Source organism: Rattus rattus, chromosome X, assembly GCF_011064425.1.
Source record: "Rattus rattus isolate New Zealand chromosome X, Rrattus_CSIRO_v1, whole genome shotgun sequence".
NCBI lineage: Eukaryota > Metazoa > Chordata > Mammalia > Rodentia > Muridae > Rattus > Rattus rattus.
The window spans coordinates 65,565,286-65,706,576 of record NC_046172.1 but is presented as its reverse complement, the minus strand read 5'-3'; the positions used below and the strand labels follow the sequence as shown (position 1 = coordinate 65,706,576).

General features: G+C 40.4%; 3 protein-coding genes and 1 pseudogene across 3 annotated transcripts; 2 read left to right on the top strand and 2 right to left on the bottom strand.

Moving 5' to 3' along the window:
• Positions 1–24,802: 24,802 nt before the first annotated feature.
• Positions 24,803–127,337, bottom strand: Atp7a (ATPase copper transporting alpha). The gene is given in 24 exon segments (XM_032889595.1): positions 24,803–28,450; positions 29,381–29,483; positions 30,819–30,936; positions 31,482–31,604; positions 31,607–31,687; positions 33,334–33,476; positions 36,413–36,559; positions 42,131–42,347; positions 44,338–44,514; positions 46,576–46,776; positions 50,642–50,776; positions 50,986–51,140; positions 51,441–51,568; positions 52,841–52,932; positions 54,188–54,421; positions 55,443–55,668; positions 56,641–56,717; positions 58,019–58,180; positions 60,533–60,696; positions 64,287–64,469; positions 65,586–66,311; positions 66,810–67,299; positions 83,130–83,267; positions 127,191–127,337. Coding segments are annotated over 23 exon segments (4,479 nt in total). The 5' UTR covers positions 83,250–83,267; positions 127,191–127,337; the 3' UTR covers positions 24,803–28,173.
• Positions 47,974–48,429, top strand: LOC116888924 (annotated as a pseudogene).
• LOC116888320 (trafficking protein particle complex subunit 4-like) lies at positions 108,976–109,739 on the top strand. Its single transcript, XM_032889593.1, has 2 exons — positions 108,976–109,178; positions 109,282–109,739. The coding sequence occupies exons 1-2, from the start codon at positions 109,043–109,045 to the stop codon at positions 109,485–109,487; spliced, it is 342 nt and encodes a 113-aa protein (XP_032745484.1). The 5' UTR covers positions 108,976–109,042; the 3' UTR covers positions 109,488–109,739.
• A 4,464-nt stretch (positions 127,338–131,801) lies between the features above and the next one.
• Positions 131,802–137,774, bottom strand: LOC116888321 (cytochrome c oxidase subunit 7B, mitochondrial). Its single transcript, XM_032889594.1, has 3 exons — positions 137,627–137,774; positions 134,110–134,234; positions 131,802–132,020 (listed from the first exon to the last, which is right to left on the bottom strand). Exons 1-3 carry the CDS (start codon positions 137,664–137,666, stop codon positions 131,943–131,945), a joined length of 243 nt encoding a protein of 80 aa, XP_032745485.1. The 5' UTR covers positions 137,667–137,774; the 3' UTR covers positions 131,802–131,942.
• Positions 137,775–141,291: the final 3,517 nt, after the last annotated feature.

The window sequence follows — 141,291 nt, the reverse complement described above, 5'->3', positions numbered from 1 at the left end:
TCAGAGAGCTGTTGCACTGAAGATTGCTGGAGAAGGCTATGTCTCAAAGAGCTGTGACACTAAGATCTGCAGAGAAGACTCTCCTCACACCCCTTCACACTGACTTCCAGCTGAGCTGGGATCCTGTAGAGCCCACCTTTTGTGGACTCTGCTCCATCCTTCCAGCCCAGTGTGCAGCAGTGTCTGGGCACCCTGAGAAGGAGGAGGCAGACAACAAGGAATCATAGCTGGACCCCAAGACACATACCACAGGTATCTTGCTATAGAAAAGTTCTGGAAGGGTTGGGGATTTAGCTCAGTGGTGGAGCGCTTGCCCAGCAAGCACAAGGCCCTGGGTTCGGTCCCCAGCTCCGAAAAAAAAAAAAAAGAAAGAAAAGTTCTAGAAAGGAAGACATTTAGAGTGACTATTATGTCCAAATTTATGCCAATAGCAGAGTCATTCCATTTAATAATTTTCTCCCTTGGCTCTCAACATAGACTGCTTTGTGATAAGCTGCTCTTCACATACAGATAATATTTATTACTGTTCCTGTATTGTGCACAAGTGTCTGTCATGCAAGACCTCAATAGTTATCTGACCCAGGGATGCAAGTGTCAGATAACTATAACCCTTCTAGACAAAGAATCTGATTCTTGCCAGAGCCTTGCCAGTATCTCCCTGAGTACTGCAGTTTGCCAGCCCTACTTTGTGGTGACCATGTGTGACAGGAAAACAGTGATAAAAATGCAGACATGGGGGGATGGAGAGACGGCTCAACGGTCAAGAGCACTGGCTACTCTTGCAGAGGACCTGGGTTTGTTCCCAGCATGCACATGGCAGCTCAAAACCATCTAACTTTAATTCCAAGGAATCCAATGCCCTTTTCTGACCTCCATAGGCATCAGATATGCAGGTGATACCCAGACATTCATGTAGGAAAAACACTTATACACATAAAATCAAACAAACCTAAAAAATTTTAGTGCAGATATTTTGGAAGAAATGTAACAGGATTTGGTGGAGTATGCTAGCCAGGCATTTGTGAAATACCAAAAGCACAGGGTACAGCAGCCCATGTAAAACATCTAGGAATAAGTCAAACCCCACCTGGCATTGCATCCTGCAACGGACTGAGTCATTTTGTCACATGGAACCAAAGACTTCATCTATGTGGGTCATATATATGGCCATGATTCTATTCAAGTCAGAGTAAAAGCATGAGCATCCCATGATCCATCTTAAAGACAAAGGCTGCAGTCTAGATTTGAAATACCAGAGTCTGCTGATGTTGTTAGCCTTGCTAAAAGAACACTTTCATGGTGTTTGGTACTAGGAAGTCTCTGCTCTGGTTAGTTGTGGTTATGGAATTGTTAATAAATCAATTTTCCATTTATATTTTGTTTATTTTTATTTGTTTTTCATTTTTTGTTTCTTGAGACAGGGTCATATGTAGCCTCAAACTCACTTTGCAGCCCAGACCACTTTAAACACCTGATCCTTCTGCCCACCCAGCACCTCCCAAGTGCTAGGATTGCAGGCATATGCCATAAAGTCTGGCTTTGTGTTTGTGTTCTATCCCATTCCTCCATGCCCTCTGGCTTTTTCTTCTCATCCATTCTTTCAAAGAACAAACCTTGGGCCAATGGGATTGCTCAGTGAGTAAAGACATTGGGTGACAAGCCTGAGAAATGTGATTCCTGAATCATATGGTGGAAAGTGAGACCTGACTCCTGCAAGATGTACTCTGACTTTTATGCACGCACTGTGGCATGCACATGTCCACGCACTTATGCACACTTACACGTGGTGCACACACACACACACACACACACATACACACACACACAAATTGAAAAGATAATCTATTGGCGATGAGGATGTGGCAAGAATACAGGCTAAGTATGCTGGCACATGCCTTTAACCTCAGAGCCCCAGAGATAGAGGAAAGTGCATCTCTAGGAGACAAAGGTGAGATTGACAGAGTGAGTTCCAGGCCATCCAGGGCTAAATAAGATCGTGTCTCATAAGAAGGAGAGGGCACTGCAGAGGAGGGAGAGGAAAAGAAGGAGAGGAAGAGGATTGCCGAGTGTTTAATTGTGGTGCTGAATTCCCCAATAGGCATAGTAGGTACTAAGTTTTTGGCATATAGTATTTCTAGAGTTCCATAAATGTAATAAATGTATTTTATTTCCTGTTTGTGTGTGTGTGTGTGTGTGTGTGTGTGTGTCTGTGTGTCTGTGTGTCTGTGTGTGGTGCCCGCAGAGACCAGAGAGGGCACTGGATCCCTGGAACTGGAGTTACATGCAATTGTGTGCACCCATTGTGGGTACTGGGAAATGAACCGAAGTCCTATGAAAGAGCAACCAGTGTTCTTAACCACGGAGCCATCTCTCAAGCCCATGATTTACTTTTTAAAGTAAGGGAAAAATGACACTCCAGTGGAAGGAAATGTTTTAACGGTGAATGCTAAGATAATTGCATATTAGCAATGCCTAGTTTCCAGTAAGGAAGGCTCTGGGGCTATAGTTACTATGTCCTCTAGCTGCTGTTAATTTTGTTGTTGTTTTGACACAGGATCTCTCTATATAACCCTTGAAGCTCTGGAACTCACTATCTAGGCAAGGCTGGTCTTGAACTCACAGAAATCCCCCTGCCTCTCTCCCAAATAGTGGGATTAAAGGTCGTGGCACCACATCCACCAAACATCCACTGTTTCTATAGAGCTTTTTTTCCACATCTTTGTCCAAGATGGAAGGAGAAACTGCTCCATTATTTGCTTTACAGGTTCATGATTTTTTTAATGTTATATATTCATTGTACATGGCACTGGGTTTCATGCAGAAGGACATTTTCATGCAGTAAAGTACTTTGAACATATTCACACCAATCCCTTCCAGCATCTGTTTTCTCACCCCTTCTATTGGTACCCCACTTCTGCTAGGCAGTTTTACTTCTCTTTTCATTTTTAGATACATACACGATGGTATCTAACTCTATAAAATCTAGAGCTCACGAATGAGGAAAAGTATAGTATTTTCTTTCTTAGTCCAACTGACATAATTCACTTAATATAATCATCTCCAGTTATATCCTTTTCCCTGCAAGCAGTGTTCGTGTATTTTCTATAGCTGAATAAAATTCTTAAACCATAACATATACACATAATGGGATTTGATCTAGCTAACTGCTGTTTCTAACCTTTAAGGGAGAAGAAAAAAAGGACATCCAGACACCCCTGAGCTTCTCCGTTAAGCACAGGTGTCACCCTACATAGGCTTTGATCCAGCCCAGAGGCAGGTCCTGAGCTAGGAAACCATCTAATCCTACAACAGCAACCTATAATCCTAAAGGGATAAAGAGTCCATGACAGAAGGCAGCAAGACCCAAGTAAACTTGCTGTATTGGTTGGGGGAAGGCAGGGGAGACTCAATTAAGAAAACTCCCCCATCAGATTTGCCTGCAAGTTTCTAGGGCATTTTCTTGACTAATGATTGATTCGGGAGGGGCCAGACGACTGTAAGTGCTGTCTCCCCTGGTCCGGGGTCCTGGCTAGCCTGGTCTACAGAGCTAGTTCCTGAATAACCAGAGCTACACAAACAAACTCTGCCTCAGACAAAAGAAAAGAAGGCATAGAAAAACAAGAAAGAAAGAAAGAAAGAAAGAAAAAAGAAAGAAAGAAAAAAAGAAAGAAAGAAAGAAAGAAAGAAAGAAAGAAAGAAAGAAAGAAAGAGGCAAACTGAGCCAACCATGAGGCACAAGCCAAGAAACAGTTCCTCCGTGACCTCTACTTTAGTTCCTGTCTCCAGGTTTTTACCTTGAGTTCCTGCCCGGACTTCCCTCAGTGATGGATTATTAACTCTGAACTGAAATAAACCATTTTCACCCTAAGTTGCTTTTGGTCCCGGTGTCTTATCACAGCAGTAAAAAGCAAAACTGTGCCCTCAAGAACAGACTACTTTTGTGCTTCTCAATTCTGCCCGGGAAGCAGAATCCCCACTGCAGCATCTGGATTTAAAACAAATGCCTAAATATACGCAGACAAGACTGAAACTAGGCTCAGAGGAAGGGACTCTCAAACATTAGTGTGACTCTGGCTCACCTGGGAGGTTTGCTAAATCACGGGGGGTTGGGCTCTATCCCTGGACTTTTACTGTCACTCATTCTGGAGAGGGCCCCAGATGCATTGTATCCTGTTTCCTGGTCACATTGATGCCTCTGCGGGGAAACGGGCACATTCTCAACATCTGTCAGTACATATGTAAGTCTGGCCTTGATTCCTACCAATCCCCATAGTCTTCTCAGTTTGCCCCTGCACCAAAAGGAAACAGGAGTGGTGCCCATGGAAAGTTACCACACCATTCTCTGTCCTGTACTCACCACAGACAAAAATATGCTCACAAACCTTTCCAATACCACAAACCTTCCAACAGTGTCTCTCTGCGGCTGTTTCTCTCTGTCCCCCTGTCTCTCTGTCTCTGTCTCTGTATCTCTCTTTCTTACACACACACACCCCTCAGGCCACAGGCTTGGAAATAACAGTTTTTCCCTCAAGACTGGACCTTTCATAACACTGGGTCTGAAGGGCAGCACTGGTCCACCAAGGAACAACAGCTTTTGACCGGTGGCTTTCATTGAGGCTTATCTAATACAAACTTCACAGACCCTTCAGCAACCACATCGAAACAGGCAAGAGATATGCTGAAATCAAGAGAAGCCTGCTGGTGTTCCATTTACAAAGGTTATCATGCCTCGGGGACATCCCTGAGCTGTTTTTTGGAGTAGATCCATGACCCCATTGATTTTCCAGCATCCATCACAAGCATTTCTGAAATGGGCAGGGGCTAAGGGACTGTGTGAAGCTAAAGCTGTCAGAAGGAGTCGTACGGAATTGTGTTTAAGTGGCAGAGCTTCTTGACTCTTTTCCGAACTTCCAACTCACACTCACAGTGTTACATGCCTTGAAGTTATGCCCCACCGCAACTGTCTGTGAAGTGCTCTGTGAGTCCCCAGTGAAAGCTTTCTATGCCTTTGAAAGTACAAATACCTTACTACTTTTATAATACTTCTAACCTTTCTCTGTGGAGTTAAGAGGATGCTTCTATTGCTGCCCTTGGAGTCCTCTGTCTCTCTCTCTCTCCATCTCCCTCTCCTTCCCTCTCTCTCCCTCTCTTTCTCTCTCTCCTCCTTTCTTTCTGTGAGGTCCAGGATGAGAGCAAACTCTTGGATTCAAGGCTCCTCTTGCCTCAAATCCCAAGGCTGGGATCTCAGGGTACACCACCCTACCTGCCTGGAAGTGGCTGGGCAGTGCTATTACCTGACCATCAGTATGAGGACAGAGGAGAGCCCCCACTTTTACAGGAGGTGAACCAGAGTCCATGCCCTGTGGAACTTGCTCTCCAGGGGGGAAAGGCCTCATAATTGCTTGGATTTTCACAGCCTACAGTCCTACCACATAATTCTCCATCAGGGTTTTATAGAAAAGGGAAGCCCATAGACATAGCATGACTTGGCAGTCAGCTATAAGCACTATGCAAAGATGGCCATTCAAATTCGGGCCTCCTGAACACTTACACTTCAGCAGAGAAGGAGAAAACATAGATACGCATGTACATGCTCTCCAAAGGCCACTTCTGCCTGAAATTCTGCCCCATTCACGTAACTGCTTGGGCTGGGAACCTCTGAAGTGTAGGAAAATCCTGTCAACGAGCACTAGAAAAACAGTGGCTGTACCTCAGTTGGTAGAGTGCTTGCTTGTCTAGCATGTGTGAAATCCTGGGTTCCATTCTCAGAACCAAATAAACCAGGCTTGGTGTCTCACACTTTTATTACCAGAACCTAGGAGGGAGAGGCGGGAGCATCAGAAGTTGAAGGTCACCCTGGACTGCACATTGAGTTTGAGCATCCTGTGAGGGGTGGGTGAGCAGGAGAGAGAGAGAGAGAGAGAGAGAGAGAGAGAGAGAGAGAGAGAGAGAGAGAGAGAGAGAGAGAGAGAGAGAACAAATCTGTAACTCTAGCACCCTGGAAGCTAAGGCAGGAAGCAAATTCTTGACCAATTTGGCCCATGCCTTTAATCTCAGCACTTTAAGGCACCAAAGGGAGAGGCAGGTGTATTTCAATGATTTAAGGCTGCTCTGGTTTACATAGTCGCTTCCACACCAGCCAGGGCTATAGTGAGACTCTGTCTTTAACAAATGAACAATAATAACCAAAAAAAGGCGAGGGAAAATTTATAATTCTAAAAAAGCTTATTAAAATAAATTTGCATATGTTACATTGGAAAGCTTATTATAAAAAACATGGGAGTATATTTTAAAGCACAGTAGTTCAAAGTGATCTTCAAAATCAAGCTGGTATGAGGCCCACCTGGACTACATAAGACCCTGTCTTAATAATAATAATAATAATAATAATAATAATAATAACAACAACAACAACAACAACAACTTCAAAAAGTGTAAGCACAAGGGAACAGGGACTTTGCAGTAATGAGAAAATAAATGTCACTTCCCTTCGGTGCATACTACTGTCTATGGCAAGAGTCATGAAGTGAGTTACATTGAATTAAAAAAAATTCTTGAGCAGAAGATGTTTGCTTGTAATTCCATTACCCTTGAGGCCGAAGGTCAGTGGTTCATGATCATCCTTGCCTTATAGAGAGCTGCAGGCAAGTTTAGGTTACATGAGACCTGTCTCAAACAAAAATTAAACATATTTCCATTGTTTGCTGTATACTGCTGAAATGGAATCAAGTCAAGAAAGCTTAACTTACCTCTCAGAAGCTCCTGGCACATGGCATAGTTGTTCGTCTTCACTAAAAAATGACATTCTATTTAAGGACTCTTAAAAACCCCGTGATGATTGTTCTAAACTCTTAGGACATGACACGTTTCCTTCCTCTTCAAACCTTTTTTTTTTTCCAGGCGTGGTGAAGGAGGCGGGCAAGGAGGTGTACATCAGATGTACCAAAGTCTTATGTGATGTGAATTGTAAAAACAGTCTTGAAGGAACAGCTCACTTTCTGCCTACCATACATTCTTCCAAGTTTCTTGCTGTGTGGACTCATTTGGGGCTACACAGCCAGACCATGTCTTGGTGTTGCAAACCATCCTGCCCCATACCTGGACCCATACCTCAAGGTCCCAATTGTGGTTAAACTGTGGGATCAGATGCCCAATTCTGCCACCTGACCTTTGACTCTTCAACCAACACACATTTTGTTGCCTAATTGATGGGGTTCCTCAGGTAATTCTATATTTACTGAATTTGGGGGAACACAATTTGATTATTTGTCTAAAATGGTAGCCAAAAGAAGCCTATTTGCTTTCTGTTGCTGTGATAAAACACTCACCAGAAGGGACTAGGGGTGAGGCATGAGGTAGGAATATTCATTTTACAGGTTATAGTCGGTCATCAAGTTCCATCAAGGCAAGAAACTCAAAGGGAACCTGGAGGCAGAACCTGAAGTAGAGACTATGAAAGAACACTGTTTGCAGGGCTGCTCAGCCAGCTTTCTTATATAGCCCAGGCCCGCTTGCCCAGATATGCCAACTCACAGAGGGCTTCAACAGTTAGCAATCAAGAAACTGTCGATAGATATGCCAATCTAATGGAAATAAATTCCTCAATTGGGATTTCCCTTTCCTAGGTATTTCTGGGTTTGTGTCGTGTTGACAAAAACCAACCAGTACAAAGACCAAATCCTCCAGTAACCACTCCATCAGGATCTGACTGGAGAGAGGGAGAATCAGTCTTCTCTAGGGATGAGCACCCTGAGAAGTTGTCTAATCCCAAGTGGTCAACCCTAAGCACATTTACAAACAAGCAACACTAAGAAGACTTAAGCAGGTGCTATATGTGTGGTGCTTTGAATAAAAATGACCCTCTAAGGTTCATATATTTGAAAGCTTATTCACCAGGGAGTGGCAATACTTGAGGATTAGGTGTGACCTTATGTCACTGGGGGGTGGGCTTTGAAGTTTCAGAAGCTCAAGCCAGGCCCCGTGTCTCTCTCCCTGCTGCCTACAGATCCAGACACAGAACTCCCATCTCCTTCTCCTGCATCATGTTTCCTGGCATGCTGAAACTCTAAGTAATTCAAATAAAATGCTTTCCTTTATTAATGTTGCTGTGGTCATGGTGTCTCTTAATAGCAATAGAATATTGATTAAGATGATGTGTATATGTTTAAAAAATTGAAGTCATTTAAGACTTGTCATGATGGCACACAACACTTAAGAAGTAGAGACCTGGAGGACTAAAACTTGAAAGTCTTCCTTGGCAACATAAACAGTTTGAGAACAACCTAAGGTAGAAGGCTGATGAGATGGCTCAGCAGGTAAAAAGGCACTTGCTACTTCAATTCCTGGTGAAAAGAGAAAACTGACTCCTGCAAGGTCCCCCATCTCACACACAAATAAATAAATGTAATCGTTTTTAATTTGGAAAAAAAACACACTACTGACTTTAAAATGCTCTGTCCTCCTGTCACATTACATCTACCTTTGAACTATATTAAGAAGCTTCCAACTTGCTACTCTCACTGGTTCACTAAGGTCTAATTAATCTAGCATCATTGTTGTCCATCCATATGCACAATCCAAGATGCACTGTGTACTGTGTACATCTAGTGTGGTAGTTTGAATGAGAATGGCCTCACATAGGTGCATGTGTTTGAATTCGTAGTGCTCAGTTAGTGGAACTGTTTGGGAAGGATTTGGAGGTGTGGCCTTCTTGAAGGAGCTGTGTCACTGGAAGGGGGCTTTGAGGTTCCAAAAGACTGGAGTCCTTTTCAGTGTTTCAACGTCTATTTCATGGCAATGTTGCAAGATATGAGAACTACAACTCCAGCACCATTCTTTCCTGCCTCCTATCATGTTCCCTATCACAACAGTTATGTATTTTAACCCTCTGAAACAGTTAGTCACAAAAACCCTTTCTTCTATAAGTTACCTTGGTCATGATGTCTTATCACAGTAATAGAAAAGTAACTACTCTCAGCCCAACAACCAGAGTGCATGTATATACGGATGCTCTAGAACGACAGAATAGAGCATTAAATTCCCTGGAGTTACAGGGAATTCTAAGTGATATGGCTGTGGTTCTTGGAGAACAGGAAGTGTTTTTAATCACTAAACCATCAGTTTATCACCTCTTATCTTGGTTTTACTGAGATCTACAACATTTAATTAATAATGCTTGCATGAGCATAGTTAGGCAGTTATCTACTTGAGCAAGGGCAACTTACCAGTACCTACACCACTGAGGAATGTGACCCCCTTCCCCACCAACTATTCATTACTTATAACTCCTCAAGGACAGGCAGGTCCTTATGAGTCATAGCATTGTTTTTTTTTGTTTGTTTGTTTGTTTTTTTTTTCCCCCGGAGCTGGGGACCGAACCCAGGGCCTTGTGCTTGCTAGGCAAGTGCTCTACCACTGAGCTAAATCCCCAACCCCATAGCATTGTTTTAATTTGTATTTTTGATTACTAATCGTGCTAGTTTGTTTTCTGTTGTAGTAATAAACACCACAACTAAAAGCAACTTGGGGAGGAAAGGGTTTAATTAATTCTATACTTCCATATCACAACTTGTCATTGAGAGAAGTCAAGTGTTGGCATATCTGTGGAGCATTACTTTGATTGCTAATTGATATGGCAGGATCCAGTCCACTGTAGGTGGTACCATCCCTAGGTCCTGGGCTGCACATAGCTAAGCATGAGCCTATGAATAAGCCAGCAAATAGCATTAAGCCATGGTTTCTATCTTTAAATTCTTCCCTTGAGTTCCAGCCCTGACTGCCTTGACTTCAGCACAACACACACACACACACACTAAAAATAAAAATAGAGTTGGTGTGGTGGTATTTTTTTTTTTTTTTTGGTTCTTTTTTTCAGAGCTGGGGACCGAACCCAGGGCCTTGTGCTTCCTAGGCAAGCGCTCTACCACTGAGCTAAACCCCCAGCCCCAAGTGGTATATACTTTTAATGCCTGTATTTGAGAGGCAGGGGAAATCAGATCTCTGAGTTTGAAACCAGCCTGACTCACAGAGCTACTTCCAGGATAGTCAGAGTTACACAGAGAAATTCTGTCCCCACCCAAAAACATGATGATGATGATGATGATGATGATGATGATGATGATGATGATAAAAGTTCAAAAAATTAGGGAAAAAACTAAACACAGTACTATCTCCTAATCTGGGTGTGTAAAAAGAAATACAATCCCCAAAGAATGTGATGATTGAAAAAGAATATTTATTTACAAAAAAGAAAAGGAAGATTTAAGAACCTAAATTCGAACACAGAAGATAAAATAAAAAATGATCCTGACGATAAGCTGATAAATCTGCTTTCCCATGTGATTTTGTCAATCGAGGGGGGGATCTGAGAACAGAAAGTAGAGAGAGGCAATGTAGCCTGTGGGGAAGAGAATGACTCAGAGCACTTGCTTATAACAGAAATCAAGACAAAATACAAGGTGCTTTCCTCTGGAATGCGAGCTACCAAGAAAAGGAGCTATATAGAGAGAGAGATCGTACACTGCTTTCCATGACAGAACAAAGGATGTGCCTCATTCCTACTCTGCTTCTGCTTTTTCTGTCGACACGAATGGGTTTCTCAAGGAAATGGAGAAGTGAGGCTATAGACATTTACAATGAAGACAGGCAATGCCCTGGCAATCAAAAGAGCAAAGTGAAAAATGTTCTTTTGAAGCAGTTTTTGGCAAAATTTAGATAGATTATTTCAAAGAAGACTTGAGGGGAACAGGTCAGCTAACAAGGAAAGCCTGTGTTAGATCTTCCCTCTCAGCTCTTCCCGAAGAGCTTCTGGCAGGGCTGCAGAGGCAGCCCAGAGACTGGCCCTTTCTAAACAAGCTGGTGCTCTCTCACCTCTGAGCTACATGCTCAGCCTCTAAATTAACATTACTGTGAGTGTGAAGACTCTAAACACTTTGCTTATATAACTCAAGAAAATGTGGTAAATACATTGCACAAGTTAATCAGGGTAAATCTAAACATGTGAATTTTCTCATTCCACGGACTTTTTTTTTTATTGTGAGAACATCCCTTCTTTTTATTCATATGTTGAGATAAATGACAGAGACTGAAAGACAAAAATTTGTAAATCATTCATTAGACCATTCATTAAAAACCAAAACCTGCTTAAGAGTTCTCACATGAAACCTTATATAAGTCTGCTATAACATTACAATTTTACAAATCAGACCTTCCATTTTTAAACCTAATTATGTGGTCTTGAAAGCACTAGGGAAATCTCCTTTACCAATAGCACTTCATCTCACGTATACAACGCTTCCATTAAGATCTCACCAGACCTTGAAAACCCATATCGCACCTTGGAAATTACATGCAGCTTAAAAAACAAACAAACAAACAAACAAACAAACACCCTAAAACTTTAAATAAAAAGTCTCACATAGCACTCTAAAGACTAGAAGTCAAGCAAAAATGCAGCACTTTTAAAGACAAAGAAACTACAGATACCAATTGCTTTTGTCTTCCTGTAGTCACCCGAGTCAAAAATAACTCACTTGGAAGGCACTGGTGAAGGTGCTACAGTGTCATGCAAAAGTGCCTTCCTATGTTACAGTATGAAAGGCTAAGCATGACCTTACAGAGAAACCAGCAAGACTTGCCAGCACTTGCGTCAGGTGCCTGTTGCCTCTATGCCGTTACTAGACAGTTCAGTAACCAGTCACTCCAAGTTTTAATAAATTATTAAACCAGAACATTTCAAGAACCACTTCTGGATTACCAGACTCAGAAAGATACAATTTTACATGATACATGGGCCTTGTGATAGAAACGTGCATTAAAAACATGGAGATCAACTGAAAATTTTTCACACCGATGAAATTCTACTGACTAGTGGTCAATGTTAAAAATAAGAACCCACCAGCTCTGTGTAAATAGTATGGTACTTATTAAACAATCACACATCTGAGGTATTAGCTGGAAATATATATTTATACATGGTCACAGCCACAGAATATTCACTAATCTATTGGCCTCTACATCAGCACATCAAATGAATGGAAAAAGAACCACGTAATAGGAAAAAGTTACACAAACGGCATTTACAAAACTGTGGTTACATAATCCGTAATATAAGGAGTATGTTTTGAACAACTGCTTTGAGGAAAATAATGCTTCCATTTATAGGAAAGTGTCTGTCTTAACAAGATGAAACCGAAAGGGGAACCTGGGTTCAGGACTGTGATGCCTACACGTTTGCAAAAATCGCTTGAATAACCTGGTTTTACCTACTTTTGTTTTTATTTTTTATTGTATTTGGGACAGGGTCTTACGAGGCACCCAGGCTAGCCTCAAATCATGTCTCTACCTCGCTTGCTCTCCCAGGTGTGGGTACTACAAGTACGAGCTACCTTGCCTGATGTCCATTTGCAATGGAAAAACTGGATTGTATCGGGGGACAATGTGGAAGCTATTGTTGGGCTATTCTTTTCTTTTCAATGGTTTACAGAGAATTTTAAGGATTTTAACTACTCTGATATGGCTACTAGACAGGGGTTTTTAACTATTCCATGATTAAAGTTCAGGCTGTTCATTTTCATACATTTTTCTACACAAATAATAAAAAGTGACCTGGGTTTCCTCTTAGTTTCCCTCACTCAGTAAAAAGATGGATAGCAAAACATCCAGAACTAAGATCAAACTTGGTGTGGAGAAGCTAAATAAAGACATTCATTCCTCTTTTAACCATGTGGTCCTTTGTTATAATACTTGGCTAATTGAAATGATTACTTATTTGGCTCTCTGTCCACCATGAAACATTTCACTGCTAGCAGAAAACCACCAAACAGAACAGGACCCCCTTGGGGGGAATTAGAGGAAGGATTGAAAGAGTTGAAGGAGCTTGCAACCCCATAAGAACAACAATGCCAACCAACCAGAGCTTCCAGGGACTAAACCACTACTGAAAGACTATACATGAACTGACCCCTGGGCTCCAACTGCATAGGTAGCAATGAATAGCCTAGTAAGAGCACCAGTGGAAGGGGGAAGCCCTGGGTCCTGCTAAGACTGAGCCCCAGTGCAGGGGAATATGGGGGGCAGTAAGGGGGATGTATGGGGAATACCCATATGGGGGAGGGAGGAGGGGATGAGGGCTTATGGACAGGAAACCAGGAAGGGGAATAGCATTTGAAATGTAAGTAAAGAAATATATCTAATAAAAAAATTTTTAAAAAGTGGGTGTTTGTCTGTTTGTTTTTTAATGAAATAGCTGAGAACACAGTAACAACCATATCATGTTTTAAGTAGTCATATTTCAAATATTATTGAAAAAGATTTCCTTTTTATTTTACATATCAGTGTAAAAGGTTTAACAACAAAAAAATTAAACATAAAGGTGCGTTTGAAGTGAAGGGCTGCACTCCACATTCCTGCTTTTGGGAAGACCTGAACTGACACAAAACAGTACTGTCGTGCGCTGGTGTACACACACACACACACACACACACACACACACACACACACACACACACATACACACACACCCCTACACCTACACACACACACACACACACACACACACACCCACATACACATACACACACATACACACACCTTAAGAACCTTCATTTTTCTGACCAATTATTTGAAAATCACAAATAAACATGTAGTGATTATAAAATGAAAGCAGGTCTTAAATGTTATTTTCATTTGTTAGATGAGAAACCTGAGATTTCTCAGCATTCAATTAGCCTATCTGGTTAAAAAAATGACTTAGAAATGACTCACTAATACCAGTGCATTCAGGAAGAAGGAAATTGAAAGGAGAAAATGTACTGTTTTCATTCCTCGTGTGTGTGTGTGTGTGTGTGTGTGTGTGTGTGTGTGTGTGTGTGCATGAGTGTGTGTTTCTCTATGTATAAACAGATAAAATGTCAATTACTAGTCAGTATAACTACTGTTTCCAAACTTACAAAAGAAAAAACATTTAGAACCCTAATTAATATGCAAAGATAAAGAGCTACTGGGTAAAGAGAAAAGTGATCAAATGAAATAAAGAAACTCCATGTACCTAAAAATAAGACAGGAAGATATTGGGATTTTTATTATAAGAATAATCAGAAAGCACAAAAAAACTTTCAGCTCAAGCCATCCAAACACACATAAAGTTAAATTCAGATAGCAACTGGTCCTTTCCACAAGACAGGAAGCATTGAGGACTCAGTGTTTCCTGGCGTGCTTTCACATAGTTTAAGATACTGCACTCAGCCAACATCTCCCACAGATCCTCCCGAGCTTTGTTTACTCTAACCCATAAGTGCTATAAATGTGATGGCAGCAACGAACCTCACATCTAATACTGTACAGTGCATGTAGGACCGCATGCTGTGTTAGCTTCTCTAATCTGATAACCTGACCTATCCTCTCTACCTCACTAAAACTGGAAAAATACAGCAAACGTCTCTACAAATTTCCTGACAGCCATGAGCCTTCAAATTAGAATGCTACATTTCTAAGTGACTTATTCTACAGGCTAAAGAAAATATGTAAGATTCTATTGACACATGCTCACTTTTGCAACGTGTACTGACAGAACAACACAGAGATTAGCATGCCCCTACCCAAGGATGACACCAAAAATTCAATTAGCTATATATTTTTTAATTCAACGAATGAAAGGTAAATAGAAATTAAAAATAAACCCAGTGAACTACTTGAAGAAAAAGAGGAAGAGTGGGAAATGAGACCAGCATACACCAACACTATCAAACGAAAAACCACGTGGACCACAGGCCACACTGAAGTCAAGACAGAACTTTGCAGTTTCAGATTTCCATTAAAATAAAAGACAATGAACTGCTTATTATGTTTTGGGCCAATAGGTGAATGCTACAGCCAGTTTTTGCCACAGAACATTCAGTTTTTTTAAAAACTGGGCAGAAGTAACTGCGGAGCTCATAATGGCCATAGTAATGAGATGTGACCATTGAGTGCTTAGCCTAAGCGGGACATCTAACATTACGTACGTCAAGGAGCAAAGAACATTATGGAACGAGGGGAGGGACCAACAAGAAGGGGTGGATGTGCCAGATCAACAGAAATCAGCCTCCGTCTCCCAAAGGAAGTAGACCATGAATACTCATAAATACTTGCTGAATGCTTTTACGAAAGTATGTGTGTACTCAAGAAGTTATTCCCGAAGTGTAGTGGGAAGCCTGTTCACAGTAACCAAGTTTAGCTGATCAGAAAAGCAACACTGACAACACTTCCCTCACAACTGAATCTCACTGGGATCACTGGATTCAGCATTGGCAAGCATGCAAGCGTTTTAAGGGCCTCTTTCTTGGTTTTCTGAGATGGGGGGAGGGTCTCCCTCTCTCTGTACACTAGGCTGGCTTAGAACTAACTCACTCTTGTTTTTTTTAATACTGGAGATTGTACTCAGGTTCTCATGCATATGCATGTTAGATAAATATTCTGTCACTGAGCTACATATACATACATACATACATACATACATACATACATACATACATACACACACATCCATCCTTCCAGCAAGATATATCCCCACTGAGGACCACAACTTTAGTAATTTATTTTATTTTTAATTTCCTTATACTTTTAACTTGCATGTTGCATATGCACACATTTGTGCAGGTGTGCCAGGAGAGGATGCTTGGGGTCCTGCTCTATCACTGTCTTCTCTTGAGAGAGAATCTCTCACTAAGCTTCAGCAATCCTCCTGTCTCTGCCCTCCCCTCCCCCTAGCACTAGGATTATAGACATACATGGCCGCATCCAGTTTTATTTGTAGACGCTGGGGATTTGAACTCAGGCTCTCAGGACTGTGCAGCAGGCACTCTTACCCACTGTGATATTTGCCCAGATGCAGGACCACAGTCTAAAATGAACTTTCCCAAAGTTGGTTTTACAGAAAGTCAGGATGTGAAAAGGATTTGTTGGTCACATTACCTGAAGAGGGATGGTTCAGGGAAGTGGGGCAGACACAAAAAGGAATTTCAAATGGGTTGCTACGTGAGAGAACGTAGTCTCTGGCCAGAGGTTAGACTACTTAACCAGGTCAGAGATAGAGGAAAGAGGTGGGGGAAGATGAAAGGAGCGTTAATCTTATCTTTAGCTAGGACAGCCATGGGAACAAAAGCAAGCTCCACTAGTATTTTCCATTACCTCAGCCTTGTGAGCAAAAATGTCAATCAAGTCATGTATTATGAGCCCAGAAGACTTTAGGTCGCTGCCATTTCCAGTACATTTCAGTCATTCATATATATATATATATATATATATATATATAAAAAAATTTTATATATATACGCACACACATATATAAATTTTTTTATTTTTTTCTCTTGTACAGTACATCCAGACCACCATTTTCTCTTCCTCCCAGTCCCTTCCCGATTCCCTTTCCCTCAGATCCACTCCTCCTCCATTTCCTTTCAGGAAAGAGCAGGCCTCCCAGGGATACTAACCAAAACCAGCATAACAAGATGCAATAAAACCTGGCATGTACCCTTCTATCAAGGCTGGACAAGGCAACCCAGTAAAAGGGTCCATAAAGCAGGCAAAAGTCAGCCCCTGCTCCCACTGATAGGAGTCCCACAAGAACACCAGCTAACAACCATAACACATATGCAGACGGCCTACGTGAGGCCCCGGCATGCTCTCTGGTTGTTGGTTCAGTCTCTGTGAGCCCTTATGAGCACAGGTTAGTTAATTTTGTAGGTTTCTTTGTGGTGTCCCTGGATCCCTATGGCTTCTGCAATTCTTCCTCCCCCTCTTCCATGGGGTTTCCTGAGCTCTGCCTGATGCGTAGCTGTGGGTTTCTGCATCTGCTCCCATCAGCTGCCAGACGGAGTCTCTCTGATGATATTCCCCTACTACATATTTTATTATTCTGCTGTGTCGACGAATAAGTTGAGCTGCGAGTTCCTCATTTGCTCAGCTCACTTCCCAGTTCTCTAGCTCTTCTCAGTTAAAGGTCCATATCTAATGGTGAGAAGTTGACCCCAGTGTGCAGGCACACAGGTCTTAGACCTCTTAAGGTCACTTTCACACAGCTCCTGCCGTAATTAAAGGCTGGTGAGCATGAAGCAACAATCAGGGAGGGGCAACACGCTGAAGAGCAGCTGCTGCAAAACCATCCATCTGCAATGGTAAGTGCCATGGTATTGTGGAGATGACAGTTTTATGCCTCTAGCTGGAGCAAACAGGAGTTCCTTCCCACGAGGCATCTGACGGGAAGTTCTCTGATTCATGTTATACTCATCACCACCGCCATGTACTCCTGCATATTCCCAAAGCCATAAAGAAACGATATCGATTCTGAGTCTGCACGTATACCTGCTTGCTGGCTGCCTCATTTATTTCTTTTGGAAGAATTTCTGGCTTGTATCTAAAAGCATAGTTCCTTTAAAAAGTAGTGTGGGGTTTGGGGATTTAGCTCATGGTAGAGCGCTTGCCTAGGAAGCGCAAGGCCCTGGGTTCGGTCCCCAGCTCCGAAAAAAAAGAAAGAAAAAAACCAAACAAAAGTAGTGTGTGTGTGTGTGTGTGTGTGTGTGTGTGTGTGTGTGTGTGTGTGTGTGTGTGTAGTTGCTCTCTTTTATGCTGTTGGAGATCAAAGTCTATCCCCTATCATGTTATGTGTGTGCTCTACCTTAGCCTCATTCCCCATCCTGCCCACATTACTTTATTTTTAAAGATTTATTTATTTATTTATTTATTTATTTATTTATTTATTTTATATATGCGAATACACTGTAGCTGTCTTCAGACACACCAGAATAGGGCATCAGATTCCTTTACAGATGGTTGTGAGCCACGATGTGGTTGCTGGGATTTAAACTCAGGTCCTCTGGAAGGGCAGTCAGTGCTCTTAACCGCTGAACCATTTCTCCAGCCCCCACATTTGTTGTCTAATGCAAAGGCTGCAGCCAACCCAATGGCTTTCAGAGTGAGGATCTGTGAGTGGGGACAGTCTCTAGAGAGAAAAACTAGTGACTGCTAGATTTCACTACTCCAGTTGCTCAGCCACAGGGGAAAACCACTTTTGTTGAGCTTTGATTGTGCAAAGGGCACTAACCACATCACCACCAGTTGTCTCTAGATGCAGAATTACTGGAGACATCCTTTAGGAAAAGAAAAACAACCAAAAGCACTACTTATTTAAATGTCACATTGAAATGTGAAAATCTTCCGATGGAAGCATTTCTCTCTTCCATTTTGCCCCTCTTGACATTTACTTTCTTCCTTGCACAGAATCCTGAGTACTCAGCTGCTCTGAGGCCAGCCAGGGTGCTGTGAATGGCTGAGAGGGAAGAGAAGGTGCTACCGTCACAAACTGCACTTGCACCTGGTCTGGCTTTGACACCAGCTGTTAGAGGGGCTCTAGTGGTGGCTAATGAACTCTGGACCCAGGTGCCACCTACACTAAGGTGAGCCAGGGGTCAGCGACAGTCTGTGCAACCCACCTTTGTGCTCCAGGCAAGTCACAGGCTTTCCCGGAATAAATAGGTAAATCACTGTGGAGATGTTGCTTCACTTCTGCTTTTCAAAGCTCTTGCAAAATGAGTTATGTGGCTAACACTGACATACAAAGGAACACAGTTTTACGAACTGTTTACCAGAGCTGTGCAAAAAGTCATCACAATTACGAGCTGAGAAACTTGGTTTCCTTCAGCTATGAAGACCCCAGCAACTGAAGCAGGAGGATCTCAAGTTTAGGTGAACCTCACAGCAAAAATGAAGGGTTCAGGATGTAGCTCTGTGACAGGGTGCTATCCTCGAATACTCAAGGCCCTGGATGCCATCTTCCGCACCACAAAGGAAAAAACATTGAGATATGCAAAATGAATCACATCCGTTTAAGTTGGCACTTTTTAAAAATATTTTTAAAATGTGTATGGGTGTTCTGTCTGTATGCTGTCTGTATATCATGCACATGCCTGGTCTTCTGAAAGAGTAGCTCGTCCTCTTAATTGCTGAGTCAGCTCTCCGACCCCACCCAAATGTATTTTTGGAATACCCACTGTTATGCTTTGAATGAGAAATGTCCCCCAAAGGCTCACATACTGATTTTATATCTCTCGCGATTAGAATTTTGTATATCCAGCTACTTATTTGGTATCTCCTCTGGGACACCAAAAGTGAACATTTCACTTTTCTTTCTTTTCTGCCCCCAAACTCGAACCATTCCACCCGCAGTCTTCCCCGTTTTAGTAAATGATAGCCTCAACCTTGTTTGTTGAGACAATGTCGTACTATATTACTCAGGCTGGTGTTGAACTTCCCAGGTCAAGCAACTACTTCTACCTCAACTTCTGGAGTAGCTAAGCCTATAGGTGTGCCCCACCACACCCAATTAACCATAGCCTTTTCTTTTGGAGACAGTGTCTTTCTATGTAGCCCTGGCTATCTTAGAACTCACTATGTAGACCAGGCTGGCCTTGAACACACAAAGATCACCCTGCCTCTGCCTCTGAGTGCTAGAATTAAAGGCATGTGCCACCATTCCTGGCCACAGCCTACTTAATACATGTGTTCATGCATGTACGAATGCAAGCACACAGGCACACAAGAAAACAAAACACGGAGCTGTCCTTGACTCTTCTCTCTCATTTTATAATGAAATCAGGGGCCAGGAACCTCCTGCCTTGTTGCCAGCCTGGTTTGAGCCATGTCCCCATTATTATTCCTGTAGCTCCTCAATAGGGCTGACAGATAAAGTAACAAGGCATCCAGCTCTATTTGAATTTCTGATAAACAGCAGCCATCTTTTAAATATGTGTCCTATATAGTATCATCCTCTTCTAATGGTCCTCTCTTATGTCTCTTCATGGCAAACTCTCCTGACTCCAAGATTTTTCTCTAATCCTAGATTTTCAGTAGGTATGTCTCCGAAGACCTTAAATAGCAACTCCTCTTCAGTACTCCGTGTGCCCTTCTCTATTCATTTTTCCATTGGTGATTGCTATAGTTTGGATTTAAAGTGTTCTCCAAGGCAGAGAGCTTCTTGCCTAAGCACTACCCAGCTGGAAAAAGAGCAGCTGGGGGCTTACAAAGACCACCATAATAACCAGAACTGCCAGCTCTTCCCTGATTGGTGGGAGGTAGTAAGATAATCAAGTAATCAGAACACCCTGCTGGCAGAGGGAACTCCTCATTCCTGCCTCAGCCTCCAAGACTCCAGGTTTCAGATTCAGATAAGAATTCTGAGGTAGAATCCAGGCCCAGATGTGGCGGGCACCTGCCACTTCAGAGATCAGCTGCTGCAGAAGTTTGCCAGGGCTGCAGACTTGCCCTGCAAAGGATTGACATCTGAGTGTCTTCCAGGAGTTTGAGGTGCAACCTTTCTCTGATCTTTATCAGCTCTCAGCCAGCATCCTGTGTGACTGAGTTCAAATTTGCATCATTTAATCCCCACGTGACAATCGGGGTTGTTTTTATCCATTTCACGATAATATGAAATCCCCATTTTATTCTGGGTGGTCCATCACTCCACCTTGAGGAGGGTGAAAGAGCCCAGTTGGACATAAAAAGATGGCTGACCAAAAGGGTCATATCTTTTTCTGTCTCCTCCCTACAGAAGATAAATAGATCCTCTCTACATAGTTTATCACACTGACAGAGAATGAATGCAAATTAGTATCATCCATCATGCTATTTGTTTATCTTGTGTCTTACCGCACCAGAATCGAAGATCCTCAGGGCAATGCTTAAGTTTTTGTTTTGAATGTTTTATGCTCTGTGTATCGTCGATGTTTAGATTAGCACCTCATATATGATGACATTCAATATTTATTGAAAGAATGAAAGAATAAAGAAAGAACCTTCATTTTAACAGAAATATCTGGGCAAATTTTAACTGTAAATTCTACCCAGAGCTTATAGGAGAGAGGGAGAAAGACAGATAACTACTACTGAAGGTGGGTCCTTGACAGTTTTATGGGTATTTCCAACACATCCCAAGGCACAGTGAAAGTAAGTATTGTAAGGTACTAACTGCTTTTTGTGTTGTTTTCTTTGGAGAAAGGAAGAGAATCTTAAGGATCTTAGGATAGTCTGTCCCTCTTCTTCAAGTACTAGGCAGTGATTGGCCTGTCTTCCTTCTTTCCTTCCTCCCTTCCTGTATTTTCTCTGTGTGACAGTGATATGGCCCCCAGCAAAATTTGCACTCCAGACTGCCCTTGAACTTCTGGTTCCCCGTTTCAACCTCCTGAGTGCTAGGATTACATCGAATAGGTTTATATAAATCATCTGGGACTCTGTCAACACACACGATCTTGTTCAGTCAGTCTAGGGTGGGGTTTGGGAACTTGAATTTCTCACAAGCTCCCAGGGGATGCTAACACTGGTAAGTCTGGGTCCACTCTGGGAGTAGCAAGAATTAAAAGGTTTATTTTAGACTAATTATTAGTATGTCTGTGTGGGTTTTCTTTGTGTGTGTGTGTGTGTGTGTGTGTGTGTGTGTGTGTGTGTGTGTGTCTTCAAGATACATACCACAGCACCACATGGAGGTTAGGAGACAAATAGTGGATTCAGTTCTCCCCTTCCCCTGTATGTGGGTTCCAAGGACCAAAACTCAGGTCATGAGGCTTATGTGGCAAGTGCCTTTACCCAAGTAAGCTATCTGACAGGCCTAGGAGCAGGAGCCAAAATGTGACGGGTTGTTGTTAGATCACACATCTCAGCTGCCTTTACTTCTCCCTGTAGTCAGGCCATGGAAATTTCTCCAGTGTGTTGACAATTAGGAGTTCTGTGACTCCTAAGTTCTCAGAGAATTGTCTTCTCAGTTACAGGATGAGGACTCGATGGCCTTCCCTATTGCTCAGACCCAAGACAGCCTTGAGGTGTAACTTGACTTTAGCACTGACTTCTTGACTTCTAGCATGAAGTCAAGGTCATGCAGGATGGAACCGAACTGACTCCCACTCTGAAAATTTATATGAGTAAGCAACTCCCCCTTTGCTCTTTGGAATCAGAAGTGCTTTCTCTCTTCAAGAACCCATCACACTGTCCATGATAATGATGTTATAACTATACTTTTAAGATTCTGGGAACTGAAGGATCAATCTCCTTCCCTTCTGGATGCCATCATGGTTGCCTGGGCCGGGGTGCTCTCTTTAATAAGGTATTCTTTCTATGAACCCATACTCTTTCTCTTATCATAGTGGTTCAACTTACCAAGGAACAAACACATCTATTTTAAACAGAAGCAGTTAGTTTTTATTAAGCCTATTTGAAGGAACCTCTTGCCCAAGAGTTATGTTAAATATACAAATGTACTCCACTACGGTTCAATGAGGCAGTGTTATTTTAGTGGAACTGGCACATATATGAAGAGCAAAAGTAATGGAGAAAAAAGGAAGGCTAACACTGTTAAATTTAAGCATCCAAAGGGTATGACTGCTCTTGGTAAGGAGATTGGTATAAATCACACTATAGTAAGGTTTCTTAAAGGCAAGAGGAAAAGCTCTCTGTGACGTATATAATTAACAACTTAAATAACTCCATACCAAAAAAGGATCTATACATCTAAGTGGTATGACCAGTTTCTCTCTCCTTATGCTCAGGCCAAGGAAGTAACAGCAGTAAACACTGTGCTTTTGCAATACTCCTCCCAGTGACTCTCTTGGAGAAGTCCACACCCACACCCAAGGGTGTGTCTTACTTTCTTCTGGAGGGCCTCTTTCTTGTAACTCTCATGCTTAAAATATATTTTAAATTATCTTTAATAAATCCTAACTCTGCCTCATAAAAAAGGAATATCACTTCCATTCTTGGAAAGCCTCGAAATTCCACTACGTCGGTGTAGTCAGTATTATTCTCATTTTGCACTTGAGGAAATTTTCAGGCCAAATCAAGGACTTGACTATGGATACCATGATTGGCCCTCAAGATGTCCTAATTTCCAGAAGCTTTGGTGTGAAAGGGATTTTGTAGCGATGATTAAGTTGAAGATCTGGACCTGAGGAAATCATCATGGACGATGTTAGTAGACCCAATGTAATCTTGCAAGTCACTGTAAGAGGAGCGATTGCATTAGAGGTAATAATATAAAGTATGACAGGAGACTAGAAAATGGAGCAATACCTTGAAGAAGCCATGGGCTAAAAAACACAGACAGCTTTCGGGAACCCCAAACCCTCAAGGCACTGAAGTGCATCTGAAGGAAGCACAACTTTACTAACACTAGTTTTACTCCTGCTGTCCTTTTTGGACTCCAGATCTCCTGGAATGTAAGGTAACAAGTTCCTAATGAACACAGTAGCCCAAGCTGGTGTAGAACTCAGCACGTACCTCCAGCTACTCAAACAGTCCTCCTGCCTCTGCCTCCTGACTGCTCCGATAACAGGTGGGAGCTGCCACGCCCAGCTAGATCATTGGGCGTATGAGGCCCCAAATGGTTTCTACCGTTACTTCAGTAGTCATTTGGATGTTCGAGAATGCTTTCCAAATAAATTGCAAATACCTCTGTCAAGCTCTAAAAGGCTTTGTTCTTTAGAATACACTGTTAACCTTAGCTTTTCTGTTATACTTTGTGACTGTATATGACAATGAAGAAATTAGGAGTTCTGATTGGGTGAGAACAGCACTTCAGTTTACAGATCAGCCTTGGACACAGAGGGTGCTGACCATTAAAACTGACACCACTTGAGGGTAATAGGTACAGAATGCCAAGAGCTGCTCAAGTCCATTTCAACCTTTTCCATCAGTTGAGACTACTGCTGCTGTCACCTCGCTCGTTCACCTTGCCAAGAGCCTTCCCTTTCAGGCGGGCACGGTAACACATCACATGCCTTAAATCCAGTAGAGGTAGGAGGATCTCTGTGACTTCGAGGACAACCATGGCCTATATGGCGAGTTCTAGAACAGCTGCGGTAACAAAACAGAGAGGGCTGTCTCAAAAAGGGGATGAGGGGACTTGCGGTTTGTAACTTCCTTCCAATTCATGAGCCATGTCCACAAATTGAAAGATAAAACCACACGGCAAGGCTGGCAAGTCCTACTCAAAGCAGACAACTCCATTTCTCAGGATCTACCCTCACTCCAAGGACCCCTGGCGTCTTAACCCAGCCTTCCCAGGACAAAAGCTCCTTCACTTTGGTAAATACGGAAGGGTTTGAAACCTTATCGGCTGCACTGTTGCTCATTGCGCAGTCTCCTTTACAGGCAGAAAGGGAAGAGGAATGGGAACACAAGAGCGCAATCCCGAGACACCCATCCTGTGCCTAGCTTTCCTTTTCTAACAGAATCATCCCCTATATTCGCTATGGAAGGTAGAAACTAGCTCTCACAATTGAGTTTTTTTTTTTTAATCTTTTCAGTTTAATGGTGTGCTGGGTATGTGAACACATGTTAGGTAGGTTGACCATGGTCTTCCTCCAAGTATGGCAGCTGGAGTTACTCAAAAGAGCCCTGAGATCCAGCAGTCATTCCTAGAAGGAATAAGGAGGTTCTCTGCCTCACGGTGGATTTCCCTCCATGGGCCCCACACCTCCCTCCCCAGCCATACAGGTTTCTGGCCAGACGGACATGTGTCAGGGAGGTGACAAAACAGCTGTGGTTCGAGACTTTCACTAATTAAGCTGCTTTGGGGGGGGGGGGTCACTTACGCTCCTGTCAGCAAGTCCAATAAATTCACCGGCTCAGCAAGCTGGCCTTGGGTGGACTCCCTCCGTCTGTTTGTTGTTAGTGCTCTATCTGCGGTGAGCAGTCATTTACTCACATTTCCCCAGGAAAAGTTCAGGCAGTGAATGGGATCTTCACAGTGCCTAGGGCTCCCACAAATCAAGCAAAGCTCATGTAGGGTGGATACTATATCAAGAATTTATTAGACACTACAAAGGAGAAGAGGCCATACACATTCCTTTGTCTCTTGTTCTAAGTGACAGCACCAGGGCAGTGGGATCGGAAAGACAACAGACTTTTGTCCCCTACCTGAATGTGTGCTGCTGCCTCTGGTCCTGGTACAGCATGGATTAACAGCTGAAACGGCCAAACAACCCCAAATAACACAACGAGGGTAGAGGGGGCTGGACGACTTAACACAGCAACACTTGACAACATTTTTTTAAAACAACACTATAATTATAAAGTTGAAGGCACATCTTCGGCAGAAATATCAATTACATGCGCATGAGGGAAAAATAAACTAAACTACAGTAACGAAATATTGCACAAAGTTGCCCGCTCCTGTTTTGGATTCTAACCAAAGTTTTACAATACATTTCTTTAAAAACACAAGGTTGAGACACCTGGTTATGGCTACAAAAGTTAATTATTAACATCATTAAAGAAGCTAATATGATTGAGGAATAAGAATTTTAGGATTTGTGTTCTATCTAGTTACTCACACCAGACTAAAGGACGTAAGAAAGTTAGTGTCAAAGTTGGTAAAGATTTGGCATGAATCTGTATGTTTATATTTGGTACAGAAATAGGTCTTTTTAATACAGAAAACAAAATAACTCAAAGAAGTGATTATCAGGAATGTCTATATGAAAAAAAGAAGAAGAAGGAGGAGGAGGAGGAGGAGGAGGAAGAGGAGGAGAATTATTATTATTAACCAGATGCCTCATACAAAGAAAATAACAAAGTAGAATAAAATAAATATTATGAAAAATAATTTTAAAACAGAAACTACACATAATGGAAAAATCCTCTACTATATCTTTTTGATTTTAAGCTGTGTACAGAAAAGATATGCACACTCACATTTTTGGAAACATCTTATCTATAGTGCTATTTCAATCATTCTCTATATCTAGCTGAATGAAGACATTTTTAAAAAAATTAAAGCATAATATAAAATTATTTGTTCATAAGGCATCAAATTTAACATACTAAAATGTTGATACTAAAGTAGGAAAAGCAACATTTCTACTTCACACCTAATAACTATACTTTTAAAACTACAAGAGTAAATATTTGAGTTGTATTTTAATCTTTAAATTCAAAAGGCATCTTTGGATATTTAAGTTCAAAGGTGGCCCCTAGCCAAATCTGTATTAGCACTGGACAACAAAGTGTCCATGGTGCTTCTGACAGGGACAATGGTTGCTGAGTAAGTAAGGAAGTAACAAAGAAGGTATAAAGAACCTCAAAGCAGATGTATGTTCTTTCTCCCTGTCTGCCTCTCTCCGCCTGTCTCTCTGTGTATGTACATCTACACATACACACATGCACGCACAAAACCTGTTCTGAGCAGTGGCTCATTACCTAAACTCGTGGCCACCTGAAAGCATGTGCTTGATCCCCTCTCTAAATGACCCTCCTCTCCTAGGAATACAGCTGCTCTCAAACAGGTTCTCGTCTGGCAGTGAGACCTGAAATACTATTCTCACTGTCCTCTAACGTGACGTGGGGGCTAGAGGACGACTCAACAACACATGCGTAACCAAAGGAGAAACTGGCTGAGGACTGGGGCACTTGTATTCTCAATCTGGATCCAGAACAAGAAAAAACTATTCTACATCTCCAGTTTAGCTCTTTCTTCTAGAAGTCAATGAGCTTTACTATGATGATCTGCTAGAATTAAGAAACAAATATCCAAACTCAAACTCTTAAGACAACATAGGTACTGGTTTAAAATACAGTTTAAGCATATAAACTTAATCATACTTCATTAAAACAGGTTTGCCTTTCTAGATTAATAGCACCTTCATCAAAAGTTTTACCTCTCTAAGACAGCTAAGATAGAAGTTAGGTCTTTCCCAAGTCTGGAAAGACCAAAGTGAAGAATGTAAACGTTTTTGGGTGTTGGGTGTGAAAGGAAGAGGAGAGAAAGGGGGTGGAGTGGACAAAACCCATTCTCCATTTCACTTTACACTCCAGTAATACAAAAATTATTTTTATATTCAATATTGACTTGAAAAGGAGAAGTGAACATTTTCAGAGCACAAATTATATGTTAAGCATTGTGCTAGTAGCTTGAAGTATGGGATGAAAATGAAAGATTAGGAGTTTATAAGCACAAATATTTTGAATGAAAGAACAACATATTTGTTTACAAGATATCATAAACCAGGGATATTCTGATTTCTCTATAACAGTTTGGTGTGTATCTCGATAAAAGCAGCTCTGTGTGATAAGAATATTTTAAATTCATTTTGATAAGTTATCTAAAACATAAGAGGTAACTAAAATTTTATTAAATTACAATATACCAGCCAAGTGATTTTATCCCAAAAGATGAATTTAATGAGTCCAAGTACTTTTCTATGGCCTACATATGTTAATATATTAGTGTTACTCTTTGAAGAATTTTTCAGTGAAAGAGGTTCAAATGTTAAGTTTCTAGACTGGGACTGATAGACAGACTCCATCCACTATGAACAAAGCTGAACTCAACAAGAAGGAACTGAAAGCCAGCACAGGGCTAGGGAAACTGAACAAAGACTCGGAGATTTCTGCCAACAGTGAACAGAACTCACAATGTGATTAGAAAAGTAAGATTTCAGAAGAGCTGTCAGTTACAAAAACGCTTTAAGACAGGGTCTTAGTGTATATAGTCAAGGCTGGCTTTGAACTTGTAATCCTTTGGCCTCATTTCAAGTGACTGTTGTCAGTTACTTTTAATCAAAGAAAAACCACATAAACTTGGCTCACTTGAAAGAAGATGTCAAAAGCTGTCCTGTAGGTGATTGGAAACTGAAGGTCAAGGACACAGAATTATGAGGTGAAAGCAAGCCTATAATAAATAAGGCACATCTATTTTAGGACAGTCGCAACTGTTTTCCCTCTAAACTAGGTGCTAGGTACAGTGCTTTCAAAGCCATTGCTCCCAAGTGGGGCAAGGATACAGGCTCAAGGATACCCTCAAGGTCATGCTCTCAAATCTTCACATTTTTAATTGTCCTGTCTTTGGGCACTTTTTTTTTGGTCAAATAAAAATGAGTTGCCCTATTAGCAAAAGTTAGCAACTTCTAACTATAGAGCTGGTTCTAACTCGCTGCTCTACCGTCTGTATCCCTAATCAAACAAAACTGCTGGGAATTTGTTTTACATAATGCCAGGTTCAGAGCTCCTGCCCTGAGAAAGGTATTTTTGCCATTAACAATTACAACTCAGAATCCTGCACATAAGAGCATGAGATTGACGTACAATCCTTCTACATCAATGTAAGTGCTGTGTCAGTGCACATGAACTTTGACTAGCAGCATCCCCGAAGGCCTGTTACAGTGTGGTGTCGTCATCTTCCCGGAAGTCTCCCACCAGAAGTGAGTGCTTATCAGGCTCACTAGTGACGACGCTGTTGAGGGAGCGTTTGTCAGACAGCAGTGAATTTATGGAGGCTCTGCTGTAATTGACAATCCGGTCCAGTAAACCCAGTCTCGGAGAATTTCTGGAGGTATCATCTATTCCAACGTGCACGCTGATTTCTGAAGGACTCCTCTGTCCTGTGTGGCTCCGGGGACGCAACTCATAATTGTCATATGTTGGCTTCCTGTAACTGGATGGACATTTAAAGCAATCAAATGTTAGCTACATGCTTGTTGTGTCTACAAACAAAAGGAGATTTGCCCAGTATGAAATGTGAAAAAGTGGCTACTGCTAAGAAACTTGCTTAGAACGAACTTCATGCTGTCACCCAATCCGAAGTCCTGTTTCTCAAAGCTAATATACGACACTGAGCTCTACTCTGGGTTTATGCCTGCAATGCATACACAACACAAAAATAACGACGACTTAGCTTTTTCTTTTTGCTTTGACACGGTATCTTTACTATGTAGCGTAGGCTACAATATCTGATTCTCTCACCCCTTCCTCTGAGTGCTGGGATTACAAGTGGGTACTGCCACACATAGCTTGCTAATATTTATTAGATACTACCCTGTAAGTCTTTTTTTCTTTCTCTTTTTTTAAAATTCATTTTTATTTTCAATTTATTTTACAACCCAAATGCTGCCTCCTTCCTGGGCCCCCTTCCCAGGGTTCCTCCCCGACACTCCCCCACCCCCAGTTGTTTGGGAGTCTGGGAAGCCGGCTCAGTGGATCAAGTGCTTGCTATAGAAGACTGAGGGCCTGAGTTAGGATCCCTAGCACCCATGTAAAAGCTGAGTATGCTGACTGGCATCTGTGATCTCACTGCTAAGGAGGTGAAGCAGGAGTCTAGAGGCTCATTTCCAGTTGAACTGAACTGGTGAACCCCAGATTCAGTCAGAGACTCTCACTCAAAATATAATGTAAAGAAAAATAGAAGACACTCGATGTAGACCTCTGACCTCTACGTACATGTATATACACGTGCATACCTACATGTACACAGGTGCATGTCAGACACACATACACATCTTGCCTTACCCCAACAACACAAGAATCAAACCTCCTAAAAAGAACCCTTGCTATTAGTCTATGAAATAGCAAGTGTCAGCATACTCACAGCTTGAGGAAAAGGGAAGAAAGTACCACAGAGACAGATGAAGCGGCCATGGCTGCAGATCCCATCCAGGGTTGTAAAACCAAGCCGATGGGCAGAAAAACTCCTGGAAACAAGTTTGGAATAGAGTAAGACAGTACTAAATGAATTATCAACACACATTTCTAACACGTGCACAATTTATTTTGTCACGTCTTCAGCGTTTTATCCTCTTGTTTGTGGAGATTTATGTTGCTGTCAATTTTTCCTTAGAATATACTTGTGCCTATTCCCTGTACTCATTTTTAAGAGTTTCCCTAGGGTGCGTGCTGGGGGAGACACTGCTGTGTAGCTGGGTATTCTTCACTTCTCTAGTGTGCCGGGATTCCGGACCAGCTAGTTGGCTGTCCTTCCTTCAGCCTCCCAGCCCAGCGTAGGTGCGGATGCAGCTGCCCTGCACTGGGAAGGCCATGTTCTACCAAATCACACACACTTGCTTGTTCTTTTCTTCCTTTTCTCTGCTTGCTTGTTTCCTTCCTTCCTTTCTGTTTCTGAGGCAAGGTTTCACTTATGGAGCCCTATCTGGATTTTCCTATTTTTCTTACACTAATCAGCACTTAGATGATCAAAAAAAAAAAGTCTTTTGCTCCATGATTTAATCTAACTGGACATTGCTTCATCAGCATTTATGTGCCCAAGGGCTAAATATCTCTGCAGTTAGTTTACATTTTGAGGCAGAGAGAAGGAGAAGGTGAGAACTACTTCTCTCCTCACTGTCTCCTCGTCTATCAGTTCTCAGAGTGTTCTCTCTTGTCATTATTAATGTAGGAAGTCAGAGACGATTATTACACAAGACTGTTAGCGTTTACTGTTCCTATTCCTACAGTCACTCTGTTACTTGATCTCCTAGTGTAAAAGAACACCTGCTGACCACAAGAGAACCTTACAGGAAAAGCAGGAAAGTCAGAACTATGGGAAAAGAGCAAACGGATGCAGGGGCAAAACGACCAGAAGGAAACTTAAAATGGTAACAGTGGTTGTATTTAAGTAGCAAAGTTATGTGTAAATTTCTTTCATGCAGTAAAAATAAGTGTGTAAGTCAATAAATTATATACATCTATCTTATTTTTAAAAAGATTTATTTTTAATTTTAATTATGTGTGTGTATACCTGTGTGTCGGCACAGATTTTCTGTACCATTTTTTCAACATTTGCTTAGGTGTGAAAATTTTCAAATTATAACATTAGAGGGAAATTTTTTTAAAGTATTAAGATGTTTATAAATTTTTAGGTTATAATAAACTTCGTTGAACATTACTGCTTTTAACAGTGCCACTCACCACACTAGCAGAATAAATGGAAAAACTAAGGTCAGAACAAAAATTAGTAAGTATATTCTTTCAATGTCATAGGTGTCTAATGACTTTAACCACAAAAATAAAAACTGTTAACTCTCGCATACCAGCAGCGATGGGAATTCCAATCAGATTATATATCAGAGCAAAGACAAAATTGATTCGAATCCTCTTGACTGTTTTCCTTGACAAGTCAATACTTGCCACAACATCCAGAAGGTCATTCTGAGGAGAGATCAGTGATATTAGTGACATACCAATTCACCAGGACCGTCTCTACATGTCACTGTATAACAGGAGTATGTATGCTGTGGGACACACTGGGAATTAAGCACAGATTTCAGATACTGCTAAGCCTTAAGTCAAGGTTGGAAAACTTTTTTTTTAGATTTCTTTGAGGGTTCTAAAAACATTTTCATGGTTGTGTGCTAGTTTAATGACTGAATATTTAAATAATGTCAGTGACTATTGTTGCAAGTAATTATATTATTGTTAAATCTTATTTTTCACATCAGAAGCTTGTGATTCTCGTTTGTATTGCTGGCCTGAGAAAGTCAGTCAGTAGTAAGACTCTCTCCACCTGTCTACTCCACACTCTGTGTTTTCATGGCTAGGAGCATGGCCTTGAGGCAGGATCACTACAGTTTGTTTACAGTACGGTCACTAACCACGTCAGGCAATCTGCCATTCCTCACGCCTCAGACCACAGGACCTACTTAGTGTATAGTAGTGCACGCTAACTCACGCACCACTGGAGCTCCAGGACTTACCCTTATCAAAACCACATCAGCTGCTTCAATGGCTACATCTGTGCCTGTGCCGATGGCAATTCCGACGTTTGCCATTGCCAGAGCTGGAGAGTCATTGATTCCATCTCCTACCATTGCTACGCTGCTTTTCCTCCCTCCTGAAGCTGCTTCACCTTAGCAACTTTGTGGGAAGGCAGAACTTCAGCAAACACCTTAGTGATGCCGACCTGTGTGAAAGAAAGCAGCTCACGTCATTTCAGGAAGTGATATTAAGCACTGCGAATAATGCTGAGCTCAGAATAATGAGCCGTCATTTTGAACCAGCCAAATATTTGCATTTTAAAAGACTGAAAACAATCCAGTGATAATGAAGAGAAATAAGCATTCCTCTTTTTATTTTTAAAAATTATTTATTTTTATTTTGTGTGCATGGGAGTTTTGCCTGCATGTATGTCTGTGTGAGGCTGCAGGATCCCCTGGAGTTGGAATTACAGAGAGCTGGAATTTGCCACGTAGGTGCTGGGAATTGCACAGGTCCTCCTAAAGGGGCACCAGTGCTTTTAACTGGTGAGCCATCTCTTCAGCCCTGACATTCTTCTTTTCAAAAAGACGTATTCATTTTTATCTTATGTTTTGCCTGTGTATATGTGCTAACACTGTACATGTGTCTCGCACTCACAGAGACCAAAAGTGGGTGCTGGATGCCCTATCACTGGAATTAAAGATGGTTATGAGCTACTGTGTGTGTGCTGAGAATCAAACTTGGGTCCTCTGCAAGAGTAGCTAGTACTCTTAATGGCAGAGTCATCTCTCCAGCTGTGATCAGTCTTCTGCACTGCTTGTATGTACGGAATGACACTGTCTTCAGGCAGACAGCATTGGTCAAAGTGTGCACATCATCTGCTCTGGAAAAGGATAGACTCCTTTGTGTCCTAATATGTCAGGGACATTTTTACTGCCGTTTTAAAAATGAAAAATCCAAAACCACCTAAATGTCCACCACTAGGGGAATGGTAACATAAATTATCATCCTTCTATACTACAGAATTCCATGCAATAGTCTAGAAGGAATGAAATAATTTTATATGTTAAGATCTCATGAACATTGAACACACACACACACACACACACACACACACACACACACACACACACACACACACACCCTACTAGATAAACTGTAGAATGATCCAATTAGTGCTGGAATAGCAGAACTCCATGCTTCTATACAGGCATATACAAAAAAAGCAATGCAGGAGAACTTGACAGGAAATGTGGAAAATGTTACCAAATCTTTACAACTTTCTTTATGTAAGAATTTACATAAGAATGGGCTCATATAGTCCTTCTTAATTTACTAGAAAGGGGCCATCAAGATGGCTCAGAGGGTAAAGGTATTTATTTACCATCAAGCCTGATGACCGAGTTCAGTCCCTAGAATCCACACAGTAAAAAAAAAAGAGAGAGAGAGAGAACCCAACTCCCACAAGTTTGTCCTCTGATCTACACACACTGTGTGTCACATGCATGTACACAATGCACCCTAAATGCATACCTAATAGGAGAAAACGCTTTCCGAGTTTTTTGTAATTGAAAAATGATGGAGGTTAAACAAATGTAGGCTTAAAAAAAGGTATGTCGGGTTGGGGATTTAGCTCAGTGGTAGAGCGCTTGCCTAGCATGTGCAAGGCCCTGAGTTCGGTCCCCAGCTCCGAGAAAAAGAAAAAAAAAAAAGAAAAAAAAGGTATGTCAATAATGAAGACAGTAAGTAATATGACATCCTTAGCACTTAAATGGAAGAAAAAATTATATATTTAGAATCAGATGTTAGCACATGTTCATATCTCAATAACTAAGTAAACCAGTTAGTTACCTGAGAAGCAATAGACCGAGCTGTTTTACTGTTGTCTCCAGTCATCAGAACTACTTCCAAACCCATAGATTTCAGAATGTGCACAGCCAGCTCTGCCTCGGGTTTCACAGTATCAGCAATAGCGATCAAGCCACACAGTTCATCTAATACAGGAAGAGCAGAAAAACAGTTGGAATACGGTGAATGAAGAATAACAGAATAAATAATAGAATAACATTTCAGAAAGAAATTAATTTTGCTAAACTGTTCAGAGTTGGTTTAACTCAAACATCCTGATCTCATATAAACTTTATATTACATGTTCTGTGATAAGCTTTCATGTTTGGCTGTGAAATATTCATAAAGGAGATATATTAAATGAAAATGGAAAGATGTCATTGAACATTAAAAACCACCCACTCTTAGGTATTAAAACACATTTAGCTAATTTAAAAGCAAACAGCATGAAAAACAATAGGTAAACAGGATAAAACTGATATTTTATATTAGGGGGAAACTGCATGAGGACTCAAATTCAAATTCTGAAACCTTAATACTGTCTTAATACTGTGGTGTCAAGACAAGAGGAGCACTGGGGTTTGCTTGCTGTCAGTCTAGTTCCAGGTTCACTGAGAGACCCTGCCTTAAGGGGATAAGGTAACAAGTGACAAGGCAAGGCATTAGGGTGCTTCCCTGACAATCTGAGTTGGATCTTCAAGATCCATATGTTGAAAGGATTCTTACTAGTTGCCCTTTGATCTCCACCTATACACCTTAGAACATATATGCTCTGATATATATACAGGTAGACAGATGCATACATACACACGATATACACAGCAAAGTACAAGTAAAAAGAGAATAAATTTCCAACAACATGGGAATAATTATACTGCATGAAGAATAAAATAATATTCTAGAATTATGTGAGTGTAGCCTTATATGTGAAGTGCATGTCCAGAATATATCATCCTGTGTTTTGTCTCCAGAACTGCAGAAATAAATATATAATACAATTATATAACAATGAAATTATTTCATCAAGTAAAATAAACCACAATACAATAGTATGTGTATAAGAAATCTTGGTTGTTTTTGTGTGGGGAACTACAGTTTGAACTCAGGACCTTGCTTTTTTCCTCTTTATTTTGCTCCCTGCTCTAGATATGAAACCGGTGACCTCAAGCATGCTAGGCAAGTACTCTACTGCTGAGCTACATCTGCAACAGGATTTTTAAAGGTTTTTTTGTTGAGATTTAATTTGAATGTCTATGTTGGTGTCTAGTCTGTATGTAAGTATGCATACAGACACCAGAAGTGGGGGGACATATCCTCTGGAGTTAGGATTACAGGCAGCTCTGAACCAACCAACATGGGTCCTCAGAATCAAACTCTGATCCTCTTCAAGAACAGCAAGTACTCTTAATCACTAAACCATCTTTTCAGCATACCACCGCCAAATAAGATTTTAAATTTTTATTCAGGCTGGAGAAATGGCTCAGAGGTTAAGAGCACTGGCTGCTCTTCCAGAGGTCCTGAGTTCAATTCTCAGCAACCACATGGTGGCTCACAACCATCTGTAATAGGATCTGATGTTCTCTTCTGGTGTGTCTGAAGACAACTACAGTGTACTCATACATAAGATAAGAAAATTTTATTCAACCTTCTTGACATTGATTTTACATATAAAATGTACATATTAGAAGTGGTACAAGGCTGGAGACATAGTTCAGTTGGTAGAGTGATTGCTTTGCATGTACAAGGTCATAGAGTCAAACTCTAGTACCATATAAACTAGGTGTGCTGGTACACAACTACAATCCCAGCACGTGAAAGGTAGAGAGAGGAGGATCTGAAGTTCAAGGGCTTTCTTTGCTACATATCAAGTTTGAGCCATCTTGGGATACATGGGACTTCATCTTAAAAAACAAAAGAGACTGGGGAGAAGATGCAGAGGTAAAATGCTTGTCACAGACGCATGAGACCAGAGTTTGGATCTGTAGAAGCCAGGTAAAAAGCTGGGTAAGTCTGCCTGTCTGCCTGTAATGTCAGAGGCAGAGGTAAGGATTGACGGGAACAAGCTGGCTGGCTTGACTAGGGAAAAGAGAGTCCAAATTCAGCAAAAGACCTTGCCTTGATACATAAGGCTGAGAGCTATCAAGGAAGACATCCTACACATGCATGCCCATGTTAGCACACCTAAACGTATGCAGATACACCACATATACACAAATGCAAGAAAATAAAAGTAGCAATATTATAAATACATAAAGGGTATATATAAATATACCAACAAATCAGTAATAGAATACATAAAATTAAAACTTGGGCTATATTAGAATGGGGAGATTATTAATGCTATTTTACTGTTATTGTTTAACTGCTGCCACTAAATCTTATTTAAATCTACGATTAACTTTCAGGCAAGGGAAGAAAAGAGCAAAAGAAAAATGCAAGAAAACATTTTTTTTGAGACATAGTCTCAATACGTAGCTTTGGCTGTCCTGAAACTTGCTATGTAGACCAGGCTTACCTTAAACTAACAGAACTCTCCTAACTCTGCTTCCCAAGTGCTGAGATAAAAAGATGTGCATCATTATGTCAGGCTGCAAGGTACATTTTTAAAGGTTCCACACCCTGATGTAGTGCTGGGAATTAAACTTAGGGTCCAACCTGAGGTTGTTTTGCCTTTTTTTCTGATTTAGTGTTTTGCATTTGTTTTGTCTTTTTTAGACAGATTCTCATGTAGCAGAGGTTAGCTTTGAACTCACTACAAAGCCTAGCCTTCAACTACTGATCATCCTGCTTCCACCTCCTAAATTTGAGAATTACAGGCATGCACCACTGTGCCTGGCTGACTTGGATTTTGAATAAGTCTTCCTCTGTAGCCCTTAAAGTCATGATCTTTCTATCTCAAGCTCCCATATGTATGTGTCACAACAGCTGTAAGAAAACCCTTAATTACTAACCATCATAGTCTGTACTACTTTAACTTCGAATTCAAGCCTCTTTGAAATAAACCTTATAGATTAAGGCTCATAGATACATAAAACAATGACTGAGATCACAATTGCGTCAGTGTATTTCACAGAAACTTTACCATCGATTGTCACCAACACAGCAGTCCGGCCTCTTCTTTCATGTTCAATCATAGACTCGTCCACATCATTACTTATGACAAGACCATTTCTAATCATCCATTCCCGGTTACCAATGAGGACTTTGTACTGCTGAGTATTAACAGCATCTAGAAGTACAGAAATATCATTCAATAAGCTTTATTTAATCTTTTTTTTTTTTTTTTGGTTCTTTTTTTTTTCGAGCTGGGGACCGAACCCAGGCCTTGCGCTTCCTAGGCAAGTGCTGTACCACTGAGCTAAATCCCCAACCCCTTATTTAATCTTTAAATCCATCTCATGAGGCAAGTTCTTCCTGCCTAACTTTGCAGTCACAGTACACTTTTGGTAGGATATAACCTGTAACAACCATTTTCAAGTTTTCCAGGAATATATTCTACTCTTCCATACCTCTGAGCTCATGTTGCTATGGAAACTCAAGTGTCCTTAACCTTTCTCTACAAATAGCAAACTCCACCACACTGTTGACATGCCAGTTCAAAGGCCAAGGATATAGCTCAGTAGCATGAGTGACTTTAGGTTTAATCTCCAGCAAGGCTCAGAATTGGGGGAAGGGTAAGAATGTATTAGCTAAGAGATTCCCTTCTGAGGTTTTCTCTTCGAACCTCTATCAAGATTCAAATACTTATTGTGAATCAGTAGCTGAAAGTCCATAGCTGCACGTAAATATGCAATTATGTTGATGTCTCATTTTAAACTTGTAACCACTAATTTTGTTTGGCTGGTTTTGGTTTTTCAAGACAGGGTTTTTCTGTGTACCCTTGGCTGTCCTGGAACTCACCCTATAGACCAGGCTGGCCTCAAACTCAGAGATCCACCTGTCTCTGCCTCCCGAGTGCTGAGATTAAAGGCATGCACCACACTAATTTTAAGTGAGCTCTTACCTCTGTTGGACAGATACTTGACTTGTCTCTAGTCCACTCTATTTCTTCAGGATGATTATTTGAAATCTCCTCTCACTTTTAAATCTCTAATTTTCCCTCTCCCACTCTTACCCAAGATGCAACTGCTCCTGCTATCATAAGAGAATTTGTCATGGCTAAATTGCCCGAGCTCCAGTGCTTCCTAGGTGCACACAGCTTGTTTTCCCTGTTATAAACAGAGCCTAAGCCTGCTAAAGGCCTGTATGATAGCTTACCCTCCTGTGCAGGTACAGAAAAACCCTCTCTTGAGCTTGCTGCTCTAGTTGTCACACCTCTTCTTCTGTGTGTAGCAGAACTGCTCAAAAAGCATTTCCCCTACTAGTTGTTTCTAATTCACCTCTTCCTATTCTCTTTTGAATCCATTCTAGTAAAGCTTTAGTCTCTACTATTTTCCTAAACTATTCCCACAGTGCTCCAGTGATCTTTATTTTAGAAAATCTAGCAATGTTTGAACTGTTGTTCCAGCAATGGTGGAAACCTGTTCTGTTTAATTCTATAGCCACTAGCCAACACATGTGGCTACTGAGGGCCAATATGATTAAAGAGCTGGATTTTACATGAAACTAAATTTCATTAACTCAAAAAGTAAACCATCACATGTAAGTTGTAATTATTGTTTTTGATACCACAGATCTACAAAGCAAATAACTACCAACTCTTTATTATTATTATTATTATTATTATTATTATTATTATTATATCATTTTTTACAGTCCAGTTGTTATCCACCTCCTGATCTGCCCTCCAAATATTCCTCATCCCATTCCTCATCCCAACTGTGTATTTCCAATTCAATCTCTTTCATGGATCTTCAGGCCCTGTAGACAATGGCCTACCTAAGAATTCCATTTTTGATATCTCCACTTAGATAGCTAACAGGCATCTAAATGTAACTTCTATAAAACTGGACTTCTGTTTTTCTTGTCTTCTTTATCCTGTTTAATAGTAACTCCATCCATCTAAATGGTGGACCACTAACTTTGGCATGGCTTTGAGTCTTCTGTTGTAGTTTTTAAAAAATGGTTCTTATGTGTATAGGTATTTTGCCTGCATGTATGTCTGTGTACCATGTCAAACAGTACTCATGGGAGGTCAGAAGAGGACATTAGATCCCCATGGAACTGGAGTTAACGGCCAGTTGTTGAGCTGTTGTGTGGGTGTGTGGAATTGAACTGTGTCCTCTGGAAGAGCAGCCAATGTTCTTAATTGATGAGCCCTCTCTCCAGCCCCTTGACTCTTATTTAACTTATATTCTATATATCTAGTTGGTAATTAAAATCTTTCAGCTTGTTCTTCAAGACACAGCTGGAATCTGATCACCAGACAAACTTTTACTGTTATCACACAGTCTGAGCCATTGTTCTGTTTTGCCTCAGTTATGACAATAGCCCACTAACTCAGTCTCTTTCTTTGGTCCTAGCTCCCAACTTCTCCCTCAGTGGTGATGGAGATCAAACCCAGGGCTTTACACATGCTAAGCAGAGGAGAGGATTAGAGAGGTATTCCATTGAGTTACACCTCTGCCCTCACTGATGATCCTTTATAGTGCTGTTAACAGTCCAGAACATACAGTAGATGATCCTGTTGAGTGATTTTTCTATATGTCAGTTACTTAATATGACAGCCATAGACAAAAAGTCACAGAGAAGTAGAAATGGTTAGGAAATAAATATTTTATAGTATGTTTAACATAATAGAAATGATGTACAGCTATAATTTAAGACGAGAAAGGATTTCTATCAGCATATTGTTGAGTTAAGTCTAGAAAGTTAAACAGGGTAGATGCTGTTTGCAGATGAGGGCACTGCATGGAGAAAACAGGAAATGATGTATAGAAATGGCAAACCATAAAGGGGTACCAAGAAAGGAATACTCCTCCCCCTAAAAACTCCTCAAAAAACAAAACAAACAAAAAACAAACCACCACAGGCCACTGCCAAGGTTATTTGGTGCCCTCTACTAGTAAGGACCTATTGCTGAAGACAATACTTACTTATATCGTAGAACATGGAAAAGTCGAGCTTGTGCCTAACTAGAAGCTTCACTTCTACTGACTAGTGTTCAGGGTACTGAAAGGTACTCTGCATTCCTGCATTCCACTAGAGGAGAAAGGTAGCCATCAATATCACCACTCAACTGCAAACCCTGCAACCTACACCATTGACCTGCCTAGTCAACCATTGAACTGAGAACAGGGGTCACAATGGAGGAGGTAGAGAAAGGACTGAAGGAGCTGAAGGGGTTTGCAACCCCATAGAAAAAACAACAATATCACCAACCAGACACCCAGAGCTCCCAGGGACCAAACCACCAACCAAAGAGTACAGATGCAGGGACCCATGGCTCCAGCTGCACATGTAGCAGAGGATGGCACTGTTAGGCATCAATGGGAGGAGAAGCCCTTGGTCCTGTGACAGCTTGATGCCCCAGTGTAGGGGAATGCCAGGGCAGGGAAGTGGGAGTGGATAGGTGGGTAAGGGAGCATCCTCATAGAAGCAGGGGGACAGGGAGGGGATAGAGGGTTTCTAGAGGAGAAACCAGGAACGGGGATAACATTTAAAATGTTAGTTTAAAATAATATCCAATAAAAAAAGGTTAAAAAAAAGTTATTATTTTTCCTTTTAAAAAAAAGAACAAACAATGGCCTGCCTATAAGACATACTGGTACAACAGTGGCACACATGGTATGGCAGTGACTTAACTGTTTTTTTAATCAGATTTAAGGCCTAGCCCATGAAATGGAACCTATACCCAGTACTACTAAAGTGGCCATGACCCCAAGACTAGAAAGGTCACGGGTCTAAGGGAAACCTTAATGCTATTATTTTAATAATGCTATTATTAAAGGAACATAGGAATGAGTCCTGAGGATATACTATGATACCCATAGACCAGCACCTTACTCAACCCACATCACAGAAGCTTCTTCTTGAAGAAGATGGAAATTAACTTAGATATCCACAACCAAACAATATGCAGATTGTGGATCTTCCTACAAGACTCAAGGATCTATGCAAAAGAGAAGGCAGAACTATTTGAATCAGAGGTGATGGATGACTCCAAGGAAAGAGTGCCTTCTAGACATAACAGGACCGATGCACTTATGAATGAAGATTGCAGCAGCATGCACAAAACCTGCACATGTTTAAGCTAGATGGGGTCCTACTCTTAACCAAGAAGCTATCTGCAATAGATACTCATTGTCAAAGGAAAAGTCAGTTTTCTCTAATAGACTGCCATCAGGTATATGAACCACACTCTAGGGTAGGCCCTGTGTCTAAGAGTAGTTAGTTAGCTAACATAAAATGAACTCAATGGTATTTTTGTGGACATTTGTTTCATTTTTCTTGTTTTGGCAGTTTTTGGTCTTCTTGGCCTTTTGCTTCTTTGCTTTTTCTTCTTTGTGCTTTTGTTTCTTTGGGGATTTTCATGGTTTTGTTTTTTGAAAAAGAGAAAGAACATAAAGTTGAACGGGTATCAAGGTGGGGAGGGTCAGAGATGAGTTGTGGGAGGGAAAAACCATGATTGAGATATACTGTATAATTTTTTTCTCAAGAAAAAAAATAAAAAAGAGATGGTAGGCCATGAGGAGGAAGTATAGGTAGGTGGCTAATATCACTGGAACACTGAGCACCCGTGGAGCATCATGGAGAGACTGATAAGCAATTATGGAGGAAGGAGATGGACCAGAGCACAGCAGACATCAACGTTCTGAATGAGTGACAACTATGAAAACAAGGATTCTGAGTGAGTCACAGTAGAGCACGCCTTTAATCTCAGTACCCAAGAAACAAAGGTAAGTGGATCTCTGAGTTTGAGGCTAGCCTGGTGGGCACAGTGAAGTGTTTAAAGCAGCCATGACTATAGTGAGAACCTATGTCAAAACAAACAAGTAAAAATTCAAGGATCCTTAATTAAGATCCATGAAAGGGCTCCAGGACACAAGCGAACCTTTCAAAGGAGATACGATAATTACTTATCATGTGGGTGGCCTATAACTTTCAGCACATTCCTTCAAAAGAACTATAAGTCAAACTACTAAAATAAAGTCATATGTCGGAAGGTAGTATGATCAGATTTGCATAGTAGCAAAACCACTTGAGCACAAATGGGTAGGGGATTCTGAAACACTTAGGTAAACAGAGCATGTTAGGAATCAGATAATACACCAGCTGCCACCAAAGAGATACATATCTACCAGGGATACAGAATTTGGAGTGGTAATGGAAACCTGTAGGTGATGACGTAAGTGGTGGCTACGAATGATACTGTCTGGAGGATAGAATGCAAAATGAGAAAAGGGCCACAGAACAAGTAAAGCATTGAGAATATCTAATACTCTAGAGTGGGATAAATAAAGAATTGAAGAATTAGAAGGAATGCTCAAGGCGGAAAGAGAAGAATCCACAGATAGCTGAGGCAGGGCATGCATGCAAAGGATAAGTGACTTTAGGAGGAATATACAGCCAATATCCCTACTGCCTTGTGAGGTCATGCAGAATGCAGAGTGGAGAACAAGCACTGGAGTGGGGCTTTGAAGAGCTTGTCTGTCACGAATGAGGCATCCTCTGATGAGAGATGGAGGATGTGTGGATCTGGGAAAAGACAAAGTGGGGTGGCTGGGAGCAGTAGAGGGAGGAGGAACTGTGGTTGGGATGCACTGTAAGAGAGAAGAATCTATTTTCAATTTAAAAAAAAAGAAAAACAAGGAAAAAAGAAAAAGAATATCTACAAACTACTACAAAGAGGTCAACTTACTTGAGAGATGAGCATCAATAATCATAGATGATGAAGTTGATGACTGTTCATTAATTGCATCAATTTGAACCAGGGATGCATTTTTAATGTTATTTTCTTCTATCTTCAAGTTACTCTTATGTAGCAAACCTTCAATATTGGTGACTTTACAGCTAATTCCACAGCCGGGTACAACCTGGAAATCTGTGCAGGTACCCAAGGTTTCAGTGTCCAGCTCCTAACAAACAGAAACACAACACACTAAATAAACAAACACACAAACAAATGCTGTGGTATTTTTAATTAGGTAAACAGTGTTAGTAAGAATGGAAGAAGACAGCACTGACAATTTTGGGTGCAGGTACAAACTGATAAAAACCATTTGTATGGACATTGGTAGTAGTCATGAAAAACAAAACTGTAAGCATCCTTTGATCTAACAATCGCACTTATAGACGCTCAGCATAAAGACAGACTTGGAGAAACAGACAAGAATGCTCGGTACGCATTGAAAACAAAACACCAATCAAAGAACCGAATACAAAACGATGGGGTAGACTTGGATTTCCTGATAGGAAAATTTCATCTAATAAAATAAAAAGCAGAGCCACTGTATGATTTTCTATGTAAGGTTTCAAAGGATAAATGCAGGGAGTCATGATGGCATACATTTAGAATCCTGGCACTTAAAAGATGGAAATTGGGGACTGGAGAGATGGCTCAGTGGTTAAGAGCACCGACTGCTCTTCCAGAGGTCCTGAGTTCAAATCCCAGCAACCACATGGTGGCTCACAACCATCTGTAATGGGATCTGATGCCCTCTTCTGGTGTGTCTGATGACAGCTACAGCATACTTATATATAATAAATGAATAAATATTTTTAAAAGATGGAAATCTGCTCAGATATTGTAAGTTAAGGATTTACCTGGCTATAGAGAAAGTTCCAGACCAGTCCCAGCTATGTAAAGAAACTCTGTCTCAAAGGCAACAAAAAAGTATCATGAGCTAGGTCCAATGACACCTGCCTACAGTTCCAGCCAAGTGGAGACTGAGGCAGAAACAGCACTTAAGCCCAGGAGTTTAGCACCAGTCTGGACGACATAGGAAAATCTTTGCTCTTAAAAGAATGAGGTTTTGCTGAAGAGATGGCTCAGTAGTTAAAAGCACACGTGACTCGATCAGGGGACAAGAATTTGTGTCCCAACACCCACATTTGGCAGCTCAGAAATGTAACTTCATCTTCAAGGTATCCGACACCCACTTCAGGTGTGCATAAATACACAGAGAAAAACACATTAATATCTAAACTAAACTAAATCTTTACATAATTAAAAAAGTAACATTAACATATACATTTGTGAACATACCGGAAATTGTTTATTAAACTTTATAAATTAAAAAAAAATCAATAAAGGCGCCCCAACCACTGGGCAAGAACTCACTTTTAAAAATTAATTGGAGATTCCTGAATGGAAAACATACTATCCTTTTAAAGATTAGGAGGGGGGGAATTTTTGTTTGTTTGTTTGTTTGTTTGTTTGTTTGTTTGTTTGTTTGTTTGTTTTAAGCTGTGATCGTAAGCCATGAATAGCAATTATTAAGCTTTGGACAGAGGAATCACGTTGGGGTGAAGGAGTGAGGGGTCCATTTTTTATTACCTAAATTATGCTATCAGTGAACATATTACTTCTATTTTAATGTTTTATGTCAAACAGGGGTCACTGTGTGATAAGATCAGAATTAACTTCTTTTTTATGTTTACAGTTGTCTATATGAACAAAACAGTACATAATCATTTTGAGATAAGGTCTTATAGAGTCTAGGCTGCGATCAAGTTCTCTATGTAATGAAAATGACTATGAAATTTTTTTGTTTGTTTGTTTTTCGAGACAGACTTCGCCTTAGCCCTGGCTGTCCTGGAATCTGTAGGCCAGGCTGGCTCTTGAACTTAAGATCTACTTGCCCCTGCTCTCAGTGCTGGGATTAAACATGCTCACTTTATTGGTGTGCCAGAGTTCAAACCCTGGGTCTCAAGCATCTGGGAAGCATTCAACCAACAGAGCTACATTCCCAGCCCCAACCCATTCAGTTAAATAAGAAAATACAATTCTCTTTAACCTCAAACTAATGATACACATTAAAATATAGTCAAAGGCCAGCCCAGATTAGGTCTGTATCATTCCTACATAACATAAATGATAACATAAATATGAAAGATTAAATGTACCTGCTTGCAATATTTGGTTACAGCTGCTCCTAAAGGATGTTCACTGTTACTTTCTGCAGTTCCCACGATGGCCAGGATCTTATTGCGTGATATCTTGTTACTTTCCACCAGAACCTTTACTTCGCCACTACTGGGTTCCATGGTAATGGTTCCGGCCTTGTCAAATACCACTACCAACTGCCTGAGAAAAGTTAAAACATAATTCACCCGTGCAAAAACATCATCTTCCCAAGGGTAAATAAAAAAATATTGTATTTTTTAACAGATTTGATATTTCATTTCTTAATAAACTGGTCTTTGGCTTCACAACTGATCACCTCTGGATGAACAAAAAGCATATTAAGAAATACTCTTGGAGCAACTAATTTCTCTACCCCACAGTTGGGTTTTAATCCTGTTAAATGTCTGTGAATTTGTGTTAAACGACTAGAGCTGTTAGTTTTGGGTTGGCTGTTAATAAGTAATTAAGAGATGTCACTGGCATCTCTAGGGGAAACACAAAGGTTTTCAGTACTACTAAATTATAGATCTATTGGAGAAATCTGGGTGGCAAGCAGATGACTGTAAGAGAAAACGTAAATGTTAGGTTGAAGGGAATGCCAGCTGGGTTGCTGGACTTTGCTAGGACTTGGTGAAGAACTTGGGCTCTTAAGAGGATGCTCAGAGGAGCACTTTGAGAATCTGGAGTTAGAGACTGTGTTCACCTCCCTATAAACTCAGAATGAGAACTTTGGAGACTGAACAGCCTAGTGAGCTGATATAAAAGGATAGGAATAAATAGTCAAAGCATCATCTGGATGAGAGAAAAACTGCTCTAACAGGTATCATGGAAACAAGAGGAAAGAGAGGAAACTACAGACTAGATAACAGCACTGGGTCAATATTAATATCTTAATTTTGATAAATGTACTGTGGTCGCATAAGGGAATGTCCATGGTCTTAGTATGATAGAAACAGCTGCAAAAAAGAGAATACTTGGGGTTGGGGATTTAGCTCAGTGGTAGAGCGCTTGCCTAGCAAGTGCAAGGCCCTGGGTTCGGTCCCCAGCTCCGAAAAAAAGAAAAAAAAAGAGAGAGAATACTTTTTGTAGGTTTGAAATTATGGGGTTGGGGATTTAGCTCAGTGGTGGAGGCACTTGCCTAGCAAGCGCCAAGGCCCTGGGTTTTGGTCCCAGCTCGAAAAAAAAGGAAAAAAAAAAAAGTATGCAATTGTTTTCCTATAAAAACTAGTACCCTGGGGAGTGGAGACTCGGTTTAAAGACCCGTGTGTTCTTGCAGAGGACCCCAGTTCGGTTCCTAGCACCAATATTGGGCAGATCACAACAACCTGTAACTCTAGCTCTAAGGAATCTGACACACCCTTCTGGCCCCCACAGGAACCCATACATACGTGAATATACACATGAAGGTGCATATACATGAATAAAAATAAAAAAATAAAAACTAGCCTTTAAAAAATTCCTTGGGGCTGGAGGGATGGCTCAGTGGTTAAGAACACTGGCTGCTCTTCCAGAGGACCCAGGTTTGGTTCCCAACAGCCATGTGGCAGTTCACAACTGTGGATTACTCCAGTCCCAGGGGGACTCAATACCGTCTTCTGGCCTCTGAATGCATGTGGTACATGAGCATACATGCAGCCACTGCACTCATACACATTAAAACAAATTCTTAGCCTGCATATACTTGCTAGCTATTCAAGGTTCCAGATTTGTTCTAAGCCATGTACAAAGTATTCTCCATGCATCTGTATCTACCTTAGATCCTCATAATGAGATTGTGTTTTAATTGAGCACGGCTTTAATTGAAGTAGCCTTAATTGAGGCTGAAGTCACAGCCGCAAACTGCCAGCTGGTGGCGGTAAAGGCAGTGCCATTGCAGGTGCAGCTCCCACAATGTAGAGTCAGACACGAACATGTCAGAAGCATGTTTGGACATGCTTTTGCCTGGCAAATTTTCCCAGGCAAGTGTTGGAGATGGGTGTAATCGGAGACCGGTTTGAACTACAGTGCCTCTCCATCCAGGGACTACTCTGAGGGAATGGCTAAGGGAGTATTAGAGCTCTTAAGTAACCAAGGCAAATCTGAAGAAGAACCAACATCACAGCTTTCCTACTTTGACCCTCAGGGTAGTTCCAGGAGGGGCTTAGCCAAGAACCACAGGCAAAAAAAAAATCTATGAACCCCATTTCTCAATAGGGTGTGAATGCATGTTTGATAGGGCAATTTTTCGTTGTGAGGACTCTTACCTTATGAGCCATCTCCAGGGGCTCCCCACCTTTGATAAGTATGCCATTCTGAGCACCTACTCCTGTGCCCACCATCACAGCAGTTGGAGTGGCTAGTCCCAGTGAACAGGGACATGCGATACACAGAACTGTGATAGAGGCTTGGAAAGCAAAGCGGATTATGGTTTCTGTTCGGGAGATGCTTCTGTTGTAGCCCTTTAGAAGAAAGACATGCACTCTAGTTATTCATTTACAGTTAGAGTCGTTCAAAACAAAAGAAACGCTGCTCAACCCTGTTTAAATAAAAGCACGTCAAAGTCACACATCCTACATGGCTACTTACGTATACTTTAGTTACTAATGATAAACAGTTTTTCACTTAAGAACATGAAAAAGTGGGGCAGAATTGATTAATAAGTCCTATTTATTATTTCAGAGTCACTACGAAGAAAAATCAAGAACACAGAACCTTATAATTTCTCCATATCTAGAAGAACTAGTAGCAACTTTCAAGAATAACATGAGACATAATTCTCAATAGGTTTGTTCTTGAATGAATTCTGACTCTCTGATACTGAGGCCATAGACTGGACGTCCATACAACATTTTAAAGGCAATAACTTAAATATTCACTTTAGAGAGCAAAGGTTAGAGCCAGAAAGATGGCTCAGCAGATCAAAGTGCTTGCTGTGCAACCTCACGACCTCAGTCCAATTCCATGAGATCACAGTGGAAACAAAACAAACTCTTTTTTTTTTTTTTTTTTTTTTTTTTTTTTTTTTCTTTTTTGAGACTGGGACCGAACCCCAGGGCCTTCGCCTTCCCTGAGCAAGCGCTCTACCACTGAGCTAAATCCCCAACCCCACAAAACAAACTCTTAAAAGTTGTTCTCTGTCCTCCACACATGTGCAGTGGCACAAATGTTCCAGCATTCATATACGTACAACACATATGCACTCAGTAAGTAAAATAAAGTTAAAAATTTTAAACGAGGCTGATGAGACTGCTCAGTGGTTAGGAGTACTTACAGAAGAGCCAAATTCAGTCCTCAGAACCCACATCTGGCAACTCATACCTGCCTCTAGAGCTTCAATGGCTCTGATGTACTCTTCTAGTATACATGGGCAATTGACCTCACATGCATATTTCCACACACAGATACACACACTTAGGCATAACTAAGATAACTCTTTAAAATGTTTTAGAAGATAAAGTTAGAAGGGAATTTCATAAATATCTAGGCATAGACTTTTGTATAGGTCATGTGCGAATGTTTTCACATAGGTTGTGTGCTCTCACCTCTGTGAATTTAAATCTTTTAACTTAGGAATTATTTTCCCTATGCCTCCCCTTACAAAAAGAGAAGCTGAGTTAAAGTTTGTATATCTAAAGTGAAGATCTACAGCTGCCAAAATGAAGTTCAATCCCTTTGTGACTTCTGACCAAATCAAGAATGGCAAACAGTATTTCAATGCACCTTCCCACACGTGGAGGAAGATCATGTTCTCCCCTCTTTCCAAAGAGCTGAGACAGAAGTATAGTATTCTGTCTAGGCCCATTGGAAAGGACGGTGAGGTTTGTGCTTTGAGGACACTACAGAGCCCAGAAGACTGGCAAAGAGGTCTAGCTGTCCAGGAAGAAATATGTCATCAACATTGAATGAGTGCAGCAAGAGAAGACTACTGGCACAACTGCCCATCCATGTGGGCATACACCTCAGCAAACTGGTTATTGCCAGGCTGAAGCTAAGCAGAGACTACAAAAACCCTCCCAGAAAGAACGGCCAACTCTCAACAAGGACGAAGGGAGAGAGGGAGAAACAATGGTGAAACCACAGGAGTGAAGGAATTTCGTGTACACTTTCATTAAAGTAATAAAGTGAGGGACAGCACAGATCTACTTTAGGACATTAAAGAGCCATACTTACAAGGTATCAGAGACCTCAGTGAGTAGGCACTAATACAATAGCTTTATAAACACTAACTATAAGGTATTCTTGGGGGCTGAAGCAATGGCTGAATGGTTAAGAGTGCTGGCTGTTCTTCCCAAGGCCCCAGCACCCACATGTGAAGCAGATTCTCAGTACACACATGGTGGCTCATAGCCATCTGCAACTACAGTTCCAGGGAATCCAGTACCCTCTTCTGGCCTCCACAGGGGACTAGTCACACACATTGTGTATACACATGTACACAGACAAAATAATGAATATATTGATTGACTGATTAAAATGTATTCTTTAATACATTCTCTTAGCCAGCTACGAGTAATCCTAACACTTGAGAGGTAGAGGCAGGAGAAGCAGGAGTTTAATGTTATCCCTGACAACACAAGACGCTCAAGGCCGGAGATTCTGTCATATACACACAAATGTGTGCTATCTTGTTCAGCCTTCACAACAAGTTATATAAAATGAGCATTATTAAAATGTCATTACGAACTAGGCATACTGGCCTACACCTTTAGTTCCAGCACTCAGGATATAGAGACAAGCAGAAATTCAAAGCTACACTGGTCTACATAGAGAAATCTAGGCCAGTCAAGGGCTATGGTAAGTGTCTCAAAAAAAAACCTGGGGTTGGGGATTTAGCTCAGGGGTAGAGCACTGCCTAGCAAGCGCAAGGTCCTGGGTTCGGGCCCCACCCCGAAAAAAAAGAAAAAAAAAAACCTAAAACTAAATTTAAATTGCATACCATTCTAACAAGCACACTGAAATACTATTGTGTCCTATCTGAACAGCACACTAATGCTGTGCACAGTATCTGCCATTAGCAACCACTACCTTTCTCCTGGTTGTTGAATAGCTATTGAAATATTGCGGCACTTGTATAGATCCCCTATTTTTATTAAACTGAATCCCCCAAACATAAAAGCGTGATGATGACAATTTAGACATGACAGAAAGATGCTGTCTGCTTCTTCTAAGTGAAAAGATTGAAGTTCTTACTATAAGGAAAAAAAGAAATCATATGCCAAGCTTACTAAAATTTATAAATTTTCTCTTCCTAAGAATGTAAAGGACAAAACAGAAAGTCTGCTGGCTTTGCTGTTATAGCTCAAAACTGCTCAGGTTATAAGCACAGTGCATGACAGTGCTTAGTTAAGACAGCCAAGCAATCAATTTGTGTAAAAGTGTCTGTACTGGGGCTAAAGATGGCAAATACAATGTTACGTGCTGTGTTGGTTTGAATAGGTGTGGTCCCCAGAGACTCGTGTGTTTGAATGCCTAGCCCATAGGGTGTGGCACTATTAGGAGGCATGGCCTTATTGGAGGAAGTGTGTCACTGTGGAGATGGACTTTGTGGTCTTATGTATATGTTCAGTGTGTGCCCAATGTGGAGGACAGTCTCTTTCTGCTGTCTGTGAATCAAGATGTAGAACTCTTGGCTCCTCCGGCACCATGTCTGCCTGCATGCTGCTATGCTTCCTGACATGATAATGGACTAAACTTCTGAAGAGTATGCCATCCCCAATTAAAGTTTTCCTTTATGAGAATTGCCATGGTCACAGTGTCTCTTCCCAGCAACCATAACTAAGGCAGTTGCTATCTGTGGTTTCTGACATGCACCCAGGACTCTGAAAATACAATCCCAAAGCCGGGCAGCATTCTACCACTAAGCTACACTCTTAACCAATACTGCTCATTTCCAAAGTCTGTTTGTGTATTTTAGACAAGGTTTTACTGTTCATTCCTGGCTGGCCTGGTACTCTCAGAGGTTGACCCTGAACTTATAGAGATGTGCTTGACTTTGCCTCCTGAGTGCTAGGATTAAAGTTGTGCATCATTGCATCTGGCTCACAATCATTTATGTTTGGAGGGGACATATGCATTCATTCTCGGTGCAGGAATTCTCAGAAGCCAGAGGCATCAAATCCTGCTGTAGACGGAATTACAGATGGGTGCGATTTGCCCGACGTAGGTGCTGAGAATGTAACTCAGGCCTTCTGCTAAAGTAGTGTGTACTGTCAACTACGGAGCTATTTCTCCAGCTCCTCAAAATGATCTTTACTTAATGACCTCTATAAAAGTTTCACAAAGCGTTCTGCACATAGTCAAAAGTTATTATTACAAGTCACTTACGGGAAAGTAGGCTTCCACGATTTCAAAATTTTGAAATCCAATTATAATCCACACCAAGAGGGTAACAATGGAAACCAAGACGATAAAAGGAACAAAGTAGCCACTGAGTTTGTCTGCAAACTGCTGGATAGGAGCCTAGAATTTAGAGAAATAATGATGATAATGAGTGTCTTTAAGTCTTTTCTTTACTACTGAATACAGATATATCTGATAGTCAGCACAGACAGAAACATTGTAACGAACTACATGAAAGCAACTAGAATTAATCCAAGGAAAACACACAAGAGTCATACTAGAAGGGTTTAATACGAACAGCTTCTGCTTGTCCTAGGGATCTAGGTTACCTTTGATGTCTGTGCCTCCTCTACAAGTTTGACGATTTGAGAAAGTGTTGTATCTGCCCCTACGTGTGTTGCCCGGATGAGGAGCGATCCATTCTGGTTAATGGAACCTGCAATCACCGTGCTGCCAGGTTTCTTAGCCACAGGCATTGCCTCCCCTGAAGAAAGAGGGAACAAGAAGACATTTATTCATTCACTGTCAACCAACACCTAGAAAGAACATTCTTCTTGAAACTAGGATCCGGACACTTGCAAAGGTAAAGTTGCTCTCCCTTTCTTCCTTTTCTTTCTCACCCAGAAAACACAGGGCTATACAGCCTGGAAGAGCTTCCCACATTGAGGAAACTTCAGGCAGTCTCTAAAGAACTCATATTCTTTGTTCATGGTTTAGTGTCTGCTTTTCATTATCATTTTTGATCCATTTCCCTTTCATGTCATGTTCCTCTGACAGAACATACCTGTGATGAGGGACTCGTCTACCATAGAATGCCCTTCAATAACACGGCCATCCACTGGAAATTTGCCTCCTGGAACTACCTTAATGATATCTCCACGTTGTACAAGTTCCACATCCACTTGTTCTTCACTGCACATGAGTTAACATAAAAAGCATCATGGCATCTGCTTCTTATTCTACCCTTCACACACACAATTTGGAGACCATGTCAAGCTATGACTCCATAATTACCAACAGAACCTGGGTCCAACATTTATGCTAGCATCAACTCCATTAGTTTTGTGATGAACAAAGTCTTGGCCCAAAACAAGCACTCTAAATATTTACAGTAATCATGGAATGAATTAAAGCTTAAAAAAAGAGCACCACAGTCAGGCATGATAGCATACGCCAGTAATCCCAATACTTGGAAAGTGGAGGCAGGAGAATCATGAGTTCAAGGTCAGCCTGTATTACATGAGACCCTAACTGGCTGTACATAGTCGATGTCGGATATCTTATGTTTCTTTTTTAACTAGAATAGCTCCTTCATTCTTTCCTTTCTTATTTCTTTCTTGAGTCAAAGGAGGTATCACTAAGGAGAAAAATAAGTAACACTCAGTGGCCAAACACTTGTCTGACATACTTAAGGGCTTCAAATAGTTTCTTAACACCAGAAAAATCCTACAGACAGAGCCCCCAAACAAGACTTGATGTCAAAAGATGGGTAAGGTAAGAGGTTGGCCCAGGTTATTCTCAAATCCATGATCCCCCTGCTTCAGCTTCCAGAGTGTTGGGATTATAGGTATGTATCACCACACATGTCCCTTTTGGGGTGGGGGGTTGGTCTTGAGACAGGATTTCTCTGTGTAGCCTTAGCTTTCCTAGAACTCACTCTGTATAGACCAGATTGGCCTTAAACTCACAAGAGATCTGCCTGCCTATCTCCCACGTGCCAGGATTAAAGGCATACGCCACAGCCATCCAGCTGAATACATCCTTCTATAAAGAAATACTGTAGAAAATGGACCACAAAAACGATATGCCTAGGATTTACTTCCTACTGCAACAACAGAAAGAAAGATGAAACAGACAGATGAAGTAAAGCATCATAGGATGGGGATAATTGTCAAATCTGAGAGCCAGATTATGTAGCATTATGACAATCCCTACTTCTACACACATCTCAAAATATGTCCATAAAAGAGGGCCAGTAAGCTGGCTCAGCACATAAGGGAGCTTGCTACTAACTCTAACAATCTGAATACTATCAGTAGGACCCATACCGTAGAAGGAGAAAACTTCCCCAAGCTGTCCTCTGACCTCCACACATGTACTATAACATACGAATACCCACCACAAAAAAAAATGAATGTAATAGAATGTTCAAAACAAGTTACAAAAGGAAATGAAGATGAATACCTCAGGAGGAGATTTTCAGAGTTAAGAGTTACAATAGTTGCTTCTGTTGCTTGTAAGGAAATTAGCTTTGCAAGAGCCTCGGAAGTTTTGCCCTATAAATTAAAACACAATAATGATACTCAAGAAAGGAAGTGTTTAAACCTAAAGATATAATCTTTTAACATTTGCTCAAACATCAGCTTAAGAAAAATGTTTTATCAGAAAAAATTACATTGGAATATTAATAATATAATTTTGGAACCATTTTAAAAGTACTAGGTATAATTTGTAAAGAAATACAAATTAATAGGAAATATCAGGAATCTAATACATACATAAACAAAGCACATGAAAAAGTAGATTATTTAAGAGGGATTATAAATCCTCTATGTACGGGTATAGTTTTTCTACACTACTGATAGAAGAAACTCAAACTAGAGCCCCCTTGTAATTCTAGTTAACATCTGCCAACTTAGCAAGGAATTAGAGAAGATGCGATGGTGAGGACTCTGTAGTAAAATCTACTTTGCTGACAGACCCTAACTGGCAAAATTTCCCACACCTAATAGCATGAGACCATGAAAAGATTATGCCCTTTGAGACAACAATCATAAATCTCATCCTTTCTAATTACTCCCTAAGGTCCTCATAAATCATATCCTTTCTAATTACTCCTAAGGTACTCAGCTCAGAGGGTAAGAATGTTAAGACATGATTATGCTCAGTGTAGTATTATCTAAAACAAAAAAAAATAAGAGAAAAAAAAACAGTGAAAAAGAAAGTTAGAATGGTTGGTAAACAAGAACACACTGACTTGACAGAACTAGCAAGTGATTGTCTAGACTGTAGTTAGGGAAAAACTGTACAGTGCACAAGGTACTGAGATGCACATAGATTATGCTTTTAACTCAGTTAAACATAAAGGTACATGGAGCAGGATTAGAACGTGGCCTTCATCACAGCATGGAAACATGAATGACCTTTGACACCACTGTTTTAAGTCACATGGCAAAATCAATTCTCAAATAACAATATGATATGACTAATAACTACTTCTCAAATGGTTCTCACAAAGTACCATGGGTATCCTCTAACCCTGGCAGTGATATAAACTTGGTAAATTTACTGAAGATATTGCTAAAAGTAAAATGGTTAACTACATAAATCAATGCATATTTCTAATGAGTGGTCTAGAAAACATTGAGGTCTTTGACTGATCCACTATCTTTTTTTTTTCCTTTTTCTTTTTTTCGGAGCTGGGGACTGAACCCAGGGTCTTGTGCTTGCTAGGCAAGCGCTCTACCACTGAGCTAAATCCCCAACCCCCTGATCCACTATCTTAACAAACGTCACCCTTTCTTACTTTACCTTCGCTATGTGTTCCAGCCATCGGCCTAGTGCGATAAACACAAACAGCATAGGAGGTGTATCAAAGAAGGTAATAGGGTTCACTTTGGCTCTCTCATACATTGCAACCAGAAGAATGACCAGAGAGTAGGCAAATGCGATGGTGGTTGCCAACACAATCAGCACATCCATATTTGCTGTCTTATGCCTCAGCGCTTTGTAAGCCTGAATGTAGAAGTACCAGCCTCCACAAAACTGTAACAGAAAAGTGAATATTACTGAATTTTCCTAAACCTGAAATTCATATGTATACCTAAGTAAACAGCATAAAGTATTGATGTTTGCTTCCTTTGCCTTTTAACTAGTCCATAAACACTGTTATAGTGCCTCACATGTAAGCCCAGGTTGGTCTTGAACTTGATGAGGTCTGGGGCTTATAGGCATGCATCACTCCACCTGGCTGTAAGAGGGAGATTTTGAGTAGGAACGAGTTTGCACTTTGGCAGAGGTATGTACACAAGGCCTTCGAGTTGCTGTGCAAGACACCAAGGGATATCATCTATGATGCAATGAATACTTCATACCATTAAAAAAAAAACCTCAGATGGCTGTTGCGAGTTTTCTTTTCTTTTTCTTTTTTGGTTTTTTTGAGACAGGGTTTCTTTGTGTAGCACTGACTGTCCTGAAACTCTCTCTATAGAGCAGGCTGGCCTGGAATTCATAGAGATCCACATTTTCCTTTTTGATTCTAGCTTAAACAAGTAAACTAGGAAGATAATTTAGATATTTTGGAAAGTTTTTTAAAAAGATTTATTTTATGTATATGAGTATCCTGTAGCTGTCTTCTGACACACCAGAAGAAGGCATCAGATCTCATCACAGATGGTTGTGAGCCACCATGTGGTTGCTGGGAATTGAACTCAGGACCTCTGGAAGGGCAGTCAGTTCTCTTAACCTCTGAGTCATCCCTCCAGTCCAAGGTTTGTTGTTTTTTTTTTTTTACTATATGATACACAGCCCTTTTCCAAAAAGTCAATCACAAGCCACGGGTTCTGGTGGAAGTATAACAGGAAGGCTTGTATTCCATTAGTATGATTGGCACTAAGTAATTGTTAGTACTACTGCTTTTTGTTTTGCTTTTGGTTTTGGTGGTACTGGGATTGAACCTAGGGCTCTGAGTATATTAGACAAGTAATCTTCCCCTGAACAACACCCTCAGCCATCACTTTTAAACCTTTAGTGAAGATCAAATAATATACTTGATAATGTCACTTGCCTGTACAGGTAGACACAATAAAAGGGACAACAAATTCATAATGGACAGTCCCGGCAGGATCTGACGCTCCAGGAACATAGAAGAATGCATGTTGATCATTTCTTCATTACTCATGTTCTGATTATGGTTTAGAGTTGCAAGGTGGTGGTCCATAACCATCATATAGATCATCAGTCCCATTACAGGGATACAGAAAAACAGGCTCACAAGGAAAGACCCTCTCCATCTTAAATGAAAATATTTTTAAAAGAAAAAACACATTTTTAGTTAGTGAGTAACCTAAAAGTTAAATATTCTATGTGCTACAGAAAAACCATCTCACTCAGTGTAAGAAGATATCATGAGGCTGGAGCAATGTCCCTGCAGTTACGAGCTCCTACTGCTGCTTCAGATGACCCAAGTCTAGTTCCCAGCACCCACATCAGTTCACAAGCACACATAACTCCAGTAGCAGCAGATCCAACGCCCTCTTCTGACCTCCACAGTCTCCTGCATGCATGTGTCATACACTCACATACACATACACCCAACTGAAAAGTAAAAGTAAATCTTAAAAAAATACTAGAGTAAAAATTGACATGCTAAGCAGGGAAGTGCAGGCAGACGGGAGCCGGATGTAATCTCTCCTGAGAGACACAGCCAGAATACAGCAAATACATAGGCGAACGCCAGCAGCAAACCACTGAACTGAGAACAGGACCCCCGTTGAAGGAATCAGAGAAAGGACTGGAAGAGCTTGAAGGGGCTCAAGACCCCATATGAACAACAATGCCAACCAACCAGAGCTTCCAGGGACTAAGCCACTACCCAAAGACTGTACATGGACTGACCCTGGACTCTGACCTCATAGGTAGCAATGAATAACCTAGTAAGAGCACCAATGGAAGTGGAAGCCCTTGGTCCTGCCAAGACTGAATTTCCCAGTGAACGTGATTGTTGTGGGGAGGGTGGTAATGGGGGGAGGATGGGGAGGGGAACAGCCATATAGAAGGGGAGGAGGAGGGGCTAGGGGGATGTTGGCCCGGAAACCAGGAAAGGGAATAACACTCGAAATGTAAATAAGAAATACTCAAGTTAATAAAAAAAAATTTAGAAGTTTACTCAAAGTTTTCCTATTAAAAAAAATTGACATGCTAAAAGGATGTTAAATTTCTAAAAGGAGTCGAAATGTTTTTATTAACAACCCCAAAGTACTTACTGTTTTATTTCTCGTTTATGATCTAAGTGGTTGGCTGATCGATCTTTCTTGACCAAAGAAGCTTCAAAACCTAAATTCTAAGGAAATTCATGAGAAAAATGTCAATTCACTCCATGCAGAGATATTCTAAGCCATGTTGCTATTATTCTAAGCCATGTTGCTATTACTTAGAACAACTCAGTTCAATTCCTGAGTAAGTGTCATTCTGGGGAATAGAAGCATGAAGCTGTCCAGAGCTTTCTGCCCATGACTAATCTGGTTTCTAATTTTGTGAAGAAATTAATAGCACATTGAGGCTAGCTACTGTCTATTTTGCTGCTCTTAAACTGGCAATTTCACTCAAGGGCAATAGCCGTTTCCACCGACAGTGCACAAAATCTAGCACTATAGTAAATACACTGTCCAAGGCCTTGCCCTCATTTATGTTCCACCTTAAAAAACATGAACCAGAGTCCTTTCCCCCACTACAGCAAAGTCTGAAGAGGGAACTACACCTCAGTAAGATGCACATGGGCTCAGAGAGTTCTATAACTGAAAACATCACATTTTCAACTGCTAGGGAAGCGGCTGCCATCTTCTAGGTGTTGGCAGCGTAACGTGGTGAAAGGAGCAAACGTGAGCTCCAGGGCCAGCGTGATCAGCATAAAGTCTCAAGGAACTCAACAGATAGCTTCTCAAGTTGTTTCACCTCTGAATAAGATAGCAGCCCTGCTCTGAGAATCTAAAACTGGAGCTTGGCAACTCATCTGTGACCTGCTGAAGGTGGCTAGATACTCAGTACTGCCAGCTCCACAGATAGCGATGGTATATCTGCCTCAAGTAATAGGATATTAGTATATACAGTGAACTGTAATACACTGTCAATCACCAGAACGTCAATTTCATAGCACACTGACGATGCATAGTATAAACATGCACAATATAAATATAAAATACACGTATATTACTGCTTAAGATGCACTGAAGTACATGGGATGAAGTTAGCACAAAGGGTTGCATTTAACTTGAAAGTGGTTTTTTTTTTTGTTTTCTTTTGTTCTGCTTTGCTTTAACAAACCATAGCACATCCAGCATGATGCTTTAATTTTATAGTGATTTACTAAAGTCTTTCTTACAAATTTAACTTTATATCCATTTCCTAAATACTTTAAGTGATTGACAGTTCCAGCTCAGGTCTGCTCTTGGTTTAATTGTACAAACGTGCATCTAAGTTTCCATGGGGGTTGGGGGTAACAAAAGCAGACACACACTAATGTTCGTATGTGGACAGTCGAAGGGGTCAGAGTCTTTTCATTGTCTCTGTCTAATGTAAACCAGATGTGATTCCAGAATGTGGTTCACTGGAAAGGGAAGACAGAAAAACAAAATCAAGACTTACTCCAATGGTATGGATAATATCTCTGGGACCAATAATTTCCGGATCATATTTAATATGTGCTTTGTTCGTTGCCAGGGCCACAGAGCAGTAGAAGATCCCTTTGTGTTTTGTGAGCGTTGACTCAATTTTATGGACACAGGAGGCACACGTCATTCCTCTCACCTGTTAAAAACAAAGCCTTTGTTACTAAAAATATCCCTTTCCTTCTACGAAAATTTAGTACTTCTAACTAAAAGGACTATCATAACACAGGATCGTCTTACAAGGTTTCATCTGTGCAATGAGTATCCTTTTGATATTATTATTAGGATTCTGATTTTATGACAGAATGCCACCAGTGATGGAGCTGGGGATTCTCAGAATAATGAAGAAGAAGACCCCGAATTTTTCTGAAACTAACTGGCCTAACCTAGGCATATACTAAAAGCCATGGTGCGGCATGTTTTCAGTGAGTGGACTATGTACTGTGAGAGCCATATGTCATCCTGATAAAACTTAACAGAGGAAAAAACTCTCTGTTTTGTTGTGTACATGTATGGTGTGCATGTGTATGTATTCATGTATGGGATCTGTGTGTGTGTGCATCCATATGCACGTGTGTGGGGGCAAGAGGCTGAAAGTCCGTATCTTCCTTAATTGATCTTAATTTCTTGAAGATTACTGAGGCAGCATCTCTAGCTGAACCCAAAACTCATTTTTCTGGCTTCCAAGGCTACCCTAATCCACGTGGCATCTATTCAAGCACAAGTGTGTGTGCGAGTTAACTGTTAGCCATTTTATCTGTCCAGCCCATTTAAAATATTCAAAGTAAGGAAGGCCTAGTGAGACGGCTCAGGAGACGAAGAGTTCTTACAGCGTGCTGTTCTTACAGCGGACCAAGCGGATTCAACAACTGCGTGTAAGTCCAGCTCCAAGGAATCTGACATCCTCCTCACACATATGTATAAGTATTTTAAGTAAAAAACGTAAGTAAATAGCTCTCAGATTCCTCCACAAAAGAAAAAAAATTTTAAAAAACTGTCTCAATGAATTTGTTTTTCCAGGAAGCATTTACTGGAAACCGAGTAAGAGGACTCTTGATAAAACCAGCCAGCTGTGCGGCACTGCCGCCCATTGCACTCCCTTCTTTTCCTGTCCATTCTGTGAGAGCGAACCATGGAGGAAAACTGCGTAGCCACTAGCTACACAGAACAAAGAATCCATTCAGAGCCTGGATTCTAGAGTACTTATCATTTCTCCTGTCTGATAATTCTTGGAAATATCCCATGCAAGATTGTCTGCCCCGACTGTAGTTCAATGAGTGCAAAAAGCCTCCTTCCTGGAAAACTTCTCTTGGTGAGTAATGGTTTCAGGGAAGTGGACACAAGTTCTCATTCCCAACCAAAAAGCTTCTCCAATTAATAGTCATTCAGAAAGGAAAAATGAGTTCCTACAAGGGCCTTGCTGAATATAAGCACCCTTAAGCACAGGCCCCATGCCTAGTAGCAGATGTCCAACGCAAAACCAACTCAGAAGTAGTTTTGGATATTGGTTGTTTCATATCGCTTTGTTTGGACGTTTTTTGAACCTTACTGGTTTTTTCAGGTATATTATGGTTTCTGGTCTTGTGCATTTGTGTGTATATATGTATCTGTATATGTGTGCACGCATGTGTATACCTTTCTTATGCTCTTCCTTAATTTCCTTTTTGTTAGTTTGTCCATTTGGTTTTACCCTTGTTTGTCTATCTTTTCTATTTGCCTGTCTGCTTTCTTAAGAGAGAAAGGAGCTGGAAGTGTTGGGGAGGATCTGGGAGGAAATGAGGGAGGGAAACCATAATCAGAATATATTGTATGAAGATGAATTTTTCATTAAAAATATAAACATGCATTTTTTAATTCAGTAGTTCTTTGAGAATTTATACAACTTATTTGAACATATTAACCTTCTCTCCCAGGACTCTTCTTATATCTACAGTCCTTTCCCTACCCAACTTTTTGTGTTCTCATTTTTTTTAAACCCATCAGGTTCAATTTCTTTTCTTTACATGAGAGTTACTTAGGTTCACAGTTGTTTTAGTTTTGTCTTTTATTCCCTTCCCTTTCCATAAGAGAGCATTTCACTATGTAGCCCAGGCTGGCCTCGCACTCCCAGGAGCCCTCCTGTCTCTGCCTCCTGAATGCTGAGATTCTGAGCAGGAACAACCACACCCCACTCTTTTTAGTGCATTTATTTACATGTGGTGTTCAGAGGATGACTTTCCAGAGTCAGTCTCTACTTCACCCTGTGGGTCACAAATGCTCTGATCATCAAACTTATCAGCAAGCACCTTTACTGGCTGAGCCATCTTGCAAACCCCACCCCCTTTTTAGTGTTTAAAAAGGTAATACTTCCATCCTATGCTTGAAGACTACCATTAAGTCACAGCCTTCTACCTTTCAATTTCTTTCATACATCGAATTTTCCAAGTTTTCTGTAAAAACCTCTCCAAGTTTCTATTGGAAGTTTATTAAACATAAAAAAGGTCCTACTTACAACAAGTTCCAAAATGCCATTGCCTTCTCCAGCATTTTCCATCACCATAGCTCCAAAGCCAAGCTCTCGAATAAGCTCTGCTATCACTCGGGGTTGGATAACAGCTGGGTTATATCTTACTTCCGCCTTGCCAGCCATTAGGGCTACAAGTACAGAATATATTCCTGGGAACATTGATAAGAAAAACAAAGCAGGTAATAGGTTTTACAAAAAAAAGAATAATGCTAAAACTACTTTTCATTTAACTGCAAAAATATGAAAGAGAATTTGCCAAAATTTACTACTCAACATTTTATACAAGTCTTAAACCCAAACAATTTAAAAAACTTTTAAAAGGTGGCCTTAGTTCTTTAAACTTATTATACCAACTTGTAATTATGTATATGGAAAAGCAGATAACATTGTATCTTGATGTGCCTTCACTAAGCTTAAACAATTATTACTATCAACAACATCTGGTTTGTATTCAAGGCAGGAGCTCACTAGGCAGCCCTAACTGGCCTGGAAACTGCTAAGTACATGAGGCTGGCCTTAAGGAGACCTCACAGAAATCTGCCTGCCCCTGTGTCCCGGGTGCTAGGACTTAACATATGCACCATTAGACTTTTTAGATACAGAATCTTGTTGTCACTCAGGCTAACAAAGAACTCCTAGCTACAAGCTGCCTTCCTGGCTCCCAAACAGCCACAGGAGCTGGGTCTTATGGATTGAAATTCTTACTGATCCTGCCCTCTACCCAAATGATGTTGAAGCACATCCCAAACATCTTATCACTTCGTGTGAAAATCTTTATATACATCTCCAAAAGATAGACTTCTTACAAAAACAAACTCAATACCATATAATACTTGCTTAATTTGACTGATGTTCAATCACACAACACATAAACATCATTTTCACATCGAAAACCATTTTCCTAAACCTATTAGTTTAACCATTTTCTGTCTAAATTAGGACCCAAATAAGATCTATGTATTACAACGAGACAAATCTTTATATTGAAGAAAGCACTTTTAGAAATGAATAAAACCTGGGCTGGGGTGTGGCTCAGTTGGGAGACTGCTGGCCTAGAACGGGAGACCCTGAGTTTCATCCCCAGCACTGCATGAAACAGGGCACAGCAGTGCATGCCTGTGATCCTAGCACTCAGGAGGTGAAGGCAGGATGATCAGGAGTTCACAGCTATCTCTGGCTACTTAAAGACTTTGAGGCCAGCCTGATCTACATGAGATCCTGAAAAAACAAAACAAAACAAAACAAAACAAAAAACTAATTCCCTTCCTAAGAGAAAGCAATTTATACACTTGGGAAATCACTGTAATTATAGTCAAGAATCTAAGAATGTATCAATATACACATCACAGTATTGTCAGTTGACAGCCATTTAAAAATTCTCAAGTTTTACTATCTCATATTAACGTCAAAAGTTTCAACATAACTTCTTTACAAAGCAAATGAGTTCACCTCTGAAAGAAATGTTTCAGATGTAAATTTTGGTTAATAATTTCTACTTCTCTAGGCCAGCTGACTATAGCTATGACTGCCAGGAAGATGATTAACAGCGCACAGCAAAACCGGCTCTTTCCAGGAATCTATGGTACTTGAAAGATACCTAAGAAATTAGGACCAGGAATTCATAGGTCTGGGTCCAGCTCCTCGGTTGGTGGTTCAGTCTCTGAGATACAGGGGTAGGGTAGGGTGTGTTCCCACCCTCTCAGAGAAAGAGAGGGGGAGAGACTGTGGGGGAGATCAGGAGGGGCGCAGTGATAAGGGTGTAAATAAATTAATTAATGGGAAAAAGAAAAAAGAATCCATCCATAGATCAGCTCTGAAGTCTTATCAGTTCAGAGAAAAGGTCAGTATGAAGAGACCTGTAGGACCAGGCGTGGTGGCACACAACTTTAGAGCACTCAGGAGGCAGACACAGGTAGATCTTTGTAAGTTCAAGGAGAGTCTGGTTTACAGATCGAGTTCCAGGACAGCCAGGGCTATACAGAGAAACCCTGTCTTGAAAAAGCCAAAATGAGGCTCGGGGGTATAGATGATGTAGAATAAATCTTTGTGCTTCTATTGAAGCACAGTTTATAAGACTGGCAAAATGCAGAATATAAGATTAAAATTCCAAAAAGCATTAATTTTAATTTTAACAAATCCTCTCAAACATAGCCGGAGCTCTTTTCCACCTCAGGGGTGATAGCGGGAATTACACATAACCAAACTTTGCACAGGCTAGGCATAGTACACTCGGCCAATAGTGTGCTGTGCCAGGGAGCTCCGCTCTTAGAAGCTTTGGGCTTTTAAGCAGTGCAATGTAAACTTGGTGAGGAAAGCTTACTTACACGAGCCAAGGCCAACAGTGTTAAATAAGAGGTGGCAAGGACAGTGGGGAATTAACTGAGAGAATTAACGAATGTTAAAATGGAGACTAGGAATGTCACTTACTATCCAGGAATATATTTAGCTTTCATCAGGTCCTGAGGAGACAATCAGAACTGGCATCAACATTTTGGGGTAATATAGAAATTTCCTTTTCAAGAGACAAACAGGAACTGTGCAAGTTTCCTCTGAGAGCATTTGCTTAGCAACATTCATTGATCCCCTCCTTCCTGTCTTTCCTTTTTTTTTTTTTTAAGATTTATTTATTAGGTATATAGCGTTGCACCTGCATGTACACGTGCAGACCAGAAGAGGGCATCAGTTCTCATTACAGATAGCTGTGAGCCACCATGTGGTTGCTGGGAATTGAACTCAGGACCTCTGGATGAGTAGACAATGCTCTTAACCGCTGAGCCATCTCCCCAGCCCTTTCCTTTTCTTTTTAAGACAGGATCTGGAACCAGCTGTATAGACCAGGCTATCCTCAAACTTACAGAGATCTGCCTGCCTCTGCCTCTCTTTTCCTTTTTAGCGACGCAAGCAAAGCCTTGACTACACATTCAGACTGAAATGAACAAGGCATAAGTAACTGAATGTAGACACCACAATGAACCACACATATGCCTCTGTTTCATAAAAAATAAACGTCTGGCCTTACTATAAAAGACAATGTACTAATTATACTTTAACTTCTTTCCTCAATTGTCAGGATATGCTTGTCCCATTAATCCTTTCTTCCTCATTTCAGTCCCTATAAGTGACATCTATCAAGACATCTAGGGTTAGAGCAGCCTAAGTACCAAACATAAGACTTTGGTCTCATTAAACATAATTGTACATTTATATGATTAACTAAGCTACTATGCTATACTGATATATCTATAAAATGTGTATAAATTTATAAAGTAAAACATCTGAGCAACTACAGAAAAACAGTGGTATTGATTTTCAAAGATTTTGTAACCTGAGGTTAAAATACACAGTACTAGGCAACTTAGATCTTATAAGGAAAGAACAGAGGTCAGACTGTTAGAGGAGACAATATAATTCTACACAAATATGGTTTGGCCCTGGTGTTTAATCTAGATAAGACACTACCTAACTTATTCACTATCACTTTTAGAAACAGCCATGGTTCACAATAGTAATGCTATGTATATCCTTCTGCCATAACATTTTTAGTAAATTTCACTGGCACTAAAATGGGATCATAAAAGAAATAAAATAATAAAAACTTGCAGAAATTCAGGAATGTATTGTGCACCAAGGATGATCTTTAGGAAGTCTTGGGAAGAATTCTAAGTATGGCCACAAAACACAGATGGGAAAGAACCTGGAAATAAGAACATAAAAATAAACACACTGAAGACTGTCTTACCTTCTTCTCGTCTTAAGTTCCGTTCAATGTTTGCTACACAAGAAGCACACGTCATCCCCGAGACCTGTATGTAACACTTGTTCTGAACTGGTGTCATCACATTTTCTGGCTCAGTAGTTGAGGGCAAAAGAGGTGTTTCCAGTGAGGGCTGAGCTATCACCACCAGTGGCTCTTTCATGTCTGCTGGAAAGAGAAAGGTTCTTTTCATTTATTACCCAGCTGCCACCTTGTCATATGTCACAGTTCACACCTCCAGGCCTGCCAACCCATTTTTTGAAAATCAGCAAGGTCCTAAAAGCCCTCAACAAATACATTGTTATTACCCATTCCCAACATTGACTTTGAATTTCTTTATTGTCCACCTCAGTGGCTCACAAGATCTGACCCAAGTGAGTAAAAAAAAAAAGTTAGTTATGGCAGATTCTTCTAGTCATTATCTACAAACACAACCTCAAATGGAGAACAACTGGTTACTAGACTGTTCTTGTGCTTATATTTAACTAGCATTATCATGCTGACAATTTTCACACTGGCATCAAAGGAGTCTTCCTTTATCTATGGGAGATACTTTTGAGTGGGTGTGTGAAAATATCAGTAGTGCTGTCACCCTATGTGTAGACGTATACATATATGTGTGTGGTAATGCTTCATTTACCAATGAGGCATAATAAGGGTTCAACGACTGATAATAAAATAGAATAATTATAACACCACTCTGTTAACTGTTGAGCCATCTCTCCAGCCTTCTCATGAAGTATATACAAAATATACAATCACATACACTATACAAAACCGTAACTACCATGTTGGTCTGCTTTTAAGTTTGTTTTGTTGTTGTTTGTTTTTTATTTTCTCTGTGTAGTTGTGGCTTTCCTGAAACTGGCTTTGTAGACCAGGCTGGCCTTGAACTCAGAGATCCACCTATCTCTTCCTCATGAGTGCATGCACTGCCACACCCAGCTGTACCTTAAAGTTTTTAGGCTCCTGATATCCTTAGGCATTTTTTACATGCTCGTGACTATGTCATAGGGCTCCTTTGTAAGAAGTAGAATTTTAGCCAGATAATGGTAATACATGCCTTTAATCTCAGCATTAAAGGGGTAGAGACAGGTGCCATCTCTGTGAGTCCAAAGACAGTCTGTCAATATTCACATCAGCAAGGGCTACATAGGAAAACCCTTTCACAAAAAAGGTGACATTTCAGTGACTATGAATCACTTCTTGTTGCTAAAAGCCAAAGGAAGAAACAAAATAGGAATACAAAAGCGTTGAAGAAATCAAAGAAAAAGTGATGATTACCTGGAAGGACAGCATCAAATCCCATGTCTTCAATTGCTTCTCGCAAGGGTTCTGGAGAGGTTAGTAGAGGATCATATTCAATAGTCCCGGTGCTATTTGTGAGGGAAACGTGGATGGATTTTACACCTGGCTTCTTCGATATTACACCCTCTATCGACTGCACACAAGAATTACAAGTCATGCCATTAATGTTGATTACAACTTCTTGGGTCAGAGGCTGGCTCACTAAGTTCAAAGGCATCTTCTGAAGAGATGAGCTGGAGGGAGAGCTGGTGGGACTTTCAACTTCACTTGAAATACTAACTCTGTATTGTCCTGGAGAGACGGCCTCTATCGCTTTTCTCAGTATTTCTGGAGTGACTAAGCTTGCATTGTACTTTACAATGGCTGACCTATTCTCTAAAGAAACTACTATGCTGCTTACATACTGGAGTGTAGATAAAGCACTTTCAATATTTGACACACATGATTTACAATGCATGCCCTCTATGGTAAATGTGATTGCTGAGTCACTGGGATATGCTGGGCTCTTTTGCTGAGATCCTTCTGAAGATTTGACTGGTGTGTTCTTCAGGCGCTCAACGTCAATGGCTCCCAATTTGAGGTACTTTGGCTGTTTTTTTATGAAGGCGGGAAAACCCACAGCTTCAATCTGCTTCTTTATTTCCTCTGCTGTGATCAGATGAGGTTGATAAACAATAGTAGCTTCTTGGTTGTCTAGGGAGACTAATAAACAGAAACATCTGTAAGTTACTTATTCCTGCTCCACTTGGGGGTCAATTGCTCTTTCTCCCTCACTCTTCTCAATGCCTTTTCCCTTAGATATCTTTGTGCTTTTTAGAAAATGAGATTGACATACTTTGGAAACAAGCAAAAGACATGACCAGAGCTCCTATGGTCTCTATGTTTCTGCATCATTTCAGTACAAATATATTATAGGTAAAACATACCCAAGGCAGGCTGTTCAGGAAGCCTGAATACCACAAATCGCTACCACAGTGCCTTTCCTGCTAAAGTTCAACTCTCATAACCTTTCATTATAATCATTAACTTCACTGACATTAATACTGGGAATATGCTACAACTCTAACTTCAATAAAGCAGGAAGCAATTCTAGGCCCATGGGTTTGAAACTCATGCTTGGGAAGAAAGCAAAAAGTTTAACGATCAAAACAAAGAATAGCTTTACAAAACGAGGGGGAAAAAAGACAGCCGACAAATTACCTTTAATGCGTTGTACACCTTGCAGCTTTCCAACTTTTCCTTCAATGGTGCTAGTGCATGAATGGCAGGTCATCCCTTCCACTCTCATCTTCAGCAGGACTTCCCCTGCCTGAGGCGTGCTATGCTCTTCAGAAGTTCCTGACTTTTTCTCCTGAGTTCCCATGTCTAAACTGAGGTCTGGGACCAGCTCCACGATCTGATTAGCACTCACCACAGATGGGATTATGGTAACCACTGCACTTCTTTGCTGAGGGGAAATCTTAACGCCAGTCACACCCTTGGTCTTGAGCAATGTACTTTGGATATGGTCCCATGGCAGAGCCAGTGGAGCAGTAACAGTCAGAAATACAGTATTGGTTAAGACAGGAAGAGGGTTAGCATTGTGGAGAAGAGCATCAAAGCCCATGTCATCGATAGCTTCTTGGAGGGTCTTTGGAGTCTGAAGTTTAGGGTTATAAATAATGGTTGCACTTTTTTCTTCTAGGGAAACCTTTGGGAAAGAAATTTCAAAAGTTAGTTTGACTCAGCTGTATGACATAGGAATTAAGACTATCAATCATCAAGGACCAAGCCCTCCTGAGCCATTTTGCATTCCAATGCATAGACACTTAGCTCACAAACTGGCCTTCCCTGATAAGTGTAGCTCTCACTTCTCATCAAAGAAGTTTCTTTTCTGCAGCAGATGGAGACTATCTCAGAAATCCACAACTGGTCAAAATGAGTACCACGAGGTCCTCATTCACAACTGACACATCTGCAACACAAACCCTATACCTAAAACTCAGGGAACATTGCATAAGAGTGGGCAAAATTTTTAGAGCCAAAGGAGCGTCATCCATGAAACCATTGATATCTAAACAAGACCTTTGTAATGGCAACACCAGTTGACACGCCAGTGTGGATGGAAGAAATCGTACAGGGTCCTACTAGATGCACAGATACAGCCAGTTAATTGTTGCAGAGAGATGGAGGATCAGTCTTCTCTAGGGGTGATGGTCATCCCTAAACATATGAACAACACTAAATGGACTGAAAATGTGTGTGTGTGTGTGTGTGTGTGTGTGTGTGTGTGTGTGTGTGTGTGTGTGTGTACACGCTGCATGGATCGATGGTTCTGATGTTTCTAATTGGTCATGTTTCCTAATTGGTTCTTGATCTATCAGTAAAAGAAGCCATGGGGCAATTGCTGGGTTGAAAGAATAGGTGGGATTTCTGAGTCCACAAGGGCAAGGAAGACAGACACAAGGGGAGAGGAGAGAGGGAGGGAGAGAGAGGGAGAGAGGGAGAGAGAGAGAGAGAGAGAGAGAGAGAGAGAGAGAGAGAGAGAGAGAGAGAGAGAGAGAGAGAGAGCCCGCCATGCTTCTGATGGAGAAGAGGTGACAAGCCATGTGAGATTTTGGATGGAATGGCCACAGGTCACTCTTACAGGCAAGTGGTAGGGGGTGAGCAACAAAGGTGGGCAAGTGGAGAGGTGCAGAGCTAAGAGTATTGATAAGGGCCTACTTCTCCAGGAGATAAGTAGTGCCCAGCAATTGTGTCAAAAAGGCAAGTTGAAATTGAACAATTATGTATGTCTATGTTTTTCATCTGTGGATTCAATATTCTCTGGGTGGGGGCTGGCAGCATAGTCCTTTCCTGGAGCTTAGTTGGGGTAGCTAAAACTACATGTAGCATGTATATGTGTGAGAACATGTAGCAATAATAATTAAAGAAGAAGGCATGAATTTGAGAGAAGTGTAGGGGGACATGGGAGGGATTGGTGAGGGGAGAGAAAGGGATAGAAATGAGATGAATTCCATACTCATATACAAAATCTCAACAAAATAAATTTTAAAAATAAAATTAATTTTAAGAAGAGACTATCAACATTCAAGAATGAAATAAATAATAGCACTAGAAACTAGTTAGTGGTTTCTCAGCGAAGTTTTTAGCTTTTCTACTCTCACTGGAAAGACGCACTAAATGTCTTGCCTTCCTAAAAGAGCAATGTGTGGGCTCCATGTGGTACCAGTCAGGCCTGTGAAGTATGTGCACTAACATGTACATGCTAGAATTTCACAAGAGAATATAGACTATATTTTCCTAACGCATCTTGTCATAAATTACTGTAATGTGTCACATTATACATATTTTAAAGGTTATACAGGAAATGAGACAACTATAGAAAATGAAAGGTAGGGCTGGAGAAATGGCTCAGTACTAAAGTGCATCTGCTGTACAATCATGAGGACCAGAGTTCATATCCCAGTGTCTACATAACAATCCAGGTATCTCACACATATCTGTTACTTTAGCTTGGAGTGGGACAGAGACAAGAGGATTGTTGGGGCTTGCTGGCTTCCCTAGCTAAGAAAAATATAAGAAAAAAATTCCCTTAAAAGGGAAAGGGAGGAAAGATGATAGATGAGGATACAAGGTAATATGAAATCTAATCTTTTGAAAATGTTAATTAAAGGATGAAAGTATAGCTCAGTGGTAAAGTGGCTGATTTGTATACACAAGGCCCTGAATGTAATGCCCTAGATATACTTCCCAGTACCAAGCCAAAAACACAGGACTAGGGGAAGGACATGCATGCTCTATTATCTTCCAGGGTTTTTATAAGTAGGAAAGTTTTTTGTAGCACAAATGAGTTATAAAATAAATGTAAACAAAGATCAGCTAATATTTACCAAGCATTTGTTATATGTGCTAGGAAATGGGATTCTTAGGCCCCAATGCTGAACACGACACACTCACATGGATCAACACTGGGACAGAGAATAGAAAGAAGGTGGTTAACCATTAATCCCTGAGAGTACAGCTCAAGGAAGGCTCCTTAGAGGAAATAATGCGTACTAAAAGACAAATGGACTCATGAAATATGAGGAAACTGCAGGCAAATGAAGAACAAATGTAGAAAAGTGTGATAGCCTGGGGATGAAAGAATCATTCTATTATGAGGTCGTATGTCAATAATAGTTTGTACTTCATCTTAGTGGTAATAAAGTGCCATGAAAAAGTTACACAGGGGAAGGCATGAGATCTGTTAGATAAGAAATATTGCAGAAGCAGTATAGAAGATGATGGGATGGCTGGAGAAATACCAACTAGGATACTACTCTAATTGTAACAATAGCATAATACGACCTCTGAATTAAGTCATAGACATGAGGAAAATGGGAAGAGAGGCAGTTCTGAGACATGCATAGCAGATACAGATACAGTTAAATGATAAGGACACTGAGTAGCATGACTTTTAGTTTTCTAGTTTGGGCCAGTGGGTAATGGTGTTAAATGGTATGAGAGAGGAGGGAAACAAGAGGTATTTAGCAGATAAGAAAAGAAAGAAAGGATAAATGATTAATTCCATGCTAGCACTGTTCACTTTGAGATAGCAGCAGAATAAAGTGCCAGCGACAGTTTAAAGATAGGGGTCATCATTATTCCTAGTACGAAGCTTTGTTTCATATAACAAAAAATGTAAAAACTAAAGTAATTTAGAGTAGGAAATCTCCTTTTAGGAGAAGCCCTTGGTCTTGCCAAGGTTGGATCCCCAGTGTAGGAGAATGTCGGGATGAGGGGTAAGGGGGGTGAATGGGGAGGGGAACACCCATATAGAAGAAGGGGAGGGCGAGAGGATAGGAGGCTTATGGAAACTGGGGAAGGGAACAACATCTGAAATGTAAATGAAAAAAATGTCCAATAAAAAAACCGAAATCTCCCTTTAAATCCTCTGTGATAACTATACAGTTAAATATTCTGTTTAATTTTTTCCTTTAGATTTTACAAAATGAGTTTGGGTATTTTAGCTGAGTGTATATCTGTGCAAAATGCACATGTGGTATCAAAAGAAACCAGAAAGGTCATAGTATCCCCTAGAACGGAAGTTATAGGGAGTTATTAGCCGTCATATAGGTTCTGGGCATCAAACCCACACATTCTGAAAGAGTAGGTGGTGCTCTTAACTACACCATCTCTCTAGCCCCCTGTGCATATTTTAATGAAATTAATTTTTTTATTTCTTCCTTTAGCTTTGTAACTGATAAAAATGCATTTAATAAACATTTGAAACATGGCTGGGCAATGGTGGTGCACACCTTTAATCCCAGCACTCAGCAGGCAGAGGCAGGCAGATCTCCAAGTTAAAGGCCAGCCTGCTCTACAGAGTGAGTTCCAAAACCCTGTCTCAAAAAACAAAACAAAACTTGAAATGTGATCCTTGCACGGAAGTTCCTAGGGCTCAGATAACTCTAATTCAGTAGCTTTTTTTTTAGTTTTAGAAGAGAACACTTAGTGTAAATGATCCAAAACAGAAATGGGAAAATAATTTATATTGGTATTAGATTATATCATATAACATTTTTCATGAAAAAGCAGAGAAATAAAAGCAATAAATAAAAGCAATAAAATGGTGATACACTCCTGTTATTCCTGTATTCAAGAGGATACTGTAGATAGATTGTGAGTTCAAGATCAGCCCGGGCTATAGTGCAAATTATGATCTAGCCTGGACCAATAGTAAGACCTTGTCATAAAAGACAACATACAGAGTCTAGAAAGATGACTAAGAGCACTGACTCCTCTCTCAGGGAACCGGGATTCAATTTCAAGCACCGTATGACAGCTAACAACTATCTGTAACTCCGGTTCCATCATCATCCGGACTCAGCATCATCTTCCTACCTCCATATGGGCACTTTACATGTACATGGTGCACAGATATCCATGTAGGCAAAATACCCATATATATATACAAAAAAATAAAAATAAATAAAGCTTGGGGCTAGAGAGATGGCTCAGTAAGTGTATTTGCTACTCTTGCAGAGGACCCTGGTTCAATCCCCATCACCCACATGGCAGTTCACAACCTTATCTGTAACTCTAGTTCCAGTTCAAGTTCCAGGGGATCCAATGCCCTCTAGAGGCATAAAACTACATGCAGGCAAAACACACATGTATATTACATGTATATAAAATAATATAATAAAAACTTAAAACAAAGATGTTTTTCAAATTATAGTTTATAGACTGTGAAGGTTTGCATATGCTTGGCCCAGGGAGTGGCACTATTAGGAGGTGTGGCCTTGTTGGAGGAAGTGTGTCACTGTGGGGGTGGGCTTGGAGACCCTCCTCCTAGCTGCCTGGAGATGCTGAGTCTGTTCCTGGCTTCCTTCCTGTGAAGACGTAGAATTCTCAGTTCCTCTTACTGCACCATGCCTGCCTGGATGCTGCCATGCTCCGGCCTTGATGGTAATGGACTGAACCTCTGAACCTGTATGCCAGCCCCAATTAAATGCTGTCCTTTAAAAGACTTACATTGGTCATGGTGTCTGTTCACAGCAATAAGACCCTAAGACATAGACATCTAACTTTTAAAACGTACAATATAATGACTGGTAGCCACTATCAATGCAGTTCCTCATGTTATTGAATAGATCTCTTTTAGTCTCACTCATCTGTGGTCCATGACATTCTGATTAAGGAAACAAATGTGAGTGTAGTGTTGTAGTCGATTTTCTTAGCCTGTGCAAAGACCTCCAGTAATCTTGAGTGTTGCAAAGAAAAGGCTTTAAGGTACTTTAGGCAGCCTAGCTAAGGGGAAGCGGGAGAACAGATCACTGGTTATTAGGGCCTATGTGTCTGTCCGGCTTAGACAGTAAATACAGGGAGGTTTCAGGAATGGTGGTATTGTTCTGCCTTGTGCTGCTGGTACTGCTGCTGCTCTTGCTACTGGTGGTGGTGGTAGCGGCTGTGGTGTTCAATGAATTTGTACATGCATTTCTGAGAGCCACTACATAGGGCAGGGACATTCAGGAGTAAACTCCTATGTTAAGATACCTTTAAACAGTTTAAGCACCATTGGAAATAATACTGCAATCACCTTCACTATTGTACGTAATAAGTCTTTCTCCATGACTTTATGTTTTGGCTGTGCTTGTTTTAGCTTTTATACTCACGAAGAAGGGAACCTATACTATTCGGTGACAATAACATTCACAAAAATAAAAATGCCTATCAAGTATAGAACTCTGATTTTAATGCAAAATAAGAAAAAATTAAAGGAAAAATCCTAATTATTATACAATGTAAAAGTCAACATAATTAAAGGGAAATTTTTTAGATAGGGTGTAACTATGGCCTATGTTTACTTCAAGCTCACAATCCTCCCTCTGAATACAGGAATTACAGATGTGTGCTACCATATCTGGTTCTACATGAATTTTTTTAAGTAAGAAATTCAATTAAGGTTAAAAATCCAGTAAGTGAGCTTTACTCCCTACAACTGAAGAGCTCATAATAGCTAGCCTGTCATACCAGAGAGGTATATATAAAACACTCCCATCACTGCTAAAGATTTTTGCACAGCCCTATGCTAGGGACCACTGTACATTTAAAAGTACTAGTTTAAATTATTCTTTTCCTTTTTAACTTTCAATATATCATAGCTGATATGTCTTTTTTAAATGTATTGTAACATTTTTTGCTTATGGGGTTTAGGTCCACATAGTAAGTCTGAGGCCAGCCTGGCTTGATGAACCCCTATCTCAAACAACAATAATAAATAAAAAGTAATATTCCCAGTGTTATTCATACTGCAGATGAAGAATATATAGCCTTATTTAGTTACTTCTCTTTCTATGTTTTAAAGCTAGACAGCTATGCTTAGCACAGATCACATTGGGGTATTGGTAGTATTAGCACTCAACTTAAAAAAGAAGTCTCAAAAGAAGCAAAATTTCCTTTCAAGAAAAAGGTCACATAATAGCTCAGAATCATCACAGGACAGTTCTTAGTGCCAAAACCTTGAGTACTAAGTCGGCATTTATTTACCTAGCAAATATCGACTGAGTGTCCATTATGTGCCTGGCATTGTACGGGCTGCCAGAGACACAATGGTGAGGAAAAGCAGGCAAGGCTGTTGAGAGCTAGAAATTGCTGGTAGCAGTGTGACTCTCTGCCTGAGCGAGCGATTCTCCTTTCATATGCTCCTCTTGTCCCTAAATCACCTCCTCCAACTCCCCACACTGTGCAAATGACTACAGAATTTTGCATTAGGAAACAATGATGTTGTTTTTAGTTTCAGAGAAACTATTTTCCATTATGTCAAGTCTCTTTAAAATGTAATCAGGACAGCCTACGGATTATGAGCACAGGAAGCACTAGGGACAGAGGAATATAAAGTGGTTAGAAGGCGGTAATGGAAGAGAACAAAGGAAAGCCAACTGATGGTACTCTGTGAGCTTAGTGACAACAGGTGCAGTGGCACCCACCTGCAGACGGAAGGAGCACGGTTCCAAGGTCATGCTGTACTACTGTCGAGTTTGAGGCTACCCCACCACCACCACCACCACCACCACTACAGTGTAAAGAGGGGGTAATTGCCCATATAATTTATATTAGTGCTTACAACTTTGTAAGTCACTTGAAGGGTTAAACATGAAATTCAGACTCGAAACTAGGCATGGTGGCTCATATCTGCAATCCCAACACTTACAGGCTAAAGAGGAAGGGTCAGTGTAGTGCAAGTTTGAGACTAACCTGGAATACACAGTGAGTTCCAGGTAGGCTGGGACTACACAGTGGGACTCAACAAGAAAGAAAAGAAACAAAGGAAGGAGAGAAGGAGGGAAGAAGGGAAGGAGGGAGGGAGGGAGAGAGGGAGGGAGGAAATCCAGATGTAGCACACTTCTCACATACAATTTCTATGTAAACTGCATAAATACATAAGTCCGTATGTTCTATTCTCAGACAATATAAAAAGTGAAAACCTTGGAAAAATCATCCCATTTCTTCAGTTTCCTGAGTATACCACACAAAATATTTATTCCTTTTTAGCTCTACTGTTCTACAAAATCATAAAATTATGCCAGCAAGATGGCTTACTGGATAAGGTACTTACATAACAACTCATGATTGAGTCCCAGAACATATATTATGAAAGAAGAGAACCAAATCCAACAACTTGTCCTCTAATTTCCACACATGAACATCTGTTTGTCTCTCTCATGCACACACACACGCACACACACACACACACATACAGAGCAAGTATTTAATCTATTCAACCAATCAAAATAAAAGTTACCACTTACAACTATTAAGTCAATTATGAGCCTGCAAAAGGCAATTCTATGAACTAAGACAATAATCTAAAAGCAATCTAAAACTTCAAATATCTTAAGATGAAACAGATTTCATAGATTGTAAAAAAATATTAACAGAGCTTTTCACAAAGTAAGCTATTTATAAGTTGAGTAATTTGTCAAATGTCACTCTAATAGATTTCAATTGCTTCAAAAATACACAACAAATACATAATTATTCATGTAAAAGTTCAAATGCAGCAGTAAAAAAGAGAAACATACCACTTCTCTACTGCTAGGTTTTATCTTGGAATTGACCCTTTTTTGATCTTTGGAACAGAGTTCAGAACCTAAGCTTCTTTGAATAAATAACAATGTCTTTCTGGATGTATGATTACTCATTTATATTTATTTTTAAGGTTTATTTGTTTTTATTTATGTGACTGTTGGCCTGCCATTGTATGTGTGTGCTCCACATGCATGGCTGATGTCCACAGATTCCAGAAGAGGGCATCGAATCTTCTGAACCTGGGGTTACAGATGGTTTTGAGCTGTCATATAGGTGCTGGGAACTGAACGCTGGTCCTCTACAAGAACAGCAGTTCTAGTCACTAATATTTATAATAATCAGAATGCTGTTTTATCCATATATATATACATATATATACATATATATATGTATGTATGTATGTATGTATGTATGTATGTATGTATATATAGTGTTGGTAAGGGGGCATTAGTTTGAAAAACAATCAGTGCGCGTGCTCCCTTTTAACAAAAACCTTAAACAATCCTAGGATGAACAAGGGATGTGTTGATTGCACCACAGGACTTTGGTAACTACTAGCACTCGCAGATCCTTTTCCGGCATGAGCATGGTGTGTAATGCGTATGTATTTATGTGTTCCCAGTTGTGAGAGCACACATTTGTAGGTCTATTACTCATGTGTGGATGGCAGCGGTTGCCACTGCAGGCCTCCATTACTCCCCACTTCATTTTATGCCCACCTGGGTACAAGGGATTCAAACTCTGGTCCTCTGCTTCTCCTGCTTTTGTACTCTATGTACTAAGCCATCTCCCCAGTGCCCCGGGAGATCACTGTTAAGGGCTACTGTACATAAAGAGGGTAAACTACACTTACATGAGTAAAAGGGGATCCTACTCCAAAAGTTAGCATTCTGAGTTTCAGGTTAATAAGGCATTAACCTTTATAGTCATTCGATTCTCGTATCTAACAAAATTTGATTTTACATTCCCACTTCAAAGAAGTCAAACAATCGCAGAGAAAAATCTTCACATTAATCTGCCCACGTTGTTTCCTTTGAACAGACCACTGGGGTAATTCAATTAAACTTCAGGTTAATCCCTTTAAAGTCGACTGTGATGGCTCTAGCCGGACAAATAAGAATACTGCACTCAATAACAATACAATTGCAGACAAAATTCCCAAAATGAATTTAAATGCTAGAGCTAAAAAGGTAAATAATGAGATTCCATTTATTTCAGAGTTAGAGATTCCCTTTGAGTTAAAGTTTCAATGTCTTCTACTGCTGTGTGATTCAATAAAGTAGCCTCAGTCATTTCAACAGCACAACTTTATTACCTTATTCCAAACACTAGCAAGGGCTCCTTGACTTAGTCCGAGTTTTGTTCTCCCAAACCTTTTTTTTTTTTTAAATTGGTTTCACAGAAGCTGTGGGTATAGGCCAGTGCTAGAGTGTCTGTCTTGTATGTGTACGGCCCTGCATCATTTACACATAAAAAGACACTGACAACATAGTATAACCTCAAAAGTTATGATCCAGAAAATGTAAACCTTTAAATTCTGTAAAAAGTCATCAGTATTTGTGTATTTCCAAATTGAACTACATTATGTCTGGACAAAGGCAATTTTATAAATGGTGCCTAGGAAGAGACAAATCCACTTTTGGGGGGGAGCCTCTGAGACCAACAATTGAGGCACCTTCTATAAGGAAAACAACCATAAAACTACAAATGGTAAAGTTCTATTCAGAAGGAAGTGGTCTGAATATAAAACAAAACTTACGCACTGCATCTGGCCATTAAGGTACAAGCCGGTAATCCCAGCACTCGGAGGGAGAGGGATGAAGAGTTGAAAGCCAGCCTGAGCCTAACAACAAGACTGTCACACACGTACACACAAATAAACTCCAAGTTACAAACTTCTTTTTAAATCTTTTTTTCACTACATGTGTGTGAGACTGAGTGAGAAAGCAAGAGAAAGAGCACAAAATATAAACTTTCCAAAGATAAAGGTTTAGTCACGTATGGTGGTACACATCTTTAATCCTAGCACTAGAAAGAAAGAAGCAGGTGGATCTCTAAGGCTTGGAGGCTAGACTATATTGAGAGTTCCAGAACATCCAAGGCTACACAGTGAGAGCCTGTCAAACACACAAAAAAGGGCTTCCATAAAGCTAACATTTTAATTACTGATGTCTCAAGCATGTCTATAACTAAGTTTCTTTACCTATACCTTTCAACTATATGAGTATTTGGTGCTGATGATTTTATAAAATCCTTTCTGTATAGAAAAATAATTGCATTTGTCCTGCAGACTGAATGGTAGTTTCCTCTGTCCTACAATGCTGTGAGAGAATACTGTATGTAAACCTAGGCAGCATTAGTCCTACAATATTTGTTCAGCCATTGTTTGAAAGGTCCTTTCCAGCATTACAATTAAACGCTCAGTTTTTATAACTGTTGGCAAGTTGGAGGAAAGTTCTGAGTTCCTTTCATATATAAGCTATAAGATTTCAGGGCGTTTCATAATTCCTTGGGCAGTGACTAATCTTATATACTCTCTGATGTACTGCTATCCTTTTATATTTTTATATAAATATTTATACACCATTATATAAATTTAAAGTTTTATCTCAGGCCTGGTATCTACATGGTAAGACCCTGGGGAGGCAGTACATTAGATGGGGAGCCATTCCTATACCATAATTCCTAATAATAATTCACCCAAAAGATGTAACCAAAACAAAACCACCCAAAGCCAAATAGCCTAGTAACTCAACCGCCCAATCGTAGGTAGTCCAAATGGTCATATATACTTCAGCCACTGAACACAAAGGGAACCTTTGTTAAGAGGGAGAGGTGAAGTGGAAAGGACAGTAGTCATTAAAAGACTGTTAAAAACTGCTTTTGCAAACTGTACAAAACATGACTGTGGGCACAGTAGAACATATTTACAGTCCCCACCTTAGGAGACTGAGGCAAGCTCAAATCCTGCCTGGGCTACACAAAGAGAATCTATATTACTTCTTAGCCTTTTGGCTAAGTTCCAACATAAAACCAAAGTCAGGCAAAGTGAAGCAGGCATACAGAAGGTCACAAGTTCAAAGCCAACCTGGGTTATAGTGAGGCCCAGTCTCAGAGCAAGTAAACAAAACACGTATTCATAGGAGCACATCTGAGACTCTTTCCAGAGTCTTGGCGGGAAGTTAATGCACACAGAAGCCCTGAAACTAAAGTTTCATTAACTTCACAGTAAATCTCTAAGTCTAAAGGCTTACTAGTAAAATATTTTTCAAAGGAAAGGAAACAAAGGTCACAATGTATCCCATTTCATAAAAGCTTTTGACAGAGCCTGAGGAGAGGCAAACTGGAAAAGGCCGCTGTGTTTCTTTTCAGGTTCAGCAATCAAATTAGAAATGTACCCTGGAGAGTGCAGACTTCAGTACCTGTCACTAGGATTCATATAAATCACTGCTGGTTCCCCAAGTGCTTTCATATCACGGCCCCATTCTCCTGCCTTTACTGTTTAATCACGATACACTGGCATTTGTCTGACTTTAAACAGACCTTATTAGAAGTGGAAATAGAGGTTTTACATCTGAGTGGGGCACAGGTCGCCTGCTTTGAGAGATAGCAATGTGCTTGAAAATATTAAAACAGAATCTAGCTGCAGATGGGGAGCTTCCTAGCATACACAAGGCCCAACTTCCAATCTCCGACACCACAAGAGGCTGCCTAATATGGTGGCCTATATTTTAGTACTTCAGAGGAAGAGAGGAAGATGAAGAATTCAAGGACATCCTCAACTACAGACTGTTTGAAACTGGTATATTTGAGACTCTGCCTGAAGAAACAAGTAGAGGGGACTGAAGAGCTAGGTTAAGAGCACTGGCTGTTCTTTCAGAGGATGCAGATTCACTTCGCAGGACCACATTAGGAAGCTCATAACTGCCTGTAATTCCAGTTCCAGCCAATCCAGCATTCTGTTTTAGTCTCTTCCCGTACATGCTCACATGTGGAGCACATTTACACACTCAGGAACACATATATAAAAATGCATAAATATTCTGTTAAGTGGAATCTAGACCTATCGTTTTGTGTAGATGTTTTAACAGAAACAAATAATAGAATTTATTAGACTTGGGTTAAAGGTTCTGGAAAAAATATCTCAGTTGCCAGTAGACAGCAAGTAACCAACTTGAAGAAAAATTAGGTGAGCCAGCATCTATGCTTAAATGACTTTATTGCAACTGCAGATACAACTATAGATTTGGCTTCTGTTCTGGCCTCCTGGACCAGTGCTACCTTAACTCAAGTGGAGTTAAAACTGTTCAACTATGAATAAAGCAAGCAGAGGTGTCATACATATTACTTATTGAAATGAACTCATTTTAAAGCTTTCAGCCTGAAGGATGCAGAACTTCCTTGCTGACAAACCACAAGGCATTCATCTAATTTGTTAAAGCTATAATTCATAAATATCGTGTAAATAATTTTTACAAATTTGTCTATTTGGGGAGATAAGTGTATTTAGAAAACCTGTAGCATAGGAAATAAATAAGATAATTACTTCTCAGCTTTTCCAACCTGGCTCTCTTGTCAAAAACATTAAAGCCAGCCGTACTAATGCTTACTGGGTTATTGGTAAGAAGTAAAGGAATCAGGCCAAGGTAGAAAAAAATTATATCTGAAGCATGTGAAGATGGCAAGTACATGCCCAGGTGTTCACACAGATGCCTCTGGGAAGGAAACTTCAGGCAATACAAATCGCAAGGCAGGGAGTGAAGCTTAAGCACAGCTGTCTGCTTAGCCTTGGCTGATCAGTCCGGACAGCAGGACACTGCTTCCCTCTAGGCAAATACTACACTGAACCCACAGTTTGTTCCATCCGCTCTAACCAAGAGTAGGAAAGAGGTGAGAAAAGCACCTAGAGATTCCTATTTGGAAAAGAGAAGCCAAATGCACATGAATACTCTCACATGACTCTTATGTGAAGGAAATTCAAACAGAATCATGACGTGCCACTTAGTCAATGTTTTGTAAGCAAAACGAAGTGAACAAAATCAGTCTGCTCAAGATGCTGAGAAGAATCATGAACAAGAATATTATATAGACAATACAGTAGAAATCCTGTGTCTTTCTGAAAAACCAAAACCATCTGATATCTCTGGTGACTAAGTAGCTAAAGGTTTAGATAAAACAGAGACCAGGTAAGTATATAATCTAAGGATACACGAAACTTCTAGATCCAATGGGATAGAGATAGACTCATAAGAAGAAATCTGATGAATCCTCAATTTTAAATTATGTGCTAAATTGCGTGTATATATGGATGAAACTCTTTAAAATATTAACATCTGGAAGCTTCCACCTGTGATACTAGCACTCCTGGAGGTGAGGCAAGAGGATTGCCCTAAGTATGAGGCCAGCTTCTGCTACACACTGTGGTCACAGAGTGAGACCCCGCCCCCGACCCCCAATCTCAAAAGCATCTGCTCTTAGTGGTAAGGCTAAGAATGCAATGTTTGCATGTGGATCTCAACTGCTCACAGGAAAAGCATTCTGGGATTGAAGCAAGCTGATCAAATTCCAAAGTGACATTCTCTTTCCAACAGCACTATAATAAGCACTGCATAAAGCCAAAATTACAGAAAACCTCCAAAAAACACAACCACCATCACGCTAAGGTAATTTTTTAAAATGGTGAAAACAAATATTAAAACACCAGGCACCGTATACAAATGAGAACAAAATCCAGCGAGAACACTACATACTGGAATTAACTCAGTAGGTTCCAGCAGTAAAAATAAACACGCTCAAGTCTAAACAATGTGTAGCTTAATATTTATGAAAATGGTTCTGTATATTATTGTTATTACATTAGAAATCTTCAAACAAATTATTTTTGAGCCAGAGTCTTGCTATGTGGCTCAGTTTGAACTGGAACTTGCTATGAAGCCCAGTCAGCCTCACACTAACAATTGTCCTGCTTCCTCCCAAGCACGCCCAGGAATCTTCAATACTCTGACAAGAAAGGGGCTCTTTGTTGATTTCCTTGACCTCTATGGATACGCTGCAGGACAGGGAAGAAAGGGTATGTGAGAAACCAGTGAAATAAGATAAATTCATCTCAGTGCTGAGACTCTGAAAAGGCTACAAGAGACAGGAGGGAGGGTCCAAATTACGTTAACAACTGAAACATCTCTACAGCTCCCTTGGTTTGGAGCCTTACCCCTATCAAACTCGGTCTGAGATCCCACATAAATATTCGGGTGTGGTACCATACACCAGTAATCCTAGTGTTGAGGAGAAAGACACAAGAGGATCTCTGGGGTGTGATACCTAGCAAATGTAGCCAACTAGTAAGCTTCAGGCTACTAAAAGACCCTACCTAAAAAATCAAATTGGAAGCTGGAGAGATGGCTCAATGGTTAAGAGCACTGGCTGCTCTTCCAGAGGACCTGAGTTCAATTCCCAGCAACCACGTGGTGGCTCACAACCATCTATAAAGGATCTGAGGCCCTCTTCTGGTGTGTCTGATGACAGCTATATTCAAATACCTAACATAATTAAATAAATTTAAAAAAATCAAATTGGAGAACATTCAGGAGACATCCAGCTTCCTTAAGTACAGAGACACATACCTTCATATATCACACACACATAAATATGTGCGTTTAGTTTTTTAAAAAATTAAGCTTGAGGCCAGACATTGTGGCACATACCTCTAACCCCAACATTTGGGAAACAGAGGCAAGAAAATCACTGCAAATTCCAGGCCAGCCTAAGCTACAGAGTACCCTGTTTCAAAATACAAAAGGCAAAGAACAGAGGCTGGAAAGATGGCTCAGTGGTTAAAAGAACTGACTGCTATCCCAGAGGATACTAGTTCAATTCCCAGCACCCACATGGTAGCTTACAACCGTCTGTAACTGCAGTCCAAGAGAATATGGTGCCCTTTTCTGGCCTGAAAGGCACCACACGCACAGATACATATGAAGACAAAACACTCATACACAAAAAAGTAATAAAATAAAAAATTTAAGTAAAAAAACAAACAAAAGGTGTAGAAATTGTCATCAGCATAGATATACTAGCAATTATAATGCACTAGTCAGGGATCTCTGCATTACTGCATACAATAGGCAGGAAGGCCTAGACCAAATCTGCAGAAGGAGCACACTATCAAATTCAACTGGTGATAGTGTCACATAAACAAACAGCAAGGACTTGCCTCTATGTGGGGGTCTCTTGCACCAGTCTCTCTACTTCTGTATATCTGAAACACTTCATTAAATAATTATTCTTAGCCAGACAAGATGGCTTCTGTTTGTAATCCTAGTACTTGGTAGATTGGAAGTGGGAAGATCAGGAGTTCAAAGATAGCTTGGCTACATATGAGATTCAAGGTTAGCCTGAGCTACATAGATCATGTTTCAAACAAACAAACAAACAAACAAACAAACAAACAAAACAATGAAAATATGCTCTAAAGAAAATATCAAGCAACTGGCAGGCAGGTGGCCCCAACTATAGCACTCAGGAGGCTGAGACAACTAAATCACAAATTTGAGGCTAAGTTAAGCTAATTAAGAGTCCATGACAAGCCTAGCTATACAAATAGATCCTGTCCCGCTAGCCACCTCCAAAAAGAAATATAATACCCCCCCAAAAAAAAATGTCAGGCACAAGTGCTCTCTCTAATGTTGGTCTAACTGCTTCAATTCCAATATTAAAAGTTATTCTTTTCTTTTTTTAAAAAGATTTACTTATTTATTTTATGTATATTATAGCTGTCTTCAGACACACCAGAAGAGGGCCTCAGATCCCATTACAGATGGTTGTGAGCTACCATGTGATTGTTAGGAATTGAACTCAGGATCTCTGGAGTCAGTGCTCTTAACCCCTGAGCCATCCTCCAGCCTTAGAAGCTATCCTTATCAGAATTCTTGTTAATGGCAGCTTACCAATTTACAAAGAGCAACTTACTTTAATGTGATGGACACCATTCACTTTCCCAATCTGCTGCTCAATGGTCCGGACACAGGAAATACATGTCATTCCCTCAACAGTGATAGTAATTGAATTTGCATCCATACTTGGTTCCATTTTGATGTCTTTACATTCCTGTTAGAGACAATAAAATCATCAATTTAACCATGGAAATAATCTTTACTCACTATTTCCCACACACCTCCAATTGAAAATGTGCTAATAATAAAATATGCATTTGTTTATACTTGTTGAGGAGAAAGTTTTAACCAACCTTTGATAAAGTAAAGGAAAATAGATTCAATGGCTAAGCTAATCAAAACGATACAACACTCCAAATAATAAATTTAACTTGCCTTGGAACCAACAAGATAGCTCAGTGGGTAAGGGAATTTTGTGTCAAGCTTGGTGATCTGAGTTCAAGACCCCAGAAATAACTCCCTAAAATTGTTCTCTGACATTCATACATAGGCACATGCATGCACACACACATAAATTAGCAAAATATAAGAAACTTGCCCTTATAAACTACTTTCCTGATTATGAAACATACATTAGCTCAGGCAATATTCATACAGTCCTATGTGATTTCCCTCTGTCTGTCTACCTCAAATTGAGCTCTCTGACCCTCAACCATTCACCACACGTGACTTTGTGCTCTCAGAAAACTGCTTAGCTAATTTTCTGATCCCTTTTGAGTCTTTAACCTTGTAATGAAGGTGTATGTTGACACCATATTTAAAATGGCAACTTAAAGCCCTTCAACACAAACATCCTGATTCCCTTACCTCTATTTTTTCCTATAGACGGCCCCCCGTCTAAAAATGCAGCTCCAAACTTTGATTATTTATTCTGTTCATTGCTTACCAACATTCTCTGTCATCCTATAATGCAGCAGTTCAGTTCTCAACCTATGGGTTGTGACCCTTTTGGGGGCTGAACGACCCTTTTAGCAGGGATCACCTAAGACCATTGGAAAACACAGATATTTACAGAACAATTCATAACAGTAACAAATTACAGTTGAGAAGTAGCAACAGAAGTTATGGTTGGGAGTCAGCATAACCATGAGGAACTGTATTAAAGGGTCATAGCATTAGGAAGGGTGAGGACCACTGCTACAGTGTGTTTACAACAAATTCAGACTCTTCTCCCTTCGAGAATGCAATTTAACTCCTTTTACCATGAGTGTGACTTAGACTTGGTGATGCTTCTAATGAATAGATTACAATGAACATGACAAAATAGAATTTTCAAGGCTAGCTCACAAAAGGCATTGTGGACTGCGGGTATGGTGGTGCATCCTGTCATCACAGGACTTGGAGGGCTGTGGCAGGAGCCTATCAAAAGCAGCCTGATCTAATAAAGAATTCAAGGGGGGCTGGGGATTTAGCTCAGTGGTAGAGCGCTTACCTAGAAAGCGCAAGGCCCTGGGTTCGGTCCCCAGCTCCGAAAAAAAAGAACAAAAAAAAAAAGAATTCAAGGCCAGGCATTGGAGAGATAGCTATTCAGTCAAGAATACCGGCCCTTCTTCCTGAGAGCCTGAATTTAATTTCCAGCATCCACAACTATCTCTAATTCAAGTTTCAGGGGATCCAACACCCACTTCTGCCCCTCATGAGCACCAAGCATACATATGGTACACAGACATACATGTAGGCAAAACACCCATCCACATAAAATATTTTTAAAAATAGTTCAAGACCAGTTCAACTTATATAGTAACAATTAGAGTCAAATAGGTAGGAGGGGAGAGGAATGTGTGTTTGCTTATGTGTATACATGCACATATACACAAGAGAAGTCAGAGGACAACTTGTGGGAATTAGTTCTGTCTTTTCACCATATGGGTTCCAGGGGATTAAACTCAGGACATAAGGTTTGGTGCCAAGTCCCTTAATTTGGCCATCTCACTGACCCTATGTGTTCATTTTGAAACTGAAATATAACTCACATGCTAAGAAACTCAAGTCATTCAAATGTTTCGGTTCACCGGCTTTTGACACATTGAAAAGATGTAGAACCATAACAATCACATGGTTAAAGAACATTTTCATTTCCCTTGAAAAAAAGCCCCCAGGCTAGCAAGATGGCTGAGTACAAGTTTCTACCACCAAGACTGACAACCTGAATTCAACCCCTGAGACTCACATACTGGAAGGAGGAAATCAACCTCTCCATGGTGATCTTTGACCTTCACTCACATGCTCTGGTATACACACACACATGCAAAATAAAAATGAAACGAACAAAATCCCCACTCATTAACAGTCACTCCCACTCTCATGTCCTCAGTCCCCAGATGTACTTCCTATCTGTACAGATGTGCCTATACTGGTCACTTCATGCAAATGGAGTCCCTCAATATGTGGGGGTATATGTCGAGATTCTTATAGTTAGCATATTTTCAAAGAATGTCAACAAGTTGCATATACTGACATTCCATTCTTTAGTGCTCTTGATGACATCTGCTGACACATAAAAGCTTTAAATTTTATGATGCCTAATTTATCAATTTTTTGCTAATTTTTTATTTGTGCTGGGGATCAAATCCAGGACTTGCACATGCTAAGCCAAGTGCTCTACCACTGTTTATCCCCCATGTACCCCAAGTTACGTTCTTAGACATGAAGAGATGCAATTCTCTTAGAACCATTTTTAAACTTTGAGACATAGTTGACATATACCTCCCGTGTTCAAAGTGTAAAATTCACTGGTCCTTAACATATGCCCCTACATGTGTTAGCATCACCACATGTGTAGCCATCTCCACAGCTAATTTTAGAACAGTGTTATAACTTCATAATGAAACCCTAGCCCCTTACTACCTCTCTTTAACTCCTGAGGTCAACACTGTTAGTGCTAGGCAACCACAATCTACTTTCTGTGTATACAGAATTCCTCTCCTCATTACTTCATATTATTGGAAGCATGTAATGTGTGACTGGTATCGTCGATTTTGCTTGTTTTCAACTTTAATCCATGTTGTAGCACATACCAATACACCATTGCTTTTACAGTTGAATAAATATCCATTGTGATTATCCATTTGTTACCTCATGGACATTTGAGTCATTTCTACTTTTGGTTCTTATAAATACTGAAGTTATAAATGTTGGCTTACATTTTGCTTTCCTTTAGTTAATGCTGAAGGGTGGGCTTGCTCTTTCATATAACTCTGACTGTCTGAGGAACTGCCAGGGCATGTTCCAAGCAGCCCTGTTGCTGTGAATTCCCACCATCAGTATATGAGGATACCAGTTTCTTTACCTCCTCAGAGACACTCGCTGCTGAGTGCTTCTTATGGTATATCTGTATGGTATATCTGTATATGGTATATCTGGGGTTAGTTTTATTTTTTGAGACAAGGTCTCTTCTCCCTCTCTGGATGGCTTTGAACGTGCGAAAGCTGAAGTTACTCTGGCTCTGACTTTTCTCCTAGCCACTCCAAAAGGCATGAAGAGCTAGCTCATGGCGGTTTGGATCCAGATTTCCTAATGACTAGTAATGTTAAAAGCATATTTTCATGGGTTCAAACTGTAAACCAAATCAATCCTTCAAGTTACTTCTCGTTGGGTATTTTGTTGCAGAAAGTAACTAAGACAGGCCCTTTAAATGTGTGGGATTTATATATTTGGCAGATCAGAAGAGAATGTCTGAAAATTAATGAAAATTACTAGATTTCCCACTACTTCTCAATTTAAGTATGGCAAATAAACTATTAATACATACATTTTTCTTTTGCTTTGTTTTTCAAAATTCTATTTCAATTGGACCTTACACAGAAAACTTCAAAGGATTCTATCTCCCTCTTATTGCTAGTACATATAATATGGACACATATAGAAATCTAATAAAGTTTGTGATACATGTTATATCTATCTTTAAAATTTTAAGTGTCTTTACAAAATCAAGACTATGTATTGGAACCTTGTACTGCATTTAGTAAAACTGCTCAGGAAATAGCAATTTCATATGGTATGAAAAAATGCAGGCTTGGGAAAAATCACAATCGCAAAGAAACAGACCTGGCATGCAGCAGTTAATAGTGTGTGACTCGGAGACAGAAACACTCAACAACACTGAGGGAATAATGTCTACCTATTAAAAGAGTTTAGTCACTCCTTAAACACAGACAGCAATGGCATTTCCACAAGAGCAGCATCATGACTAGACCATCATCTCCGACACAAAACCCAGCATGTACACAGCCCCAAACCACTTCTTAAAGTTCATCACCGAAGCACGAGCATGAGTTGTAAATTCCTGTAATATAAGGCCTCATGATTTGGAGAAGGTTTCTGGATTTTTAATACATTTTCATACAGTAAAATTTCAATTCTCTTTTGGATACAATTACATCCAGATAGATTTTTTTAAAAAAAAAACCTTATGACAATCAAAGAAATATAAACTAAAATAAATAATTGAGTATCATTTGTCAGGCAAAATATACAGTCTGCCCATACAAGTTACTGATATAGAACTGATACTGTTGTCCTTATTCATCTGGCTAATATAAATTACAATTACAGACATTATGTGGCGATATCTGGTAGAGTCGAAAATATGAATAGAACAGAAGCCAACCTCTTCCATTCCTCTGAGAGGGACAGTCTGACAGATGTGCCTGAGAGAGCATGAATGAGGTGCCTCACACCTGTTATCTCAGCACTCGGGATGCAGAGTGACAGGAGGGCGACCTGTTCCACACAGTGAGTTTCAAGACAATTAGAGCTATTTAGTGAGACCCTGTCAGAAAGAATAAAAAGGGGCTGGGGTATGGGAATGAGAATGAATATGAACAAAAAGGCTCGCTGAAACAGTCTTCCTAATAATTGACATTGTAGAAACAATCTAAATGTCAGTGTCCACCCATGAGTAAATAAAACATAGGTTTGTTATAACGTCACACGGAAGCATGACACAGCAGTTTAAAGTGAAGTAGAAAAGTGGTTCTCAGTGGAAATGGCCCACAGAGGTGAGGGGGAGCATTGCTGGCCTCTCAGTGAATATAAGCCAAGGATACCACCAAGCAACCTGGATGAAGAAGGAAACGCATCATAAAAACTTATCTGGCCCCAAATGTCAACAGCACAGAGGCTGAAAAAACTCTGAACTAGAACCAGAGCAACAAGATAAAGCCCAGAAAGCTGTGGGGGTCAGGGGGGATATCTTAGAAGGACACAAAAATTAAAAGCGTAAAACACCATTTTCTATTGTGTTTCTATGCGTGCATACATAAAAAGACACAAAGGTTGGGAAAAGGCGAAGGAATACGACTGCAGGAAAAGGAAAGGGCAATTCAACTACTTAGGTATTCAACTTCTTAGACTGCACAGTGAACACACAAGTATGCTTTAGGCTCTCCTCTTCCTACAGCCCCTCACTGTAATTGGTTTTTTCAGTCAAGGTCTTGCTATGTATACCAGACTGACCTCAAATTCACTATATAGCACAGGTTGGCCTCAAACTCATAGAAATATCCTCTTCTTTGAGCCTCCCGAATGCTGGGACTACAAGTATGAAATACTCCCAACTGGTTTTTTTCCCCTTGAGACAGGATCTTACTTATCCCAGGCTGGCCTCAAAGTCACAGGAGGTCACAGTCTCCACAGGACTAGGTTATAAGCATGCAATAGCATGCCTGACTCCTTACTATTTTTTTTTCTTGACACAAAGTCTTATTATTTAGCCTATGCTGGCCTCAAACTCATGATCCTCCTGCCTCAGACTGGATATATAATGATTTTTAAGCTAAGGTCTCACTATGTAGTCCTGACTGCCTGGAACTCAGAGTTCCTCCTGCTTCTGCCTCCCAAGTGCCAGGACTAGAGGTGTATGCCACTATGGATGGCCCTATAATAATTTTTACAGACAAAGGGCCATTTTAAGAAAAAAACAGAGAGGGGGTTGGGGATTTAGCTCAGTGGTAGAGTGCTTGCCTAGCAAGCGCAAGGCCCCTAGGTTTGGTCCCCAGCTCTGAAAAAAAGAAAAAAGAAAAAAAACAGCGAAGACATAAGGAATATATGGAAATTAGAAGTTACCAACACTGAAATAATTTAGTGAGATTAACAATAAGCTCAAACATAGAAATAGCTTACGTCACCCATTTCTGTAACATCAGAACTATATAAACATGCCTGCTTTGTTAAATTAAACAACAAAAAATCATGCCTTCCATGACAGCAAGAACTACAAGAAACCCTGTCTCTCAAAAAAAAAAAAAGCCAACCATAATGTCTTTTAGTTAAACAAATGAATAGTTTCTAGCTATTCAAACAACACTGAATTAGTTGCCTCCAGCATTGCTACACAATATTTTCAAATCAATTTAAATTTTCCTACGCATTTGCTTTCATTGCAATATAAACAGACAGAAAAAGTACCACCCTCTGTTATTACATATCACACATCCCTTTCTTTTAAACTATGTAAGCTTTCCAAATGAAAATAAACCCTACTACTTAATCTGTTTTCAAAACAGTGAGTGCTAGCTTTCTCTCATCAGACAAACTGTTATTACAGAAGGACTAGGATTCCAGATGAAACAGGTGAAGGATGTAGGCGGTTTGCTTTAAAACATTCTTCTTCTCATGGCGATTCCTACAAAATTAGGAGTCAATACTAAAAGAGGTTTTAGTAAAGTCAAAACAGCACAGAGCACTCAAATTAAGAAAAAGCCATTTGCTTTACTGATCCTTTTTAAGACTCTTACACTTGCCATGGCATCTCTACAGTCAAAAGAGAACACTACAGGTACCTCAGAGTCCTACAGTGCTGCATCGCTGAAACCCTTCGCATGTATCTCTCAACGATCCTGCTACATACCAATCAGGATGGTAAACTCCTTTAAAATAAAGGCGCTAAGACTCAGATGCAGCCACACTCACACAGCCAAGTCAGGAAGGGTTCCAGGGCTAATCATAGTACAAAATCATTAACTTAATAGGGCAATGTTTGCAAAAGCCGTAAAACAAAACCAAGATGACGCCATGTGGAAGAATGATTAAAAAACATGAGTGCCCTGGAAAGAAAACAGATGGAGACAGGTTCCCAAGAAACTGATAAATATTCCTCAGGTCTCTCTGAAGCTTTTTACCACAAGCTAAACAACTACTGCCATGCCAGTAAGACCAGAAGGACGCATGTTTCCATGGAGTGTCAAATTATTCTTGCTTTACACAGGGCAGCTATAATGACATCAAGAAAGTAGGAGGAAATCAGATTGACCTATTTGACATTATGAAATAATCAACCATTTCCAACCCTGTTATGACTTAAAAATGGACTTGGTGCGGCAGTCTTAGAGTCTAAGGGGACAGGTGGTTGAAATACAAAACAAAAACGACAACGTTTGCTGAGGTTGGAAATAACAACTATGACCACATACTTTAAGTATGTCATTAATTTCATAAAAGATAGCACTACACGGATAATGATGATAATTGTCTTACCAAACGCAAAAGACTATTACACTTTTTTTTGATCCTATGCCTCAGAGATGACTGCAGAAGATGGCGATGGAAGATTGCAAGGGCCAGAGGAACAGGAAGTTTGCTGTGAAACTGTGTCTCCTAGAAACATCAGAGAAGCACTATCTCACCAGCATGGATGCCCGGCCATGACCTGAACAAGGACGATACCGATAGACATGCTAAAGGCCTGGTCTACAACTGAGCAACACCACCCAGCCTTAACAGTGTTAATTACTTAAAAGTCTTAGGCTGAAGAGATGATTCAACAGTTAAGACCTAAAGACCTGGATTCAATTCCCAGAGTCCATATGGTAGCTCACAACCATCTGTAACTCCAATTCTAGAGAATCTGATGCCTTTTTCTTGTGGCCTCCACGGACACCAGACATGCCGTATGGTGTGTTTGTGTGTGTGTGTGTGTGTGTGTGTGTGTGTGTGTGTGTGAAATACATATATATATATATATATATATATATATATATATAGTGCCATATTCATAGGAAGGCAAGCAAAATGATGTTCACTTGTAATCCCATTACTGAGGAGGCAGAAATTTCTGATGCTCACTGGCCAAATAGCTTAGCCTCATCAGCAAGGCCCAGGTCCCAGTGAGACCCTGACTCAAACAACAAGGTGGAAAGAGCCTAAGGAACAGCAGCTGAAGTTGCAGTCTGACCTCCGTATCTCACACACAGCAGGGTGGAACAAAGGGACATTCAAAAGTGTTCGTGCTTTTAATCCCAGAACTCAGAGACACAGGCAGGCCGATCTCTGAGTTTGAGGCTAGCCTGGGCTACAGAGTGAATTCTAGGACAGCCAAGGCTACACAGAGAAACCCTGTCTCAACAATCCAAAACACTGAAATCAAACAAAACAGGCCAATGTCCTCACTAAAGAAGATATACACAGGGGAAATAAATATGTGAAAAGATACTCTTCCCAGCATGCTGAAGGTTGAGGCAAGAGGATCCTGAGCATGAGGGCAACTCTACCGCCATAACCTGACCCTGTCTCCAAAACAAGGGTGTGGCTGCTTCCTTAAGTTATGAACAAAGAAGAGGTTGGGTCAGTAGGAGGGCAGAAATCTTGGTTTTCCCAGTACAAGGACAAAAAACTGAAGAGGATGCAAATGCCTGAAACTCACTTAAACACATGAAATTATTTCAACAATTCTATAAAATGTTCATGGTATGCGTGCGCGCGCACGCGCGTGTGTGTGTGTGTGTGTGTGTGTGTGTGTGTGTGCGCACGCGCTCGCGCACCTGAGATCTACTTTAGTTACCATCTATGAAGTATCACTCTCAACCTTAATTCTGAAGACAAAATAAGATCTCTCACTGAACCTGAAGACCCCTATTTTGGTTAGACTAGTTGCCAGCAAGCTTCCAGGATCCTTTGGTCTCTGTCCCAGCAGAACTGAGGTTACAGGTACATGCCACCACACCTAGCATTTATGTGGGTCTTGGGACTGCAATTCAGATCTTTATGCTTCCACAGCAAGCACTGTACTCACTGAGCCATGGCTCTAGTCCCTGCAACTACATAAAAACATTTTGAAACAGGTAAACTGAACATCAAGAGTCGGAATGAAGAAAAAAATTACTAGAAAACATATGAAATCTAATGAATGAAAACCAATCTAACTGTGTACAGTCCTCACACGAAAGCTAGTGGAAGGAACTAACACGCTATTTTGGAGATAATGATAGGCTTCCATGCTCTGTTTAGCCAAACAAATGTTGATCAGTCAGGCCTTTAAAAACGGATAGGCCAGGCGGCGGATTGAGATATTGAGAAGACTGAAGAACTCAGCTACCAGCTTGCCACACTTTTTAACAGCCAAGGTGGAATATGATATTCAAAAAAAGAAGAGGAGGAGGAAAAGAAGAAACCAGAATGGGGAATTGAAACAAAGAGAAGGAAAACCAAAAGCTACCAGAGACATAGCAGAGCCTTAGAGATAGCTCATGAGTTCTGTAGAGTGGTGTGCTTTAGTTTACCAAAAGGATTTTCCTACTTAATATGCATACAGTATAAAATCAATTTTGCTTTTCATCTGTTTGGTGTACCACAGTCTGTGGGGGTTTCTTGTCTGCTCTTGGCATGACTGCATTTTACTAGAATTGTGGGGTAGGAGGTTGTAGATATATGGATGTGAGAGAGACAAATAGGTGTTGTGTTTGTGTAGGTATGTACATGTATGCACATGCGTGGAGAACAGAAGTGTCTTTCTCAATCTCTTTGTACCTTTAAAAAAACAGGGTTTCTCCCAGGACTGGATGCTCAATGATTCAGCTAGGTAGGCTATCTGCCCAATGAGATCCTGGAATATGTCCATTTCTGCCCCATAGCACTGAGATTACAGACACATGCCGCCCGGCTTTGGTAGGTACAGAAAACACTCTACCTAGCCATGCTGGGTGGCACATGAATTTAGTTCCAGTACTGGGGAGGCAGATAGGTCTCTGAATATCAAGGCCAGTCTGATCTGCAGAGTGAGTTTCAGAAAAGCAGGGCTACACAAGGGCGAGCCTGTTTTTAAAACAAAGTAACAAACCAGAAACCACTCCACCGCCTGAGGCATCCCCTCAGCCCATGAGGCTGTGATTTTAACACCAGCTTGTGTGAGCTAGGGATGTGGCTCAGTTAGCAGAGGGTGCACAAAGTACTGGGTTCCATTTCTAAAACTGCATAAACCAATTGGGCATCATGAAGCATTCCCTTAACTCCAGAACTAGGGAAGTGGGGGCAGGAGGATTAGAAGCCTGAGGTCATCCTCTGCCACCAGCCTGGACTATATGACCCTGCCTTTAAAGAGAAAGAGATGTTAACTTTTGTTTATAATGAATTAATCATAAATACAAAATTCCCAATTATAACTAACTTTATAATATTCCAGCAGTGGCAGTGGCATTAGTCCCAAGAAAACCCAGTACTAGTGGGGGAAAAGTCCTACCACTCTGCTCCTGGGATGGAACTTCATTCTTCTCTAGGTTCATTGGGTCCTCAAGCGAGACAAGCTGAGCATTATTTATGTTGATTCTATAAGCAATCTAATCACCTCTAAGAAATTCCTTTTGTAGCTAGGTGAGTCAGCTGTACCTTATGTTGCTGCAAACAAGAAGCGAGCCTAATAATCCTTGTGCAGGAAACAGCAGGTGGCCATTAAAAACAAGGATGTAGGTCTCTACTTTCACGCAGGGAAAATATTCAGAACTCTTGAAGTGAGAAAAAGCAAATTTCACTCCATTAGAAGCTCTCTTTAGCAACCTCCAGCAATTTAGTGGACGGTCTGGCTTCTAACCGTGAATGCTGTGGTTTCCACAGCATGCTACTTCAATGCACACTCCACATTCCGTCGGAATTGTCAGCACACTAACAGAGGAGGGCTTGACCTTCAAGCTTTGTGCCCACTGACTTTCTCATGATTGTGAGATAAAATTAAACACTATGTAAACTGACAAAATAAGAACAGAGGAGAGATTTGTTCTCCACATGAGAACAAAGGGGAGTGCTTCAGATCAGTTAGTAAGGGCAAATAGTAAAGTTACAGCCTAAACAGCTATAGAAAATCAACTTTCCAATCTGAAAGAATTCGGACATCTCAAATTTGCTTCCTTTTACTACAGCAATTCTCATCCTGTGGAGTGTGGCCTCTTTGGCAAACCTCCATCTCTAAAAATATTTAAATTATTATTCATAATAGTAGCAGAATTAGTTATGAAGAAGCAATGAAAATAATTTCACGGTTGGGGGTCTCCACAACATGAGGAACTGTATTAAAGGATCACAGCGTTAGGAAGGTTGAACACCACTGTTTTAATATAACCAAATGAGAAACAAGCAATCAGCAATGAAACAATATCAGAATCGTTTATGAAAAAGAAAATGATGCATTCTATGGGAGTGGCTCACTGGTCTAGAACACTGGCTACTCTTACCAAGGAACTATGTCAGTCCAGGCACACAAGGAGGCTCATAAACTTCTGTAACTCTAGTCCTAGGAGATCTGATCCCCTCTCCTGGCTTGTCTGGACACACCAGGCACAAACATGGTGCACAGACATACATGTAGGCAAGCAAATAAAACAAAATAAAGAACAGCAAACAATAAAAATAACTAAAACATTTTTAAAAGAAAAATGAAGATTTCTAATGGATCCAAACACAAAGAAAAGGCCTTGGCTCTACATATAAATACTGTTCAATGAATGTACGCTTTAGGTTTTAAAAATAAAAGCTAAGCTTTGCCAGGCGTTTTAGCTCATGCCTGTAATGCTTGAATTTGCAAGTGAAGGCAGAAGGACCAAAAATCCACAGGCATTATAGTACATTCCTAACACACACACACACACACACACACACACACACACCAATCCACTGTATACGCACACCACATTATCCATTTATCTAAGAAAGCCAGTAGCACTGGAAAGGTCCTCACCAGACTAAGATGTGACCTTGTTTGTTCTGTTTTACCCTCTTTGGATTATCGCTTATTTTCTAAACCTGGCTGGCAATCCTTCCTGTTGTCTATAAGCAATATAATAGCCTACCAATAAACTCCCTTTGGATTCCGTGAGTCAAGCCATTTGTGCTGCTTCTACCTTTAAACTACTGTGAATAATGCTATGATGAAAAGCTGAATTTAAATATCTGTTCAAGTCTCACTTTTTAATTTGTTTGGTGCGTGCCCAGAAGACGAACTGGTGATTCATGTGGTAAGTGTGTTTAGTTGTTAAGGCTTCCCCATATTGCTTCCCCCATGACTGGGCATACATACCACACTTTACTAAAAGCACAAGGGTCTTGGCTTCTTCACATCCTCATCAGGGGTTAATACAGACTGGTTGTCAAGTAATGTGCTTTGGTTTTATAGCTCAGAAATTTCAAAGAAAAATAAATGGAAAATCAAAACTAAAATGTGGCTGGAGATGATGGTATACAAAGAAACACTGTGCTTAGAAAAAAGAATTAAAATATGAATAAAACAAAAAGGTATACACTTGATTTAACAGTCATTTCCTTTCTTATATAATATAAATATAACTTGATTTGTTCAATGATAATCAAATTTGTTCAAATTTCAATGTAGTTTATAATTTTTCTTAATTTCCACACTATGTACTATTCTGAACTTGTAACAAAAACTGGTTATAATGTATACTTATATACTCTACTTATTTATTTTTGGTTTATTTAAAATAGGATCCCTCTATACAGCTTGGGCTCACCTACTAGAATTTGTTATATAGGCAGCTGGACTTGAATTTGTAATCTTCCTGCCTCAACCTTCCTAGGGAAGGAATGTGGTGGTGTGCAAGATATGACTATAATAATAGTTTTGAATTCTAATTCATGAATAATTAGCTTAAGAAGTTAGTACAATAATTTAGAATGAGTTCAAAAGGATTAGGATAAAAAGACAAACAACTGGTCATTAATGAGTGGTCCAAGCTTTGCAGAGTACTTCCTTTCAGAGTGGATATTGCATATTTCCTTTCTACTAGTTCTTCAATGTCTAGCTAATGCTTAGATTTAAACATATTTCTCAAAAATTTCTTCTAAAGTCCCACCAAGTGTAGTAAATACAGTATTGTATCTTCAGCCCTAGAAAACAGCAGCCAAGTAATAGTGATGCAACCCTGACCATGAGTAGAGCAAAGTAAACAGGCTAGTTAAGATGATATGGGCAATATCTAACATCTACAAACAATTAACTTATCATCCTTAGCAACCTGTTCTGTTACAAACAGCAAATCACATGCAAAGCCAAACCCATTAGAATAACAGCAGAGTTATCAACAGAAACTAAAATCCAGGAGAACATGAAATGATATACTTCAAGTTCAAAAAGAAAATTAGTACCGAACAAAATTAGCATACCCAGCACAATTATCCTAATAAAAGAGAACTGAAAAGCTTTCATGATTGGCTAGCTGTGGATTGAGTTCCTTCAATCCCAGCACTCGAGAGGCGGAAGCAGGAAAACCCCTGTGAATTTAAGGCCAGCTCAGTCAACACAGAGTCTACCTAACAACATGTCTACCTACCTCCCTTCCACCACGATCCCTGCCATGATAATGGATTAACCTGCTGAAACTGTAAGCAAGCCCCCAATTAAATGCTTTCCCTTATAAGTTGTTTTGGGGTCACGGTGCCTTGTCACAGAAATAGAACAGTAACTAAGTGCCTATGAAAAAGCTTTTGGAACGGAAGGACCAACATTAGATGTGAATTTCACTCTTGACTACACCCACCCTGTAGAATAGAAAATATAAATCATGTATTGTGAATTTCAAACACTTCCTCCAAGAAAGAATCCATGAACAGAAGAACTGGGACTCAGGGTGGTGGGGTTGTAACTACCAAAAGGAATACAGGCAAAGTCACTGTAACATCTGAGATGCCTTTTCCCATGGAAGTATCTTACCAAAAACATTTTTAAAAAAGATTTATTTATTTTTATTGTATGTGTGTAAATGTTTATCTGCATGCATCATCTGCATGCCTGCAGCCTGTGGTGGTCACAAGAGGTGGACTAGAAGAGGATCCCCTGGAACTGGAGTTAGTGATAGTCGTGACCCATCATGTGAATACTTGGAACCAATGTAGGTCCTCTGCAAGAGCAGCAAGAGCTCTAATCTGCTGAGCCATCTCTCAAGGCTCTCAAAAGCATATAAAGAACTATAAGCTATGTGGTTGGTTATAAGTAGTAACTAATGACAAAAAGTACAAATTCTGTTACTTCCCAATGAACAGGACTGAAAAATAAAGCTTAAAATTAATTTATTTGGAATATTTTGTTTGAATTCATAAATGAAGTTTAGGAACAAAAAATTAAAAAAGATAAAGCTTATTACTTGAAATTCTGCAAGAAATCTAATCTACAAACTCAGAAATATATGATTTTAAAATAGGTCTTCCTCATTACATTGTGTGTGTGTGTGTGTGTGTGTGTGTGTGTACATACATTCACATGCATCAATGTCATGTGATAGTGTGATAGTCCGAGAACAACTTGCAGGACTCTTTTCTCATCTTCTATCATATGGGTCCCAAGGACCACAGTCAGGTCAACAGGATAGATGGCCATTTCACTGGCCTCTTAACATAGGTGTTCAATAAAGGCAACAGGTAAACCTCTTATCTGAAGACAATGTTACACTGAGACCACAGAAGAAAAAAGAACGTGGCCAGCTTTTGATGTTTCCAGTGGTGACAGCATAGCCTAAGAAATTTCAACTCATTATTTCTGTTGATCTACTGAGGTAATTTGGCAAATTACCTTTCTGCTACCACTTAGCTCTATAATTCTGGGCAATTACATATGTTGGCCTACAGGGACTCTGGCCTATAAACACAGCATAAAGAGCTGTCATACCAGATTGACATTAAACACTAGGCAACTAAATACATTACCTCAAATATAGGTTAAGAAAAATTAAAGAAGTCAAAAATAATTAGCCTACATTAGCCTACTATCCAGAATGGCATGGGCTGGAGAGTCGGCTCAGCAGTTAAGAGCACTGGCTGCTCTCGCAGAGGACCAGGTTCAATTCCCAGCACCCACATGGTGTCTTGCAACCATCTGTATTTAGCAACTCTAGCTCCAAAGCCTTCTTTCTGGCACCATCTTTGAGAGCACCAGACATGCACATAGTGTGTGTACATATAAAATAATAAATACATCTACAAAAAAAGGCATAACAATTGTCACAAAGCTAATCACTTTCATTAGCAGACTTGATCAGTGGCCTATTCAGCCAGATAATAAGAAATCACTGTAAAACCGAGCCAGTTGACTGATTGGGCAACACATGCGGAACTCTACCAGATGAGATTTCTTCATGTGCACCTCAGAAGGTGGTTGATCCATACATCACTCCAGGAGTGTGCAAGAAAAGAGGCACAGGTGCTCACACTCTTTCCCCTAAAGCATTTATGCTATTTCCCGCTAAACATTTCTAATGTGTGCTGTCCTTTGCAACCTGATTGCTCGACATACATTTGACTGTTAAATGAAAAGATAATCAAATTACTTAAAAATAAAAATTTGAAATGCCAGGCAGTATGACACACACCTGCTGTAAGACCAGTATGTAAATGGATAAGACAGGAGAATCACAATTTCAATGTTAATGTTGGCTAGAGAATGACTTTTTTCCAAAAATTAAATACATAACACAAACAAGAAATTACTGTTCTATTACTGTGAAGAGACACCATGACCAAGGCAACTCTTACAAAAGAAAGCATTTTTTTATTGGATACGTTTTTATTTACATTTCAAATGTTATCCCCTTTCCCCATTCCATCCATAAACCCCCTATTCCATCCCCCTCCCCCTACTTCTAGGAGGGTGTTTCCTCACCCACTCCTTCCCCGCCTCCCCACCCTGACATTCCTCTACACTGGGGGTTGCAGCTTTGGCAGGACCAAGGGCTTCTCCTCCCATTGGTGCCCAACAAGGCCATCCTCTGCTACATATGCAGCTGGAGCCATGGGTCTGTCCACGTGTACTCCAAAAGAAAGCATTTAACTGGGGACTTGCTTACCCTTTCGGAAGGTTAGCCCATTATCATCATAGCAGGAATCATGGTGGCAAGCACGTTTCTGGAACAGTGACTGAGAACTACATCCTGATCCATAAGCAGAGAGATGGGAGGGGGGATTGGGTCTGATGGGGGCTTTTGAAACCTCAAGGTCCACATATTCCCTCTAACAAGGCTACATTTCCTGATTTTTTTTTTTAAAAAATACTGTCACTTACTGATGACTAAGCATTCAAATATATGAACTTATGGGGGCATTCTTTTTTAATTTTTAATTGGCATTTTTTATTTACATTTCAAAAGTTATTTCCTTTCCCAGTTTCCTGGACATAAGCCCCCATCCCCTCCCCCTCCCCTTCTTCTATAAGGATGTTATGGGCATTCTTACTCAAAACACCACAGACATGTTTGCTTGTTTATTGCCTTGGCCAGAAATTAAAAGTTTGATGTGTCTAACACTAATATGACCTAGGATATAGAAAAATATTTTATCAGACTGTTAACCAAGTATAAATCACTATGGCCTTTCTGACAGGCAATTTTCTAATACAAACATATACAAATATGTACATGACTCGGCAACTTTACTGAAAAGAATCTAACCTACAAAACTACTTCCATAGATGTATATGCATATTTAAGATAGTTACAACTTAGAAAGTAACTAGACATGGTGGCTTATGCTTGTAATTCCAGCCATGAAGATCTCAACCTCAACCCATCCTGGACTATATATAGGAAGATCGTGTCTCAAAAGAAACCTGGGGGCTCTTTGAATGGTGATCATTACACACACACACACACACAGAGAGAGAGAGAGAGAGAGAGAGAGAGAGAGAGAGTGGGTGGGTACCACGAGCACAAGCAATGTGTGCTGGCACATACCTTTAATCCCAGCACTTGAGAGGCAGAGACAAGCAGAGCTCTATGAATTCAAGGCCAGACTGATCTATATAGTGAGTTCAGGCCAGCATAGGTGACATAGTGAGATTCTGTCTGTAAACAATAACAACAGAAAACAAACAGAAAAAGTCGATGCAGTCATACTAAAAAGCACTATATAGTAGAAAAATATGATTTATATATGTTTCACAGTGATAGAGAAGCAGATTTATAAAATGAAGAGTCTAGAAGAATATAAACTATAATAATTATTCTATGTGCTGGTTAGTGTTTTGTCAACTCGACACAAGCTGGGGTCATATAGGAAGAGAACTTCAATTGACAAACTGTCTCAGGAGGATTGGCCTGTAGGCTAGCTAGTGGGGTGTTTTCTGATCAATGAGAGGCGGGAAAGCCCAAGCCTGTGTGGGCAGTGTCACTCCTGGGCAGGTGGTCCTGGGAGATAAAAGAAAGAGAGTCGAATGTGCACTGCAAGCCAGTAAGCAGCATTCCTCCATCATCTGTCCTTCAGTTCCTGTCTTGAGGTCCTGTCCTGACGTCCCTTCATGATAGATGATAAAATGCAATAAATCCTTTTCCTCCCCAAGTTGCTTTTGGTCAGGGTATTTATCATAGCAACAGAGAAGCAAACTAGAACAGTCCATAAGGGGGTAATTTCCTTTTTTAACTTTATACATTTCTACATTACTACCATTTCATTAAAGCAAGGCTAGTTTTCTCTAGTATTCTGAAAAAGGAAAGGCTAAAATTACCCATTTTATCTACTTGGATGAGATGTATTTTATTTTCTTCTGTAGCTGTAGGCTTTTTTCAAGTACAGAGGAATCATATGACATGTAGTTCCCTTTTAATTTTTTTAATGTGTATGAATGTTTTGTCTCCAAGTATGTTTGTGTACATGCATGCCACATGTCTTCAGAGAGAGAAGGAAGATGGCATTGGCTAACTGGGACTACAGTTACCTGTGGTTGTGAGATAGGACATAGGTGCTGGCAGTCAAACCTAGATCATGGAGCTGGAAAGATGGCTCCAGTGGTTAAGAGCACTGACTGCTCTTCCAGAGTTCAATTCCCAGCAACTACATGGTGGCTCACACCCATCTTCAATGAGATCTGATGCCCTCTTCTGGTGTGTCTGAAGACAACGACAGTGTACTAGCATACATAAAATAAATAAAAATATATTTTAAAAAACTGGATCATCTGGAAAAGAAAGACATTCTCTTAACAGCTGAGCCATCTGTATATGTCCAACATGTAGTTCCTTTGTTCTAGGGCGAGGGAGTGTTTTGAGGAAGAGTAGGTGGTTCTGCCTGTCCTGGAACCCACTATATAGACCAAGCTAGCCTTGAACTCATAGAGATCCACAATGCCTGGCTAAATGTAGTTCCTTTTCAAAGAGTATGATCTAGCAATAATTCAAAGTTTGAAAGAAAAAAGAGACTATGACATGGTGACACTGTTCTTAGAGGAAAAAAAATCTGTTAGTATAATATTCTTACCTAATAAACAAACATAGTCATATACTCATTATAAAGATATTTTATATCTAACCGTAACATGTGATGTCATTCAAGAGAACTTTGATATGAGAAAAAGTGGGAAAAATTCATTCCTAAAGTGTATTCTAGAGATCTGAATACATTTCTAAAATGCTTTTATCATATTTTATTTGCTTATCTCATGTGTCCATGGGTGGATGTGCCGTGGTAAAAGTGTAGAGGTCAGTTCTGGAACTGGAACTCTGACAACTCCCCAGGCTTGCCAACGAGGGCCTTTACCTAACACTTGTGTCAGACAAAAGTGGGGCTAGGGATGTCACTCAGTAGAGGAGAGGCCTCAGGTTTCACCTCCAGTGCCACAAAAACAAAACAACTTTTACCTCAAAAGAAGAAATAAGGACCTAGCGTTTTATAAAACTGTTGTATGAAGGCGGGGAACAGCACTCAAAGTACTTAGTGTCTAGCATGCACGAGGCCCTGGGTTCAAACCCTAGGACCAGAAAGTATTATCCCATGGTAGTCCATTGTGTGAATGGCATGTTTCATTTCAACGATTCCTTTTTGATTTACATTTAAGGTTGTTTTCAGTTCAGTCGTAGTCCAAACTTTGTTTTGATGAACATCCTTGTGTATGATCTTTATTTTAGACAAAATTCCTGGGAGTAGAACTGCTAAATCATAGAGCACATCACTGCAAACTTTGATATACAGTGCCCTACTGACCTTAGAAAAAGTGTACCAATTTATATTCCCACTAACAGCTCATAAACATGGTTAGAGCCAGATGTGCCGCATGCCTGGAATCTGAACACTTGAGAAGCTAAAGCTAGAGGATTAGTACAAATCCAAGGCCAGGCTGAGCTCCATCCTGCCTCAAAAACAAGTACTTAGGATTCAGGCAGAGTGATGCATGCCTGAGATCCCAGTCCTGTGAGAACAAGGAAGGAGGAGTCTGGGACTCGTGAGATCTTGCCTCAAAAACAGTAATTTTTTTTGACAAGGTCTTGCTGTATAAACCATGCTGGCCTTGGACTCAAAGAGTTCTTCTGCTTCCCCAGTACCAGGTCTAATGGTGTGTGCCACCATGCTCAGCCCTGATTAGTACTTCTTAAAGCCTCTGTTACTACTCCCAGCCCATTCTCCAGAAATATGCATCATGCTAATTGGCTAGCAATTTAGCATAGCAGCTACTTTCTCACAGTAAGATTGACAGGTTTTTTTTGGTTTTTGTTTGGTTGGTTGGTTTTGCTTTGCAGGACTAAGGATCGTACCCAGGGCCTCATGCTGTATCAGGCCTATCATGGAAAAGGCAATATACACAGATAGAAGTTTTGTCAATCTGTTCTATAAAAAATGTTCACCTACTGATCTTTACCTCTGGTAACTTGAGACTATCTGACATTTGAATTTCTGTCCATAAATTGCCTATTTATTACCATTATGCCCTTTTAGTTGTTATTATGGAACTTGAGATATGACCAGGCTGCCATGGAATTCAGAGATCCCACTTGTTTTTGCTCTGAATGCTCTGATTAAAGGTATGTGCCACCATGCCTGCCCTCCACCATACACTTTTAGCTTTAATTTTAAATTAGCATATAAAGCAATGGGCTTCCCTCTGGAATTTTCATACATGCTTTGTTGTTGTTGCTCCTCCTCCCTTGTGCCCCTCCCCCATCTCCCTGCTCTCCCTTCCACTGCCAGGAGTCTCCATGTACACTATTATCTCCTTCTTTAAGACCTTTAAGGCCCTTTTCTAGTTCCATGATCCATACTCACATATAGTCTATGTATATCTCACACATAAATATTTAAAGTTAGAGACTATGTATGAGAGAATGTGAGAATATCTGTCTTTCTGAATCCAGGTTATCTCACTGAATAATATAATTTCCAAATCCATCCATTTTGCTACACATTGTATGATTTCAATTTTCCCCTAACTGAATAGACTTCTGTTGTGTGTATATAGCATATTCATCTGCTGATGGACATCCAGGCTGATTCCTATTTCTAATATTCATCAGTGGAGGGTTCTTAAAAACTAAAATAGAACTACATGACCCAGTTACACCTCTCAGGCAAATGTCCAAAGAACTCTAAACCTTACCACAGTTGCTCAGCCCTCATTTACTGCTGCACTGTTCTTGTGTTTCCCTGCTATGGATATGAAAAATACCTTCATCATATTTATTGCTGATTCTCTGGCACAGTTTCTCCTTTATCTTTTTATCTCTTTCTGGATTCCTTTCCCTTTTGCAGCTTTTAACTTGTATCGTGACTCTGGCATTATGTTTGAAAGACTTTCCCTATCCCAAGTCTACACTAACCCGTGCTTATCCTTTTTCCTACTCCCCAACCCCCCCATTTGAACTTTACATTTCAATACTAAACTAACCTAGACTTTGCTTTAGTTAAGTTCCTAACATAGGAAACTGTCCCATCTCACATCATGAATTGCTTGTCCCAAAGCCATTGGCTAAGGGAGCTAGTTGTTTCTCCCTATCTGAAATGCTTTCACTATTATATATGCTAAAATCTTATTCTAGAATCGTATTTAGAGTGATGTCTTCTTTGCTGTACCTTTGAAGCTAGACAGATGGCTCAGTGGTTAAGAGCACATATTAGCCTTCTAGTGGACCAGGGTTTAATTCCCAGCATCAGATGGCTCTAAACAGCCTGTAACTCTAGCTCCAAAATATCAGGCCCAAAAGAAAGTAGGGACAAATGACTACCTGTGCTCCTTATTAGCAAACCGAAGTACAAGCTGGCCTCCAGGCTCTGTCAGCATCACACAGAACTGTTACCAAGGTCATGCCGGCATCCTTTATCTTCTCACCCCACCACCTATCCTAAACTCCTCCAGCTCCTGGGCTTCTGGTGCCCTAGTTTCTCATTTCTCTGAAACCCTGCCATCTTGGCCATGTGCTTTCTTGGTGTTCTTTTGTTTGCCTCTCTTCTCTTCCTCTCTTGCTCTCCTCCCACTCCCGCCTCTCTCCCCTCACAGCTGAGACAAGTCTGCTGACCATGATCAGTTTACTACTTTCTCTCCTTGCTCTGGACTCTTCTAGATGCCTCTGGCTGGGCCTTCATATGTACGACAAAAACCTTCCCTCCAACTTAACGTAGAGGGGCCATATCCTCACGTTATACAAAGAGAATCTAGTATCTCTGGACTCCATGGACAGCCACGCTCATGTGATACACAGACAAATACGCAGAATTTAAAATAAATCTTTAAAAAAGAGAGACATATGAGCCGATGTACCTTGCTCAGCTATAATCAGAGAAGGTTCCTCCAGCAGCAGATGAGAACAGACACAGAAACTAACAGCCTACTTTATGCAGAGAAAGAGACCTTTTAACACTCAGCCTTAAATGGAATGTCTCCTTCAAATCCCTCCCCTTAGGATTCAGGGAATCCCACAGAAAAGGGGGCATAAAGAATGTAAAAGCCAGAGGGGATGGAGGACACCAAGAAAAACAAGGCCCTCTAAATCAACATGATCAAAGCTCTTAGGAACTCAGAGACTGAGGCAGCATGCACAGGGTCGGCACCAGGCCCTCACTGTATATATTATGGTTTCCTGTTTAGTATTTTATGGAATTCCTGAGTGTGGGAATGAGTGAGTCTTGGATTCCCGTGTCTTCTCTTGGGCTCTTTTCCTTCTGTTTGTTTATCTTGTTTAGTTCCGATGTGATAGTATTTATCTTATATTTTATTTGTTACATTTTATTATTATCACTCACAAGCCTGTTCGTTTTCTGAGAGACAGAAAGGGAGTGGATGTAGATGGGAAGGGAGGGGAGAATTAGGAGGAGGAAAGAAACCATAATCAGGTTTATTATGTGAGAAATAAATCTATTTTCAATAAAAGGGAAAAAAGAGAAAAGATACTAGAAGTTAATGAGGCTTGTAAACAGCAAAGCCATGATGTAGGAAAGGAAGTAGAAAGGGGGATTAATAAAGGGGAAGTTATGGTAGCTAATACTGGGCATAGTAGGGGTAAAGAGGTCCAGTCAGCAGAATGCACTTTAAAAAGTTATTTAAGGGTTGGGGATTTAGCTCAGTGGTAGAGCGCTTGCCTATGGCGCAAAGGCCCCTGGGTTGGTCCCCAGCTCAGGGAAAAAATGGGAAAAAAGTTATTTAAAATTATGTTCGGTTGGGGATTTAGCTCAGTGGTAGAGCCGCACTGCTAGGCGCAAGGCCCTGGCAAGGCCCTGGGTTCGGTCCCCAGCTCCGAAAAAAAGAAAAGAAAAAAAAATTATGTTCTCATTATTATACTCTTGTTCTGTCCATGATATGAAACTTCAAGGTGCTAGTAAAAGAAAAGCATTTGCCTCACTTCCAGGCTGCCTGGATTGCACGGTAAATGATTTTCTCCAAGGGACCAAGCAGGTCTTAGAGTTGCAGAATTTAGCATTAACTGATGCAAATAGTCTACTCTACACAAAGCTTAAGCATGGTTAAGTTTATCTGATACAACCACAACATCCAGTGAAGTAAAAAGTCTATATTCTGTATGATAAACACTGTGATTCTCTATTTTTAGCTAAGACATTTCTACGGCTTTCCATATAGGGATAATAAATAACATCTTATTTACTTCCTTTTTTTGGTTTTTTTCCTTTCTTTTTTTTTTTTTTTTTTCTTTTTCCGAGACAGGTTTACTCTTTGTCTGCCTGGAACTAGCTCTGTAGAGCAGGCTGACCTTGAACTCCCAAAGATCACTTGCCCCTGCCTCCCAAGTGCTAGGATTAAAGGCCAGTGTCACCGCTGTCTGGCTCATTACTTTCTTGACCTGAACTGTCCCTCCTATAGTATTGAGAGTATAACGAAGGCAGCCTTAGTCTTCCTATGAGAACGAGCAAAGTAAGCACTAACACCAACCACGCAGCCACTGACTTCGTGTGAGAGGGCAAGGGAAGAAACGATGGAATACTGGGAACGGGCTAGGTAAGAGGGAGAGGGAAGAGGGAACTGCCAAAAATCTCATGTTACTCCTTTACTCTATATCTAGTACTTCCTGTACCCTGAAACCCTGGCACCCAGTGTTTTCCTACTTAGTTTTGCTTTTCTGGAATTGTCATATAAATGGAATTTTGCATTATGTGGCCTTTTGAAGCTGGCTTCTTTCATTCAGCAAACAGCAGTTTTAGAGATTCAGTGACATAATAGTATGAATCAACAGGCAGTTTCTTTATTATCAAAGAGTAGCATAGCATGGCTTGGAGTACAACGCTCTGCTTATCTGGTTACTGGCTGAAAGAAGTGGCTTGTGGCCAGTTTTGGTGACTATTGCTAAATAACATTAGTTACTTACACAAGGGTTATTTTATTGTCAGGTTTCTAAAGCAGCAGATCGAAACCACAGATATGTCTGTTTTACTGTGAGCTACAGCCTTAGCATCCAACTATAGCTTTTTTGTGAACCTGAGCCTTCATTTCTCTTGGCAGATACCTAGAAGGAGGACTGTGAGTCATAGGATAAATACAGGTAATTACATAAGAAATTGCAGCTAGGCGCTCTCTTCAGTGTGAGTATTGCGTTTGCTCTCCCACTCACAAGCAATAAATGCTCCAGTCGCTCTGCAGGGCTGCCAGTTTTGCTTTATATTTTTACACACTCTAATAATGTAATTTGTGTTTTCTAAAATAACTTTATTTCTAGGGAATTCTTAAGGTCATAACAAAATTGGCCAGAAAATACAAAAATTTCCCATACGCCTCCTGCCATATGTATAATCTCTCCTGTTATCAATGACCATGATACATTATAGTTTATTATATATATATATAGAGAGAGAGAGAGAGAGAGCGCTTCATACACAAATACACATCCATACATATACACATATACATATATATATTTTTTTTTTGAGACAGGATTTCTCCGTGTAGCCCTGGCTATCCTGGAACTTACTCTGTACACTGACCTAGCCTTGAACCCAGATATCTGCCTACCTCTGCCTCTTGAGTTGGGAATAAAGGCATGCACCACCAAACCCAGCTAGCATCTTTATATATTCTAAGTGGAAGGTCTATAGCCTTTGCCACTTTATTATTTAGTTATTTTCTCAGGGTTAAATGTTGAGGATTTCAACAATGTATTCTGTATATGAGTCTTTGCCAAATGTGTTCTCTTAGTCTGGGTACGACTGAAGGCAGGTAACAGTTATGTAAGAGGACATAAAGCTAATTGTTTTTTTAGTACCATTTTTCATGTGGTGGACAAGCACATGTAAATGTGCTCCATGGTGAAAGTATAAAATCTACTCTGAAGCTCCACAGCCTCCATTTCAAATGGATGCTCTAGGGGTTGGGGATTTAGCTCAGTGGTAGAGCGCTTGCCTAGCAAGAGCAAGGCCCTGGGTTCGGTCCCCAGCTCTGAAAAAAAAAAGAAAAAAATCAAATGGCTGCTCTAACTATATTAGTTGACCAAATTTTATAGTTTTGGGGGTCAGGTTAATTTTGGTGTGTAATGTTTATTTTAAATTTTTTAAAAATTATGAACTAGAAATAACTGGGAAATCCGTTTAAGAAAAAGAGAAAATAAGTAACAATTTCACATTGTCAAGAACAACTAGTTAGCCAAGCAAACATAAAGAACTTCATGGCTCTAGAGCTTATTTTTTTTTTTAAAGATGTATTCATTTATATATAAGTACATTGTAGCTATCTTCAGACACACCAGAAGAGGGCATCAGATATCATTATAGATGGTTGTGAGCCACCATGTGGGTGCTGGGAATTGAACCCAGGACCTCTGGAAGAGCAGTCAGTCCTCTTAACCACTGAGCCATCTCTCCAGCCCACTTATTTTATTTTTTAAAGATCTACTTATTTTTATTTTGTGTATATTTTGTCTGCATGTATGTCTGTGCATGACGTATATGTAGTGCCTAGAGATGCCTCGGGAGGGTAGGTCCCCTAGAATTAGAGTTACAGATAGTTGTAAGCCACCATGTGTATACAGGGTATTAAGCTGGGTCCTTTGGAAGAGTTGCCAATGCTTTTAACCAATTTCCATCCCTCTAGGCCCCCTTTAGGGCTTTTATTGAGCAAGTTTTAAGTGATTTGTTATCCCAAAGAAGCAGAGGCACTAATATAACCGTCTCAAATGTACTGAATTGTTGAGAGCAAGATAAATTCTGCAATACCTCAAATGCATACTTGCCAAACAGAAATCAAGACAAATCGGCCTCTAGAGAGAGGTTTTCCTCAGTTGTTGAGGACATCAATTAGAATCGCATGATCCTATAAACAACCCCTCCCTTCCTATAAGTAAACACTAATGAAATTCATCAGGTCACTTAAAAACACATGAAAGGGTGGGATTAAAAGGAGGGTTAGGGTGCAGGGTGGGAGTGGGAGTTAAGAGGAGGGGTGGGGAATGGACGGGGCATCTCTGATCCTTAGCCACTCTTCTGTAGTGGGCCAAGCAGTATTAGCCATCAATGGCATGGATGTAAATGGCAAGTACACGGCGGACAGGAAAGAAGTGCTGGAGTATCTGGGTAATTCTGCAAATTACCCGGTTTCCATTCGATTTGGTCGGCCCTGCCTTACCTCCAATGAGAAGCTTATGCTGGCCTCTATGTTCCACTCGCTCTTTGCCATTGGTTCCCAGTTATCTCCGGAACAGGGCAGTTCAGGCATTGAGATGCTGGAAATAGACACGTTCAAACTGCACTGCTTCCAAACACTACAGGGATCAAGTTTGTGGTCCTGGCAGATCCTAGGCAAGCTGGAATAGATTCTCTTCTCCGAAATATTTATGAAATTTACTCAGACTTTGCCCTCAAGAATCCATTCTACTCCTTGGAAATGCCTATCAGATGTGAGCTATTTGACCAAAACCTGAAGCTAGCTCTTGAGGTGGCGAAGAAGGCTGGCACTTTTGGACCTGGGTCATAGGATGAACTTGGAATGGACCCCTAAGTTCTGAGACATGCTCCAGGGCTTTGCTGTTTCTACTCCAGTGAGGATTCCTGCAGCGGCCTTGCTAATATACTTGAAAATGGTAGAACACTGAGCCTGGAGATGGGGACAGATCCTGGCTCGAATGCTGTGTCCTCTGCCCCTCTGTATATATCACAGTCCTATGTCCTACTCTGTACAGGTTTATTTATGGAGGGAGCTAGCTTAGCAGTGCTGTAATAAACATTCCTTTGTTCTAGTGTTAAAAAAAAACACATGAAAGTAGAGAGGGGGACTAATTGGGAAGAGAAAGGGATCTGTAACAGAGGGAGAGGACAAGAGAGAAGGCTGAGGAGAGGAATCTGATCAAACACATTATAATACAGGTGTGAAACTGTCATAAAGAACCCCTCATGTATAATAAATGTATGCTAATAAGCATAAACGACAAAATAATGTACAGAACATAGATACAATGGGAGATTAAGCTTTATTTCAAAAGGAAAAGTGCTTGCCATTTTCCATGTCCTTCATGAGGTAGGAGGATTTGCCAAATGAAATAAGCTAAACGCAGAAAAGAAAAATATCCCATAATCTTATTTATACACAGAATCAATATAATCAAATGTGCAGAGATGGTTAACGGGGAGGAGGAATCAAAAAATGTACACTAACAAAGATAGAGGAAAGGTATAGCATGTCTAGAAGCACGGGACAACATGAGAACAGATGTGTCTGCAATGTGCATTTGTCTCACTATGGTAACCTTTAAGCAATTTACATGTGCACTCCACAGAAAAACCTATTAAGAAAGAAAGAGAGGGGAAGAAAGGAAGGAAAGGAAGAAAAGAAAGGGAAAGGAAGGAAGGAAGGGAGGGAAAGGAAGAGGAGGAGAGGGAGAGAGAGAGAGAGAGAGAGAGAGAGAAAGAGAGAAAGAGAGAAAGAGAGAAAGAGAGAAAGAGAGAAAGAGAGAAAGAAAGAAAGAAAGAAAGAAAGAAAGAAAGAAAGAAAGAAAGAAAGAAAGAAAGAAAGAATTAATTCAATGCCAGGCATGATAGTGCACTCCTTTAATCCCAACACTCAGCAGGCAGAGGCAAGAGAATCTGTGTTTAAGGTCAGCCTGGTATAGAAAGCAAGAAAGACAGGACCAGAGAAACCCTGTCTCAGGGTGGAGATAGCAGAACAAGACAAACTGTCACTAACGATAACGCTTACTATTTAGGGCATTTCTAGTCCTCATTCAGGGTAGTGTAGCCTAGCTTATGCATGGTGCTCAAACTCTAACACTGGGGCGGGAAGTGCAAATTCATCATAATTTATAGGAAGAATGTTCTGTCCAGAATCTACTCCTGAGTTCTGTTGTTTGACCATTTGTTTGTAAAAGACAGACCTGACCTAAAAGAAAGCTATTTCCCCCATTTGGATCAGCTGTTTTCACAAAGTCAATGCCTGCCTTTAGTTAGTTTGCTTTAAAGGATGAGTCACCCTTTTTGTTGTGCAGGCAATCAGACCCAGAGCCCCACAGCCCAGCCCTAGGATGGACATTTTGAATTCTAAAACCCTGTGGGGGAGTAAAGCTACCACTCAACTTTAAATTTTGGTCTAGTATGTTCTATTAAATATTTGAACAGCAGGGTGGTGGGGACATACAGCTTTAATGCCAGCACTTGGGAGGTAGAGGCAGGAGAGTCTCTGTGAGTTGGAGGCCAGCATGGTCTACAGAGTAAGTTCCAGGACAGCCAGGGCTACATAGTGAGACTCTGTCTCAAAAACAAAAACAAAAACAAAAAAAAAATGAAGTATTTTTCATTTTGATTTTTTTTTTTTTTTGAGACAGGGTCACGAATTCTGCAGCCCAGATTGGACTAGAGCTCACAATCCTCCTGTCTCAGCCTCCAAAGTGCTGGGATACAAATATGTCCTACAAAGCCTGGATTGAAATAAACGTGTAAAGTACTTTCGTCCTGTGACTTTTCTTTTCACCTTTGATGAATTCCGAACATACATATCCTTGCATGTGCACATATAGAGACAGGCTGAACTAACAACTTCTAGCTCAAAACTAAATCTGCATGCTTTCTCACTGACAACACTTCCCTTTCCAAGAGAAGTGATTTCTCACTGACAACACTTCCTTTGAAAGTGAAGTGACTTGGAACGACAATTATGAGTGCCTGCTTCTCTTGCAGAGGACATTCATTTGCTTCCCACGACTAAATTTGACTCCAGTTCCAGCAGATTCAAAGCCCTTTTCTGACCTCCACAGGCACTGTACACACAGGGTAGAGGTACAAACACTTTCTCTTAAATTTTAGAAATAAATCCAATTGAAAGTGCTGTGACTTTAACGGCTGGAGAGAAGGCTCTGCAGTTAAAAGCACTAGCTGCTCTTCCAGAAGACCCAGGTTCAATCCCCATCACCCATATGGCAGCAAGTGTATGTAACCCCAGTTGCAGGGGATGACCACTATAACATAAACACACATGCGAACACAAAATGAAAATAAGCAAATCATTTCTTTAAAAAAGTAAGTAGTGTGAGCATAAAGAAAGAAAGTCAATTTGGACATAGAAATGTCTCCAAATGTATCCAAATGACACAGAGAAAGATAAACTGATCAAAACTGAAAATGTATAAGTATAGAAGTCGCCGCTCTACCCAACGGTCTCTTATTCCAAAATCCCCAGTGAATGCCTGAAGCCAAACCCGAAATGCTTTTCCTATATAGACACAAATCTAATTCATGGTCTTCCTAGCTATTTATCATGACCTGTGGGATGATGTCTAAAACATAATAGAAAAGGGAGCTGGGGTTTGGGGTTTGCTTGTCTCTGCAGTTTCACAGACAAAATAAAACTCTCTTAATGCAATTTTTATTTTAAAATTTTGTATTTACAAAAAATGTATTTTTTATAAGAAAAAAATATCAGATCACCTAGAGCTGGAGTTGCACGGGATTGTGAGCTACCCGTGTAGGCACTGGGAATCAAACTCTGGTCCTCTGGAGGAGTGAGTGCTCTTACCACAGAATCGTCTTCTGTAACCTCTCACTGCAGCTCTTAACGAGCTCAAGATGGCCGGGATTTTTCTTTTGTTGGCAAGCTGAATTTTCCCCTTCCCTCTTAAAGGAAGCACTTACAGCTTCTCTCAGCACAAACACATTTGCTCCTCTTCAACTTTGGGTCCACTCTTATCTAAATTAAGCATGTCTTGATGGCTCTAGGGTAAAGCACTTCCTGTGGACGAGCCTGGAAACCAGAGCTCAATCCACCAGCCCACAACGAAAGGCAGACTGTAAAGAGTGAAATCCTATTTCAAAAGATTGAAAATTCAAACAAAGGTACAGTTTGCATACAAATAAATGTAATGAAAAGTTTCACAGGACAGTAGTGATGTACACCTTTAATCTCAGGTAGAGGCAAGTACATCTCTGAGCTTGAGACCAACCTGGTCTACAGAGTAAGTCCCAGGACAGGCAGGGCTAAACAGAGAAACCCTGTCTAGAAAAACCAAAAGAAAGCAATAAAATGAATCCAGCTGAGGGTCTGCTATGTCACAGATGGATGCCTTGTCCAGTGTCAGAGAGATGTCCTCCAGCAGCTGATGGGAGCAGACACAGAGACCCACAGCCGAACAGTAGGCGGAGGCAGGAGAACCCTGCAAAAGACCGAGGGAAGGACTGTAGAATAGGGAGCAAGGATTCCAGGGGAGCATGGCCCACAGAACGAAGTCTGCAGGGCTCAGCAAAGTTCAGAGATGGAACTGACAACCGGGGAGCCTGCATGGGTCTGCCCTAGATCCTCTGCACAAACATTCTGGTTGTACAACTTTGTGTTCTGTGGGACTCCTAGCAGTGGGAGTGCAGGGCTATCCCTGACTCTTTTGCCTGCTTTTGGGACCCTTTCCTCCTGGTGGGTGGTCTTGACCAGACTCGATATGAGGGGTGCGCCTACTCTTGCTGCATCTTTTTCTGCTGTGACAGTTGATATCACTAAGCCTGCTCTTTTCTGAAGGGAAATGGAGAAAGAGTGGATCTGGGGGAGAGGGGAGAAGGGAGGAGAACTGGGAGGAAGGGAGAGAAGGGATTATAGTTGGGATGTAATATGAGAGAAAGATAAATAAAAATTTACAAACTGAAACTTTGTAGACAGAGAGAGATGGCATTATCAACTGTAAGTTACAGAGGAGGAAGCAAAGTCTGCAAACGCCAACTAATTTGCTCAAGGTTGGTGTGTTAGTAGCAGAGAGGAAAAACTCCAGACTCAGCTGGAAGCCAGTGCACCTCCCACTACTACAACATAACCAAGGTGAATATTAGCTCAGCCTTGCGCCACACTCTATGATCAATCTACAGTGTCCTACATAAAATTATTGTACTTGGCATTTTATAACCTTCATGCTGCACAGAGCAGACACTGTCATTTTTACTAGCGAATATAGACTAAATAGAGCAAGAAATTGGCATCGCTTCTTGAAAGTCTCACACAAACACCTAAGGTTTATCTGTGGCGTTAAGAAGGAACCTTAAGATGGGAAAGGAAATGGTGACCTTGGCAGGACTCCTACTGCCTGTCTGTACACAGTAGGTAAACCGCCTGAAGAAAGAAGATGGCTTGGGCAGCTTTCGTGCCCACCATTGCACAATCCCATGTCCCGGGGGTTCATGTAGCACAACAGTGCAAAAGTAGGGCGTCTCAAACTTGCAGATCAGGATCTACTGGCACATCTAGAAACCTCAACTCCTAGCTGCACCAAGCTGGTTCCAAAAGTGTCCTCTCCTCTCTGATGGATCCCCTTCCTGTCATACATCCTAGACGAGATTCTCAGGGAGACAGAATAGTGCAGCAAGCCTCTCTCTGTCTCTGTCTCTCTCTCTCTGTCTCTCTCTCTGTCTCTCTCTCTGTGTCTCTCTCTCTCTGTCTCTCTCTCTGTCTCTCTCTCTGTCTCTCTCTCTCTCTCTCTCTCTCTCTCTCTCTCTCTCTCTCTCTCTCTCTCTCTGCAGTTACACCAGCAGTGCCTCATCGCAGGATGCCAAAATTAAAAGCTAGGTTAGACTAGCAAGAGGATAAGTTAAGGCGCTTTCTACCAAGCCTAAAGGCTTAAATTTGATCCCAAGGTCCCATACAGTAGAAGAGAACTAATTCTTCTAAGTTGTTCTCTGACCACACATATGACATGGCATACATACGCATACACACACAAACGAATATTTACAAGATTTTACAGAAGCTGAGTATTTCTCCCCAGTAACCCCTCTTCAAGAGTTCTTTTTCATGTTTTCTTAATAAACCTATGTTACTCAGCTTTTGAAAATTATAAATGAAGAAGCTCCTCATATTAAACATAATTCATAATTATGATCCCAGCACCCAGGAGGCAGAGACAGGGGTATTGTTCTGAGTTCTAGGCTAGTCTGATCTACATAGTAAGTGTTGAGCAAGCCTAGCCTATAAGTGAGACCTTGTGTCAAAAACAAAAACAAAACCAGGCCCAAAGCCACTTTTCCCATGTGTTGCTGCTCAGTTGTCTATAAACCCAGCACTTAGGAGGCAGATGGATGAGAATTACCAAAAGGTCAAGACCAGCTTGGACTAAAGAGCAAATCAGAGCTACATAGGGAGACCTGTCTTAAAGCATAAAATCAAAGAAAGAAAATGCTATACAAAGATAGAGATGATCACAACAAAAGACTGGACTGACAAAGTTGATCCTATGTGATCATTTCTACCTGTTTGGTGAGGAGGAAAAGAACTAAGTACCAGGACAGTATTATCTAACCTTTCTAGAATGTAAGGCTTACATCAACCCCAAAGGTAAAAAGTGAGACAATGAGCCGGGCACTCCAGAGGCAGAGGCATGTGGATCTGAATTTGAAGCAACCCTGGTCTACAGAGTGAGTTCCAGGACTGCCAGGACTCCACACAGAGAACTCCTGACTCCACAAAACAAAGTAAAAAGGTGAGAAAATGCAGGTCATGACAGGCATTCATGAGGCAACAGGAAAACAAACAGAGGTTACAAACAGTTCTAGCTCCATAAACCTCTATCCGAATTGTGTTTAGGAGCAACAGAAAACCAAGACACAACTGGTCTGGCCAGTTGCTTCAATTATGAAAGATAATCTAAAATTGACCACATGCTTCAGATGCAGAACATAATCTGCATTTTCAGGGCTGTGGGTGTATCTTAGAGGCAGACAGCTGGTCTAGCTCGCACATGTGCCTGGGCCCCATCCCCAGAGTCACAAAAATTTACAAAACTACCAGCAGGTCTCAAATGGATGTTTCAAGTAGCTATAGTTGGTTCTCTTCATATTTGGGAAGAATCACAATCAGAAACAAAAAGCAACAACTGGGTGCACACACACACACACACACACACACACACACACACACACACACACACACACACACACACACACACACCACCTCCCTCTGTAATCCCTAGCACTTGAGAGGCTGAGGCCAGAGAAGAGCCAAGTATTAGGATAGATTGGGCTGCACATAAAGTTTGAAGCCACCCTAAGCTATACAAAAGTTTGAGTCAGCTGTAGCTACAGAAAGATCCTCTCTCAGAAAAAAAGGAAACTAAGGCTACAGCTAGTAGTGGTGTGTGTTGGTAGAGCCCTTGCCTAGCCTATGTGAAGCCCTGGATTCAATGTCTAGCAGTGCATAAAGGCAGACATGGTGATACACAGTTATCCGCACTCAAGTGTGGAGGCAGGAAGATCGGTAGTCATTATCTTCAGCTACATAGCCAGTTTGAAAACAGCATGAACTTATGAGACCCTGTCTCCAAAAAAGGAGGGGGATGGGGAAAGACTAGTCAAATATACTGTCTTGCCTTGAAGACACTTGGCAGCCTAACAATTGTCACACGGTCTAGCTTTTTCTCTTTCCTCACCTAATTTCCTTCTTTTTATCCTGATCTCTAAGACTTCCCACTGGCACTTTGTATACGTATTGATTAGCCTGCCTAATGACCCCAGGCACTCGACACAAATGTCTATGGAGTTGTATCCTTGAGAAAAGTTACAAGAAATTCAACCCTTGTGAAACAAATCAGAGATAAGGCTAAAGCAAAGCAGTGTGACTCCAAAGATCATACTCCTCATGCTCCCTAAAACACTGAACCCCCATACTTAAATAATCTGCAAAGCCTTCACTTCAATGCTTTGTGTTGACATAAGATCCCTACTGGCCAGTCCTTCACTGAAAGCCACACACCATTCGATCCCCTTGTTCTTTTTTGTCCCTTCATCTAAAATACTCTTTCTCATATGTAAATCATATCACTGACTAGTCTATAAAGTCCAGATAGGTAGAATTGTGTGTACGGGTATACTAGCATACCTCTGGTGAGCAGGGCGTCTACTTGGTAAATCATTGTTCAGTAAGTAAAGGAACCGAAGTCCCACTCCACAATGAACAGGTATGCCAAACACTCCTACTCACTTTCTTTTGTAATTACCAAATACCTCAGAAACAGTATCACAGCCTAATACATAATGTCTCCGCATTTAACATAGTTCCCTGGTTAGGCTCCACTGGTGCCAGACACCTTTGTAAATCTCTGCTTCTCTTACAGGTTATAAGTAAAATTGGAGACGCAGAAAGCACACCATAAATATTTCCTACAATACAGAATACTGCATGAGAATCCCATCCACAGCCAACTTTGTGAGAAGAGAGTTATTTTTGCACTCTAGGTTAGAGATGTCTAGGCCTCTTCTCTTGTTGACATTTTCTATTTCAAAACTCATTAAGCAGAATTGAGATGCTGCATTTAGCAATTAGGGAAATCACCTGGAAAATCTTGAAGCCCCAGAGTTTGTGGCTTGCTGATTACACAAGCATATTGTTACAGGCTTTCTTGGTAGAGAAGCAGAATGACTACATCGTGATGATTTCATCTGCTAGTTAGCATGAGTTTCAAGATGCCATGTTCATAGTAGGTGTACTGTTGGCTCCTCCCAATCTGTCTTCATTTTTCTGAGGCATTATGTAGAACTCAGATACTGCTTGCAGGTATTGATTAGAATATAGTTCTATAATCTAGTAAATTGATAGCAGAGAAGAGCTACAATTTAGAATTTTACTACATAGGTTGCTAAAATTACTTTTACAATAAATAACATATTAGAATAGTAATTGTAACTAAAATGTATTGTATGCTCACTACTTCTTAAGCACTTTTCTTTTTTGTTTTGTTTCTTGGATTTTGTTTCATTTTGTTTTTTCAAGACAGAGTTTCTGGTTGTCCTGGAACTCTGTAGATCAAGCTGGTCCTGAACTCAGAGATCTGCCTGCTTCTGCGTCCCAAGTTCTGAGAGTATGGCTCAGTGGTTAAGAACACTGCCTGCTCTTCCAGAGGTTCTGAGTTCAATTCCTAGCAACCACAAGGTGGCTTACAACCCTCTATAATGGGATCCAATGCCGCCTTCTGGTGTGTCTGAAGACAACATATACATAAAATAAATAAATTTTTAAACAAACTGCCAGGTAGTGGAAAAAAACCATGGGCTACCACCACCTGGTACTAAGCACTGTTCTTAAAGCATTACATGTATTAACTCATTGCAAACGTCAGTAGGTGGCTACTGTTATTGTCCCCACTTTATAAATGCATGGGAGAGTGAGTATACACCTTAAACTATTACCTATACCAAGAATAATCAGAGGAACTAGGATTCCAACCTAGACAGTTTGGGAACAGAATCCCCACTTTTAACCCTATGTCCCAAACAATACAACATTGTGACTGAACACTGACATTGAGGTTCTTAAAGTAGTCGGACCTCAATGTATGTATCTGGGAATGTTCCAGTCTCTACTTTCTTTTTTTTTTTTAAAGATTTATTTATTTATTATATATAAGTACACTGTAGCTGTCTTCAGATACACCAGAAGAGGGCATCAGATCTCTTTACAGATGGTTGTGAGCCACCATGTGGTTGCTGGGAATTGAACTCATGACCTCTGGAAGAGCAGTCGGGTGCTCTTAACCGCTGAGCCATCTCTCAGCCCAAGTCTCTACTTTCTTATTACCTTCTACTGTACTTCCTTTCAGATTAGTTCAGTTCTATACCTTAATATAAATAGTGAAGTGTAGCAAGGTTTACTGTAAAGACAGAAAAACACGTTGGTAGTGCTGGACATGCCTTTAATACCAACAAGGCAAGAGGGTTCTCTGTGAGTTTAAGGCCAGCCTTGTCTACACTGTAAGATTCTGACAAATAAAAGAAAAGGGAGGGTTGGGATTTAGCTCAGTGGTGGGCGCTGGCCTAGCAGCGCCAAGGCCCTGAATTCGGTCCCCAGCTCAAAAAAAAAAAAAAAAAAAAAAAGAAAAAAAAAAAAAAAAAAAAAAGGGAAACTACATGTCCTTACTTTTGAAATCAGTTTGAAAGTAGCAAGGAAATGAGCTATCCCAACTTTTCCTACAGAGTCTTTCTCTGTAGCTTTGGGGGCCCTGGAACTCAGTACTTAGTCCAAGTTTGCCTCAAACTCAAGGGAATCTTCCTGCCTGATCTCTCTAAGTGATAGGATTACAGGTGAGCTACCACATCAGTTCCTTGTCTACATGAATTTTTTCCTTTTTTTTTTTTTGAGACAGACTAATTTTTAGGATAGTCTCCAATTTGCTACAACATGGGCCTGAACTTTTTTTTTTTTTTTTAATTTATTTATTTAATGCATGTGAGTACACTGTAGCTGTCTTCAGTCACAGCAGAAGAGGACATTGGATCCCATTACAGATAGTTGTGAGCCACCATGTGGTTGCTGGGAATTGAACGCAGGACCTCTAGGAAGAGCAGTCAGTGCTCTTAACCACTGAGCCATCTCTCCAGCTCAAGCCTGAACTCTTGCTAATATTATAGGAATACATAAGCACTCATGGCTTACCTATATATTTTAAAGTCATACAGCCTAGGCTACATAGTAAGGTTCTGCCTCCTATAACGACAGGTACCAGGGAGGCTAAAGGGGGAAGACTGCTTAAACTGAGAAGTTTGGGACCAGCCTAAGGCAACACAGTAAAACTACTGTCTCAAAATGATAATAACAACAAAATTACAGTCTCTTTATATTAAGTAAGAGCATGGCTTTGAAGCCAATATTGTGTGCTTTTAAAGCCCAATTTACCCACCTGCTATGTCTGGGATTAAAACCTGCCCTTGTGACATATTATCTAGTGTTGAGTTGGGAATTTAGTCCAGGGGTACAGAGCTTGTCTGGCATGTACAAAGCCCAAGCTTCATCCTCAGAACCTAACAAAAATGTACCCCTACCAAAGTACAAACAACAGGCAGCATATGGGATTTACTTTTCAAAGCAAACTGTGGTGGTTACATCACTTACATGCACAGTTACAGCACTGGGGAGGTTAAAGTATTCCAAGTACAAGGTTTATCTGACCTACACACTAAGACTTGGTCTTAAAAATACATAAACAGGTTGGGGATTTAGCTCAGTGGTAGAGCGCTTGCCTAGCAAGCGCAAGGCCCTGGGTTCGGTCCCCAGCTCCGGAAAAAAGAAAAAAGAGAGAAAGAAAAAGAAAAAAAAATACATAAACAAGACCCTCAATCCTATGACCTAGCACATGTTCAAAAGTTAAGAAATGGGAAATTGTGGGTGGTATTTTTAATAAACACTGTGAACCAATTCTGCCACAATTCTAATCATACTTTTGCACAAAAGGTCAAATTATACAATAGAGAGAATAAATCTCCTATTGGCAACCATCCCTGAGTGGATTTAAGGATTTACAACTATATAAAAGCTACATCTGAGAATAATGGCAGCACAAAAGCAGGAGGATGCCACTGAATTCAAGGCCATCCTGAGCATACAGTGAGTTCTAAGCTGCCACAGACTATAAAGTGAAACTTCGTTATAAAAAAAAAAAAAAAAAGCAAAAGGAAAGAAATATCTAAAGACTACATGGTTTTTAGGACCTAAATTAATAGACCCAACAAGAAATATATGTCCTCTAGATGGACAATATTTGACGATATAGAATTAATACATTAAAATGTATTTATAATTGTGATTAAAAGCCACTATCAAGATATTGTGGTTATAAATTGGAACTAAAACTGGGGGTTGGGGATTTAGCTCAGTGGTAGAGCGCTTGCCTAGCAAGCACAAGGCCCTGGGTTCGGTCACCAGCTCCGAAAAAAAAGAAAAGAAAAAAAAAAAACCACATGGAACTAAAACTGAATAGGAGAATTAATAGTGAAATGGGAAGCTAGTAGTGACAGTGCAGGCCTGCTACCCCAGTATTGGGGAGGTAAAGGCAGAAGGGTCAGGAACATCCTTGGCTGCATACCAAGCTCCAAGCCAGCCTAGACTGCACAAGAACCAGTTTCAAAACAAACATAATTCAGGTACGGTAACTCACACCTGCAATCTCAACACCCGGGAGCTGAAGCAAGCTACATAGTAAGTTCCAGACAACCTAGGCCTGAAGTAAAATCCTTTCTCAAAGGAAGAACAAAAACAAAAACAAAAAAGCTACAGAAATAGCTTTGTAACTTAAGAACTCATACTGCTCTTACAGAAGGCCAGATCTCAGTTCCCAGCAACCAGATCCAGAGGCTCACAACCATCCAGAAATCCAGCTCCATGAGATCCGTGCCTTCTTCTGGCCTCTTCAGAAACCTCCGTACATGTGTACATACACACAGAGACATATGCATATAAGTAAAAATAAATAAAATATTTTTAGAAGAGAGGTATAAAGAGATAGCTCAGCAGTTACAAGCACTTGTAACTCTTCCAGAGGACCAAAGTTTGGTTCCCAATATCCATATCAGGGAGTTCACAAGTCTCTGTAACTTCAGCTCCAAGGAATCTAAGGCCCTCTGGACTTCATAATTATTCAAACACACATGGAATACATATGTGCACACACATAATTAAAAATAAAAATGAAATAATTCAAAAATGAAATATCAGAAAACATTTCTGATTAATGAACTATATTCAAATGATACTAATTACTATTTTAATAATATATTTATTAATAACTATACCCTAAACTTGATATTATTTTACTTATTAACAATAATCAATATAGAATACCATTATTGATAAAGAAGAATTCTGCTAGAGTTGGAGTTCAGAGGAATTTGTCTAGCATAAAATAGGTTATATATTTAGCATCACAAAAAAGAGGAGAAACAATCAACATTTTCATCATCTTCAGAGCAAATGATTTTATCAACAGAAAAATTAGACATGCCAGGCATAGTGGTGGTGGTCCATACCCACAATTCCAGCAACCAGGAGGCAAGTGCAGGAGGATCTGAAGTTTGAGGTCAGCCAGGGTTACAAAGTGAGTTACAGGACCATCTGGACCAGTTAGGGAGATCCTGTCTCAAAGCAAATGTCAGATACCTTCCTTCATTCCACCACAGAGGAGATCACACACACTTGGAACTCCAACAACCGAGCTCTTTGTAACACTTGGTTAGCTGTAGGATCAACTCCTCCATGTGTCAAGGATTGAAAGCAGGGGAAACTCACATGGTAAACACATGCTCTACGACTGAGCTCCAGCCAAAGCCCTTAGGAGCCACTTTTAAGAAACGTTATCACACTGGTGACTACAAATCTCTCCTACCGAGTTTTGAGAAGTTTCTTTAGAGAGGCTTCTCAACTTTTCAGTTCTCTTTTTCTCTGTTCTGATCGTTTCTGGTGGCTTTTCAGGTCATAACTGAAGTTGCTTTCAATTCTTTTTTTTCTCCTGAGTAGCATGTAGCACAGATCAGATGAAATCCCAAGAGAGCAGAATGAAGCTGGGCATGATGGTTCTGATCTTTAATAATACACACACACACACACACACACACACACACACACACACACACACACACACACACACACAATTGCATAGAAGATTGTCTCAAAGCCAAACCAAAACAACAAGGAAAAAAAAACCATGGAGGCTGGTGACATAGCTCAGCAGAGCTTTTTATTATAGGATATACAATTCCCCACAACACACACACACACACACACACACACACACACACACACGTAAATGAAATTTAGAATCTTCTTTTAAAAAAGAAATAAAAAGGAGAGAGTGTGTGTCTGGATAGCTCAGTGGAAATGCACTTGGACCTGAAGACTTGATTCAATATTCACTACCAAAAAATGAGAAAAAGCAGTCCCCTCCCAACACACACACACACACACACACACACACACACACACACACTCTCACACACACACAGAGGTGGGGGGGGAGGGAGGGAGAACAAACTAGTTTCCATTCTTCCCTAATGTCAAGAGGCACCTAGAACTCTGTAAACTGTCCATCAGAAGCGAAAATGGGAAGTGATTCAATTTTTTCCTTTTTCGTCTGCTTTAGTTGTGACATCAATGACACATGCAGGAACAGCAGCAATCACAGCAGCACACAGAAAACACACATTTTTGTAATGAACAAAATCAGCAGGTGTAAATAGCCAGGCTAAAAGAGACGTCCTGCCATGTGAAATAATCCATTTAAAGGCACTTTTGATTATATACTGGAAAAAATTCACTTCTGCACAAGTTACATAAAAGTTTGTAATTTTTCCCAATCTTCTAGACATATCTGTACAATTCCAAACAATCAGACAACATATAATGATGCCCACCTAATCAGTTAAGAAATGGGATATTTTATCCCTCACTTTTATCAGGAAAAGAAGTATTTGCGAAAACCAGTGTGATCTTTCACATACTTGAACTCACAAAACGAGGAAGTCAGTTTGCTGACAACACAGGACAAACAACATAAAAGCAGAAACCAAGCACCCACTCTGTAATAACACACATTCAAAATAAATATTGCTTCTCTTCTTGCCATATTCCCTCAATAAATTAATACCTTGCAAGTTTTCTGTTTTGTTTTTTATGTCTTGGTCTTGCTAAATAGCCCAGGCTGGCCTCAAACGCTTAATGTTCCTGTCTTGGCCTCTCAAGTGCTGTGAATTAAGCATGTACCACCACAGCCCGAAATTAGTTGTATCACATTAAGTCAACCTACAGACTGAGAATAAGAAGTAAAAAAATCAGAGTTGTCAGAATTCGAGTTTGAACTGAAACACTTGTCATGATTTACCAGCTATCTGCCTCATTCTAATTTTTACTGAGTCCTAGGAAATATCTCTATTTAATAACAAAACCCTGACATCTATTATCCCATCACTTGTAAGGTAGAAACAAGAGAAACAGGAGTCCAAGGACAGCTAGGGCTACATGAAACACTGTCTAAAAAAGAAGAAAAACATAACAGGCTTGCAAGAGGGCCCTGCTGGTAAGGGTACCTGCCACCAAGCCTAATGTCTTCTGATAACCACATAAGAGCTGTTGCATACAGGCACCCACACAATACATAAACATGTACAAAAGTGAATAAAAATGTAAAAAAAAAAAATAACACGTTTCTGGCAGGATGTTAATTGAAGCAGAAAATTCTTTTAAATAAAGTCCTAGTCAGAGAGGTACAGTCAAAGATCATTGTCAAATTCAAAGCTAGCCTGATCTACATAACGAGATCCAGACAGGCAAAGGCTTCATACAGAAACCCTAACAAAAAAAGAAAAAAAAAAAAAAAAAAAAAACCTTGTGGGGGGAGGGGTACTAGAGACATGGATTGTACTTCCTGAACTAAGTTCAGTTCTAAGAACCTATGGCAGATAAGTTCACAACCTTGGGTAACCTCAGCTCCGAAGTTCCAGAGCCTCAAAAATGATCTCCTAGTTTCAAAGGACACACAGAAATAAATAAATATTTATTTATTTTTTATTTATTTATTCCAAGCATGATGGTATATGCCTTTAATCTCAGAACTCAGTAGGCAAAGGCAGGCAGACCTCAATGAGTACAAGACCAACCTGGTCTGGTCTCTCCACAGTGAGTTCCAGGACAGCCAAGGCTATGTAGTGAGAAACCGGTCTCAAAAAAAAAAAAATCTGGTGGTGGGGGGCGCTGGAGAGATGGCTCAGAGGTTAAGAGCACTAACTGCTCTTCCAGAGGTCCTGAGTTCAATTCCCAGCAACCACATGGTGGCTCACAACCATCTGTAATAAGATCTGATGCCTTCTTCTGGTGTGTCTGAAGACAGCTACAGTATACTTATAGATAATAAGTAAATAAATTTAAAAAAAATTTAAGACCAAAAATACTTGGAAAACTTGGACTATCCCTTTAACAAAGATGAGTAATGGGGATTTTAGGAGAAAACTCTAAAATATTATTTTCATAAATATATTAAGAACTGTATCAGCTCAGACAAATATCTCTGACAATTTACTTCCTTAATTGGAAAAGGAATATATTTTCATTCTCTGTAATGTTAAAATTTACAATTAATATTTTGACAAACAAATCTGAATATAGTATAGAGATAAAAATCAGTTCTTTTTTGTTTTTGTTGTTCTGCTTTGGTTTCTCGAGACAGAGTTTCACTGTGTAGTCCTAGCCGTCGTGGAACTCACTTTGTAGATCAGGCTGGCCTTGAATCTGCCCCTGTCTACTGAGTGCTAGGGTCAAAAGCATGTGCCATCACCTCCTGGTGATTAAGAAACAAAGATGCTAGCCTATCTTTCAGAAAAAAACTGTTTAACCTGGCTAGGGACCCCATATCAAGATCTAAGATTAGCTAGAAGAGTTTCTATTACATTACTAAGAGAAATCAATTTGGAGGAGAAATGCAAGGATTCCTTGAGGGGAAACTGGAACAACTTTTGGCTTTAAAAATTGTTATTCATTGCCAACTTTTTTTTTTTTTTTGGTTTTTCAAGACAGGGTTTCTCTGTGTAGCCCTAGCTGTCCTGGAACTCGATCTGTACCCCAAGCTGGCCTTGAACACAGAAATCTGCCAGCTTCTGCCTCCCCACTGCTGAGATCAAAGGTGAACACTGCCACACCCAGTTGCCATTTTTTTTAAATTAAGACACAATACTCAATAAGAATTAAAAACTAGGGTTGGGGATTTAGCTCAGCAGTAGAGCGCTTGCCTAGAAAGCGCAAGGCCCTGGGTTCGGTCCTCAGCTCCGAAAAATAGAAAGAAAAAAAAAAGAATTAAAAACTGATTGAGATTCAACAGAGAAACGAAACAAGGGGAAGGCTAGACATGTTCCCACACACAAACGATGCCTACTGACTTTACTGGCTTTTACATTTCGGTTTACATTACTATCAAACCGCATACATTAACTGTGTTTATCACTACCATTCTCTTTACATGTAGACTTTTGGTGGGTTAAGTTATGTCTATATGACTATCCTTCATGACTTCTTTATGTTGATTGTTTATTATGTTTATTGATTTTTTCAAGGTGCCAGCTATAGAACCCAAGGCCTCTCCCATAGAAAGGCAACACTCTACCACCAAACTAACTCCTCAGACCTTATTCTTTTTTCCCCCTTGAAATCTTGAAAGGTATGGTTGTTAGAAATAAAGGTGTGTGTGTCCAGTATGACCTTACCAGTATTTCTGTGCCTGGACTATTACTCCATTCCTCCACTCCTACAGAGCTAAGTCCTGTTCATTTTTCCAGACCCAGCTCCAGTGCGGTTTTTTTCCATACACCTTCCTGGTTGTAATATGTTACTTAGATTTTAAGTGACTAGCTGACTGTGTGCTCCTTTCCTACTTTGTTAGGGGATACTCAAGGCTAAGAACAACAAAAGCTTCATTACCATAGATACAAGAAAGTCTGAAAAAAATCCTAAAATCTCTGTTCAAAATAATCTTTCTTTAAGAAGGATGGTAGAAACAATCTAAGTTGTTTATTCAGTTAGTGAGGTTGCCAGAACCACAGTCTTCATGGCCAAATTCGATTCAGTTGATTGCAAACTCTCTGGAGTCCAGGAACTGTCTTAATTTGACATCATCCCATCTCTCACACTTCAATATCACACCTAATTCAATGTTCTGCACACAGTGTCTCAATACAAAGCCGTATTACTAAATAATGAAGCTATAATTAAAACAAAGTTCAGATCCTTGAAAAATATTGACTTATAAAAGCATGAGTGCTGTCCCTGTTTAAAATAAGCTCAGCATCTACAACAAAAAGAGTCAAAAGTAAGATACAATCCAGCATGTGGGAGGCAGTGAATTCAATGCCCAGCACTGAAAAGAGGGAGGAAGAGGGAGAAAGGGACAGAGAAAGAGCCTCAGAAAAGCGGCGCAGGGTGGGACAGGGATGGCTCTAACTTTACTGGAAATGGAGCACAAAGAACAAAAAGGGGTGCCGAGTCTCTGTTTAGTTTATGCTCCCAGATCGTGACAAGAAGCCAAATATCCGTTTTAGAAAAATATTTAGTCAGCGATGGTAATCTTCGGGACCTCATTTTCTAAAGTAGAAAAAGATGTCATTAAGCAAAGATCCCAGTCCACAAGAAGTCCAGTGCGCGGTTCAGACCTTCTCGTGTCCACAATTAGCACAGGCCACAGATGATCAAGATATTCTTTCCAGGAGAGTACAAAAAAGTGACACAGGTCAAGACCCAGCCTCCTTTCTCTACCCTGGTTGGGAGGGTAAAAAGCCTAAGTGTGGTATGTGAGTTCTGAAGGAGTTTGGAGACTGCCCCAGCTTAAAGTGGTGACCTTCTCACTATCCTAGAGGATGCAGATCAAATGACAAAAGAGCCCCTTGAGTGAAGTTGCCGATCGGAAGCCGCCGTGGGACTCACCTAGGATTCCAGGGCTGGGGTTCGAGCTCGGAGCTCCGTAGGGCGGCAGCGATCAACCAGCACGCAGCCTCCGCGCTCGCACACAGAGAAGAGTCTAGGCGCAGGCGGAGGCAGCTCCTCCTCGACGGCTTTCCCAGCCCCAACCTCCCCAGCCCACAGCGTTCGCCCCCGCCTCTGAGGCCCCCCACTTCCGGGTGATGCCAGGGCCCGGAAGCTGGGCCGACTAGGGAAATGGTCCACGTCACGTGAAAGGGAGCGCGCGCCCGAAGCTCCGTGCGCCCCCTGGTGCACGCATGCATCCTCGGCCAAGGTGGGTTAGGCCCTAGCAGTCCCCTAGGCTCCCAACCGCAGTACCCTTGGCAAACTCAAAAAAAAAAAAAAAAAAGAGGGGGAGAAAGTACTTGAATAGTGAGGGCTTGCCATAAACCATCCATAGTTTGTCCTTGTCAGCATAAAATATCGTAGACCTGGCAAACCGTGTTTCCCTAACTAAACTAACTCCAGACGGGAAAAATCAAAACCAAGAACTTCCCCTCATCCCTCTGATAAAAATGACATCGTGGTTTGTTGCGGTGGCCTGTGCCTGTAATCCCAGCATTTGAAAGGAAGAGGCAAGAAGATGGCGAATTGAAACCAGCCTAGGCTACAGAGTGAGTTCCTAGCCATACTGGGGTACAGAGTAAGAGTATGTCTCAAAGAAAAAAACTTCACCAGGCTGGAGAGATGGCATTAATGACTTCTCTTCCAGAGAATGCAAGGCAGCTCTCAACAGCTGTTGCTTCAGGTGCAGGGAACCGATGCCCTCTTCTGGCCTTCCAAGGCACTACCTACTCGTGGTTCACAGATGTACATGCAAGCAAAACACCCATACACAAAAAAAAGTACCCAAATGGTAGACTGCTGCTGTAAACTGTGCTGTGATGTGGTACACACACACACACACACACACACACACACACACACACACACACACACACGATTTTCACAAATAAAACATAACATCATTCAACGAGGTTGGCAATTTCTAGAGTTTACTCCCCTGCAGGAAAATGCTTACCACCAGATCTGCTGACCTGAACTCCATCCCTGGTAGAGGGAGAGAACTCCCACAAATTGTCCTCTGGTCTTTATGCCTGAGCTGTAGTACATACAGCACACCCGCAAATAAATAATGTAAAATAAATAAAATGTTTAAACAAAAATGGGCTGGAGTGAAGGCTCAATGGTTAAGAGCAAATGCTGTTCTTGTAGAGGACCCAAGTTCAGTTCCCAGTGATAATGGTTTTTGTTACTTTGTAGGCTCCTCTTTTTCCCCGTCCTTTCTCATTCCACTAACCCCTCCTCCCACCCGTTTCACCACCTATCACTAGATAGGAGAGAGAGGATAGAAGGGGAAGAGCTAGAGATCCCTGGAACCAATTTCTTTCTTGTTTCTTTGAGCACGACTACGAACAAACCAAAACCAAACCTCCTGAAAGACCACCAACCACAAACCAATCTATGGGGGCACTAGCGCTTATATACCCAGAATTCCAACTGTCACACAATCGCACAAACTATCTGCAGCTGACAAAAGCATGCTTCTGTTAGAGCACCAGGCAAATCATATACAGCTGCTGTGGACATTTTGAAGCAGCCCCATATCCCACGCCTGGCATGAAAACTAAAACACATTTCTTATATTTCTGTGTTTATTAAAGAAAATAAAAATTCCAAAACTCTGGCTACAATACAACCTCTTGTAACTCCAGGTCCTCCTGTAAGAGGACCCAACACCCTCTTCTAAACTGAGGTTACCTACACCCACATGTGCACATAGTCAGACAAATACACATAATTTTGAAATTAATTCTTTAGTATAAAGATGTACTGTGGGGGAAGGCAGTAAGGACCTGGAAGAAGGGCAGAGGCAGAGAAAGGGGAGCTGAGAAACACAGGAAGAGAGGCAGCTGGGGGCAGGCGGGAGCAGAGAGCGTAAAGTCTTTAAATCAATTTTTAAAAAGAAACTAAGGCAACTTTTAAGTGGGCTCCCAAATATCACCAGAGTTATAGCTGCAAAATGATTGGCATTGAACTAAAAGAATATCACTATACACATACTTTGTACCTTTGGCCACTTGAGACACATTTTCCTTCAATAAACTGTCATGGAAATAATAACTAAAAATATAAAATCAACACTCAATGAGAGCAATCAGGAAATGAGCTTTAGAGAATTAGAATAACAAGTCAGCTGTACCTTTAATCTAAACACTAGTTTATCTGTCCTCACTCACGGTGTCACTAAAATGTCACTTTTACCTGCATCCCCTCTAGTCCCTGAATGCTCAAGGATTCTTTTCCTGTTTACTATATTGACTGAGCCATTATAAGACAATATCTTTAAGAGTTTTCAGGTTTGCTGGGAGTTCAGCAAATACTAAGCACCTCCAAATTGCTTCAATATGGGATCAATATATCCTTAATAAAGTCACCAGGTAAGAACATCTGGGCCTGAGGAAATGGCTCTTCGGTTAAGAGTACTTCCAAGAATGGCTAACAACTGCCTGTAACTCCGGCTCCATAGAAATAGAAAATACAGGATTCCACTTCAGACTAAAGTTGAAAACAGGACTTATGGCATCCATCATTTAACAGTACTTCAGAATCCTTCAATCTTAAAAGATGCTAATGCTTCTAAGGTAAGCTGTCTCAAGTCTTCAGCCATAGAAATACTTAAGGGAAATGTATTTAGTGACCTCCCAACTCCAGGAATTATAAGATACAAAGTATTGTGTTAGTTATACCAGTTTAACTAAAGGGTAGAACTTGCCTGAATGAAGCAGCAAAGCACCAAGGTTCCAATATTGTGGGGACAAAACTCAACTACTGCTTCATTTCTACTAGTGGCTACGGTAGTGTTAAAATCATCCATCAAAGCCAGGCTTGGTAGCACATGCCTTTAGTCCCAGCACTCAGGAGGCAGATAGTCAGCTCTCAGTGAGCTCAAGGCCAGTCTGGTCTACTACAGATGGAGTTTCAGGACAGCCAGGGTAGAGAAACCCTGTCTCAAAAAAAAAAAAATAAGAAGAAGAAAGAAATAAAAGAGAGGCAAGCTGGCGTTGGGTCAGTAGGTAGGGCATTTACTGCCAGGGCCTACATGGTAAAGAACCTACTCCTGCAAGTTGTCCTATGGGAATTGTCCTCTGACATTCACATATGGACTGTGGCACATGTCGGTACAACATACACACAACTTAGGTAAAACACTCCATGAAACTGACAACTATCATTTACCTGACAGAAAAGAACACATCAGAGAAAGGGGAGAGGGACCATGAGGGGGCAGTGACTTAAAGAGGGTGACTAGAATGTAGTAATTAATGGAAACAAGAACAAATCATAGTGTACCTCATCATAAAGGAGTGCTAGTTCTGAGCTCAAAAGGTATACAATTGAAGACATTAAATTTGTTTAATCAACATTTCAGATTAATCTATATTTGAATGACTTAGTACTAGCTTGAACATTTCTACAGATCTCATAAAAATGTTCCAAGGTTTTTTTTTTGTTTGTTTTGTTTTGTTTTTGAGACAGTGTCTCAACTATGCAGGGCTTGACTGGCCTAGATCACTGCAAAGTGATCCTCCCTGCCTCAGTACTGGGATTGACAGTATATGCTACCGCACCCAGCTTAAACTTTATCAAACGGGGTTAGATTTAGCTCAGTGGTAGAGCACTTGCCTATAAGCGCAAAGGGCCCTGGGTTCGGTCCCAGCTCGAAAAAAAAAAAAAAATTATCAAACAGAATTAGCTTAGTTATAAATCTTGGTAACTATTTCTAGTAAACAGGATGTGAAATTCGTATCAGATAAATTTAGAGACTGCTAAAGGCAACAGAAATTCCATGTTCTGCTTATTAAAACATTGTAAATGATAATTAAACTATAGCCCTAACCAAAAGTATTAATAGAACTTGTGATATAATTAACATTTCATTTAGTTTACACTTTACACCAGAAGTTCAGTGCCATATACTAAACTTGGGACAATCCCCAAACCTAAATGTTCTATATTGCTATACTTAACAGAAAACCAACAGGTGAGGCCAATGAGTCAAAGTCTTGTCATTTTAAACCCACGATTAGCAGATACTCTTTTTACTGTAACGGTTACATAACTAGGAAGCATAGGACGGATCCAAAGGACTAAGAATCATGCTGAAAATCTACCATCTACTTAAGATGAATTTGCCCATACAGGCCTAAGGAGGTAGTAGTCTTTAGCAAACCTAGCTCATACAGGATCATTATTCCCTTGGGTTTGGTGACAGTCTAAAGTCTCTAAGCAGAAGGGAGCTAATGACAATTCCAAATTGTCTTTCACAAGGTAGAGAGCACTAAGCATAATCTACCTGGCCAAACTCTTGACCCAGTGCTCTAAAACAGCTCTGTGGGTTTTTTTATTCATTAGCTATAATTTCGGCTTACTATAAATGTGTCTTCCTGATCACAGATTTCCCTTGTACCACTTCATAGGTGAAAAGGCCATTTTAAGAGACAATACAGCTTAAATAAATAAGAAGTCATCATGCTTGGCTTCATTTACAAAGGAAGAAAACCAAACCTAGAATGAAGGTTTCAAAGGTACTTTATTTCTTTATTTTTTTCTTCAATATGCCATGTTTTAATGAGTACATGATTCTTTGACTTGGCATTCATTTATGAGTTGGTTTTTGAAACAATTCCTTGATTATTGTATCAGCTGGCATGACTATTGATCTCTCCATTCCTTTGGGGTGACTCTGCCAACAGGGGACAGGTTCCATTCTATTCCAATTTGTGTGGCTGTCTGTAAGAATTAAAAGGCTGTCAGTTATACATATTTAAACCACAGTCCATTCTCAACTTGGAAACGATGTCTTCAAAACTAAAAAGAAATTCTGCTTAGTTTAACAGTAAACAGCAAGTCACCTGGGGTATAGTGCTTTACAAGTGGTCAAAACGAATTGCTGTCCATTCTGAGTTGAAGGAAATGTTCTAAATCTGCACTGTCCACTATAGAAGTCACTGGCCACATCTGTTAAGTGGTTGGAATGTCTGCTGGTGATGACACACACATTCAACCCCAGGAGTCGGAGGGCAGAGACAGGCGATTGATTCTCTGAGTTTGAGAACACCATAGCCTACAGTGTGAGTTCCGACACAGCTAAGACTATGCAGAGAAACTGTCTCCAACTATCCACCACCAAAAAAAGTACATGGAATATGGTTAGAAAACTAAGGAAATGAATTTTGAAATTGTTCTTAAATCAAAACTGTATTTTACATTTTTTTCTCCCTCTGAAATATTGCCTCTGTCAAATACAACTATCTAAGAGAATTCATTTATTTTCGTATCTGACATCACGGCAGAGGTACAGATCATTAAAGGTGCATGAATAAATGTTCCTCCATACAGAAGACCCTGGGTTCAATCCTTAGCACTAAAATTAATAGTGTACTTAATTTCAGAGAAGTGCTGAAATGTCCCTTTTGCTTTTCATTTGTTTTTAAAGATTTATTTTATGTTTGTACACTGTTGCTGTCTCCAGACACAGCAGAAGAGGGCAGTGGATCTCTTTACAGATGGTTGTGAGCCACCATGTGGTTGCTGGGATTTGAACTCGGGACCCCTGGAAGAGCAGTCAGTGCTCTTAACCACTGAGCCATCTCTCCGTCCCTTTTGTTTTATTGAGACAGGTTTGGTGACATGTGGCCCAGGGTGAATATATACTTGTTATGTAGATAAGATGCCCCTAAAGTCGTGATCTTCCTGTGTCTCTACTGTTAGGATTACAGGTGTACCACCTCACACAGCAATCTGTATCACTTACACAGAAATATTTTTATTAAAATTTCAAAATTACCACTTTTAACCAGAAAATAACTAGAAAATAAGTTGTTAAGCAACAGATGTAGAACCCTAAAGTATGGTAAACAAGGTATATTTCATCTATCAAGAAAATTATATTTGGGTTTGGGGGTTGTTTTGTTTTGAGACAAAGTCTGCTATGTAGCCTAGCAGACCTCAGGCTTGTTATAGCTCTAGCTGGTCGTCTTCTTCTCAGTCTATCTGCCTCAACCTCCCAAGTGCTGGCATTGCAGGTGTCCATTTCCAACCACACTGGCTTTGCCTCAGCTGTGACTACAGAATTTTAGAAGGAAATCCAGTAACTGAAGTATAACTAGAAAGGTGACTCAAAATATGAGAATCCATAAATTATACAACAAAACACCTGACCAACATATCTATAGATGTTTTAATCTTAAAAGACACCAGGGCAATACGGTTGTTGCTGTGAATTGAACCGAGGGCCCTGTCAGTGGTAATAGTGTACTTTATAACCTATGACAGCAATCTTCTACTAGCTGATATCATATGGAAATATGATGGGTCAGAATTTCTCTTCTGCAATGAACTGATGTACAAATTACCAAGGGGAGCATATTTAACTCAACAGTACAATATTTTAACTGTTTTAAAGGTAAGCTCTCACTATGTACATTATTTAGCCCAGGATAACCTCATACTTGCAGACATATACCACCATGCTTGGGCTCCACAAATAAGATTCTTCTAACAGCTATACAATTCAGAAAAGGGCTGCCTTGCAATCCAACCAAAACTTTGTTACTGGAAATATTAAGAAGATGAATGAATGCTGAATGCAAAGGAAGACACACATATTGGGTGGATGATCGGATAGTATTTCAAATCCTTCCTCAACTAGAAACTTAACATTTTCAATACATAGACTAGATGAGAATAAAACATATCTAAACTAAAAACCGCTGAGCCTGAGATAACAGCTCAATGGCAGAGCACTTGCCTAACATGTATGAGACCCTGAATTCAATCCCTAGCACTGCAGAAGAAATAATCAACTAATAGTACTTACATATGTCCATGCAGAAATACAGAAGATGCTTCCACCTGCTAATACAGCATTTCCATATTTGTCATGGAAAGTAGGTGTCTTCTTTTGATGGCTCTGCCTTGCCACCACTTGCTGAATGCTTCGAACTTAGAAAAGAACACAGAAGTATATGAATCAGTTATCAAAATAAAAACAACACAACTGCCAATCAGGAAAGCAGAGGTAGTGAATTCTACAGACCACTACAATTCAACTAAATCTTAACCACAAGAACAAGTGGTCAGGCAGTAGTGGCGCATGCCTTTAGTCTCAGCACTTGGGAGGCAGGGGCAGGATTTCGGAGTTGGAGACCAGCCTGGTTAGAAGCTAATTCTAAGACAGACAAGGCAGAGCGCAGAAACCCTGAACAGAAAGAGAGAAATAATGGACAGATAAACAAGTCTGCACCTTCTCAAATGTTCTGGAAACAAGACAAACTGCCAGGTTAACACCCAAAAGCTCAGTACTTGGGAGACTGAGACAGGAGAATTGCCATGAGTGCAAAACCAAACTGGACTATACAGTGAATTCAAGGCTAGCCTAAGCTACAGTAAAAGACTCCATCTCCAAAAAAAAAAAGGGGGGGGGGCTGGAGAGATGGCTCAGTGGTTAAGAGCACTGACTGTTCTTCCAGAGGTCCTGAGTGCAAATCACAGCAACCACATGGTGGCTCACAACCATCTGTTACGGGATCTGACGTCCTCTTCTGGTGTGTCTGAAGACAGCTACAAGGTACTAGTATACATAAAATAGTCTTTAAAAAATAAGGTAAAGTGACACATAGAAACATGATTTTAAATATCCGATAAAATGTTGACACATAACATGAATGTTCTTCACACAATTCTCATTTTTTCTGGATTCCTGAAAATTTTCACAGCAAAAATAAAAGTCAAATGTTTATTACTTTAAAATTATGGGGGCTGGAGAGATGGCTCAGTGGTTAAGAGCACTGACTGCTCTTCCAGAGGTCCTGAGTTCAAATCCCAGCAACCGCATGCTGGCTCACAACCATCTGTAATGAGATCTGACGGTTCTGTTCTGATGTGTCTGATGACAGCTACAGTGTACTTATATGTAATAAATAAATAAATCTTTAAAAAATATTATGGCCCCAAACTATTGTAAGCAGAATTTTAAAATGAATTGGTAATGGTAATGATTATACAATTACAAATGTAATTGATTATACAGTAAGACTATATAAGCAGGCAAGCCTATTTGTAACCTAAGCACTTGAAAGGTGGAAGCAAGAATCAGCCTAGGGTGCATGAGACCCTATCTCAAAAAATAGAGTAGAAAAAAATGTATGAGAAAGATTTTATCATCAGGTAATTTGTAGCCTAGAAATGAGTATTATAAATGAAGACACGAATTCTACAAGAAAGTAGAATTAACTTAGCATTTAGGAAAGTAGGATTTGTTCATAGATGTAGAAAAATGGAATTAAAAATCGACAGAGATAGATAGATCTACTGTACCAGAAAGTCAATCAAGTTTGGATGAAGAACAAGGGAGCTTAGACAGGAGTAAAACTAGAAAGAAGTGGTAAATACCAAGAAAAGCTATGCTTTTCTCTTTAAATCTAGACACCACTTCCTTATTGTTTTAAAGGTGCTTACAGATACAGTGTAAAAAGCAATGAATGTTGAATTGAGGTGTGGTGGTTTACACCTATACTCTCAGTACTTAGGAGGCTATGGTCTAAAAACTATACTCAATTTTGATGCCAGGCAGAGATGTAAAGTAAGACCATTTCAAAAATATAAACAAAATAAAATGTTGTTCACTCACTAATACTTAAAAAATATAATAGTTTCAGGCTGGGGAGAGCCTGGGTTCGGTGGCAGAGCTTTGGGTTCAAATTCAATCAAACTCCCCAAGACAAAAACAATGGTCTCTAGGTGTCAGAATCCCAATAATTAACCATTATATTAGCTCTTTAGCTGCCTTACTTACCCTTTCATTTTCACCTTTAACCAGTCACACCCAGGGAAATGTAGCTCGATTGGTGTAGTGCTTGCCTAATATTCCCTAGATTTGGTCCCTAACACTGCAGAAACAAACACAATTAGATCTATAAAGGTGCTAAGTACTTGTAAGCCCAGCACTTGGGAGATGGAGGCAAAGGATCAGAAGTTGAAGACATGCTTGGCTACAAGTTAAATTGGAAAGCAAGCCTAGTGTACTTGAGACCCTCCCTCAGAAAACAGCCACATCCAGAGAAGCAAATTAAGAAACATTCCATAATGGGTTCTGCTCTAGAACACTTAAAATGTATGGGAACTCCACACTGAGAAATAGAAACGCAACAAAATAAACTTGAAAAAATAACCTTTTGCCTGCTCTCCAGAGCAAGTTCCAGGACAGCCAGGCTACACACACACACACACACACACACACACACACACACACACACACACATAAACACACAAAACCCTGTCTCAAAAAAACAACAAAAATGTTTCCTACAGTATTTTAAAAGTTCCTAAATCACTCAAAGATCAAAGAAATTGTGATTAGCAAAAATTGTTGTTTCAACACTCTGATTTACCAAGTGGATTTCCTTAAGTCTCTCTTCTGTACTAAAAATGACAAAAATGAAACAAAAAATTGAGTGACCAGAGAACTGTTAATGATCTTATGAAATCGGTATTACTTACTAACCTTTGTTCTACAAAAACAAGTTTATAAAGCTAAATCATTTGTCCAAAGTGAAAGAAAGAACACAGCCTGTAGCAGATGAAACATCAATTGGGCTCCTATTTTTTCAATTATTCCCAAAGTACTTCAGTGCTTAGAACACAGTGATACTCCTAACATTTCTGTAAAATAAAAATAAATCCATGACTAGAGAAGCAAGCTAAAGGTATTTGTGTAAGGTCACCTTTATTCACATTACTGAAGGTCACCTTCACGGGAAAGCAATTACGAAAATGAGTTTTTCTTTCCAGTCTAATGTTTTCTCCATATATAATGCTAGTCTCGAATTTCCACGTACTTGCCTAACTTTTAAGCAGGAACAAATGACCATGATTGTCTTCGCGATAATTAATATTCCGTTAATAATCTACAGACGACTTCTTCAAAGCTGCCAGATTTTTGCTTTTCCCCCTCGCTATGAATGCAGGTGAGGTAGATTTAGTTTCCTACCACCGCTACCACCATAGGAGATCAGTTCTATATAAATACAGTCCCAAAGCTACAATTTAGAACATGGCTAAAAGAGCAAGGTGCCCGCCAAAACGGTCTTCCTGGAAATGATAGGTCTCTGAAGAAAGAGAATGCAGAACTAGGCTAGGAACACAAGGACAGGATGATAAAGCCACTGTCACAGCTACCACTGTCATTGCTATCTTCCCAGTGACTGGAGAGCACGCAGGGAACCGTGCACCTAGAATTAAAACTGCAGGATTTAGGGCAGAGGAAAAAGGCATGAGAGCACGAGGGCAGATGGATCCCGGGTGTTGTAAAGGGCTCGCCCACATTATCTGCTCACCTTGGAGACGACTTAGTGCGTTTTTGGCCAAGGGCAACATCGCGGAGACAAGGATGGAACTGCGGTGACTACAGCTGCTACCTGGGTGCAAATTCACCCCAGCTACCCTTGCAGAGTCCTGAAAAACAAAATGGCTTTCTGCGGTGATTCCTAATGAGATTTGGTAACATATCGCGAGATTTGGGGAAATTGACCTATAGAAATTGTAATCCTATTTCCTGCGAGAAAAAAAGAAAGGCCTTTGGGAAATGTAGTTTCAAACTTGATGGCTGCCATAGACTAGTATTTACTAAACAGAGAGATAACACTTTGGACAAAGGTTTAGGACTCTACAAAGGAGATCTGAGACACCAACCTTACAGAAGGCACCAGCTTCAAGATGCTGGGAGATCAATTAGTCTTTTTTTTCCCTAGGGATTCCATTCAGTTTATGTACATCTGGCAATGATACTATATACAAATGTATCTTCTTAAACTCTGTGTAAGGGCTCCAGCTGCATATGTAGCAGAGAATAGCTTTGTGGGGCACCAGTGGAAGGGGAAACCATTGGTCCTGCCAAGGTTGCCAATGGGGGGAATATGGGGGGGGCAGGAAGGGGGATGTATGGGGGAATACCCATATGAGGGAGAGGGGGGGAGGGGATGGGGGCTTATGGACAGGAAACCAGGAAGGGTAATAACCTTTGAAATGTAAATAAAGAAATATATAATAAAAAATGTTTTAAAAAAAGAAAGAAAGAAACTCTGTGTAAGACAGAGTTTACTATGTAACCTAAACTGGCTAGAACTCACTATGTAGCCCAGACTGGTCTGGAATTTGCGATTTTTCTGCCTTAGCTTCTCCAGTGTCATGATTAGAGAAATAATGTACAAATCAAACTGCTTCTTAGAGCATCCTATCAGAAGGTATAGGGCCTTAGCATCCCATTCAGTAATAATATGAACTTAATCATTTAATCAAAGCACTCCACACCAGATTGCTACACTTTAAAGTCAATGCTTTCCCTTGGTAATTCAAAAAGTATCTTTTGGGGAAAGGAGGGATGTGTGTCAAAAAAGTAATTTTGTGAACGATACATTATAACTATCTTGTTCTGTATCAAACTTTTATCCATTTTGTATCCATTGGTGACTCTGTATCAAGTTGTTTCTATTTAACCACTCTGGTGCATGTGTCTAAAGCAACCTGAGTGAGCATAACACAAAGATCCCCAACCAACCATGCTTGTTTGGTACGCTTGTTTGCTTGTTTTTGTGTTTGTTTCTTGGAGACAAGATTTCATCCTGTGGTCCAGGCTAGCTTGGACTTTACTATGTAGCCAAGCCTGGCCTGGATCTCATGGCCAGCTGCCTGCTTCAGTTTCCCGAGTGCTGGGATTAGGGGTGTGAGCTGCTACACCTATGATTAACCATTTTAATTTTTTTTCTTTTTAAATTTTGAGAAAAGCTCACGCCAAGTTGCCCCTATTTGGCTGTTCACTCACTCTAAAGTATAGACAGGGGCTGGGGAGATGGCTCAGCAGTTAGGAGCACTGACTGCTCTTTCAGAGGTCCCGAGTTCAAATCCCAGCAACCACATGGTGGCTCACAACCATCTGTAATGGGATCTGATGCCCTCTTCTGGTGTGAATGAAGACAGCAACAGTGTACTTATATATAATAAATAAATAAATCTTTAAAAAAAATAAAGTATAGACAGGCACTGAACTTGCAATCCTCCTGCCTCAGCCTCTCAAGTAGCAGCAATTAAACTGACCTATGAGGCCCAGCTTAATTTTTTCATAACCTATAATCACATGCATTTTTCCTCTTCTTTGAAAGAGAGACTCACCATGGAACCTCAGTGGGCCTCAAAGGTGTGATTTTTCCCACTTTCCTCTGCCCAGTGCTGGGATTACAGGCATGTGCCACCACGTGTGGCTACTGCATTCTCTCTGGCTCTCTCTTCTGGTCTCTTATCTTCTCTGTGTCTTTTTGTTTGGTTGGTTTTGTTTTGTTTGAGACAAAACAAAGTTCCCCCCTTATAGCTCAGGGAGAAACTCCCTATGCAACCTAGACTGGTATTAAGCCCTGACATCCTCCTGCCTCTACCTCTTAAGTACTAGGATTACACTTATATACCGCCACGCTCATCATTTTATATCTCTTTAAGTTGAGACCAATTACTTTTTTCTTTTTAAAATTTGTTTATTATTTATACAGCATTCTGCCTGCATGTATGCCTGCAGACCAGAAGAGGGAATCAGATCCCACTATACACAGTTGTGAGCCTCCAAGTGGTTGCCAGAAATTGAACTCAGGACTTCTTGGAGAGCAGCCAGTGCTCTTAACCGCTGAGCCATCTCTCCAGGCCCTCCCTCTTTTAAAGCAGTTGCTTTCCTTTCAACACCCATCTCCTTAACTCTTTGAATAGTGGAAATATAATTCTGTGGGATTTTTGCTTTCCAGCAGGACCTAAAAGAGTAATCACATATGTTCCACACATTCCAAATAAATGTACCTTGGGTTTTCGATGTGGCTGTGATAAAATGCTTGCCCAGCTTGTGTGGGATTCTTTACTCAATGCCCTACACTGCAAAATAAATAAGTCTAAATTGTAATTGTGTGTGTCTGTGTGTGTGTGTGGGTACTGAGAGAATATTGAGGACTAAACCCATGTATTTACAAATGACAGTTAAATGTCCTATCAATGTCTTAGCCAGGGTTACTGTTACCATGTTGAAACATAATGACCAAAGGTAACTGTGATGAGGATTTCCAGTCATGGGAACAGTACTTGAGCCATCTTCAAGAATACTATGCACTTGAAAAAAAGATTGGGGTGTGTGCATCTGTGTGTGGTATGGTATGTGTGTTTTTGGGGGTGGGGTGGTTGCATGCACGTATGTGCACCAGGTATGTGCCTGGTCTCTGTGAAAGTCAAAAGAGGGCATCAGATCCTCTGGAACTAGATTGTTGCCCATCGTGTGGGTGCTAGGAGGGTCATCTCCAAAAACAGGTAGATGTTGTCAACCATCGAGACATTTCTCCAGCCTCTCTTCCAGAATATTATATTAAGAAGTAGATTTAAAAAAAAACACTTTTTGGGCTGGAGAGATGACTCAGCGGTTAAGAGCACTGACTGCTCTTCCAGAGGTCCTGAGTTCAAATCCCAGCAACCTGTCGTAAGATCTGATTTCCTCTTCTGGTGTGTCTGAAGAAAGCAACAGTGTACTCACATACATGAAATAAATAAAAAAAATTTTTTAAAAACCTTTTGATGTAAAATGTTTGGATGTTTTGGGTGTTGTCAGCATTGGGTTTGGGGCTGAGGAATTCTTATAATGCAAGCTTCCACTGAAGATCATGTAGTTCTCTCGGACCTGTTTTAAGAGTCCAGGCTAGAATGGAACTCTAATGATTCCTTGAATTCTTGAATTTAATCGTCCTGCTCCACTTCCACCTCCCAAATGCTGGGATTTTGGTTGTGAGAAATCACCAGGGCTCCTTTATCTTTGAGACAATCTTACATTGATCAGGTTGGCCTGGGATTCTGACAATGGAGCCAAAGATAACCTTGAACAATTGGTGCTCTTGCTTTCACATTCCAAATGCATGGATTAGAGGCTTGTGTTAGGTAGGCCGGCTCAAATTCAAACAATTCTAAAGGAATGCTTTCTGGAGGA

What these genes read in the sequence shown, in the direction of transcription:
- LOC116888320 (XM_032889593.1), top strand. Translation starts at nt 109,043, where the DNA reads ATGGCAAGTACACGGCGGACAGGAAAGAAGTGCTGGAGTATCTGGGTA. An exon ending in CTGGCCTCTATGTTCCACTC is followed by an intron (nt 109,179 to 109,281) that starts GCTCTTTGCCAT and finishes CAAACACTACAG; the next exon opens with GGATCAAGTTTGTGGTCCTG.
- LOC116888321 (XM_032889594.1), bottom strand. Translation starts at nt 137,666, where the DNA reads ATGTTGCCCTTGGCCAAAAACGCACTAAGTCGTCTCCAAG. An exon ending in CGCACTAAGTCGTCTCCAAG is followed by an intron (nt 134,235 to 137,626) that starts GTGAGCAGATAA and finishes TTCTTTTCTAAG; the next exon opens with TTCGAAGCATTCAGCAAGTG. An exon ending in GTATTTCTGCATGGACATAT is followed by an intron (nt 132,021 to 134,109) that starts GTAAGTACTATT and finishes TAATTCTTACAG; the next exon opens with ACAGCCACACAAATTGGAAT.